The sequence below is a fragment of the Camelus ferus genome, chromosome 2, assembly GCF_009834535.1.
Source record: "Camelus ferus isolate YT-003-E chromosome 2, BCGSAC_Cfer_1.0, whole genome shotgun sequence".
NCBI classification, from domain to species: domain Eukaryota; kingdom Metazoa; phylum Chordata; class Mammalia; order Artiodactyla; family Camelidae; genus Camelus; species Camelus ferus.
Window position 1 is genome coordinate 76,241,495 of NC_045697.1, and position 144,179 is coordinate 76,385,673.

Below are 144,179 nucleotides of genomic sequence, written 5' to 3' on the forward strand. Positions count from 1 at the left end.
AGGTGTGCAGGTTAAAATAAGGGTATTTCATTGTTGTGTAAATCTGCTTTTTAAAAATTATAAGTCATGCTTATATTTTTAAATTATGAGTCATGTCTATATAATTATAAGAAGCTTTTCATGTTTGTCCTTTGCTTATTTTTCTTTTTGCTTTTCTTACTTCTTCCTTCCCTACTTCTCTCCCTCTTTCTTTCCATCTTTCTTGCTTTTCTCTTTTCTTTTCTTTTTTTCCTACTGATTTATGAGATCCTTTTGTACCAAGCAGCATGTATTGGAAAAGTTTTACTCAAGTTTGTCTTTTTACTTTATTTGTAATGTTTTTTTCCTGCAGAATTTAAAAATTTTGAGACAAATTCAATAGGTCAATCTTTTTTTTCATTTATGGTTTCTGGGTTTTATGGTTTTCTTAAAAATAGCTTCCCCATAGAATTTTTTTTAATCTGCACATTTTGAAACTCAGATTTCTAATTTTCCAAAGGATGGTCTATATTTGTTCTGTCTCAGCGGCGCGCAGCGGCACCAGCAGCCCACGCAGCTCCCGGGCGCGGGGCGGGGCCTCTCCTGGCCTCCGGGCGGCCTCACGTCTCCCCCGCGCTTTCCTTCTGTGCAGCTTGGCTTTGGCTTCAGCTCCTGAGCCCTGACTCAGTCCTTACTTGTTTGGATGTCTCTTGGAACCCACTTATTGAGCCCGTAGGCCTCAGTCTGGTATGTTACTGTTTGTTGACTGAATGTATCAGAGGACCTGTATTCAACAGAGCGGCGTCTGGAACAAAGTAAAGTTCGGTACTATTTCCACCTCCAACTGCTGCATTGAAATACCTTTTCACAGTTCAAAATGGTTAAATAGTTGAGGCTACTGATGGTGAAGACAAAATCAATTTTTCAAATTCTATCAGGATACTATTAAAAAAAACCCTGAGAAATATATATTTAGCTACATTCTATTTTACAATATTTGAAAAGATTGAATTATGGGTAATTCCTTTTAAATAATGGCATTGTCTAGCTGGGATGTGTAGGATGCTTGAAGCTTGAACTGAAGCCTTTTGGGAGGAAACATAGTAAGAAACTCTGCTAGAGCTGTTTTGAAGTGTCCTCACACTCTGAGGAGCGACTCCCATGGGTTTCCTGTGCCAGCTCCTTGTGGTCACGTCCCTTCTTGCCGAGTGCCATGTGACATCCATACCCGGTTGTATTTGTTTTTGTGGGATTTTTTTGTATTTATCACAAACAAATCAAGTCACTGATAAACTATTATAGACATACATTTTATTTCCCACTAAATTTGGTTCTTTTTGTTAAAAATTATTCCACTTTTTGTTAGGGGGAAAGGGGTCTTAGGCTTTTCAAACAAGTCTGGAGGTATCGTAATAAGCCACCAACCAGCAACGCCTCTGTTTTCCTTCAAGGTCATTCCAATCAAACCGTAAGACATGGGAATTATTTTATGAAGACCTCACTAGGAAATTCCACACCATGTTGAAAAACACTGAAACAGTGAATATTATCCACTGTAGGGAAATTGATATACTTAAACATTTTATGCTGTGTTTTAAACCCATAGTCTCTTGCTGTATCATCAAATGAAATGAAAAATACAAAGCAAAACAAAACAGAACTGGGTTTCATCATCTGAGATTGTTTTTCACGGGATTGGAACGTTTATTAAGTCTTGTGAAGTGATGTGCTGGAGCTGGACGGCACCCAGCTCAGGAATGACGAACATGTACATCTCTTCCCAACTCTGTTAAGTGACCTCATGTTGAGAGCTTGAAATTGGCTGTCATGGGAGTATTCACAGCATGGAAATTGGCAGGTACCAGACATCAGGGCTTTGGTTTCCAGAGAGCCATTTTACCAGCACACCACTGGTTTCTGTCTACATACATTTTACCAAAGGAGGTGAATAATAGGCTATTTCTTGAATATTCACTTTCTCTGTCACTATTGGTGAATATCTAAGGGATTAAGTAACTGAAAAGTCAACAGTTTGGCTTTAAATTATAGAGTAAGTATCTAGTTCTTGGTTTAGCAAGTGTGACTTAGCAACAAATAAAATTTTAACTGAAAAAGAACGTAAACGTTTTGTAGGCCTGTATCCTATCCTATGAATAACCCCAAAACAAGATTGCCATTGTTTTTTTCTGACCTGAAACTCTTCTCTCTTTTTACCAATTAGTAGCATCTCAATGTTCCCATGGCAACTCCAGTTCCACATGGTTTAGGACGGCAGGATTGTTGACTCCACACCCACCCTCCTTTCTGCTCTCAAGGGTGTGCACATGACCAGGCCTGGCCAAAGAGCGTGCTACATGCCCATGGCTGCAAGATTTGTGCAGGGGTGAGCATGTGACTAGTGCTGGCTAATGGGATTGCTGCTTCCCAATGACCCTAGCAATAGGTCGGGTGAGGACCTTGACCCAAGCCATAGTGATTTCCAGAAACTGCTGGTGCTATCAAGACAGAGGAAACTCCACTCCTATTGCGTGGTCGGTGGAGTGTGAGACTGAGGCTGAAGTTGCCATCTTTGCCACCATCTTAGTATGATGCCAACACAAAGGCAGGCAGAGCTGACTGATAGAGAGACTCCTAGTGATACCGTTTGAGCATCTTCTGTGCTGAATCTAGAATCACACTGAGCCAATGTATTTCCTTTTTGTTTAAGCCATTTTAATCAGTCTTTGCCACTTGTAATTGAGAGCTCTCACTGATAGAGTTCCTTTCTATAATAACTCTGAGTACTCAGCAGCTGACTCGTGAATATGTCTAGAGACAGGGTCCTCAATATTTTGTGAAGCAGTTCACTTCCCTTTTGATGATTCTGAATATTAAAAGACTATATTGATCCTGAAGTTATCTCCTTTCATCGGTCCTCTGTGTATTGTTAGTGGCAACACTTGTAAGTGTACCTCTTTATTGGCCTTCCTGCCCTTTACAAACCTTGAGTTAATTACCATGATTCTGCTGAATCTTCTCTAGCTTAGCATACTTAGCCTCCTCAAAGATCCTGCATGATTTTCGTCCTCCTAGTAACACTCTTCTGGGTGTACAACAGGAACTCAACGTCTTTTTTTAAAATGCGGCTCACTCATAGACCCAATATTTATCGCAAGGTTGAACGCAGTAGAGAGGGATTATTATCTTGTTCCACCTGCAGGACTGACTGAGCGTGAAATGCCTGAGGGGAAGATGTATGGTTAAGATTTGGTTTCCGTTTCTATTTTTATTTATACTTCTATTTCTGTTATTTCACCCCTCCAGGGTTTATTTTCTCTTTCCACCCCAGGGGCCCACTCACCTTCTGTCCCCTCCTCTCTCTGCCTCACCACTGTTGCCTCTGCCCCTGCTCTTCCTCCAACCCAAGCTGCTGCTTATTGTAACAAACAGTAATGAAAAAATTTGACTCGTATATTGAGTTGAAGTATAAAATAAGTGATGTTTAACGTGCTACCTCCCTTCGGGTGTGTATGTTTTTCCATAGACAAAGCCTTGTTTAATTTTGGTCAAACAACAAAAGTTGCAATTGTAGGGTTTTAGCTGTGGTTGAACCGTTGGGAAGGTGCTTTATTGAAATTATATCATGTTTCAGGCCCTTACTTTGCTCACAGAGTCTCTGCTGGCCTGAAATCTTCAGGGCCTTGCTTCCCAGCCTGTCCCACTGCCCCCTGTCATGTGGACAGCCTGCTCTTCTGAGCTTCGTGATCTCCAGCTGTGGTTTTGCCTTCTTAATCTTAAAGAAGTAAAATTCTTCTTATTTTCAACGGAAGACAGATTAGACAAAAACAAAGCAAAACAAAACAAAAACAAAAACTTGGAAGCTGGCACCATTTCTCCTGTGAAATGCACAAAGGTCCTCCTGTCACTGGGACAGAGGTGATGCCAATGTCCTGGATGGTGTCTGAGATAAGAATGAAGGTTACATATTTGACATCACAGTGCTTTTGAGATGACATATTTTGGCCATTTTAACCACTAAGTCCAACTCCATAGGTTTGATGGGTCAATCAGTCTATCTGATATCATCATTTAAATGACTAAAAATAGTAGATCAATGTCTTCCTTTTCATTTTAGACACATAGATTTCATCTGGCTTTAGCATTCTTTTGATATTGCTAAATAAGGGTTTTTTTTTTTTTTTTTGGTAGCTGTAATTGTACCCCCAGAGTTAGCCTAATTCCTGGCTCTTAAGAAATTTTTTGCAATTGTTTGTTAAAATAACATGTAAATATAAATATTCAAAGCAAAATCACAAAGCTATTTAAAACTGCTCCTCAATAGTTCACTTCTTTAGCAAGTTTAATGGAGTTTTTCTATAAGACCTATTTATGGAGGAAAGTTTATGATAATGTGGGTCCATCTGGTACTAAGTCCTAGGATGTTCATTTCTCAGAAGTCGCAGAAAGACCTCTTTATTATATGGCCTTTCCCTACGTCAGTGTGTATTGGAAGTAGGCCACCAGGCCAGCATTATAGTGACATCCCTGTGCATACACACATTAATTTCCTCAAGAAATAGATGATTTTCACCAGGCTGGCTCCTTCTCAAAAATCGAAACTTAATTTTCCTCTGGGTTAGTTTTCGTGTTAAGAATCCTTTCCAAATCACTTCCCAGTCTCTCTCCGTGAAACCACCGCTGGTTAATGGAAACCTAGGGCACCTGATGGAGTGGGGCACAATGGTAAGTCCCTTGGTCTGTTTTTTTCTTTGGATAAACAGGTCTTTTCTGAGGGCCCTGCTGGTGGTTTGATCCTTGGCAGTTACTCTCCTCAAAAACGTGTCTTACGAGAGCAAGCAGTTCTTCCGAGTAGAATGGGCACCTTTCAGAGTCCTTTCTGTTTGTTTAGTTTCTTGATTATATGAAGTACATTAAAGCCAGTCCAAGGCCCATTAACATAATTTTCATGCATGTTAGTTCTGGCAAAACACACTAGGCAGGAACTGTATGATAAATGAGATAAATAATTTTGATGGAGCAGTGAAATAAAATAAACTTTGCTATTTAAGAAAACAAACCATGACTGGTGATGTGCATGGGGATCAGTTTGTGTTGGGGTGGCATTCTGAGGGTGGCCTCTCATCCTTAGAGTGTTCTGAGCAGAAAGAGCTGCTGTCTAATTCTAATAAGGTATAGGTGCAGCTTTAAAATAAAATATTGGGAAGCCGATTGCCCTTTATTCAGGACTGGATCATCCGGGCTGTGGATGATGTGAGGGTCCTTGTACTTCCTCTCCTGGGCTGCCTTTTAGCACTTTGCCTAAAGAATTGGGCAAGGCAGACAGAGAAATGAAATATGTATCCATACTGAGACTTACTAACACCTTGGGGAAGAACTCATTGGAGGCTGAGTGGATTCTTTCTAACAAGTTTAATTTTACTTAGCAGTTTATAGGCTGTTGTATGAGCAGGCCCTGCAAAAAGTGTCTATCCGAGTTAGTAGTGGAATCAAGGCTGGTGGGGCCTGGGCCAAAATAGAGTCTCTGTGTGCCCCCAAATCATGGAAGGTAGAAAGAACCTCAGATGAGACCTTGAGTGTTTGGGCTTTTTTTTTTTTTTTTTAAGAATTGTTTTAAATGGGCCCCTGGAAATAAGGTGAATGGCTTCACAGTGGGTTGATTGTTCCGACATCACCTGGGCTTTGCGTCATTGAGACCGCCCTCCTCCAGTGCAGAGCTGTGCTTCTTGATTCAGAGGAGGACACTCCCACACAGGTATGTGCGCCCTGGCAAAGATGGCAAAAATCACACTTGCGTAAGGTTTGGGTTTTCTTTTCACTCCTCAAAGACCGATCAGCTAGGAGAAGTTCAGGCAGTAAAGCAAGTAAAATTAATGAGATTATTGGGATGGTTGATGGATTTTAAATATCCTTGTGAAAGCTGCCTTCGTAACACTGTAAATAATTGTGAACTGGTTGTATACCATGTGTGACAGGAAGCCCTTGAGTTTCTGCTCGTAAACACATGGAGAAATATAGCACCGTATCTCTACCACCCACCACACGTTCTAGCCTGTCTGTAGATAAATGAGCCATATGGATCTTCTACCATACTAGAACCCTCATTATCTCAACAGTATGATGGTGACGATTGCCTTAAAGTTTGGTTTTAGAATGTTGGGGAAATGGTGGCAGCATGATTTGGGGGTCTTCCTAAATTCCCCACAAAGAGCACAGGGTGAATTGTATGCTATATGAGTTATATCTAAACAAAGCTGTTAAAGTGTGTAAGTGTGTGTGTGTGTGTGTGTGTGTGTGTTTATACATATGTATGAAAGCTCAGCATCCTAAACTGTAAGGGGAAAAAATGAGGACTAGAGCATAAAACCAAATGCCCATAAAATCCATGGGCAATATGTATGAAAAGCCAGGGAACAAAATAAACCAGTGAATCCTAAAATATGAGTCACAAGACCTGCACCTTCTGACATCTGTATAGGAGGAAACTGAGAGAAGCAGTGGGGCTGGATTTGATGAGTATGAGAACTGAAGAACCTCGAAACAGATGAAACTGGGAACTAAAGCTAGCCAGCTTGATAACAACAGCTGATCTCGTCAGGCGCTTGCCCACCCCAGTTGCTAGTGACACAAGGGTCCCGTGTTAAGGCTTAAGGTGCCTGGAGCAGTACAGCCCCCGTGAGCCCTGACACTGACCCACCAGGGCTCTCTCCCAGCGCAGGGTCCCTCACTGAGGAGATGAAAGAAGGGGAAGGTCCAGATAAAAGTAGGTGGGTGGGGAAAACGCTAGGAAATCTTAGACACAAGCTGCTCTGTGTGTGTGTGTGTGTGTGTGTTTGTGATGGGCTTTATTTTTTAGAACAGTTTTAGATTTACAGAAAAATTGAGCAGATAGTACAGAGTTCCCAGATACTCCCCACCCAGCTTCCTCTATTAGAAACATCTTTAACACCATATGTTAGTATGGTAGAGTTACTATAATTAATGAACTGATACTAATATATTATTATTGCCTAAGTTATACTTTACTCAGATTTCCTTAGGTTTCACCTAAAATCCTCTTCCTGTTCTGACCCCATCCAGAATGCCACCTTACATTTAGTTATCTCATCTCCTTAGTCTCTTCTTGGTTATAACAGTGTCCCAGACTTTCCTTGTTTTTGATGAACTTGACAGTGTCAAGGAGTGCTGGCCAGGTATCTGTAGCTGTCATACATACATTTTAAAACAATTTACAAAAACAACAGAGGAGCGGTCTCTGTGAAGTAAGAAAAGTTGTATGAACGAGAACTCTTCCTAAAAGTTCAGGAAAATAATTTTACAGAAAAATTGGCTACAGAAAATCATTGAGGTCAAATTCTATATACAAAGGTTACTATAAGCAAAAAAGAGAATGGGGAGCAGAATAATATCTCTACAGGCAATAAAACATACCAGAAAGACATAAGCAAAAAAAAAAAAAAAAAAAGATAAAAATGATACTGTACTATTTCAAAACAAGCTAAATATTTGAAGAAAATTGTTCAAAGCCTGAAGGAACAACAAAACCAAAATCTGAAGGACTCAGAAATCAAAGAATTGGTGTCAAAAATAATTAAAAATAAAAGAAAAAGTGAAGATTAAATTGGAAGAAATTCAAGAGTAAATAAATATAAGAAATAATTCCTTAAGGGAAATAGAAGGTGAAAAGGAGAAAAATTTTTAAATGTCAAAAAAAATGAGGAAAGAAATTTAAAAAGACTCAAGACAATGAGACAGATATTTGAAGATAAGCAAAGAAAATTAAACATTCAGATAACAGGAATCCCTAAAAAAGAAAACCAATGGACAGGAATAAAACAAATACTAAAATTCCAGAAAATGTTTCTGAAATAGAGAAAAAAAAAAAATGAAAGTACCCTTTCCTTCTTTTATTTTTTTAATTGAAGTATAGTTGATTTGCAATGTTGTGTTAGTTCTTGGTGTACAGCAAAGTGATTCAGTTATACATTTGTCTATATACATATATATTCTTTTTCAGATTCTTTTCCAGTAGTGTTTATGTCAAGATATTGAACATAGTTCCCTGTTCTATACAGTAGGACCTTGTTGTTTATCTATTTTACATATGGTAGTTTGCATCTGCTAATCCCAAAGTCCTAGTTTATCCCTCCCACCCCTTTCCTTTTTAGTAATGTAAGTTTGTTTTCTAAGTCTGTGAGTCTGTGAAACTACATTTTAAAAAGCACACTGTGAATCTTAGAATATTGACCCAGAATGATCAACACCAAGAAAAATTCTTGTAAAATTACTGAACTTTGAAGAAAAAAAATCCTAGTCCTTTGTATATGTAGACAAAGAAAGCATATGATATATAAGGAAAATCCAGTTATCATCAGACTTTTCAACAGCAATGCTTTATGCCAGAAGAAAATGGTATAAAATTTTTAAGACATTCAGGGAAAGAAAACGTGTGCCAAGATTTTATAGCTAGTAAAACTGAGTTTCAAGTAAAAACGGCATCAAAACTTGTAATCAGCATAGAAGAACTCAAGAAATAATGTTTTATGAACCTTGTAAAGATCCTTTTGACTTAGTTTTATATTGGAAATATCAGTCTAAACTTGTGAGATACTGTGTTTTAAAAAACTTAAGATGCATATCTTGTGTGTGTACTTCCTAGCTCTGTTTGCTGAAAAGGTCTAGAAACAATAACCAACTCAGAAAGAATGAATATACCTAGGGCCCAGATATGGTCTTGAAATATCATTCCCTGTAAAAGAAACCAGGATTGGAAAATGGCTGATCCCAAGTCTGGGACAGGAGACATACAAGATGAGCGTGGAATGCCTTGTAATACTAGATAGCAAAGAAGCTATCAAATACTAGTAGGGTCATGTCTAATGGACTTGAAAACCAACTTGAAGACAAGGCTCCCACTGACCAATTTGAGCTTCAGAATAGATATGAATTGCAAAGGCTTGAAATCCATCAAATGTTTAAGTTTGTGTGTTCATAATTATATATATGGCTATACACGTATATATTCACACACATTTATGTATAGCAGTAGTTCATCACCTTCTGAAGATATCAGGGACCAATTCATTTCTTTAAAAACTGGATTGATAAAAGGGAAGAACTGAGCATTTATCTGCTTCTTCTTTATGAACTGTACCACTAGGTATCTCCTTATAAAATTATTAGAGCTAACAAATGAAAACAAAATGATAGAATTAGAATGCCACCATTTTGTAACTCCTAATGAGTGACTAGATCCAGGCATTGCATCAGTGGCTGCTAACATCAAAAACGAGTAAGCATCAGACATTATATGCCTCTTGATGGAAGAACACAACACCATCTGAGCTTTGCTAAGCTGAATCTGATCCAGTCTCTGGATCCAGCTGCCCATTTGCAGAAAATACCAAGGACCGAGGAAGGTAAGGAACTGTACAAAGGGTAGGCAATTAACAAAATCCAGCCTGTGGGAAACATTATTGTTAAACAGCCTAAGATTTTTTTTCAAAAAGATAAATTATAAGGGAAAAAAAAGGCATGGAGGATAACTGGTAGATTAAAAGAGACTGAAAATATATATAAGATTTTAAAGAATGGGCAAGATTAAATGACAGTGTCTCAGGATGGGCACTTGGGTGATAAAACCAAAAGAAATTATAAGGAAATGCTTGCTCTTAATCTCAGGATAGTAGTTATTTCTGTAGGAAGGGAAGGTGCTGTGATGGGCTGAGGTATGTGGAGGGGCTGCTGGGTGGCTAGCAGTTCTATTTTTTTGAACTGACTGTTGGTCACAGGCTGTTTACTTGATAATAATTCACTGTGCCATACTTTTGTGGGGTTTTTCTGTTATCTGTGTTTTATTTACTTTTATAAAGATGTTTTTTGAAAAGTTTTTTAAAAGGTGTTTTTATTTTTTTATTTTGTAAGTATATTTTTTATTGAAGTATAGTTGATTTACAGTGTTGTGTTAATTTCTTGTGTACAGCAAGTGATTCAGATATATATCTATATCTATCTATCTATATCTATATATATCTATATATCTATATATCTGTCTATCTATATATATATATATATTCTTTTCATATTCTTTTTCATTACAGGCTATTACAAGGTATTGAATATAGTTCCCTGTGCTCTACAGTAGGACCTTATTGTATATCTATTCTATATATAGTAGTTAGTATCTGTAAACCCAGAACCCTCAACTTACCCTCCCCCTACTTTTGCCCCTGGTAACCTAAGTTTGTTTTCTGTCTGTGAGTCTGTTTCTGTTTTGTAAATAAGTTAATTTGTGTCATTTTTTTAAGGTTCCACATAAAAGTGATGTCATATGGTATTTTTCTTTCTCTTTTTGGCTTACTTCACTTAGAATGACAATCTCCAGGTCCATCCATGTTGCTGCAGATGGCATTATTTTATTCTTTTTATGGCTGAGTAATATTCCATCATACCACAAATTCTTTATCCAGTCATCTGTTTTTGGACGTTTAGGTTGCTCCCATGTCTTGGCTATTGTATATAGTGCTGCTGTGAACATTGGAGTGCATGTATCTTTTTGAATTAGAGTTCTGTCTAGATATATGCCCAGGAATGGGATTGCTGGATCATATGTTGAGTCTATTTTTAGCTTTTTGAGGAATCTCCGTACTGTTTTCCATAATTCCTGCACCAAACTACATTCCCACCAGCAGTGTAGGAGGGTTCCCTTTTCTCCACAGCCTCTCCAGCATTTATCGTTTGTGGACTTTTTAACGATGGCCATTCTGACTGGTGTGAGGTAGTACCTCGTTGTAGTTTTGATTTGCATTTCCTGATGATTAGAGATATTGAGCATTTTCTCATGTGCCTATTGGCCATGAGTATCTCTTCATTGGAGAAATGTTTGTTTAGGTCTTCTGGCCATTTTGGTATTGGGTTGTTTGTTTTTTGTTATTGAGTTATATGATCTGTTTGTATAAATTGTTTTGTATAAATCTGTTTTTTTTTTAATTGTTTGTGAGATTTGATCTACTTTGACATTATGATGAATGTACTCCCAGAAAAATGTGCCAACAACTGAATACTTCTTGCAGAGTCAGAGGGCTTATCTACAACTCCTGACACCCTGCCCCCCCCCCCCAGCGCCACCCAACAGGGAACCACGAACTCCATATGAAGAATTCTTGTTTAGAATGTTTTACTCAAAGGAAGGATAAGTTGAATTTAAAAAATTGCCATGAGCTGAAATGAACTCTTAGTTTTCACATAAGGGAGTTCTTAAATTGGAGTCTGTGGATGAACTTTGAGGAACCTGAGAACCCTGTGAAACAGGACATCATATTTTTGTGTGTATACATGAACATTTTTCTGGGAAAAGGGTACAGAGTTTTTATTGATGATCAGCAGTCTCTGACCTCAAATGGTCAGGAATCCTCAACAGCCCGGAGAAGCTGAGGAGGCTGTAAGGTCCCTCCGTGCTGCTGGACCACTGTTGTGGGAGAGGATGCTTCCTTATGCCTTCAGCTAACCAGAGAGAAGACCCCATTCCCTAGACCCCAGTGGTCTTTTTTGTGTCCTTACCACCATGCTGCCCCGGTGGTAGGATTGGGCCATGAAAGCAGCAGAGGGTCCCTGAGCTCCCAGACAGTCTTTGCTTTTCAGTTAAGCCTATTTCTGGGCAAACAGAAGCATTTCCCTTTCCTTTCAATCTCAGAACAGTGAGTCTCTGGGGTTCCCAGATATGTCTCTACAGTAGCACCTCCGTGATCTTTGGCAGGTCTGCCACCACCTCTATCATCATTTCTTTAGTGTTTTCTTATTTAAATAAAGTGAAATTTAAAATATAATGCGTGTGGATTTAAAATCTGCCCCCCTCCCTTTTGTACTTGTTTACATAAAAAGGAAAAATGCCTGTGAAGTGGGTTTGTCATGCTAATTACATTTTCTTCCCTGGTGCGTTTCTCATGGTTGAGACCATTGTAAAGCTTGCTGCAGAATCACCTGGGTGGTGCTGACTCAGAAGCTCTTGGAGAGGCTGTGGGGTCTGCATTTTAATGAGCATCAAGGTGATTCTCACTCAGAGTAAAGCTTTGGAACAACTGCACCAGTAAAGTTTTCCTCCACGTACCACCTAAAGCAGCGTGCGTGCTACGCTTCGGGAAGCACTAGGTTTAGAGCTTAATGTGCATGGGTTTTGAAGAAAGAAGGCTTATGTTTGATTCCTGGCTCTGATATTTTCCAACTGTATGAAGGCAGCCAAATGACCTGTTTCCTCATCTGTAAAATGGGTATAAGAAAACTTCACAGGATTCTTGAAAGAACGGTGGGAGATCCTGTTTGATCTCTGGAGCTCTGGGCCCAGAGGACACACTTTGTGTCCTTTGTGTCCTTTGAGGCCCTCCCAGGCCTCTCTGTCTTCTGAGTTTTAATCTAGGCTCAGCATGGAATTATTACAAAACTTGAGGCAAATTGTTCAACTTATTTGAAGAGTTCTCTGTTTTTGATCTATTAAATAGTGATCATCTTTGATTTTATTTCCTGCAAATCCTCTAGGAAATTAAGGCCAAACAAGCCCTTAGTCATCTTGTAAACTGTTGACTGGTGAGAGCTGTATACCTTTGCTGGGAGCAACATGAACTTGGAATAAGCCCCCGCCCCACCTCCCTGTAGCTGCAGGAGAGCTCAGGCAGCAGCTTCTTCACGCCCACCTGCCTGCACCTGTACCTCACAGAGCTTATGCTGAAAAGAGCCATTTTCCCCTGCCTTTGACTACCTCTCACTCACTGTTTACCCTTCTGTCACTTGAACACACAAAGTTGTGTTACAACATTCTAAATGAATTGACCAATTATCTGGACACTTCAGATCGAGAAACACCAGACACTATAAACACATAGCTCTGTGGAGTGACTGAATTTTGGCAGGGGAGAGGGGAATCCAGAATAAATTTCTGCAAATCAGTAATGCTGAGAGCTTGAGGAACAAAGGGTTAAAATGTAAGTGAGAGTGGTGACATGTCACTCAAAGTTCATATGTTCACTTCCTGTCATGCAAGTGCCAAGCTTCCCTCATTCTGAATGAACTTAGTTCTTAGTGGCTTATAAGGGCAATAGTCAGTCATTTTAGGGAAGAAGAATTGCTGGCTACCTATTAGAAGTCTGGTCATATACCTATGGCTGTCTGCTTTTCATGAGGATGGAAATCATTTAGTTCTTGGGCCAAGCATAACATTCCTTTTATTACTCCTTTGAAGCGAAACTTAATTCTTTGTGTATATATTTTTTTAAAATACAGGACCTCAAAGAGGAAATCTCACATTAAGTGAAACATGAGCTGGTTAACTATTGATCATAATATGTAGGTGTCCAGATGAGGGCTTATGAATCCGGGCTGGGTGTATGGGTTGGTGCAAAAACCCTGCCTGAAATCTGTTACATCATTACTGATTTCAACGGAAGACTGAACTATGTTGATAAGAAGCAGAATTTAAAGGGTGCTCTTTTACTATAAAAGTGGTTTAGAATTTGTACTAGTTGATTCGTTTGCCATCTTTGGAGCTAAATTAAAATGTGCATAAATACTCATTTATAAACATTGAATGTTGTAAAGGTTCTCTTTCTGGATCACCTTCTTATTCTACTATTCAAATAAATAGTTCCTTTTTGCAAGGGAAAGACAAAAGAAACACCAGTAATGTGCCAAGAGCACAGTGAATTTAGAGTGTGATGAATCGACAGACTCAACCAGAACTGTCTGTTGCTCCTCTGGATGGAAATTTTAAACCTAAATATTTCTCAGCATAGAAATTAAGAAATGGAAGCATAATTCTAGTGGCATTGCAAATTCTAAAACAACCCAAAATATGAACAATCAGTTGTAAAGTGAATTTAGGCATAGACCATTAGATTCCTAGTTGGAATGCTGTGTTGTTCCTTTAGGGGTTTCTGTAAGCCATCTAGCTGACACACCACCCCTTTCCGCCAGTGATTATTCTAATCCCAAAGTTTGAGAGAACCTGCTGCGTGCTACTAGTTGGCTGTGGAAGAGTCTTTTCACTGGGCAGAGAGGACCTGGGTTGGAGAGCCACCGATCCTCAATTTAAATCACCAGCACATATCTGTTGATGTACTTTGCTTTTCCCCCTGACACTTCTCGTAATACCTAGGCTGGTTGGGATTTCCAAGGTGGTTGACACCTCAGGCTCCCTCATACCGCTACCTAAATGTTGGAGGTAGTTATAGAATACTGTTCAGGCTGGAGGGCTCTCATCATCCAAAATTCAACTGACTCTAAGCTGGAAGCAGTCACATACTTGTAACATCACCCAGGGGCTTGTTAACAATGTAGATTCTAAGACCTAACTTCCATGGATTCTGATTTATTAGATCTGGAAGCTCATGAGTCTGCATTTTAAACAAGCTCTCCAGATGATTCTGATACAAGTGACCTCTGGTCCGCTTTTTAGGAAGCGCTACTCTGAGGTGTCCCGTACGTGCTTGTCTTTAGACTGTTCTCTGCAGACACAGCTACACAGTATATGCTAGGCAGGAATAAAAAGGGGGAAATTTAAGAGCCCATTTACAAATGATTCCTTAAAATGCCTAAAAATATATAAGTACTTTCTTGAAAGGGATAGGTTGGAGAACTAGCAAGAATTGCCACCAATTGCTGTTGTGTCCCCAATGAAAACAATCTAGAATTGTGAGAAATTATTTCCCATGTCCTTTGAGACCTCGTCTTTGGATATCTGCCCTTTCCCACCAGAACCCAAGCCTCTATTCCTAAAATATTCTATCCACGAAGTTCTGCCCAGTGCTCGACATCGTGGAGCACCGAACCACAGGCTGGTTTGGACGTCGTGCAGTATTTCAGAGAAAGGTGCTTCACCTCAAGTTGGAGCTCCACATATCTATCGTTGTGTTAATTCGAACAGGTGAAAGAAGTTTCCCCAAACTTTTGGTAACAGAATCTTCTCCCCTCCCCGCACCTTCTCAGAGTTCACTTGCTGTAGAGTTGATCTTGGGTGAATTTGCACATGGTCTGCTTGCCCTTGGAGTTGTGTTCAGAATCTCCCAGGACTGCTCTGGAACTAAACTCTTTCAGTAAATTAAAATAATAAACAGCTGTTAATCCAAGAGGACCTGGTCCTCTTTTGAAGTTTTTCTAAACTCTAAGTGGTAGAAAAGTGTGTGAAAGAAAGAAGGCAGTTCTAGGGAGATTCCTCACTAGACAAGGTAAGACACGGAAGGGAATGCTTGATGTTTTGCCAAGAGCCGTCTTTTAACTCTTTTTTTCCCCTGATCTTAGTGAAATAGGCTGTCCTATGAATCTAAAGACAGAAAGCTTTGCCAGTGGCTTTACAAGGAAGTTGTAATTGCTACATTTTTGTTAAACTGGTGTTTTTAACTTCCTGTTGAGGGAGCTTAAGAGGACAAAATTATTTTACAGCTAACATTTATATATATATATAATATATATATTTTATATATATGGTAGTGATCCTCAAACTTTAATGTGCATACAGATCTCTTGGAAATCTTGTTAATGTACAGATTTAGTAAATTGGAGGTGGGGCCAGAGATTCTGCAATATTTCCCACAAGTTCCCGAGTGCTGCCCAGGCTGCAGGTACGGGGAGCACACTGAGTAGTAAGAAGACAGGTGATAAAGAAATTGGTAGGGGTTTACGATTCTTGGATTTATAGCACTCCTTTCAGTTCTGAAGTGCAGTTCCCCTGGTTAAACAGAATAGAGCCTCTGTTTTAGTTTGACTAGCAAGCATTCACGGTTGTGTTTTTTGTTCCATAACTCTTGAGGGCACGACTGGTGTGAGCATTGTGATACGAGTAAATAACATCAAGATACACCTTCAGTTTGCTCCATGGTGCAGTCAGTCTGTTGCCCTGAAGCAAAATGTCAAGCCGTCCAAGTTTTAATGGTCAAATGGACATTTTTCAACAGATTTCCTTGGCATTTGAAATGTGAATAAGAATGACAGAAGTAAGTGTGCCAAACCTACACTTCACAGAACTTGGGGTAAAGAATAGTATAGTTGTTGCTCTTCAAACGGTTGCCTTAACTGGATTCTCTTTGATCTCTGGGGTCTCAGAAAGAGCTTGACTCATCCAACTTTCTCACGACTAAAATAATGCCTGAAAAAAGCAAGTGATTTAAGTATTGTCATCACAGCTTTCTGCTCACCCCGCTTCTACATTGTGCATTGCAGTGTAATCTCACAGGGCAGACCCCAGTGAGCAGAGAGCCTGTCTCCTAGCCAAGCTGTTAGTTCACAGGTAAATGGCATCTTCTCCAGGGGAGCTCCTCTGGTTTGCAGACCCTCCATACGCCTAATAAAGGGATTAGTGTTATTATGCCTTTAGAGGTTTAGTTCATCTTTGATTTGTGTTCAGATCTCTTCTCTCAGCAATTCAAAAGTGTCTTGTTTTGTTTTTAATGGAATTGCCCAAGCTAAACAAAAGAGTTAGAATTAGAAATGCTTCTGGGTGAGGTTTGGAGGAAACTTTTCTGAGACCTCCCTGCTTTTCTTACTTTGAGAGAAAAATGGGGGTGGGGAAAAGATCCACAGAAAAGTAACCAGATATCCAAGGAAATGGAAAATGAGTTCTTTAAGAAAAAGCTGACGGGGATGGAATTGTTTTACCTGTAAAAGTAAGGATTAAGGAGTCAGTTAATTCCCATTTTTAGAAATATGGAGGGTTATTACAGGGCAAAGGGATCCAGTTGTTCTCTGTCTTCACAAGGAAGATCTCTACACGTGTAGATTTGACAGATAACCTTTCTTAAGTGCTTTCCAGGGCTATCATTTCATTTCTTTTGAAAGTAAAACAGTGTAGATTTTAGATATGATAACTGAGTCTTTTTTATGGCAAAACTTGTATGAAATCTGTATCCATTTATAGAATTGCTGGGTAATTTATATGAACTAATAGTGGTATTTGCTAATCTGTGCAAGTTAAATTTAGTTTCACCATCGTTAAACATGTAAACTGCTTACACACTAATCTACATTTCATAATTTATTCTGTCCTCTTTTGAAGTTCTTTATTAGCTGTGCACTCTACCGTAGGATCACCACTGAACCCCATGCTAATGGGTATAAATTATAGTGGTGCCAGCTTGTCTTACCTTTGTTACGTATGTGCCAACTGTTTCACAATGAACCTTTACTTTCCATTTTATGACTGGCTGTAAAAACTGTGCTTAGAGCCAGTGAATGGACATGGCGTATTATGTCCACAATCTTGAAAGTCCCAACAAAAGCCAATTTCTTTTTTTACTCTCTAGGGATAGTTCATGGCATTTTCATGATATTCATCCTTTAGTCTCTTTTTCCCCTCTTGTCTTTGCTCATTGTTTTCCAAAAGAAGACGGGAGGAAAAACAACAAAAAAGTAAGCTGGTCAGTGTCACTTCTGCATTCTGGTGGGAAATTGGTATTATTATAGAAACAGTGAGCTATGATTTAATTTAGCATACAGTACTCTTATCCACTATTATTAGGGTTGAGAGTTGGTCATCTTTTAATTAGATGTCACAGAGGTCTAAAATTGGAATCAATCAGGTGAAGACCTAATAGGTTTTATAATTAACTTATCTGGTGGGAAACGTTGATATGATTCCCAGTTTACAACTTTACAAAAGTCATAAAGCATTATTTTGAGGTGGCGTTTAGAATTAGATAACTCCAAAACATATATGCACCTTTTAATGAGTGGAAAGAAAAATGAAACAAGAGCTTATAAACAGTTTCATTGGTGTATACATCTATCAGAGTTCATCAAATTGTACATCTGAAAGATGTGTATTTTATTGTACAGGAATCATACCATAATAAATGTGTTAAAAAAAAAAAAAAGACTAAATAAGGACAAAAATCCCCCTTCCCCTCGGGATGGTGGCGCTGGGATTAAAAAAAAAGTATATTTGAGACACCTGAAGACACTTACAAAGAAAGCAGAAATGTTTAGAAAGGAAGGCCAAGAAAAGGCAATCCAAACAGTACCTGGAACTAATCAGGTGATAAGCAAATATGGTCAGCTTGTTTGGATGTGATGAAAGAGGCAAAATATGAGGGAAAAGGAGGGAAAAAACAACATTTAGGGGGGAAAGAAAAAAAGATTTCTTTTGTCTCCAGCAAATCAGGATGGTAGCATCTCCATTTGTTCTCAATGGAGCTAATTGAAAGAGCTCCCGGGAATATTTCCATACTGGCTCTTCTTGAAGGAATTGGGTTGGAAAAAAAAATCTTCAGAGTTCCAGGGGCTTTGTCACGTAAAGCACAGAACAGGTTTTCTGCACCAGCTTCCAAATTATAGCTCTAGCGGACCACATGAGCCAGGTTGATCTGGTTCAGACTTCCCTAGAGCTCGGAGTCTAATGGATCCTAAATGGGGATTCATGATTTCCTTGTAAGAGAGGCTTGCAAGCAAATAAAGGGTAATCTAGAGATGCCATACACACCTTTTTAATTGTAGAGCAAATGGAGAACCAGCTCAGCCAGTGGATTCTTGACAGTAATGCCCACTTTGTCTCCTCTTGTGTTCTCTTGCATGAGGCTTGAGTGGGAATCTTCTTTATGTTTAGTCCAGGGGGTTGGTTGACAAGGAGGTGGAAGGTGAAGGGCCATTTGTTCACTTCTGGTTAATGCCAACAGAGTAGCAAAGGGGAAAGTGTGTGCTCTCTCATTCAGGGAAACAAATCCTGCTATTTCACACTTAGGAGCCAGCCATGTGTCCTGAGGCCAATGGAAGAAAGCAGCAGAGCTGGGCCCTGGGGCCTCAGCCCAAACACCACAGAGAAAATCATTCGTGCTAATGTGTTTGACATCAGGAAGCACAGCTCACTGACTCTGAACTTGACATGGCCATTCCCAGTGGCTCTTAGAGAAGGAAAGTCCAAGAGAAAAGGAGAGGGCCAGCAATGTTAGGAGCCTCAGGGGGACACAAGGCAAAGGGTATGATAGTGTAATCCAAGACATGCTGAGATATAGACTCCCATATCCCAAAGGGAAGGGAAGGCTGTGCTCTTCAAGGGCTGCAAATAAAAGGCCCTTATGTTGGTATGCCCTTCTTTCTTGTGTACACCACTCCTTCCTGCCCAGCCAGAGAATTGTTTCAGAATCTTTCTTAAAGTAATGTTCCGGGGAGGCCCCACCAACTGGCTGAAACTGACCTCAGACCTATTTGACATCCTTGGTTTACGCTACAGGAGAGTAACATTTCTTCACTGGAGAAGGCGCTGTGGTGGATCCAGGGAGAAGAGGAACAGTAATGACTTATTTCTGAAATCTCGGCCCAGTGGCTTGGAAACATGGGTACAGCACAAGTTGGACTGTGGTTTTCTGTGGATAGATCATGTGCTGGATCAATGGATAGGTCATACCCTCCTCTTGCCTGTCTTACACACCAGAATTCCAAGTGCTCAGAACAGTTTTGACAGTGTAGTCAATGCTCTGTAAACGTTTGCTGAATGAATAAATAAATGAAGAAAAATGGCTACAGTTAAGTCTTAGTGCTTAAATCCCATTTTGTAATTATAGAGTTTGAGTTAGAATTTTTTTCCATTTTTATTTTTCTCCTCCATATTTTTAATTACAATATTCACACCTGCTACTATTTAATCTGTCAGTGCTGCTGAACTGCTAGTGAACAGATGCTGAGAGAAAACTTTGGAAATGTGATATGAAAGAAGACAATTCTATATATATGTGTGTATATATATATATATATATATATATATATATATATATATACTTTTTTTGAGGTACAGAAAACATCATACAAGTAATATGGGGATATTTTTCCACTAATAAAATGTATGGAATTCTGTGTCACCAATTCATGGTGTCCCATAAAGAACATGATTTTCAGGTGTTCCATGACCTGAATATGTTTTAAGACCAACCTTCCCTGCCAACCCTACATTTTAGAACAATAGTACTTAAACCATAGCACTTCTCAGAATTACCTAGAGGGCTTGTTAAAACCCAGATGGCTGGGTCCCTCGCACCCTGAGGGTTTCTGATTCACTAGGTTTGCATTTCTCACAAGTTCCCAGATGATACTGTTTTGGTCTACAGACCACACTTTCAGAACCACTGATTTAGGGCAGAATTCCTTGAGATAAAGACAGCTTTTATTGTCTTGGCTGCTCCTTCCTGAATATCCTCTGAAGGATGTTGGACATTATAAGAGCCACTGATACAGGTATCAGTGAGGTGTATACTGTTATTATCCCCATTTGAGGCAGAGAGAATCTGAATAGTACGTGGGAAGAGCCAGCAGTTGAACCTACGTGGTCTGGCTTCAGACTGTTAACTGACTTTGAAGAAAAGGGCTAACTGAGGTAGATCCTCCCAACCATGTGGTTTTGACTCGGGGCAAGAAAAGTAACTGAGAAGATTCCAAAGCTCTGTCTGATTGTTCAGAAGAGAAGCGAGCAGCAGGCTCTCTAGGCTGGGGTCGCTCTGGACCTGCTCCCTCGCTGCCTCACTGTCACTGCTTAAGGCAGAATGAAACCTTCCTTCCTCAGAGGGGAGAGCAAATGACTGGAAACAAACTGGATATTATTTGAAAAGTGATTGATAAAATAAGTGAACAAAGGCACATCCATTCAATGGAATAGAATACAGCTGCAAAAGAAAGAATAAGGAAACTCTTTGTGTACCAACATGTAAATAGCACCAACACGTATGGTTAAATTTTTCTAAAAGGAAAAAATAACACATTTGTGTTTGCTTACATGTGCATAAAATATCCCTGAAGAACTCATAATAAAGCAATAATAGTCACCATCTAGGTGCAAGAGCAACAGGTGACTGGGGACAGGAAAGGAGGGTGGCTTCTCCCTCTCTCTCTTTTTTTTGGGGGGGGGGCTTTTGAAAATTAAATAGTTAATGTTTAAAAGTTGGTGATAGATTTCCTGTGACTTTCCTTACTTGATTACCTGGAGAAACGTTTTCCCTTTGGGTTCATCCCCATCTACCCGCCCAGCACCTCACAGGTCCCTTCTGCTTGGCAGCTGGAAATCCACTCCTGCCTGATGGGCCCATGTTTAGGGTTTGTCTGGTATTAGCCTGTGAAACACAGTGAGGATGGTGTGTCTTCCAGCGACCTTGGGATTGTTTTTGCATTGTCTGTAAATGACTAAATGTAAATAATTTGGAAGGAAAAAACTTTATTTCTCTTAGGAAACAGAGGCTACTTTATTTTTTTTAACATTTTTTGTTGATTTATAATCATTTTACAATGTTGTGTCAAATTCCAGTGTTCAGCACAATTTTTCAGTTTTACATGAACATATATATATTCATTGTCACATTTTTTTCTCTGTGAGCTACCATAAGATCTTGTGTATATTTCCCTGTGCTATACAGTATAATCTTGTTTATCTATTCTACAATTCTGAAATCCCATCTATCCCTTCCCACCCTCCGCCCCCTTGGCAACCACAAGTTTGTATTCTATGTCTATGAGTCTAACAGAGGCTACTTTAATCATAATGGCATCACATTTATATAGCACTTTATAGTTTATAAAATCCTTTCACAGGCATTAGGCCATTTATACCTCACAACAGCTCTGAGAGGTAGCTATTATGGTCCCCATTTAATAGATGAGGAAACTGAGGCTCAAAGAGTTCCAGTAACTTGTCCAAGGTCAGAAAGCTATTAAATGTGAGAGCCAGGACTGCTACCCAAGTATTCTGACTCAAGTCTTCTGAATTCCACCCCCCTGCCTTTTTATAGTTGTAGAAAGAGAAAAATTAATATGCTTTTTTAAAAAAGAAAAAGACAGAAATATCCATAATCCCATGACTCCAACAAAACATTATTAAATTTACATACTATCTTCCAGGGTTTGTCCATGTGCCTACAACTATTATCTAGTTACAATCATAATATATGTGCAATTATGTATTCTATTTCTTCCCCCCACTTGGCGCTGCTATCCTGAAGCATTTTCCGAGTTGCAACATAATTTTCATGATTAGCAAATTAATAGCTTCGTATTTCTTCAAGACCTGTTCAAATGCAACCTGCTACTGCTTAACATGGATTCATTTGATTCATCCATTCACTCATTCATTCAATCAATAATTACTAAACCCCTGCTACGTGCCAGATCCCATGCCAAAGGCTCGGGACGTGTCAGTGATGGGCACACACCGGAGGGACACTGCGGTGCCTGAAGGTGAGGAAGCAGCAGGGCGGGAAGTAAGGCAAAGCTTCCTAGAGGAAGTACATGCTGAGACAGATAATCGTTGAAATTTTTAATAAAAAAGAATAACACTGCTGTAAACACCTTTGTGCTTATAATTTTTCTATTTTAAAAAGGTTTTTTTTCCTACACGAGGGAATTCCACTTTTGTGGCATAAGTACTTGTATTCCTCTGACGTGATACCAAAAATATATGAGTGTATGATTTCATTATGACCTCATCAACACTAAGTATTTTTATTGAAAAGCAGTGTTTGTTAATTTTACAGTTGGAAAATGGTGCCCCAATTGTTGCCTTGATTTGTATTTCTTTGATTAATAGTGATGTTAATATTTTTTCCCATAGTCTTGTTTATTAATTGTATTTCTTTTTGTAAGAATTGGCTGCATTTTGTCCTTTGCCTAATTATTTATTATCATCTTACTATTTTCTTGTCTGTATGGGAGAGCTCTTTATGTAATTTTATTTCAGTGTATTTTAACATTATTCAAAAATTGATTTGAACAGGTTTTTTGTATTGTCAAGATAATATAAAAATGACCATTTGCTATTTTTACTGAAATTATTTTTCTTAGTCTATTTGCTTTTATTTTAATATTTATAGTTTATCTTTTTAAAGGAAAGCTGTTTTTGCATAGGGAAACTTCATCTATTTTCAAACTTATTAAGTTATTATTCCTGTTGATATTTGATTCTTAGATCTTCTTTTGTACTAGTTTCTGTTTTTATTTTTTCTTTAATTCTTAACAGCATCTGGAATTCATTTGGGTTTTGTGTGAGGTATAGACTTAAGTTTATTTCTCTCCCCAAATTTCTAAAGAGACAGTACAACACCATTTATAAAAATATTTTCAATTTCCATATCATGTATTACGTTCTTATACATAACAGACTTCCTGTATAGATCCATTAGTGTGTATGTCTAGTTTTGTGTTAGAGCTAACACACTGTTCACATTTTTGCTTTCTACTATATTTTACTACTACTGTTTTTACAGATGAATTATGTTTTAATTTTGCAGAATACTAGTAAAAATCTCATTGGGCTTTTGATTGGGATTGCATTAAATATATATATATATATTGTGTGTGTGTGAAGAATCAGGCATCCTTTATAGATCTAATTTTTCTACTTAGAATAAGAACTATTTCTCCTTCTACCAAATCAATTAAATTATTTCTCAAAATATAAGTAGCACATATCACTTGCTAAATCTTTTTTATTTTTGGTAAATATTTGAGAAGGAATTAATTAAGCATTGTAATTGATATACAGAAATATTATCATTTTTTGCTTGTTTATCATGCACAGTAGAGATAAAAGATTATCTTTGAATGTAAATAGCTTTTTACTGAATTTCTTTGGCTTTTCTAAGTATATAGTCATATACCCTTTGCATGTAACTATATTTTAATCTCTTTCTGATCATAATGTCTGATTAAATAATTCTTCAGGTCACACATCTAAAGTGGTGAAGCTGGGACCCGCAGTAGTAGGGTCTTTTGGAGAGGAGAGCCCACATTCCCACTTCCTGTTCTGGTTCAGAGATGCTTCCTGGGAGGCAGGCCCCCAGGCAGGTCAGGGGTTCAGAGCCGTGCTATGCAGTAACCCACTGAGTTACGCTGGGCAAGGTGCTTACTTCTCAGACCTTCCTGGGATCAAACTTAGTTGATTTCTAAGAATTTGACCAGTTCTAAAATACTTTGAAATGGAATTACATTGAGAAAGTTATCTGGCAGGCATCAATTTGGGGCAGTTTTTAGATAAGAGAAATTGAGTGAGAATTGCCAGAGGAAGGAAGCATGTGAGGTTGAGAAGAGCGACGGTTATCGCTGAGTACAAAGAATCGCAATCTGTGTGCGTGCCCGGTGTTCCTTTTGTTACACTGCGTGCCAGGGCAAAACGCTCACTGCTGGTTTTGAGGTTCCTTGACATGAACCTTCTTAAAGAACATTCTTGTCTATATGGCTTCGTTTGAAAAGGACACAAAGGCTGTGGTCATTGTGGTGGTGCTTTGTTCTATTGTAGTTTATTTCAGTGTTCACTGACCTACTGCTGGAGCTCTGAGTAATGAGCCCAGCCAGAGATAATGATGATAAAAAGGCAGAGAAGAGGGAACAAGCTAATGAGAGAAGAGGAAGAGATTTAAAAAACAGTAATTTATCAACATAGAAGTATTGGTATATAACACTGAAGTTAAGACATACATTGTGGAGCCAGGTTGCCTAAATTCTTTTTTCCCCATTTGTCTCGTTTTATTTATTTATTTATTTATTTATTTATTTATTTATTTATTTATTTATTTATTTATTTATTTATATTGAAGTATAGTTGATTTACAATGTTGTGTTAGTTTCAGATACACAGCAAAATGATTCCATTATGCATATATACATTCTTTTTCAGATTCTTTTCCATTATAGGTTATTACATGATATTGAATATAGTTCCCTGTGCTATACCTTGTAGATACATCTATTTTATACATAGCAGTGTATTTCTGTTAATTCCAAACTCCTAATTTATCCCTCCTCACCTTTCCCCTTTGGTAACCAATGTTTGTTTTCTAGATCTGTGAGTTTATTTCTGTTTTGTAAATAAGTTCATTTGTAACATTTTTTTAAGATTCCACATATAAGTGGTATCATATAATATTTATCTTTCTCTCTCTGACTTACTTCACTTAGTATGATAATCTCTGTGTCCATCCATGTTGCTATAAATGGCATTATCTCATTCTTTTTTATGGCTGAGTAGTATTCTATTTTGTGTGTGTGTGTGTGTGTGTGTGTGTGTGTGTGTGTATACACACACACACATATATATATACACCATATATATATATACACTCTCTCTCTATACACACACACCCCACATCTTCTTTATCCATTCATCTGTCAGTGAACATTTAGGTTGCTTCCATGTCGTGACTTGTAAATAGCGCTGCTATGAACATTGGGGTGCATATATCTTTTCAAATTAGAGTTTTCATCTTTTCCAGATATATGCCCAGGAACCTCCATACTGTTCTCCATAGTGGCTGCACCAACTTCCATTCCTACTAGCCGTGTAAGAGGGTTCCCTTTTCCCCACACTCTCCCAGCATTGTTATTTGTAGACTTTTTAATGGTGGCCATTCTGACTGGTGTGAGGTGATACTTCATTGTAGTTTTGATTTTCATTTCTCTAATAATTAGTAATGTTGAGCATCTTTTCATGTGCCTGTTGACTATCAGATTGCCTAAATTCTTATTCTGGCTTTGCCACTTATCAGGTATGTGATCTCTGTTCCTCAGTTTCCCTGACTTTAAAATGGGAGATGTTAATATGACTTGCTTCATAGGATTGTTGTGAAGAGTAAATAAGTTAATAATGAAGAGAGCTTAGAAACTGTCCCTGGCATATAGTAAACTGTCAAATTTCACTACTGTAATTTTTTCTAAAAAACATTAAAAATATACAACAGATTAGCCACCTTTTTAAAAATGTTCCTGATGATTATCCTTCCCAACCTTATCAAATTATGTCTTTCTGAGGTGGCTGTTTGGGTGCCCTGCTCATGTAGAAGTTAAGTTAAGCATTTTACTGTTAGAATTCAAAGAACCGCATGCCCTGGGTTCTTTTGATATTTATGAGGCTTAATTTCAGTTTATGTTCCAACTTGCACATTACATTCTTTAGCTGATTTATTGCTGCTTGTAGTAGTACTATTTATAACATCCTCAGTTCTCTAAAGTTTTACATACCTCAGTTCATTCCAGCTCACAGGTAGGTGGGTGGTTAATAGCAGAATCTCTCATTTCTCAAGCAAAAAAACGCTAAAGGCATAATGATGAAGTGATGCCCAACAAATTGGTGGCAGGGTGGGTAATATGATGATGGGCTTGACTTACTACTTGGGCCCTTGTTCTCAGGCACCCTCAGAAACTAGCTCATTTCATTAATGAAGGTGCGTGAGGAACGCACAGGCTCTGGGGTCAAACAATTTTGGGTTCAGTTTCGACTCTCCCATTCACAAACCATGGGGGTCTTAGGAAAGGTTCTTGACTGTCCTCAGCTTAGGTGTTTTCCTCTGTGAATTGAGGTTGATCATTTTGTCTTCCCTATAGGTGTTTTCGGGGAAGGTAGAGGGGTTGGGGGATGGTGAGTCAACTCACACAGGAAATGAGCAGTAATTGTGGTCACTTGTATTCTTGGAATTCACCTCTTTCAGGATGCATATCTTGAGCTGATACCATTTTAAACAAGGTCTTTTGCTTGAATATTTGAGTCTAAACTTTTGTAAAGGGAACCATTAGTTTAGAACTTGGCTTCATTTTCAATTCCGTTCTTCAGGAGTATGTAGGGTTGCATGAACCTGGTCCTGTGCTAGGGGAGGAGGAAAAGGGGGACTGTGGAGGTATCCATGGCAAAGAATATGGTAGTTGGAGTTTCCCAAACGTTAGCACGTGAGAATCACCTGGAGTGTTTGTTTAAAAACACAGGTTCCTGGGCCCCGCCCCAGAGTTTCTGATCTGGTACATCCAGAGTGGGGCCTGAGAATTCGCATCACTAACAAATGCTTGGGGGAGGCTGATGCTGCTGGTCTGGACCCCACACTCTGAGAATCACTGGCTGTGTAACGGGCAGCCACGAAATCTCAGGGGCTTGAGACAGCAGAGGGTTACTTCTTACTACATACCCATCATGAACCAGAGGTTTTTGATAAACTATTACCTTTCTGTATGTTCAGTCTCCCCAAGAAGATGATAATCTCCTAAAGGGTGTGGGTCACCTTTTTAATTTGTGTCCTTCGCAGCATCCAATTCAGAGCTCAGCACATATTCAATACCCTATAAAGACTTGTTGAGCTTTATTGAGAAAGGAGGATCAACAGATTTCTCACCTTTCATTTCCTGCTACTTTTTAAATTTCTCCTTCCAGACGGATGTCTAAGGTCCTGTGGGCATTCAGCTGAGGTCTCCAAATGGGACTGATCCATTCTTATTATAAATGAAAATATAGCAATTAATACATATATAATGTGTGCATATTTAGACATACTTCATAGTTTTCAAACAAAAAAAATTCAGCCTTAAAGGGAGGTGAGAATTAGAGCAAATAGTCTAGTTATGAGAGCTATCAGAGTTACTGTTATCAGATAGTAACTTTGACTCTGAGCTTCCTGGCAATAATAAGAAATGTGATGGATTACATAATTCTCTCCCACTTACCACTCATCCACTTACTTGATCTGCTACATCTTAGTCTGTCTCCTTTGCTTTCCACTTCCCTTTCTCTGCATGCTAGTCACCAACTTCTGCTTATGGTTTTCCTCAATTTCTTTCTCTAGCTTTAATAAGTTACTACTTCTAAAAAATTTTATTTTGTATTGAAGTGTAGCTGATTTACAATGTTAGTTTCAGATATACAGCAAAATGATTCAGTTATACATGTACATACATATATATGTACATACATTTTCAGATTCTTTTCCATTATAACTTATTACAATAAATTTAATATAGTTCCTTGTGCTATGCAGTAGGTGCTTGTTGTTTATCTATTTTATCTATGATAGTGTGTATCTGTTAATACCAAACTCCTAATTTATCCCTCCTCCACTTTCCCCTTTGGTAACCACAGTTTGTTTTCTGTGTCTGTGAGTCTGTTTCTGGTTTGTAAATAAAACTTGTATCTTTTTTTAGATTCCACATATAAGTGATGTATATTTGTCTTTCTCTATATGCCTTACTTCACTTAATATGACAACCTCTAGGTCCAGTAAGTTAGTACTCTTTTTCTTTTTATTCTTTCTATACTGCGGGCACTCCTCTAACTTTAATTGGATTCTGAATGAGATATGTGTTCTCTCTGGCTTTGACCCCAAATGACCTCTACTAAACCACCCCTCAGAGAAGGGAGGACAGTCTCTGTCTTCTGTAGAGATGGATCTCAGGCATGCAGGCAGTGCTCAGTGTCAGAAAGGTCATTTGATAGGTAGCAAGACCTGTGGAACGGACAGACCTCTAGTTCCTGCAGGAGAGAAAAACCAGAATGAAGCAAATGACAGATCCTTAAAGGAATAAAGCTCGTGGCAAATAGGTTTCCTCTTGAGTGCAGTGGCTTCCTAGAGAAAAATCCTGAAGCCACTTCCAAGCTTGGCAGGAAAGGATGCTGTGATGAATCAGTGATGTCTGCTGACAGGGAGGTGGGGATGGAATGGCAGTGTGTGAGCCAGCTGTTTCCTAGTCCTGCACTTTGCAGTGAGCCGATTATCCAGAGTATATCTTAGGCCCAATAAGGGAAAAGCAAGAGTCAGTCAGAATTGGGTTATACGTGAGGATTTGGTTTCAAAAACAAGAAAAAATCCTAGTTTCTAGGACCAGGTTAAAAAAGGAATAGACATGCATATTGTCTTAAGCCGTCTGAATACTGAGTTGAGACTAATTATATCCTGATTGTCTGGGGCTCTGGAGTGGGGCTGAGGCTATAGCTTGTAGTGTCCTAGCTCAAGCTCTGTGAAGGAAAGAGGTACCGTGGGGGAATTAGGCGATGTTGTTAGTGATCCTGTTGGCTAGTAGACACTTCGTAGTTTGCCACCCAGTGCCAGTTAAGGGTATTTTGGCTGCAAAAGAATGTCCCCTAAAGCCACTCTTAGGGTCCCCTCCAGCTGTACTGTGACCATGCAGAAGTTGTCCCACTCCTCTAATCATCAACGTCCCATGACTAGAAAAAGAACAGCTTTAAAACAGAAAAAGACAGAATCATTTGTTAATCTAATTCCTGGATGATTTTGATTCTTTTAGTGATTTACTAGTCAAGAGACCTAGGTTTTAGTTCTGGTTCTGCTGCTAACTAACTGGTCTTGGGCAAATCACTTAACTTTTCAGGGCCTTCGTTTTTTCATCTTTAAAATGAAAAACTTAGCTTGATCTCTCCCACCAGTTCATATCCATAAAATTTAATGAGCTTTGATTTAGCCTCTGCAAAGTGCCCAGTAAGTTTCATCCTTTCTATCCACGTTTACTGAGCACCTTTCCTTGACTAGATACTAGGCTGGGCACTAGTAGTAGAGTCACACCCCCTGTCCTTTCCCAAGGAGCCAGCACTTTGATGGGAGATAAATGTGTAACCACATCGAGAGGGACACAGTTTAACAGCCAAGAGTATAGATCCCAGCTCAGACATTTCCTGTATTTATGACACTGGACACGTTTCTTAACCTGTCTGGGCCTCAGAGCTCTCATCTTCAAATGGTATCCATCTTATATGGGTCTGAGAACTAAACGAGTTAATAAATAAACAGAAATCATTAGAACAGTTTCTGGGCAGTATAGACAAGTGAGTTCTTAGAGGGTGCTATCTGAGGGGGGTTCTCAGCTCTCATTTAAATCAGAGTAGCTCTCTTGAAAGGCTTTATAAATTAGGAATCTTTGTAATATTTCATTTGAAGAAAGGGTTAATAAGAGAATATTTTCTTAATTAAGATTATGTCTAATCCCAGACAGACTGGATCATATCTGGCTACAGTCTGTACCTATTAAAGAACCACTGTTAACTATAGAACTGTCCTGAAAGACAGAGGTAGATAATCATCATCTTGTTTGAGAATCACCCTGCTGAGCAGAGCATTGGAAAGCATTGTGCCCACTCCTTATTTATAAAAGGAAGGGACGGGGTGAAGTGACTCACCCAAGATCACAAAGCTTGTTAGGGGAAGACCCTGCTCTGCCCACTCATTTTGGTTCTTTCTAAACTGCAGTGTCCCGGGGGGAGGTACACTGAGGGAATACTTCGGGTCTGGTATGACATATCGACTTGACTTTTGATTTTTTATTGGTAAATATTTCTGAATGTTGTTTCTAAAAGATAAGGACTTATTTTTTAATAATCAGAATACCATTATCACACCTAAAAGAACAGTTCACAATAATCCCTTAATGTCATAAAATAGTCAGTGTTCAAATTTTAGATGTTGATGCAGAGTTTAAAGTCAAGCTGAGCAAGTTTGTGTAACCTTTGAAATACGACCTTTCTGGGCCACAAGTTCCTCATCCGTGGTCTAGGGACGATTGCAGGCAGTATCATCAGGGTTGGTGTGAGTATCATGTTTGTAAAGTCCGAATGCAGCCCGTGCTCAACATTTAATGAACCACTGTTGAGACGGTGGGAGAACGAGTGGCTGGCACATGGTAGATACTTGATATATCTTAGCTGTTATTATGAAACAATTATAATACGGTATAATAAGTGTTGGGCCCACACAGAGGAGATGGTGCCGGGAGGGTCAGGGAAGAAAACACCTCCTAGAAGCGATGACAGATGGACAAGGCCAATAGGATGGGGAAGGGGTGCTCCAGATGGAGGCAGAAGTGAACTGAGGGGTGGACAAGCCACCAGCTCCAGGTGCCTTTCTGCAAAGGGTGCAAAAACACCCCTGGAAGAAAACTAGAAAGATGGTGCCATTTAACTGCAGTTCCCCCGTGTCACTCTTTGTGGAATTTTGTGAAGTGTAAAAATGTTTGACTCCTGTTCTGGACATATACCAAAGCTCTAGTTTTCAATTTGAACATATGACAAGAAAAAATATTATGCACACTCTCCACTGCTTTTAAGGAGGGTGGGTGTCGGTAATCAGAGAATCTTTCACTTGCTAATCACTAACAAGTTCCTCAGTCTCAGAATAAAGTATGCAGGTTTAGATAGAGAGTCTGGGACAAAGTTAAATTGCTTCTCATAGTAAGGAGGTATGGGAGGTCTACGAAGGGGAAGATGGAGGAAGAAAGCCTGTGTCCTGGAGGAGAAAGAGAGAGGAGACCCCATCCCCGAGGATGTGAGAACAGGGAGAAGCTCTTTAACTTATTTCTGCCTTAGACTCTTTGGGAGTCTAATGAAGCCAGTGACCCCTTCTCAGAATTTTTAGAGACATAAAATACATAGGATTAAAAAAAGAAAGCAATTATAATAGTGCTCAAAATATTTTTTAAAACCACAAATTTGTTTACCTGAGGGAGGGACAGGTAGAGCACAGGGGATTGGGGGCAATGAAACTACACTGTATGATATTGTAATGGTAGACGCATGTCATTATACATTTGTCAAATCCACAGAGTGTATAACACCAAGAGTGAATCCTAATGGAAACTATGGGCGTTGGATGGTCATGATGTGTCACTGTAGGTTCATCAATTCTGAAAAATGTACCACCTGGTGGGAGATGTTGATGGTGGGGGAGGCTGTATGTGTATATGTGGGGACAGGGTATATGAAAACTCTGTAATTTCTGTTCAGCTTTACTATGAACCTAAAAATGCTCTAAAAATAGCCTGTATGTATTTTTTAATTTTTTTAATGGAGGTACTGGGGATTGAACAGGACCTCGTGTATGCTAAGCATGTGTTCTATCACTGAGCTATACCCTCCCTTCAAAATAGTCTGTATATTTTTTAAACTACATATGTGATATGGTGATATATATTCCCCACATCTCTGATAATCAGGAAAAGAGAGGTGCCCCTGCAGCAGCTGAAGCCGCGCCGTGAGAAGTTGTGGTGACTGAGGAGGAGGGAGTGCCACCTGGAGAACCTTCAAGCCTACTAGTTGGTCTTTCATGTTGGTTGCTGGAAAGATACTCTCCTTCACTGGTTACTAATAACAATTTGTAGTGTGTTTATGGTACTTTTGAACTTCAAAGGACTAGGCCAGTCTTATTAACTAATGATGTCTCAGTTCTGCCATTGCGTTGATTAGGGCAGGACTGCTTTCTTATAAATGTCTCTGATGAGTGTTTCTCCACTATTCCTGAGACCTTACTGAGGTGAATAAAAGGGAGATGTGCCCAAGGACTATAAACCATTGTTTTCCCAGAGGTTGTCTGCTATTCAAATAGAAAGACTACTCTTTAGGCTACTTATGTAACTGAATAGATGAATGAATCCATTTCTTCCTCACTGAGACCAGAATCTCTCTCAAGACAATATTCTTGGTAGCCATTACTAAACAAAAAAAGTAGGTTCTCCAGATGAAATATATTTGCCTGGACTATGCTTTTGATATAATATTGCTGTTACTTAACCTTTCATTGACCTCCATCCTACTGGATAAAGCCTAGACGTCTCATTAAAACATTCAAGGCTTCCCCTGAACTCATCCCAGCCCATCTCTCCACCGCCATGTTCTTCCTCAAAGCCAGCCTCTATACTCCACCTCCTCCCAAACACAGACTGATCTCTCACATACTGTTTGTTTTGCTCAGGTCAGTCCTTTTGCCTGGAAAGCTCTTGCCCTTGTTTTGTGTCATTCCTTGTACTCCAGACACGTATTTCTCACCGGTCAACCCTTCTTGAAGCCTTCCTAGTGGCATCACTCCCTTGTCTCACTTTGCCTTTGAGCTGTAGTTACTTATGTACCTTTGTGTTCTCAGGTAGATTGTGAGCCCCCGAAGAGCAGAGACCACATTTTCTAGTCCACTCTAGCACTAGTTCCATGCCATGCATGTAGAAGGCATTCAAAAAATGCCCAATGTGAATGAATGGATTGTCCCCCATTATTCATCTTTGAATTTCTCAATGAACTGTGCTTATGACTCACAAAGACTAAGGGAGATCACTTCTGTGTGACTGAGCAATTTGTTACTCTATACATGTAAGTTCCTCCACAAGCTATCTATCCCTCACTCCCAGTTGCAACTTTCCCCAAACCCTGGTGTAATTTTCACATTGCCATGTCTTTATTAACTTGGACCTTCCTTCTGATATGTCCTTCCTCCTTATCTGTCTAGCAAACTCCTAGTCATCCTTCAAAGCCCAGATCAAATGTCTCCTGAACTCCATAGGCTTTCTCATCACACCAGGGCAGGATGAATTGCTCCCACATCTGCTCTTCATCAACACTTAAAACAATAACAGGTGCATAGTAGGTCCTCAATAACTAGTTGTTAAAACTGAACTACTTGCTTCTAACTCTTTGTTCATGATGCAGTCTCAGAGGGAAATCCACTGGTCAGCAACTCAGGCTTTCACATCAGTCTTGAAGCAGAGAGCCGTTGGTGAGTAAATAGGGTGTGAATAGGATTGAGGGGCTGATGCTCTTGAAGTGTTATTTCTCTGTGTATAGTGCTCTGTCTGCAAATGGTTAAAACAGGAAGGAAAGAAGGAAGGAAGGAAGCAAAGGGGGAGGGAGAAAGGAAGGAAAGGAGGAAGGGACTTGTGAGAATAAGAACCAAATTATTTAAGTCTGTAATGTGAGCACAGTTCAAGATATATGCCCTTACTGTTAAAGCTTAATGCCGGAATGTCATAGACCAAGCTCATAATTTAGTTTATGGCTGATCTTTATAGTAATAAAAAAAATCTAGAAAGAAGCTGCCTGGCACCATTTGCTGAAGACGTTTTTTAATACTGTCAAATGATTCATAATTATAAAGGGTGAGTGTACCGTGTTTGCTCTGTAGTGGTTATGCTGAGACTCATTAAGCACTTTCTGCATCCAAGAGTCCTGTTTTATGTAAACAAGACCTCTGAGGAAGATATAGATGGGTAATAAAGATGAAAGGAAATGAAGTATATTAACGTGAGGACAAATTAATAACGGCCCTTCCATCCTCTACCAGGAAAATCGTCACTGTGGGATAACTGCACTTTTCAAGGCAAAAGGGGAACAAAAATCCAGACAAAACAACAGACGGAAGAAAGATGAAATCAGATAGGGTTCCAGGGTCAAACTGCTTTCTGAAGATAGTCTGCACTTTGGGAAACTGTTGTCTGTGTGCCCAGCCAGGTCTCTGATGGCACCGGCAGAGGCTTTTTACTTGGCCACAAATGAAACCATCTTCAGTGCCTTGTAATGGTCACTGGGGCAGGTAGAAGCTACGTTACGGGTGGGGAGAGGAAGTAAGAGGGAGGTAGGAGAATGTGAGTGGTGAGATGGCAGGGAGATGAAAAAAAGAAAGGAAGAGAGAATCAACAGAATCACCATGTCATTTCTCTTCACATAAAATAGTGGGAGCCTGTGTGTTGTTGAGATTTGATTGAAATGAATGTAGCGTTGATGAAACAAAGCTGAGCTAACACAGGTGGAGCTGTTTTCATATCAGCAATTGACTGTCTGAATTCCTAGACAAGTAAGTCAGCTGAACTGTTTCTGATTGACCAGAGCCCATGCAGTTCACTGCAATGTGCAGCGTGTAACACAACAGAGCTACCTGGGGGGCCCCCAGATCCTACCTGGCTCAAGCTCACTTGTCCAAAGTTGGCAATAGGACAGCTCCAAAGGGCCTCCTCTGTGTCACTGAATTCCAGAAAGTGCCCCCCACCCCAAAGATGACCTGTTCTAATCTTCAGGCCTTGGTGCAGCCCTGGCCTAGGGTGACTTGCTGCCTACTGATCTTACAAAGAGTCTTCAGATTAGCACGGGCTGAAGAATGGCCCTGACCAGAGTCTGGAGCAGGACGAGGCCAGCCAGACACCGAGGGCCTAAACTTTACGGAGGCACCAGTCTCAGGGGCCCCACCCTGCACTTGCACAACCTTGAGAACAAGCACCTCCCTAAGTTTTGTACCCAGGAGCTCTGGAGAGAGATCAATGTTTTGTATTAGTTTTTAAAACCTCACAGCCAGGTCTCTCATTCAGCTTCATTGCTCTTCTCACGTCTGTGTACCTCAGCTGGAGTCTTTCTTTTTACTGGTTAAAGAAGCTGAAGACCAGAAACCATGCTAGGTATTTTACAGCATGTGGCGAGGGGGCCACCCTGCTTCAACATGTTGCTCAGAGAGGCTCGGACTAACACAGAGGCTGAGAACTGTTGGAGCCTTCCTGACTCACCCATGACCAGAGTGACGCCAGGGACTTAGGGCTCCATTCCGGGCCACCTTAGGAGGGCCCCAGGCTTGGTTTAATGTCACAGCCTTGAAGTTCTGAATAATTTTTAACAAGGGGCCCTGCAATTTTATTTGCAGTGAGTCCCAGCTGGTCCTGGCTCCACTTAAAGAATAGATAAAAAAATATGTGGTGCGTCAGACCCTCCCCACCCCTGTAAAGCCCTCGCTGACCATTCTTGGAGTAGATATAATTCCTTAAAATAGCCTACACACCCCTGCTTCTTTGGGCTTCAGTGCACCTCTCTGGCCCTGTGTTGTAGCACATCTTTCCTACTATCCACACTCTGGCCTTATTGCAGTCCTCAACTGCACTGCATTCCTCTGGCTGCAGAGCCTTTGCACTGGCTGTTTCTTCTGCCTGGAATACCCTTTCTGAGCCCCACTCCCAGCCCCAAATCTGGCCCCTACTGCTGGCTCTTCAGTTCTAAGCACAGACCTTAATTCCTCAGGGAAGCTTCCCTTGACCCACCAGGTTGGACTGAGCTTGTGGTACACGCTGCACGTTGCAGTGAACTGTGTGGGCCCTGGCCAATCAGAAACATTCTCACAGTTCTCTCCTTTAGCATCGATCACGACTTGTAATATAATCTATGTATGATCATCTGATGAATGTCTCTATTTCCATGTGATTCCATGTTAGGCAGGGAAGTTGAAGTTGTTTTGTTCATTCACTTTTGCAGGTTCAAGTCCTGGCACAGTGCCCTGTTCTTAGCAGGCACTCAGTAAAACAGCTGTGAAATCCTGTCTGGGGATGTGTGTTGAGGGAAGTGGGGAGAAGGTGGAGGTGGGAGTTGGGCTGGGGGGAGGCAGCCTCTGGAAGGAACTGGAGCAAAGCTGGGTGCCTTTTGGCTATGCCTTCCAGACTCACACAGCTGATGCCCCTGATCTGAAGCCAGCTCAGCTCCAGACTAGCCTTTGGTGAAGGCAGACAGTGAATGAACAAAGCTTAATCACACTGAATTCAATTCCCTGATGGTCAACCTTGCGATCTCAATAATTAGAGAAAAATATACTGTGTTAGGCATTTCTAATGAGCACAAGGGTTTTCAGTTTGCAGTGTGGTCTGTTAAGTATTTTAATAGTTTGGGTTTTCATCTCATCCCTTCCTCTTTTATTTAGTGATACACTTCCCTTTGGTGGTTTTATTCCCTTTGATAGACTTGTAAAAGCATTATTTTTTTCCTAACTCTCTAGTGTAGCTCATTTTGTCTCTTTGCTTCCTTTATCTTTTCTTTTGCAAGCCACTGGCAGTCATGTGCTCTTCTTTGATTTTCTTCTATGGTTCCACATTCCTGTATTGTAAATTTTTTACTTGTGATCTTTGAAATAGCCTCCACAAGGTCAAAGTGACTGCTACTCGTTTCTTTATTTGGAAAAAGAAAGTCAGGACTCTCTCTTGGCTGCAGGACACCCAACTTTTTTTCAGCGCCCCACTCCCATCCCCAACCCCAACATCTTATTCACTCAGGTCCTCTGTGCTCCTTGCTTTGCTTCCAGAAGATTGTGTTACTTTCCATTACTTCTCTCTGTGACAGAGACTCAGGACATGTTTTGGTTCTTTTGTTTTTTAATTCTTTTTTATTTTCTTACAAGAGAAAAAAGAAGAGAAATCATAACTTTTTTGAGCAACTAAAAAAAGAATTTTATCATCAAAATGTCAAGGCTTCTCCAAGAATCCATTTTCCATAAGCTTGCCACCCATCAGCTGTTAGTATCACTGAAATCCTCAGTGACAGTGACAAAGGACTGTTCTCTTTCCTCATCCCCACCAAGTCCCTGACACCTTCGGATAGCCAGGAATACGGGCAATGACATAACAAATCTGATGATTAATCTATTTTGATCCAGATCTTAGCTAAATGATAGGTAAATGATGGTTTAGGGAAAAATGAAAATTTAGTGGAAACACCTGATTTTGGATGACTTCGGATCTGGATAAAGGGTTGGGCCCATATTGGTCTAATTTGGAGTCCAAGGTATTTAGCCACTCCCCAAGGTGGTGAAATGCTTCTTTTTGCTTTCTCTGATATGATGTCGTTTGAGGAGGGGCCCAAAGGAAGTAAGGTTGGAGCCCTGCAGATGTCTTGGGGATAGAGTGTGCCAGGCAGACGGACCAGGGAGTTCTAAGGCCCTAGGATGGAATGCCCTTGATGTGGTCACGGAATTCGAGAGCAGTTCGACTGGAGAGGAGAGGCCGGTGAGAACGGTGCTAGGAAGTGATGTCGGGATGGAGCCTTGGGCCATGGTAAGGATTGCTGCGAGGATTATATGGATTGACTCACACGCACTGCTTGGTGCACAGTCAGTGCCCAGTGAAGTCGCTGTCATCATCTTCATCATCATCCCTCTGTGACTGTGTCCTGTTTGGTTTTATACTCTTTGCATCTAACACAAGCTTGGGTATATAATACACACTCAATACTAGTTTATTGAACTAAACATAGACATTCTTAGTTCTTTCATTGTTGTGTGTGTGGTTTTTGTTTTGTTTTAAAGTGCAGCAAACTGAAACCACTGCCTGCACTCGTTTCAGAGGTCAATAAGCTCTCGGAGAAGAACGAACCACACGTGTTTAACTGATCGTTTGTGCTGGGTTGTGCTGGAGGCTTGAGATGTGATCTACCACAAACTTGCCCCTATTTCTGTACAAGACCACCACCACTCTACATATTGTGTAGTCAGCGCCCCTCATGGAATTACTTTGTAATGCTCTTGTAGTCTGACTCCTGGGGCCTAACGTAGGACCTCTTCATGTTATTTTCCTTCACAAATTTAGTTGTCATTTTCAAATTCACCTTCATCAAACATTGTCTCTGATCTCTGCTCGGAGGATGTGCTAAGGCCGCCAGTTTCTGCAAAGAGAGGGACAGTCCTGTCCTAAGTGCTTCAAGAACCAGTCAACATCATATACTGTACACACTTATGTAGAAGGTGGCCCCCAATATAAGTTGATCTCATATTTTGGGCTGTTTTGAATATATAAACTTTTAAGCCATTTTTTTGGGCCAATTTGAATATATAAACGTTGGGGTTATAATTAAAACAGGCAATTTGCCTACTTATAATTTATTAATTTAGATGCATACGTATTTTAAATTACATGCATAAAATACTAATTTAGAAATATTGCTTTTTTTCACTTACACATTTCATGAAACAGCTTTATTCTGGTTCTTTGTGGGCAACTTTGACTTTAGTTTTGTTTTCTTCATAGAGTCATCTTTTAATTCCTCAAATACAGTTTTCAAAGCATATCATCTTCGGTCAGTTTTAAAATTCAGGATTGATGCTGTTGTTGTAAATTTTATTTTAAGCCATAAGTACCAATTGATTTAATAATGTTTTTTTCCCACAGTCTTTTCAAAGATATATATTTGTGATCTTACAAAGCAATCATTTAAAATGTGCTTTAAGAATCTTGTTCAAAATAAAATTGACCACCTCACACTCATTAAGATGGCTACTATTTAAAAAAAAGCATAAAATAACAAATGTTGGAGAAGATGTGGAGAAATTGGAACCCTTGTGCACTGTTGGTGGGAATACAAAATGGTATAGATGATGTGGAAAATAGCCTGGCAGTTCTTCAAAAAATTAAAAATAAAATTACCATATCATTCAGCAGTTCTACTCCTAGGTATATATATATACACAAAACCTTTGAAAGCAGAAACACAAAGAGAAATTCGTACATCCATGTTCACAGCAGCATTATTCACAACAGCCAAAAGGTGGAAGCAATCCAGATGTCCACTGATGGATACATGGATAAACAAAATGTGGTATATACATACAATGGAATATTATTGTGTCTTAAAATGGAAGGAAGTTCTGACACATACTATAATGAATGAACCTTGAGGGCATTATGCTAAGTGAAATAGACCAGTCACAAAAGGACAAATACTGTGTGATTCCACCTATATGAGGTACTTAGAATAATGAAATTCATAGAGATAGAAAGAATGGTGGTTGCCAGGGGCTTGGGGAAAGGGGGAATGAGAAGTTATGATTTAAATGGTTACAGGGTTTCCATTTTACAAGATGAAAATTGTTCTGGAGACAGATGGTAGTGATGATTGCACAGCAATGTGAATGTGCTTTATGCCACTGAACTGTGCACTTATAATGGTTATGATGGTAAATTTTATGTTATGAATATTTCACCACAACTAAATAAATGAAAATTAAATGAAATGAAACAAAATAAAATTGCACATTTATGATTGTGAGATCAACTTCTTTGGAATAATTACTAGATCTGTATTAATAATTTTTTTATTAAAAAAAAAAACTGATTCTGCCAGGTAAGCACACAAAACACCCAAAGTAGGCATTGGTTGGAGGTCAGTTCAGGCAAATACGTTTTTCCCTCAAAATATTCTGTTGTTCAAAATAATTAAAGATGCCCCTATAATTGAGAGAATTTTCAATGATTTGAGTAAACTCTTGCTTTTTAGAAGAATACTTTTTTGAACAAATAAAAATATTTCATATTATAATTGGGTCTATATGGTAAATAGAAAGATATATGTGAACCATACAAAACTGCCTCTACTTAACTGTTTTTGAACTAACAAAATGTTAGGTTCCTATGTTCAGCCTAAGCCAATTATTTTTCTCTGGCATCATAAATTAGAAAATGCATTTAAGTATAGTACCAGTCTTGGATATTTATTTCATGGTTCAAAGCTTAAATCTCTATAGCCAGATTATAAATTGCTTTTGATTATAAACTAAGATCTCTAAAATATCCCTGCATAGTCCCTGGAAAAAGCAACTGAAGCTCAAACTTTGTTAATATCTTTAAAATAAAAAGAAATTATAACAGAGTATATCTGATAGGTAGAATTTGATATAGATTAAAAAGTTGTTTTAAAATTTATCTCCTTTGACCAAGGAGTGAAAATTAGAAGACTGACTTAATGTTTTGAATATTAATTCTTTGAAAAGGGCTCCCACCTGAGGATTTTTCTTTCTTTCTCTCTTTCCCTTCTGCCTGTGACTCAAGGACATAAAGTGGGAGAACGTGGTGCCAAGTGCCCAGCGTAGAAAAACCATTTGCACCTCCTCTGGTAGATAGATCTTGTCCACGGATGAATAAGCACCTCCATTTTCACACTATCTTTAAAATCTTTTTGGAAAAAAAAAAAAGTTGAACCTATAGAAAACTTGAAAGAAGGAGTACTTTCCCTGAACTCACCAACTGTTCACAGTTGTCATACTCTCTCTGTATATAATACACACACACACACTTCTATATATGCATATATTCTATGAATGTATATACAGACAGATGTATATAAACATTTCTCTTTTATGTATGAACATTTATTTCCAGACCACTTTAAAGTAAGTTGCAGGTATTATGACCTCTCACCCCTAAATACATGAACACATATCCCCTAAGAACAAAGACATTCTCCTATGTTACCAGAATACCATTATCACAGAAAAGTAATAAAATATTGCTATAATAATACTATCTAATATATAGTCCATCTTAAAGTTTACCCAATTAAAACTACTCTTTATAACTTTTTTTAAAAATCTAGGATCCTCTCAAATATCATTCATTACATTTAGTGGTCATATCTCTTCAGTTAACTTTCATCTAGAACAGTTCCCCATCCCCACCTTTGAATTTTTTTTCCTCTCATGGCAATGACATTGTGAGAGTCTAGGCCAACATTTTGGACTTGGCACACTAATAGACCCAGGTGAAACTTTTTGGTAAGAATATGACACAGGTGACAATGTCTTCCTTTGCATCACATCAGGAGGCTCTTAATGGCAGTTTGGTGTTAAGCTTGATCACTTGTTTAAGGTGTTTTGTGTTGATTCTTGTCAACTTTAGTTTTTGAAAGTGTTTTCTGTCTTTGTCAACAAAATCTGTGAAACAAGTTTGTAGCATCTGACTGCACAGAAAAATCTTAGTTTAAAAAAAAATTTTTTTTTCTAATTTTCTTTTTGTCAGGGGGTAGGTAGTTATATTTATTTGTTCAGTTAGTTTTTTGATGGAGGTACTGGGAATTGAACCCAGGACCTTGGGCATGCTAGGCATGTACTCTACTGTTTGAGCTATACCCTCCCCTTAAGCTTTGAGTATCTCATATGCCAAACTATTATTGGCTTGTGTCAAACAGGTTTGTTTTATTTACTTTTCAACTAATGAATGATGAATTCCCAATTTACTGATGACTTTAGTCATATGTGACTCTCCAAAAGATTGAAGGCCGCATTAAGAAGGCTATAACAATTGAAAGACTTGTCCCAACTGCCTGGCAAACTGAAAGAATGCTTGGAGATCTCTCTCCATCTCTGTCTCTGTTCTCTCTTTCTGATTCCTTTTATTAAGACCATCTTATCTTATTTACCTATAGGTTGCATTAGCTTCAACTCATTCAGTAAAGTATAGACATGCAGAAGAAAGAACTTGTAGAGAAACGTTTAAACTCAGTCTTTTTTCACCATATTTTTAGCTGGTGAATATTTTGTATCTTTGACAGAATTTTCTGTCCACTTCCTAAGAATTTTGTCAAAATAACTTTTTTTGCCAATATAAGCCCCTGGAGCAATCCACTATCCATTGCTTTGTGCTCTGGGGAACAGCTGACCTTGGTTAGAAATGAATTTATTACTTCCTGTTTCCTTTACATCTCCTACTTCCCTCCCCACCTCCTGCTCCAATAATGACACATAAAGTTAATGAGCACTGGTGATTAAGAGGGCCATTTTAGAACAGGCAAGTTGGGTATTGAATGTCCTTGACCTAAACTTTACTTGGAGAAAGGATAGCTGAATAATTAGAAAATAGGATTCTAAATCAGAAGCCGAGGGTGTCTTTTCTGCCAGTAATTTGTGTAGCTTTGGCTGGATATCTTTACTTCTCTATTTTTATTTTGTCCATCAGCTAAATAGGACTTACAGTAATTTCTCATTAAGAGTTTTTGAATGTCCCGATGAAAGCCACAATATGGTAGCAATATAACTTCTAATTTTAACATAACTAGTCAGTGTGACTATTTCTATTAATTATAAAATCTAATATATGTTCCTTAGCTCACTTTTATACTTTTACCTCCTTAAATAAAAAAGGTCACCAGTTAAATCTTTTTAAATAAATAGCTTAAAATAAGAGTTTAAACTACTTTATTTCTAATTTCTTACATAGTGTTTGATTTTATCTTCAGAAATTTTTAAAGATAAAAGTAACATCCCATTTTAAAGTAATCAAAGGAATACTAGGAAACATAGATAATCAAGAGGAAAAACAAATCAAAATCCATCACCACCAAGGTAGGACCATCGTTAATACCTTATTTCTTGCAGAGGGGATCATGTAGAAATATCCTTTTACAACCTTTTTTTTTTTTTTTCCATTTATTGATCTATGTTGAACATCTTTCTGGTTCATCCAGAATAATTGTGGGAGGTGCTGTATTGTACCACCCAGAGCTCCTTCAGGACGAGAGGACTTATTTACCCAGCTTTTGGCTGCTGGCAGACAGCATTTTGCCCTCAGCTCTCTTTAGAACTCTTGGAGGAGGGGGTTTCCCTTGCCCAAGTGCCTACCCTTTTCCATCTGCTGCTGGCTTCCAGCAACTGGAAGATGCAGGACTATAAAGGTCAGGCTCCCATGCCCTGACTCTGGGCAATTCTGAAGGGCTATTTCAGCTTCAGAACTCCCTGTGGAATAGGTTGAGCCCTTCAATTGGGACTGCATCACAGCCCCACTTCTCTCTTTAGTCCTGCCCAACCCATTACCTCCCTTCCAGAGACCCAAACCCAAGAGTACTCCCTTATCAACCACTCATGTGTTAGTTTTTGTCTCAGCGTTCCCTTTCTGGGGGACCTGGTCTCCTCACCAGCTGGCAGTGAGGACCCCATCAGCGCTGGTGGGTGGAGCATAGACAACACCCGGCCCGAGGAGGCAGAGCGCTGTTAAAGCTCTCCCTGATGGGAGACTGGGATGGGAAACTGGTGGAAGAAAATGCAACAGCTAGTGAGATGTGTCAGGTGTTAATAAATATGGGAGAAATAACACAAGACCAGCAGAATTGGGTAGCTACTGCTGAGCTCAACTGGGACTTTGGGAAAAGCCAATAAAAGGCTGAGAATGATTATTTGACAGCTAAATGCTGAGAGTGGAAGTCAGAGGGCTTCCTTGGTTGCTGATGAAGTACTCTAGTCTTCTGAAGCCAGAGGCTACAGAAAGCTAAGGACCAATAGTAGGACTTAATCATAAAATTCACAGAGCTCTGAAGAAAGATTAATTCTCAACTGAGGCAGGTAGGCTAGGAAAGAGTGGTCCCTGGCACATGGAATGGAGACCTCTGGGTTGTTGAACCCCCAGATCTTGGATCTCAGATTCCTCTGAACTCTGTGAACCAACAGAAGTAGTGTTCTCTTCACCCTTTAAGGTGAGCACTGCTTCCCTGATTGACAATACTTCAGAGGCCGTTCTCCTGCAGTGCTGAAGTGAACGCTGATACCCAGAGCCCTGAAACATCATCGTGAAGGCAAATGGAGGCCAAGTAATAAACAGAATCCTGGCCCAGCTTTGGCTTATCATGGGTCCACTGGGTCATTACCCTATCCCCAAATGTCTAACGAGAGAAGATACACTTTGAATTTGGCCCAGTCCCCGTATTGGTTCCTTTGCCTTTGGAATATGATCTATCATAGTGGGAAGGCCAAGTGGAAGCTCTGAGCCATGCAACCACCCCCTACTCCCAGCCAAAATACTACATTAAAACGAAAATCACATCCCAGCCAGTATTTAGTAATTAAAGACTAAAGGATGCTGAGTTGGTGGGCCCCATTATCTCTTTATTATTTCATCAGTCTGGCCCCTGAAAAACCCAGCCGGATGTTGGAGGATAACAGGGGACCACTGCAGGCTTGACTGTGAAGTAGCCACAGTCACAGCTGTGCCCGGTGTTGTATCTTGGCTCCAGCAGATTAACAAGGCCTCAGTGCATGATATGTGGCCACTGATCGAGCCCATATGTTTTTTCCATCTCTCTAAGGAAAGTTGATCAAAAACAGTTCAGATCCACTTCGAATGGGCCACAGTTTACATCAACAATCTTGGCCTGGGGCTGTATTAACTCCTGTTCTCTATTGTAATATAGTCCAAAGAGTCTTAAATGGCTGGACATTCTGCAGAGCATCCCACTGGACCACTAGAATGATGACATCATGATAATCAGATAAAGGAGCCAGAAGTGGCTGGTCTTTTGGTGAGACACATGCCCACCAGAGGGTGAGGGATAAACCTTACAAAGATTCAGAGGCATCCACATTAGTGATGTGTCTGAGAATGCAGTGGTCTGGACAGACCTCCTCCAAAATAAAGGAAAATTTATTGTATCTTGTGTCTCCCAGGACAAAGAAGAAAGCTTAGCACCTCACAAGCCTCTTTGGGTTCTGGAGGTAGCATATTCCATACCTGTGAACACTGCTCTGATCCATATACCAAATGACACCAAAGGCTACTGGCTCTGAGTAGAAATTCAGAGAGTTCTGGAGCGGTTCCAGGCTGCGGTGCACGCAGCCCTGTCACTGAGGCCCCGCAGCCCAGCAGACACTGTGGTTTTAGAGATGTCAGGGTGCGAAAGGACACCACATGGATTTATGACAGGCCCCGGGGGGAGAATCACAACACTGGCCCTGGGAATCTGGAGCAGGAGTGGAGAATGCCATCTGCAGTGGAGAATTATACATCTTTTAAAAACAGTTCCCAGCTTTGTGCCCCAGTAGAGATGGACTGCTTGACTACAGGACACTGAGTGACCAGGCCACCAGCACAGCTAATCTGAGCTGGGTCCTGTCAGCCACCAAGTCATACAGCCCGATGGGCCCAGCACACATCATCATATGATGCACGTGACACATCTGGGATCAAGCCTGAGTGAGACTGGAGAGAATGAGCAAGCTGCACAGGTGGGCCGGGCCCCAGGCCGTCTACTGCTGTTCTGCTCCCTCAGCTCACATGTATGGCCCACAAGGGGGACCCTTTGTGACCACCTGACCAAGGAAGAAAAAGCCCTCTTTGGCTCATGGATGTGTCAGCCTTTTCTGTGTGTGAGAATGGAAAAGGGACAGCAGCTGCACTACCCCCCACTCAGGGATAGCAGACTGTTCCCCCAGTGGCAGAGATTAGGGAGGTGCCCCTGGTCACCCACGTTGGGTGGAAGGAGAGTGGCCTGAGGTTAGAATATACAGCCTCAGAGACAGTGGCCAATGGCTTAGCCAGCCAGTTAGGAACCTAGAAGGGGAAGGATAAGATAGGAGACAAGGCTTGGAGACACGCAGATCCACAAGAGAATGAGCTCGCAGTAGGACGACTTTCACATTGTATGTTGAATGCCCACCGACCACGGAAGAGGAACTGAGCAACCAAGTAGGCAGAACTGGACCAATTGATGGCAGCCAGCGTCTGTCATCACCCTGGTACTGGCACAGTGAGTATACGAACATGGTAGCCAGGGAGGCAGGGATGGAGGCTAAGACTGGAAATGAGGAGTAGGCAAGAATAAGTCTCTGTGGATTAATAGATACACATTACTGTATATAAAATAGATAAACAACAAAGCACTTAATGTAAGTACAGGGAACTATATTCAGTTTTTTGTAATGAGCTGTAATGGCAGAGAATCTGAAAAGAAAAAAATATATGTAGATGTATAAGTGAATCACTTTGCTGTACACCTAAAACTAACATTATAAATCGACTACACTTCAATATAAAAATGGGAATTAAAAAAATTAAGTAAATACATTTTTAAAAAAAGAATAAGGCTCTGACCAAGAAGGCAGCCTTAGAGAGATGTTAGGGAGAACTGAAATGTCTATTGAACTAAAGTGAAATTTATGAAGTGTTTTGCTGTGGACCTGGGTTAGGGTTAGGGATCCCAACACAGTCTCACCAACCAAAGGCAATACAGCTTCTGTTGCTGAATGTCCATGCTGTCTGTAACAGTCCAATTCTGAACCCCGGTTACCAGCACTAGCTACTTCTAGCAAGTTTGCTCCTTCTACCTTGGTAGCGTTCATCTTGACTGGAAGAGACTTGTGTTTGGAATATGGATTTGCCCTCAGGACCTCAGCCTGTAGCCTATCCTGAAAGCTTACAATGTGTTTGATCCGCCTCTACAGGATCCCAAATAGCATCACATCAGACCCCCAGCAACGCACTTTACAGACCCATGGGATCCACAGTCATATGACATATTGCACCACCCAGAAGTCGCCAGCCTGGCAGAGGGATGGAATGAGTTGAACTCATAGCTAACGCATCAGCTTGGAGGTGCTTGCGAGGATGAGGGCCATACTTGAGAATGCAGCGCTCAACTTTAAATCAAAAAACTTAAATGATGAGTGTCTGCATAGGTAGAACACACGAATCTAGGAACCAGTGGGTGGGAGTAGGAGTGGTCCTGCTTACCAGCACTCCCAGTTACACACTGGGCCTTCTGTGCTTCCTTTTGTGCTTCTCAACCCTGGGCTGTTCAGGTAGAGACCCTGGTTCCCTAACATGGTCCTTCTGGCCAGAGGACACAGTGCCCTGTTGTGTAGCCGATTCCACGCTCAGTGAGACTTCCCTTAGAATCCTTATAAAAACAGCCGTAACTTGTACACTTGAATCAATCTCTAACTTCCTTCTTTCTTTACTCTGCCTGGTGCTTATCTCCATCTGAATTCTATTGCTTATTTATTTGTTTACTTGGATATTGTCTTTCTCCTCCACCAGAATGTAAATTCCAGGAGAGCAGAGACATTTTACTTGTTCTCAGCTGAGTCACCAGTGCCTAGAACAGCACTGGCCACATTGAAGGCACTCAAGAAATATTTGCCAAATGAATGAACGGCTCTACAATGTAATTTTTTGTGGGTGGGTAGTATTCAGTTGTTAAGTATTCATCATCGTTTATTTAACCAGTCACTCGTTGCTGGGCAGTTCATTTTCCTCACATTCTTTTTCTGATGAAATAATGGCAGGCAAAATCTTCCTGTATATCATCTATTCTTTCCATACAATGAGGTCCAAGCAGTACAGTTTGCTGGCACATAGGTATGACTTATAGTTTTCAAGGCTTCTGATACGTGATACCTCAAGGATTTGTTTTAAAAGTCTTATTATGTATGCAATTCAGATGCAGCTCTCCTCTTGTCTAACAGGCTGTCTTGACTTCACATAAAACCGTATCCTGACCTGGCACCCTTCGGCGTTTTATGTAAGAAAGCCAACCATACTCAGAATGTTAAAAAGTATTTTTCATTGCCTTTGCTGAAGACTTCGCAGGGGGTTAGAACTAATTGAGTTAATTCTAACTCAACCCCACAGCAAAACTTGGTAAATCCCAAGCAGACGTCTCAGTTCTCCATTTCATCTCTCTCGGGCTGCTCTCTCGGCTGGGGGACCGTTTTTGTGTCAGTCCTCTGTTCATAGAGTCAAATCCTTTCCTTCTCCTTCCTCCTTCATGCATTTTCAGCCCCAAAACTTAAATTCCTCCCCCACTTTATCATATAGAGAACCACCCACTTTCTTATGAAACTGGGGCCCCGTGTAGAGATACAGGAGCTTGCTTTTAGCTTGTAATGCCTTCTCTAAGTCCCAACAAGTCTGTGTTGCTTCCTACAGAGAAGTTCTCAGACTCTAATGCATTAAAAAACAAAACAAAACAAAAAAACACTCCTTGAGTTTTTTTCCCCTTACGTTACTCCCTTAGAGTACAGAAGCCTGAATTCTAGCGTTCTCTCTCTCTCTGTATTGTGTGCTCCGAGTTATGCGTTACCTATTTGATGATGTGTTGCTGCACTTGGCTTTCCTCCAAAAGTTTCTTCTTCCTCCCCTCCTCCCATGGTACATTTATCTCCGTGCTTTTTGTCTCAGGCTCTAAGCTTCCAAGGCTGAAAGATCCGGATTGATGGCCCATTTCCATGTCTTACTGTGTGAACTTTAAATATGAAACTTTCTTCTGGGTCATTGTTTCCTCATCTGTAAAATACCTCTTGCTGTTAAGAAGAGTAATGAAATAAGACATAAGTTAGCACAGTGGCCTGAGGAAATACTCAACAAATGTTAACTTATTAATCCACCCTTCCATTTGGCATGTCTGCTCTTTATATAGCTTCTTGGGCATTCAGGGTCTTGTTTCCCTCTATCCTTTCTATTCCTCGGTTTCCCTAATTTCTTCCTCCTTAACCTTCCCCTGCAGGAACCTCACTGAAGGTCACATCTTCTGAAACCTGCCCACCCTGTCTTCACTTCTCAACAGCTTCCTTCTTTCTCCTCTCTTTTCACTACATTCTCCTGTCTGTCCATCTTCAGGTTTAGGGGGTATTTTTCTTTGCCTTTCCCCTATCACAGCCTGAACTGTATCTCTGTTATTTTTCTCTGTTGTTTACTTTAAAATTGCTACACACCAGCTCTTTCTTCTCTTTCACTCTCCAATGACCTCCTTCCATGCTTTTGGCACTTTGGCTATTCCTTTCCTTCTTTTTCCTTGTCCTTCACATCTGGCTCAGTGATGCTCGTCTCTTACGCCTACATACTCTATCTTTGCAGGGATTTCATCTCATTCTCTTTATAGTGAGCAGTGGCATTCATTCACTTATTCATTCATTCAGTGAATATTCTTGAGCACCTGCTATCGTTAAGGTGCTAGGTTGGGTCTTTGGAAGACAGAAATTAGAGACACAGTTCCTGCTCTTAGAGAGCTCAAAGTCTCATGGGGAAAGATGTCTAAACTAATCCCATTTGGGTGATAAGTCTATGAAAAGGGCAATGCAGGGTGAACTGAGAGGGGCAATTAGTGGAAATTAAGGTGAAAGGAGGAGGTATAAAGGAAAGCATTCCACAGCTGTTGACATCAGAGTTGTTTTGAAGCATGAATAGGAATAAGTCAGAAGAAGTGGGGTGTGAATACATTAGAGGGAGTGCAGATTCTAGGTAAGGGGCCAATATTTACCTTTGCATTGAGTCAGATCCTTCACTGCTGAGTCACTTGACTACTCAGTGCAATCAGGTGATTCTTAGAACATAGCTACAGGATGCCTTTTTTTTTTTTTTTTTCCTACTGCGTTCCTCATCAACTATAGCATTTCTTGGCCAATGAATAAAAAGAGCTTCTGATGTGGTGATCACATGTTCTTTTTTGATAGAGCCCTATTTCATATTTATCTCTCCCTTCCTCCACACCAAATCTAAATGAGTATATAAATTTTTAACCTACTATTTCATTTAAAAAGACAGTAAAAAATGTTGTTTGCATTGGTCTGCTAACTAGAATTACAACACGGTTCTGGCGTCTTTTCCTCTACGGTGCTTTCTAAACTTTGCATAAACGTCCTCACTTTTAGTAGTTTTCATTAATGCAAATAAATATGCCCCATGAACTTATTCAAATGAACTAATAAACAGGCTCCCGTCTTATGGTCTCGTAATGAAAGTTTCATAAGTTTCTTAATGAAACTGCCTTCAAGGGGGTCTATCTGCACGGGAACCAAATGTTGTTACTCTTGCCATGCCCTCCTTCCTCCTCTTGCTGCTTCTTCTGCCTTCTCATAGCCCAGCAGAAGGTAAATAACAAGATGAGTGAGAGCACGTGGCTCTGAGGTGGGCGGGAATGGGAAAGAGACATGGCCGCCGTGGTGAGCTTGGCCTTGATACAGACCCAGCAGAAGGCAACCCGAGGACTCCAGTGAAAAGGTAAAGCATGGTATTGAAGGTGTATGATGTTTAGAGGACAGTGATAGGTGATGGTAAGCCATCCAGGCAGGTGGGAAATCTGGCTGGAATTTGTGTCTTTGCACTGAAATTATACATTAATTGAGGAAGAAATGAACTATCTTTAATATTAAGTTGGCAACCATGCATGTAGTTTTTGTTTCCATTTATTCAGTCTTCTTATATCTTTTAATAGAATTTTAATATTTTCCCATAACAATGTCTTGTACGTTCATTGTTAGGTGGACCCAACCCCCAGATACATTACAGTTGGGCTGCTATTGTGAATGATACTTTATTTTCTAGTTGGTTATTGCTGGGGTAGAAGAACATTATGAATTTGTGGAAGCTGATCTTGCATTAAGGCAAATTTGCTGAACTCTCAACTAATTTTAATAGTTTGTTGATGGTGTTGGATTTTCTACATAGATAATCATGTTGTCAGCAATGAATGATGATTTAATATCTTTTATTCCAATGCTTGTGTGTCAGTTATCAATTGCTGCAAACAAATTATCCCAAAGCTTAGCAGTTAAAGACAAGAGACATTTATTGTCACACAGTCTCTGAGGTCAGTAATCCAGGAATCTGACCTGGTTTCAGAAATCACACAGCATTACTTCTTCTTGTTCTGTTTGTTAGAAGCTGTTCAGTAAGTCCAGCTGAAGCTCAAGGGAAGAGAAATTAGGCTCCACTTTTAGAAGATACTGTCAGAATTTGTGGACATATTTAAACCACCACATCTTAGAGTCTTTTTTTCTTCTTGTCTTCCTTTTAAAAAATTTTATTGGTGAGGACATCCAACATCAGGTTAAGTAGTGGCAACGATCATGATAACTTTGGATCCAGACTTTAAAGGAACTGAAACTTTCTAAGGTTTCTCCATCAAATGTAATGTTTACCTTAGGTTTTTGGTATAAAGTCTATCAGATTAAAGGAGTTCCCTTCTATTCTTGACTCCTGGGACTATTATTATTTTATCATGGCTAAATGTTAAATTTCATGAAGTACCTTTGCCTTCATAAGTTTTCTTTTCTTAACTTTTTTTGTTTGTTTTCTCTTTTAAGATAGGTTTTCTGATATTAAACCATTGTTGCATTCCTGGGATGAACTTCACTGGGTTTGTTTGTTAATACATTATGAAATTCACTTAGACAGTAATTTATATACTTCTTCCCATTTGTAATCATAGGTCAAATAGGCCTGTGCTGAGAATCAGTGTTGTATTAGCTCCTAAAATGAGTTGGGCAATTTCCTCCTTTTCTGTATTCTTCAGCTTGGAGGTTTTGCAGCCTGCCTGTGTTGGAGGCTGGCCTTTTTCTTTCCATTTGCCCAGCTTTCTACTTTAGTTGTTCTACTTGCTCCTCCCACCCCTGACTTACTGCCTTGCTTCCAGTTCATGGTTTGTGCCTTCTTTCCTGGCTCAGTTTTGCTTACACAGGCAGGGCTCAGATACTGCAGCTTCAGTTCCAGACCACCGCAATAAAGCAACTATCGCAATAAAGTGAGTCACAAGGATTTTTTAGTTTCCCAGTGCCTATAAAAGTTATGTTTAAACTATACTATAGTCTGTTAAGTGTGCAATAGCATCATGTCTCAAAAAACAGCGTACAGACCTTAATTAAAAATACTTTATTGCTAATATTGCTGGCCATCATCTGACAACACAGCGTTGCCACAAAACTTCAATTTGTAGGGAATGCAATATGTGCGAAGTGCAGTAAAACAAGGTATGCTTGTATATAGCAGGGGTCAAAATTTATACTATTTGGCTCAGATATACAATTAATGGTAACCGCTTTTATTTTGCATAACTGACTCAGACTTGCCCATGAACCCTTCATTGTCAATGACAGAAGTAAGGAAGGGTGATATGAAGGCATGTTGTATTAAAATTTCCAAAATGTAAAGAAGTATGTTAGTATCTTATCGTTTAGTATAGTCTCATTTTGAAGAAATATTCTCCCTTTCCCTCTTAGGTTCCAAGATGACTTCCTGGAGTCAAGGGAAACTTACTTATATTCATGGTGATGAGGGGGAGGGAAGCTGGCTTATCTGCATGTGTGTTTACTTGACAGTGGACATAGCTAAAGAGGCATCAAAGAACCAGAGAACAGCAGACACACCAGTCAGTTCCTCTAGTCCCTGGAGAGACACACCAGATGCCTTCTTGGGGAAGTAGGCTTGGGAATTGAGGAACTTTTGAAAGAAGACAAATCGCCCTGGTAGGAAGTTTGGACATTGAACTTTACTGAATATTTATCCAAAAGAAAAGAAACTAAGCTGAATGAAATATTTTTTAATCTGAGAGACACTGAATTTACTTGAATTAGGAGGCTTATGTAGTTTGTTTTCCTTACTACCCAGTGATATGTGGCTTGAAAGCAAGATCAGCTATAGAAACATTAAGGAATGCTCCAATTTTTCACATCTAAGTGTAGTGGGTAAAAATCTGACCCCACTATATTTGGACTAACAGATCTTGACTTCCGTATCTTGGAACTTCATCCACTGACAGACTTGATATCACCCAGTCTCACCTCATCATATCCTTTTCTGGTTCTGCCCCAGAGAAATAGGTATTGAACAGAAGGCTGTGAACCAGTTCTGCTGTACTGCTGGCTGGCTGTCTGGCAGCTCTGCCTCTTAATTTTCTAATCCATAAAATGGGAAGACTAAAATAAATGAACTTTAAAGTTTTTTCCAGCTTTGTGAATTTTCACAATCTTTTTTCTTTTCATAGCCTTATCCACATCCCAGCACTTTCTTTTCCTTCTCACCAGGGTGTATGTAAACTGAGGGGACAGTCAGACTTTGCAAATCAATTTTTCATGTTATTTGTCCCCTTCATTGATTGCTCTCCCAGCTTGACTTAGGGACAGATCATGCTGACTGCAGAGTGAGAGCCCTGGTTAGAGTTGGTTGGAGTCTGTAGCTGCTCCTTACAGCATATTGCTCCCCTCGCCTCTCTTTCCCACTTGCTTGTGAAAAATCCTATTGGCATTTCATACCCTTCAAGTTCTACATCATACAGCCTGCGTGACTCTAAATGCTGGTTTTAAAAATCAAAAGCACCAAAGCAGAGAGTCTGTTTGGATCAGGGAGGCAATAGTGCACTTTCCTGATAACACTGTTTCCCCAACAAAACATAAATCTGAACAAATGAATCTACGGAATCACTGGTGCTGGGTGAATTCTTTTTTTTTTTTTTTTTTTTTTTTTTCTCTTTTTTGGTGCCTGGTAGGGTTATTTCCCATCTTCCAAAGCCGGAGCCCTAATGAGCTCCAGGGGGACAGAAATCTGTCAATCACCTGGGTACTTTTCAAGTATAGTCATCTCAGCCCCATCAGAGAACCACAAGGCATGAAATAATTAGAAAGCCCAAAGTAACTGCTCTGTTTTACAAGAGCAAAATCCGTATGTGGATCATTTACATAAAGCTGTCACTTCCCATTACGGTTCTAATGTAGGCTGGGTAATAATCACAGGCGGGCTGGGGGGAGGGGAGGTCAAGGTAGGCTGGGCCTCCGTATTGGAAGCGCAAGGTACGCATGTGCTGCGCCTTCCGCCGCCCCCACCTTCACCGGCTTCTGAATTAATGTAAAGTATCTTTTCTCTTCTATTAAATAAGAACTATTCGTGCTGCTATGGCAGCAGACCCTGTGCTTAAGAGAAGGGAAAAAAGCTTTTGCATCAAGCTATTGTTAGGGGAGAATTCACTTTGAGGAGCATTTCAAAGCTGATCCGACTGGGGAAAGAATCATGTTAAATATTTGCTATGAAATATTTATAAGAAGAGCACAAGACCAATCGACAAAGTTGCCTGGGAAAATAAGCATCCCTCCTCATTTGGAAATTTGGGGTGTGGGGGCTTAAATGCTCTAGAGAGAATTTATATAAGTACAAATATATGTGTGATGTTTGTTCACGAACGTGCGCGTGCACACTCGCACCCTCACACACATGGTTGAACGGGTTGATAGGATTTAGGTCAATCTGCATCTGAATGCGGTTTCCCAAGTACAGCGGCAATAAGAGGTCAGTGAAGACTGTCTGGATAATTGTGTTTGAAGAAGCACTGTACTGATGCCAGCAGAGCAAGACGCCCCGGATGGAGCCGGGCAGCCGCGATCTATAGCAGTAGCCATGTTTAGGTACCCTTCTCCTGTCCGCACCTAGCAAAGGGGCTCTTGGAGGCAATGAAGTTCCCTGGACTCTGCCCTTCATTCCATCAGCATAATACTAACAGGGCCCAAATGTATGCACTGAAAAATGAAAAGGAGGATGTGTCTGAAGCCAGAATTTATGATTTTAGACTGCGTATTTCCATCTATGTGGCTTGTGGATTTTTCAAAAATATTTAGTACCCAAACCCTGCCCACCTGAACATACATTATATAATAAACATTATGTAATAAAAAGTGAGAAATGATGATTGACTTACATAGTTGAAAGAAGCTCTGCATCGACTGTGTATCTTTCAGTATCTATGGGGCCCTTCTTTGTATTGGGAGAAGAGAAAGGAAAATATTCTGACTTAATGCAGAGTCTGCAATAAGTAAATCACATATTTAACACTTAGCATTTGCCATGTGAGCCTTGTGACCATACTGTACGGCTTTGCAACTAATATGATTAATGTGAGTGAATAGCTAACTGGGCAATGCATACATTGTTACTGATGCTTAGTTTAATCTAGAAGTCCTATAGAGAATTTTACCGTAGGCCAGTTTTGTTAATCAACAAACCCATCGTAAGATTCTGGCCAAAAGAGCAAGTGCTCCGGAACAGCCGGTTGCAGTAATCTGCCCAGTTCATGGCTCTGTCTGAGGGGTCCAAGGCTACCTCGCTGCGAGGCGGGCAGAGGGAAGATGCAGGGGCGTGGTGGGGTCTGCGCCACAGCCAGCCTGCTTCTTATCTGCGAGATCACCAAGTGGGAAAGCATTGTGGATGGATTTAAATCAGCTTTTTTCTCTCTCCCCCCTCCCTCGCACACAACAAAAGTCTAAATCCCCTTTTCAGGCCAGATTGCCCCATTTCCCTGCGTGGGCCAGGCAGATTGGAAACATGTTTGTCATTCAGCTTTTCTCCAGGCTAATCAGGAGACACTGGGGTGGTGAGATTTCTGCCTTTCATCTATGGAGCCTGCTTCTAAAAGCAGCCGCGCAGAGGCCGCTGGGCCCGCTAGAGAGCTGGGCTGCCTGTCATCTCTGCAGACAGATATAAAAATAATGTTAACCACGAGCCTAAGCAAAGGGTTTAACAGGGATTTGAATCTAAAATGTGATACTCCACATAGACTAACTTGATTTGGTCCAACAGAGCCGAACCCGTTATTCTGTTCTAACAAAGTGTGTCACATAATGGAGGAGATTTTGATGGGATTTGTGACGTCTCTGTTTCAGGCTTGATGCTGAATAGATCTAAACTGTGAATGAACATTGCTGCCTCCAGAGTTGTCATGAAGAGAGGCCTTGGCTGACCTGACTCCTGACTCAAGGTCTTGTTGACAGGACAGCTTTCAAGTTCACAGAGGTGTTGTCCAGAGCACGCAGCAGCAGCCGGGCTAGGCAGGTGTGTAGCAGGGGACCTGCTCTGTGCGAAGCCTTGGCCAGTGCAGAGGGTTGCTACACAGTGATTCCCGCGTCTCCTATATTGGGAACTTCAATGAACTTTTGAACCAGAAAATTCTAGAAAATAACGATTTGTAAAGACAATGGACAGCAGTCATGAGGAGGTAGTACAGAGTGGTGGAGAGAGTCCAAGAGGGCCTGGTTTGACTCTTGGCTTCCCCACTCACCATGGGACCTTGACCAGATTATACTCTACAACTCGATTTCCTTATCTATAAAAAGGGGATACTGATAGTTGCTTCTCTCTGGAATTATTGCAAGGAATACAGGAGATCGTGCATGTTAAGCACTCAGTCTAGCCCATAATAAGTGCCTGATATACAATATTATTAGCTGGTGCTTGCAGTTCCATGGCAGTTAAGGATGGTTTAGGACCTTACTGCCACCGCATGCTGCCTCATTCTTAGCTATTGCTGTTCAGAAAAGCAATGACCAATGTTCCTTGTTGTAAACATAAATGACACAATGACACGCAGTGATACTCAGCCATCGAGACCACTTGGGAAAGTCCTATGTTTCAGACGTAAGTAAATCTAGAAGATGATATAATGAACACTCACGGATGGACCACAGAGTTTGACAGCTTTAAAATTTTGCCATATTTACTCTTTTATATAAATCATTAGAGATTTGGTTGAGTTACTTGGTACCTTCCTTGAGCCCTATTTTTTTTTTTTTTTTGGTGTATAGTTGACTTAAGGGGTTGTGTTAGTTTCAGGTGTACAGCAAAGTGATTCAGTTATACACACACATATATATATATTCTTTTCAGATTATTTTCCATTATAAGTTACTACAAGATATTGAATATAGTTCCATGTGCTGTACAGTATAAACTTGTTTATCTATTTTATATATAGTAGTGTGTATCTGCTAATCCCAAACTCCTAATCTAGCCCTCCTTCCCCAGAATCCATTCTTCTTCTACCTTCTCATCTCTGCTCTGAGATAACCACTGTCCTGAATTCGAGCTTTAATTATTACCAGATATGTATTAAAATGTTGTATAGCTACAGCAATAGCTACATCCACAAGAAATATTTAATTTAGTTTTATACCTTTGGTTTTTATATAAACGGTTTATTGAACACATAAGTCTACCACTGACTTTTTTCATTTGATATTATGTTATATTTATTCATACTTATATATTTTAATAAATCAAACTGGATAGATTTTTACTGTGGTACAGACTTCCATTCATACTCTTAGTGATAGACATTTAGGCTATTTCCTGTTTTCCCTTCTGAAGCAATTCCACAGTGGATGTACCTCTGTGCGTGTTCTCATGTGTGAGTGCTTGTCTAGGGTGTGTATCTCAGAGAATGCTAGGTCCTTTGGGGTGTACAGCTTCATCTTTATTAGATACCGTCAAATTGCTTTTAACACCAGCAGAATATGAGGGTTTGAGAGACATTTAAATGGAAGGGAATATATTAAATAAAGTTTGCTCACCCAACTCCCTTTGAGTTTCCAGGAGCTGATTTAGGAGATGATGCTGCTCCTTTCTTATCAGTAGCTATGGAGGGCAGGTTATTTTTTTCCTCTTTGTGTTAATTAACCCCTTTGGACTGTGGTCCTGGTACAGCCCATGGTTGATAATAGAATGTGACTGGAGAAAACCAGACCCTCAACTTGGGTCAAAAGGTTAGGAAACAAATAGTCTCCTGTAGTCCTTAAACACTCTTCTTCCTGAGGCACCCCACTAAAATGGATCTCCTGAAAATAAAATCACCAAATGAAAACGGTCCGTTAAAGAACTTCAGGTCTAGGGACTGATGCTCCTTTCACAGCAGGGCACACATACAGAAGGGAATGGGGTAGAGAGGGGTGAGTGCACAACACAGGGTCCGGGGCAGGTTTTTAGCCACAGTCACTGCAGGGCTTATGACTGTGCTGTAGGGGATCCCTTTGACACTTCTCAGAAACCCAGTGGGTAAGTTAAGGTTGAAAAGATGCTTGCTTGAACTTCTTGAAATAAAATACAGTCCAGAAATGATTTTACATAACTACACTGGTAAGGAAGCAAATGATTTTATTTAGTTCTGTGTAAAGCTAATCATGGGAATAGAAGATTAGCAACAAAAAAAGAGAGATGGACCAATCGTTCCCACTTCTTTTGGGAGGGGGCAGGTCCCTGTGTAGAGGACAGAATGGTAAATGCACAGTGTACATGCTACGTGCGCACAATTCCAAAGCTAAATAAAGCTCTTTTTGTAGTACTTACTATGTTAAGTCATGAGTGCCATTACTTCCCTTCATTATTATGCCTAATTGTAAGTTGACTGTAGTAGGAAATGAACTATAGTTAATTTGACTGTCAACTAGTGACCAAACTGAAGCTGTAACGGGCAGATTGTTGGCATTAATTAGAGACTTCTGTTTGGCTTTTAGATTCTTATCTATTTGACCTTGTGCCTTCTATAATCTGGCTGGAGGTTTTCTGGGTCGAATGAGGGCTTCTGAGTCACTGGACTTAGAACTCTGCAATAGTTTGCTTTCCCTGCAGAAAGGAGCTAACATCGTGGTGCTAACACTGAGAATTCCCAGCTCCGCCCTCAGGTTTTCTCAGACGATCCTGAAGAGTGAGGAGACTTCATTTCTTTCTTTCCCTATTACAAAACATCTCTCAGTTTTCACAGGTTCTTGAACACACACTCTGGGTGCTAAGCTCCCATTTTTAACCATACGCATTAAGGGTGATGCTTAGTGATGTTATGTGCTAGGCTCAGGGCACCTGCGTTATCTTCTTCAATGCTTGTAACTATTTTATGATTTAGATACTTTTATTGTATAGATACCTCAAAATGTAATGACTCAAACAGGACAGAAATCGATTTATCTCATACATCCAGCAAGTACATGCCTCTGTTCCAAAGAGTCCTCGGGGATGGACGAGAGTGGGGTGGTTCCTCAGGATCACTGCAGCTGTTCCCACTTCTAGCGGGAGGATGAGGAGAGCCCGAGGCGTGCTCCCCCACTCTCCCTATGTCCTGACCTAGAAGTGACACCTAATTTTGATTCATAGTCCATTGAAGATAATTTAGTCTGGCCACACCTGGTTACAAGAAAGACAAGGAAATGCAGTCTGGCTCAGCAGTCATGTATTCAGCCGTTTCTCTGCTGTGGGAAAGGGGGAAAAGATGTTAGCGCTGGCACTGGTATCATATTTATAGATGCTTAGGCTTCTTTGAAATCTGAACTAAGCTAAACTTATCAAGTCTTGGGGCAGCTTGCAGTCTCTACCAGCTATCAACCGTATTTTACTATTGAGGCAAATAAGATTCAGCGAGTTTAAATAACTAGCCCAGTGTCACATACCGACTAGGTAGAGGCAGTTGGGATTCAAACCAGGCATTTTGAGGCTCAAAGCTGAGCATTTAAGTATCATCTGTACTGACTCTATCCTGACAACTATATTGAATAATTAATTCATTGGCAAGTCACTGTCCTTTAAATGGATCTCTGTTATGGGGATTCTACTTAGCTCTGCTGGAAGAAAGAGGTAATCAGGACTTTTCCATGAGGGGAATAGTGGAGGTGAGTCCTACAGTTCCCACTCTCTGCCTTGAGGAGGCTAAAAGTCTGCAGAGTGATGATCATGTCCTCAGAAGTGAGGTTTCTGCGGTACAGGTAAAACCTCTGGATTTTCGTGGTTATGAGGATAATAAGTAACAAAGAAAGGTATTGCTTTAAGTCATCTCTAATTAGGTGTTTTGGTTTAGCACACCCCAGTCAAGGATATTTTGAGCTGAAGCTTAAAAAAATGCTGCATCTTTAAGTACAACTCACCATTAATGCTTAGATGAAAGGTGTTCTGAACCTGTGGGACCACTGTCCACCAGCTCAACTATGTAGCCCACAAAAATGACAGGCAAGTGGTTAATTTTATTCACGTTTCTATTCAGAGGGTTTTGGGAGGGAGGGGTAGCTGAGGTGTCACTGAGAGAGAGAAAAAATTTACGTGAAAGATCAATGTTATCCTTATTTAATTAAATGAATGCTGTTAATTCTGAGCCACAAAAATGAATGCTAATTTGTGTAACTCAGTATACATGTGACCAAAACAACTAATCACCCTCATTAATTCAGGCAAAGACTGTTCTCAAAATAGCAGCGTGAACTCCTGGCAAAGTTCTTAAGCCCTCTGCATCTGTAAAATGGGGATGCAAATATTTTTTTACTTACAGGTTTTGTCATGAGAAATAGATGAGATAATTCATGTATCAACATTAGCATGTTAAATGGTGAGTGCTGAATAAATATTAGGGATTATGACAACGCTCCACATACTTCATTTCAAATGCTGGTTGGGGGTGGGGCTGTGGATAACTAATCTGTAAGATTATGAAAACCTAGTTCTGTGGAGGGAGCTTGTCCTCGCTTAACAACCTCATTTAAGGTATTAACCAGAACTTTGCTAATGCCAGCTCTCAAAACCTTGTGATGAACTAAAGATTTCAGTTAAAGTCTTTTTTAATCTTCCCAGGCAAAAATACTCACTCTCCTCTCTGTGATCCCTTTGCTCTTTTGTTCATACTTCTATTCTTGCACTCAGCACATCGTGTCACAGATATTTATTTGCCTGTTTGGATTATTTGCAAACTTCACTGGTGATCAGGTGATGTATGAAATCCTCTAGGTCAAGAACTGTATTTCCTGGCTCCTGGCATGGTACCCGGCATGAAGCAGGGTCTCCATGAATGTTTCTTTAATGAGTGGCTAAATGGCCTGGTGGAGGTTGCTAGCACTTTAGAAGAGGAGTCTGGAAATACACTGGGTTGTATTTTTCCTGGTTTGCCGGTAATCAAGCCATTTCACACTCAGTTTCCTCATTTGAGAAATATTCCTTCCAATGTGGTTCCCTTGCAAAGATGCTGTGATAATTAATGAAACTCCTTGGAAAGGAGCGATGGTCTCTCTCCCTTTGAAGTTTGCTGTTACAAGAAGATCTTTATATACAAGGCTGTAAAAATTCTGTTCCCTTCCTGCCTTTTTCTTCCTCAAACCCAAAGGCCCAGGAGAGATTATCTGCCTATGAAACTTCCATTTGCTAAGTGTCAGTCTCCCTGGAGTATTACCTGCAGGGTACCAGGCCATCAATCCAAGCCTGCAGGCCTTCCCTCTTCACAAATCAGCTACTGTGCCTGCAGACTGGAAAACTCCCAACTGCTTGGGGCTTGTCAGCAGATGGCCCTGGGGAAGCACTGGAGAGTCCCAGGTGCTCTTGACTGTCCTTTCCAAGGATGTCCACGTCTTCACTGGAGAACCACTCATGAGGGCTTGTCAGGAGCTCCGTACGAGGTGCTGGACCCTCTGTGAGGGCCTAATAACAGTGCACACCCTGGCAGGTGGTGAGTTATTACATCACAGTAGAGTGCCTTCAGTCAAACAGAAAGAGTGATGTATAGAGTGTATGCAGGTCAAGGGGTAGCTCAGGGACAAGATAAACTGTGGGGATGGGGTGCCCAAATCAGAGAAGGAGACTGTACCTGGGCCAGGTGTGGGGGACGGAGAGGGTGAAGTAGCTTTGTGAACTTGGACTTAACCTCCTGAGGCCACCATTTCCCTCATCTGTAAATTAGGTATAATAATGACTTGGGGTAGGTAAAATAGATAAATAAAATAATTTTGTAAATTAGAAGATGCTTTATAAATATTATTACTTGTATCTTTCAACTGCTTTTCTAAAGGAAAGCAGTGAAGATGTGGCATGTAAGACCCTCAAGGGCTGACATCAGTGTTGCCAATGTTTTACTCTTCCCGGCTTTGTCATCAAGAGCCCTCCCTGAGTGAGGACAGGGCAGCCCGGTGGGTGGGGATGGGTGAGAAGGCTGGGGACTGGGAGCCTGGGGTACGGCCTTTCCTTCTGGCGGAACCATCCAGGCTAGTTCACAAAGGAATTGTAATGGAAATGCAAAAGGATTAATGCACTAGATTTGGGTGAAGTCTAGTGTTCATAACCTGATTTGGAAAGTGGCAACATGTTTCTCCACGCACTTGGGCATGACCCCATTTGAGTTGAACTTCTGCAAGCTGTTTGATTTCTAAAATCTCTAAGATCAAGGATATCACTTGCTGCACTCAGTTACTTCCTAGTCAACTTATCTTCAGAGTTACAAAACATCTAGCCCCTTGACCCTGACATTTCCTCCAGCCCCTTTCTGACTTTACCTTTTCCATTATGCAGCAATCACTGTCTTGTCAATAGTCTCAACTCATTTGTCTCCTGTCTTTTCAAAGAACTTGCCCTTCAGCACCTCAGCCTGGATCTGTCCAACAATATTCTGCGTGTTGCTAGAGAAAATCATGAGACTGTGAGAGTAGCGTTGCTCCAAATTCAGGGTTTCCAACCTCAGCTGCTGCCTGACGTTCTTCTGTAACGGGACCATATTTAAAAACATTATTGGATGTATTTTTCCTTCCCAGTAGTTCCTGTTGCCACCCATCGAAGCCGGGGGTGTCCTTTCCTTCAAGGGGAAGGCAGTAGTAACCCTCCAGGAACAAAGGAGTCAGTGTTCAGCTTCTCCAAAATAGGCTCTTGAAGCTCATTTCAGGGAAAATAGATGTGAAAGCCAAGATTTTCATTTGCAAGAGCCAGGCTTTGTTGAGAGAAGAGAGGATTTGGGGTTCCAAGGAAACAAGATGGAGAACTAGAGCATAGTTGACAGATATAAGCATGGAGTGGGGAGGATGAATGGTACTCTCTGATGTTTGGTGGTTTCCTGTCACCCCAGAGGGCAACATGATGAAGCCAACAAAACAAAACAGAAACCTGCCCTGGGCTGGGTGACAAGAGGACCTGATGAGAGGGCAGAGGACGGCAGGGAGTGAGACAGGGGTATGGCTGAGGGCTGAGTCGGGCAGGGGCGGAGGGTGAGGGAGGAAGAATGGAGGAGAGCTCCTGGGGAGATTTGGGAGTCCCGGAGAGGAGAGTTTACATAAACCTTCTCAAATGGGATTCTGAAAGAAGGCTGCTCCTGGGACAGTGGTCCTGGTAGCATGGAGTGGCCATGGTCAAGAAAAAAATGCCATATTTACGTAGAGGGGAGCCCTGGTAATGTCTGGGTGCCTCAGTTCCCTCCATGTGCATGGAAGACAACAATGAGGTGCAGAGGGAACTGGAGCCAGGGTGTGAGGGACACTCCTATCCGGATGCTTATGTGTCCTTGTGGGGACTCCTCCTCTGCCTGGTTCTCCAGTGCTCAGGTTTTCTCCAGGTTTCCTCCCCTGTGGCCCTACATTCAGCTTGTGTCTCACATAGATCATTCTGCAATCTGTGTCTCCGAGTGGAAAGGACAGACCTTGCTTCATAATTTTACCCCCAGAACCTGGCTCATGATTGAAACTCAGAATATGTTACTCAGTCGAATGAATGAACTTTTGTGGGTCCTGCACTGAATTGAAATTTTGCAGCGTCTTCATCCCTTTCAAATAATACAGTGTCATATATCTTTGGCTTGCAGATATATCTTTACAAGATACGTCTGACTGGAAGTATCTCAGTACGTTTGTTGAGACATTATTATCCCATAGAATACTGTTTCATATTTTAGACAATAACTAGTGGATTTGCTATTTGGCAGAGAAAATTTAGGAATAAATAATATAATTTTTGGAGTAATTTGATGTTAATTAGTGCAAAGCCTTTATCTCTGTGATAGTAGGTTTCTATCCCTCCCTAAAACTATCCATAGGTTACTTATGGAAATCCCTAGGAGATGCCTTATTTGTGCCCGTGAATCAGGCTGTCAGATATTATCACATAATACCTACTCCACTCTCCTCTGCCTTTGGGTCCAAAGTGTCCACGTCTGTTGGCCCTGAAGCCATTTTGAAGCTCGCTGCTATGGCCGTTGCCCATGATGTGAATGGCAATGCCCATAACAAAGCCATTTAACTTTCCATCTCTAGGTCATCAGAGTAATGCCAGCTCCTGCACAAAGGCAGAGAGAATGGATATCTCCATGATTCTGGGCCACATTTGATCACTGAGCTCCAAAGCCTATGGCCTCCCAGTTTTGCAAGCTCCCCGTTATCCTCTTTCGTGAAAAAAGACTTCATAGAGAAGATCAGGAATGAATACTACACCATCCCCTTCAAAATCCTCTGGCCAAGCCCTCACAGAAACTCCTGTCCCCCTTTTCCAGCCATCAAACACTAACAGCAACCATGAAGCTCTAATGTCCAATAACAAGAGCAAAAAGATAAGTTGAATGCAGTGGGGAGTGGTGGTGGGAGGAAGAAAGAAGGGTACTACCTTCATTAGTAGGACTGAGCAGCCAGCTCTCCCAACCCCAGATGCTCTGCTTCAGAACGCTTTACAATGATGAAGTTTAGACTCGGTGCAAATTGGAGTTAATGCCTTCCTTACTAAACATGGGGGGAAATGGGAGTCAAAAGAGTGAAGAAGAAAAATAGATTAGGAAACATTCCCTTAAGAGATACTTTTGTTCTGCCGCTCCACAAGGAAGGAACACTGAAAGGACTCCTGGACGCTTACTCACTGAAGATCTGCCTTCACAACTTCCCCATCCTGCTGCACCTTGAACCTTGTTGTCTGTCTTCCTAGAGATTTTCGCCACTGGTTTCACCATTTATCCTCCCATCACAGTCTGCTGTGTCTCTGAGACTTAACCCACCCTACCTGTCTGTTCGGCAGAGATTTGGCTGTGTCTGCTCAAGTGTCTGCCTCTTCTTTCTGCTCAGAATGGCCCTCCACCAGCAGGGCCTAAACTCCAGGCACCCCAAGCTAGACCCAGCCCCCAACCAGCCTCCTAATCTTATACTGAGATCCAGTAATTCCAGTCTTGTACTGGGAGTGAGAATAATGTTTTTGGATTATAGTTTTAATTTTGACGTTCAAAAGAAAACGGCATTTTGGAAATGGATGGTGATAATTGTTGCACAACACGGAACTGTACACTTAGAAGTGGTTAAAATGGTTTTTAAAATGACCAATGATTAAAATGAGTTAATTCTTTCAAATTCAGGATGTTTAAAATGAAAATTATAAACATTTACATAATTTTAAAGATTTTTTTGTAACTGCAAAGAAATAAGAAAAGAGAAATAGAAAGGTATTTGTAAAATCCTTCCAAATTATTAAATGAATTGGGTCAAATGTACATCAAGTCCTTTTGCAGTATGCACTTGGATTTGCATAGACCACTTCTATTTTTATCTTCATGAATTTAATTAATTTTTCCTTGGTGGAGTCCTAGTGCCTGTCAAGAGAGAAAAGTTGTAGAAACAAAACAAGGCTTTGTGCATCCTTCACAAGGGCTGATTTGTTTTTGAAAGAATTTCAAGGAAGTAAGGGATCTTAAAACTGGGTTTTATATAGTGTTTGGTTAAGCTTTCTCCTATCACTGAGGTCCCACTTTTAGCAAATGCATACGTAATTCTTATTAATATTGATGAATCTATGAGCAAAGGAGAATTGCAGATCATTTAGAAAAATCACAGGCTCCATATGATTCTCAGCTTATTCAAAGGCCTTGTTTCCAGTGGCCAAATACAAATTCTTCATTTACCACAAACCCCAAAATGTGGGAAGAAGATAGCTGAGTCAACAGGAAATAAAGGAGACAACTCTCAAACTCTGTGCAGGGAATTAAAATACTGCTGTTCCCACATACAGACATAGACAAGCCCTTGCTTTTAGGAGCTGAAGCCCACCCGGCTCTGACCAGCTTGGGCAGCGCGCAGGGACACGGCGGGATTGCTATAGAAGAAGTTTATTTTCAGTGACTAAAGAGTATAAAATATTACTCTAGCATACTATTCGCACCAGCCTCTTCGAAATAAAAACAACACTGGTGTGTAGTTTTGGTTTTTCATACATATGAATTCCCGCCAAAGAAATCATAATCTCACCTCCCAATCAAGCAGATGACCCCATGCTGAAGCTCTGTCTGAGGCGCTGCAGGCCCTTAAACGACCGCTCACTTGTCGTTCTCAAGCCTCTGGGAGGGGTTACAGGATGATTATTCGTTACAGATTCAGACACAAAACCACAGAGGTTAAGTGATTTGCCTGAAGGTCAGCAAAATCTGCTTCTCCCGGGGCAGAGCAGAGTTGTTAGAATTTTTCCAGAGTTCTACACTAATGCGTATGTTGTTCCGGGAGCTCTTCCTATGCAGAATTCAGTTCCCAGTCTTGAGAGTTCAGTGCCATCGCTGTTCTAATAAGGCACTTTCCTGAGTCAGATTCTTCTTTTGCTGAGATCCTGCTTGACTGCATTTCAGACAGTTTTACACAGTGGCGAAGACTGCCTACCTCCCCACCGCGCCTCACTGGGTGTGCCTGGCATTCACCCTTCATTTCCTTGTTTAGCTTAATTTTTAAAATTTCTGCAGCCTTTCACCAACCTAATAGAAACTATAATACCTCATTAGCAAAGGGTTCGACAGTGTCATCCCGAGGCATAGTGACTTCAGGCGAGGAAGAAGTAGCAGGCAGGGTGAATGCTAAAGACAAGGGGCGTCCATGCTGTGTGTTACTGTAGTAATGTTCTTAGTTGTGAGATGTGGGCAGGGGAAAAATTCTAACAGGAAACCCACACACAAGCTTATTAGAAAAGAGATACATTGCACTTAGGTAACCCACCTCCTGATTGCCTTTACACCAATTAATAAGGAGAATGAGCTTAAGGACATTTTTCTTCAAACCTGTGGATTGAATGACTTAAGGATGAATACACTAGAATGTCATTCAGTGAGACAGTGGGATTCATGCTTCTGCAGAAATCTGGTACCTCAAAAGCTTGGGTTAGAACCTACATATATGAGGTCTGTCGGACTCTAATATTCATCTTGTCAGATAACAATGATTTATTTAGCTCCTATAATGTGCAATATGGATTTACAAGGCTTTTGACATTCCAAAGATTAACTGATTGAAAAAATTATCCTGAGAGGAATCTGTGCCATCTATTCTGCTCCCGTGATCCTTTCAAAGATTGGCAAAAATGAGCTTACTTCTGTTTCTCCTGGGCTAGGAATACCATCAGTTCCAACGGCAGAGCAGCATTCTGCCATAATATCTAGCTGCCATCTTTAAAAGCAAAGAGATTTATATTAAAACATGCATGTGGGGAATTCCTAGACCTGTCATCTGTTCTTCCTGATTACTCCTGGCAGTAGACACATGTTGTCGTCCAAGAGCCAACTGCACCTGTGTGAGGAGAGTACACCTCACAAGTGAGTGCGGGTTGCTTCCTGAAGAAGGGATTGGGGGGGGGGGGTGTTAAAAAAAAAAAGAAAGGATGGCGCCCTGATAGACTCCTTTGAAAGACACTAACCCTTTTAGAACCTTGAGACCTCAACAGCAGATAAATATTTTTCCTAATAAGTTCCCAGAGGGAAAATGTTATGTATTTTACTTTCTTCAGGATCCAAACTCAGCTGCAGGCTAAACTCTCTCAAAAAGTTTCAAAAGAAAGGCAAGCCATAATGTGCAGGCATACCACCAAGCTCCTATAACTCTTCCAGTTGTGGGCCTTGAAACAGAGCACAGGGGGCCCAGAAGAAGAGGGACAGAGAGTTGGCAAGACCAGTGCCTGGCTGACTAGTCTTTTCTTCCAAGTCAACATGCTCTGGTTTACTTTGCCACCCTATATTTAAGGGAGTTAAAAGAATAATACACAAATGGAAGGAAGTTGATAGTATTCGGATTTCATTCACTTAAAGATGGGTGAAGATACTACCTATGCAAAATTATAGCTCGCATAAGATTTATAAGATGGCACACTGAATATTGTTCATACTTTATTTAAAAATCTTAATCTATGATCACAAGAAACTTTAAATTGAATATACAAACCAACATTAATAATACTTTAATTTTAAAATACCAGCACTCTATATATATTATGAGAGCTGAATTCAGAAATGCCATTTCAATGACTACATTATATTTCTCAAGTGAATGATAATACAGAAATAGGTCATGTAGAAATGGACAGAGTTCTCTGATTAAACTAAAAATGGGTTCGTCCAATGGTTATGCATAAGCAACCCCAGATTAACAAATTCCTATGCGAAAATTCAATATTATTAGAAAAATTATCAGAAAGTTAACCTAATAATAGTGAGGGAAAAGTAACTTACAGTTGTAACATGAAACCAAATAGTGTTCACTGGATATCTGCATGTTGATAGGGTAATAAATAACCTCTCTAGTGATATCAGAGTCACCAGTGAAATCCATTTACGCTTCTTTTGGTGTAATTTCAGATGGTACTTTGGGGTTGTTAAGGAGGCAAGACCAGGCATCCTGGTCCTCACCCTGTCACCCTCTGCTGCCTCTGCCCCCTGAGTTGTGTTTAGCTCCCTGTGGACTCGTGTTTTTGTGTGGGACAGCTGGGCATGGTTTCCTGCCTTCAAAATCTTGCCCTGACTAAATTTGCCACCCCCCAAAATTGGGGAAGTTGGGCAGGGGAAGGGAAGAAAGAAGGTGCTCCAGATAAGAGAGAAGACATCAGCATGTAGCAACACGTGTGTTTGTGACACCTGAGTTTACACACAGCACACGACCACACGTTCACCTGAAGCAACCTGCCATGTGGCACAAACTCCCTTTATTTCTGTGAAATTGTACCGTTAAGGAGTATATGCTGCATTCCCTTTATCAAAGAGTGTGGGTGCCCTGGAATGGTAGGAAGAGGAGTCTCTCTTTTCCAGCCATATGCTCCCCTCAAATGGGGTGATGCCAGGCTGAAAGGAGAAAAGAGCTGGCATCCGTGGAGGATGCTTCAGCTCTGCGAGTGTCCTTGCTGGGTCCCTCCCTGGGCACACCATTTGGGAGGCTGAGATGAAGAGGGGTGCCTGCCCCACTGGGGCCCCCATGACCTCAGGCACAGCTCCATTGCTCTGTTTAACCTTCCCTTAAGCCCTGTTCAAGGGCTCCTCTGAGGGCCACTGGAAGGCAAGCCCACTGCAGAGATACAGGGTCCCACCTGCTACCTCTAGCCTTCCCTGGACTGGCCAGAGCTGGAGTGGGGGCCACGGAAACATCCAGACACCCAGTCATTGCCTTGCCTCCTGCCAAATGTGCCCGAGCCCCCAGCCCCCAGACTCTCCCCCTTTGTGACTCTCACTGCTCTGTCACCCCTTTATTCACTTCCTATATTTTCACTCAGGTGTGTTTTCTTTCTGAGGCATATTTTGCATGGAAGAGTGCTTTCAGTGAGCTGAGGGCCTAATTGCCAAATCATGGTTGCCAAAACATGTTACTTTGGCTTCAAGCTAGTACAAAGCAGGAGGCGTTTTCCCCTCTGGGAGAAGAAAGGCTTCTGCAGCAGCCCACGGGCCATTTGCAAACACAAGGGGCTGAGGCCTCCATGGACCTTCCTCCAGCCAGTGAAGGTGACTCCACTCCCGTCACCCCCTCACTCGAGGCAGCCTCTGTGGCAGGGGCCCTCAGGTGGCTGGCAGCTCCGGGGGGAGCAGCGCGGGCCAGTGAGGGGGCCTGGGCTGCCTGAGACTTGCCCACCCCTCCTGCCTGCCCTGGGCCGCTGGGCCGCCACCACGTGGGTTCCTGCCCCTCATCCCACAGGACGCATCTGCCGGATCACTGCAGACACGCCGCCCAGCAAGCACCGGAATTCCAAATCCAGACAGATCTGGGCCCCGGGGGAAGCTGGATGGAACCGATCAGTATGAGATATATCGCTGCTAATTAAGTCCTGATCCCCTGGCTCCACTTGAAATAAATCAGGGAGGGAATCAAGTTTTGAGAGCAGGTGCTAACTGGTTGCAAAAGACCAGTCCGTCACTTCAGGAAAAGGTTTTGCAGGTAGCTCTCCGAGCCCTGGCTCTGGGAGCCCAGGCTTTGCCGAGAAAATTCACAACTGGACAGAACCCGGGGCTCCTGTTTGCCTTAGGACACCAGGAGCGGGTAAGAACCCTCCCTTGCTGTAACAAAGAACTATTTTCCCATCCTGTTTGCCTCTTGATAGCTGACTGACTTTCTCCTCGCATGGACAATGGCATAATTTAGAGGCAAGTAAACACTCTCCTGGAGATGCCAGCGGCAGTTTCTTTGCGGCGCAGACAATATGGTGTTTGTTGGGGCTCAAATGCCAGTCAGAATGGGCCCCACACAACCTCCCACACGGCTCGCTCCTTTCCCAGACTGTTTAAGAAAAAACATTCTAAGCACAAATGTGTAAATAAACTTAATTGCGAATATTTACTTGAAGACAGCCCGAGAGTTCTATGAGTATTGTGTGCGTGTGAAGAGGGAATAGGGTTGAGTATTAAGGATCTGGACGAATACGCTAACATTTTTCCTTCTTCAGAAACTTTGCCCATACTCTCGAAATCTTGGTTTTAAATAATGGCTAGCATGGACTGTGTGCACTTCTGTGTGCCAGGGGCTCTGCCAAGTGCTTCACTCACATAACCGTTTAATCTTTACAGAGACCGTATGCGGCAGGTGTGGCTTAGAAGGGTTGAATAACACATCTAGTAAATGACCAGCCAAAGATCTGAATTCCATCAGAGCCTGTATTTTCTAGTTGCTAGATGCTATTTATCCTGTCTCCCAATCTTTGGATTCTGCACAGAAATAGCAAAATACCGTGCACACTGTGAGTGCCCAACAAATACAGTCAGTGAGTGAAAGAACGCATGAGTCTCAGGTAATATTAAGGATTAGCCCCATTTTCATATTATAACAGTAACCTGGGAAATTGTTCCTATTCTGTGTTAAGTCTAACAGTCTGGAGAGCTCATATTTGGGGGACAATATTTGTATTGAATGAAAAACTGTGTTCTGAGGGTCTTCCTTTGATCTGCGTGAAGAATGTTCTTAATCCTGACAGCATTGGACCTACACTGGCACTTTCTGATGAAGCTGCAGGCAAGTTGGCTGAAGTTGCTGGCATTGACTCCGGGAATCATTATCAACATAATTTCCTTTTTCTTATGACATGTAATCCCTTTCCTAGCCTCACACCCCAGTCTTCCGACTCCTCTTGATATTGGGAGCCTGCTGCTTTGAGTCATGCATCTAACCTCTGAGCTCAGGCTTTCTCCGGAATGTGTTCTGTGTTTATTGCACTATTTATTAGTTTTGTAGCAACAGAGCAGAGAGCTTCCACGGTGTCTTTGGATTGTGCTCACCGTTCAGCCCCTTACAAAGAGTGGTTTGGTTTCTTGTTAGCACGTGAGCTAACTTGAAAGATCATTTAGAGTTAAAGCATGGCCGTTTATGAGAAACACTGCTTTATGACTGTTTATGAAAAGAAAATTATTTCACCTGATGGTGCTCGGAGATACTCTGAGATGAGAAGGGGCTGAGCTCCACAATTAAAGCACAGAACTGAAAATGCTAAGGTGAGTTTTAATAGCTGGATTCAGCTCTGTGGGGGTGGCCAAGCCCTGACCCTCCTTCATTTTCCGGCTCTTCCACTGTCCCTTTGGTCCATCATGAGGAGCTTGCAGGTCTCTCACTCCAATTTACTGTTGCTGTGATGAAGAATGAGTACTGTTGGTCAGGGATTTTTTTTTTTTTTTTTTTTTTTTGCCAGTAGGTTTTGTTTAAAAAAATGTAACCCAAGTAGAGGATGATTGATTAAGAAAACTCCAGATCTGCATACTCCCATCCACCCCTAGCCACCATTTTCTGAAGTACGACTTGCTTAACTATCAGTTAAATTGCTTTCTTACTTTCATCCATGTGGATCCCTGTCCATGCAGATTCCCCTAACTCTTTAGAACCGTGACCTTTAAAGTCTGCCTGAGGAATGTCAGTGAACTGCACATTTTACAAAACTGATGTAAGATTTGTTTAGAACTTCAGAAAAAAATGAGAGGGGAGGGGGTAGGCATTACATTGCATTTTTACAAGAGGCCCATTCAGCAGCACAGGATATGGCGAAAATAAAACAGGATTGGGTGGGATGCATGTTTGGGTTCTCAGGGGGCTGAAATCAAAGAGGTGTGCAAACTATTCTGCATAAATCCCTGCCATCCGCTTTGATAAACGAGATTACGGACTTGAAAGGTCGATTATATATTCTTAAGGAGAAATGCCAGGTTCTTGTTAATGTTTGTGCCTGTCAGGATCTTAAAATAGACTTGAGTGAGCTAATCACGTTGATGGCCACGTACAGCAGTGGGGTAAGAGCTTAATACAATTTTATTACCTCCTATGAGCAAATATTTGCCTCGTGAGACACACCCGTTCCCTCCAGAATAGTCTTTTGTAAACAACTGGCTCCCCTTTTACAAGAGCTGAAATCGTTATGATGTTTGGGAACGCTGAAACCAAAGGCTAAACAGCTTATTCGATTCTTGTCTTACAGCCAGGAATGCTCACCAGTGGATTTTTCCTTCTCTGTCTTTCTCCCCGACCATGCCCAAGGCATGTTCTAGAAAACTAACATTGGCAAAAGTTCTCTTCCCCTTCCCAGTTTTACTCCTGGGAATGACGAATGGTGCATCTTTCAGAATGTCCCATGTAGTTCCAGCAGATGAACATCCTTCCTCCATTTTCCTCCACCTTCATGAAGCTGGAGCATTATTTGAGTCTTAGATCTCTAATAGGAAGAGATGAGAGTCATTTCTGATCATTCTTCTGCCAGGATTGAAGCCTCCAGGATTTAAGCCGGACTGCTTCCATGGCTCATGGAGATATAATGAGTGTCTCCCCGAAAGTGCCTTATTATAATTGAGTGGACACTAGGTTAATATCATCTCTTCTAACATGTGAGGGTTGTGGGACCACGGGAAGCATTCATTTCAGTTATCTTCACTTGGTTCCTTTAACAGGGCTAAGTGTATTAAAAGAATGATATTTTTCATGGTGAGAATAGAGGTGGTATCTTTTTTCTCTCATTAACACGTGGCTTGGTGTGTCTGTGTGTGCACTGGTGTTAATGCTCGCTTACAGAATTGCATTTCAGAATTATTTAGGACTATTTCATATCATTCCCATTGTCAAAACTGGCTTAGTCTAAGCAGATTAAAACAATTCTGGCCTACATGGGAATCATCTGTGTTCCAGCTAGCTTTCAAAATTAGGAAAGCTTAGTTGATTCATATGTAACTTCTAAAAATGTGTTCAGCTTGTTAATCATGCTTAAATTCTATCGAAGGAAACATTGCTTTTGCACCGTTATAAGCCTCCTTTCAAATTGTTCGCATAATTTTGGAGCCATAGAAGTTACCATTGTAGTGTGTTGACGGTTAGTCTTGGAGTCACATACTGTATGATACTGTGCGGTGGGTCTAAATTGTGAGTGTAAGTGTGTGTTCGTATTATGTGACTGTGGGTGTTTGTTAAGTTGGGCTAAACTGCTGAACAAGTAGAACCAAAAACTGTATTATAGTTTAAACACAACAGGAGTTAATTTCTTAGTCCAAGGTGAGTGTCCCAGGGTGGTGAGTGGTTTTCCTCCAACGTGGTTTTCCTTCAGAAAGGAAAGGAAAGAGGTTTGGGGTCAATGTCTAGCAGTCTTTACCACCATGGGTAGTTGTTTGTGTCTGATACATGCACACATTCGTTTATATTCAGGCAACATCTACTCAGAGCAGAAATCAGTATAAACAAATCACCCACACATATCTATGCAAACCCAAGAATAACACTAGCTCCTCTTTTACAAAAGCAGTAACATATATTAGGTTTGGGGGAAATGAAAACCACTGAAAATGGCCCCAGCAGAGAATGCCTTTTCCCATTTTGTCTGTAATAGCATTAAATCAATCAGTAAAAGAAACAGTTGTCAAGAGGAAGAGACTGGTAGGAGCGAGAACTAAAGGGAGAGGCTTTCTGCCACCTCGTCTTTCGGAGTTTTATCACCATCCTCCCTCCTCCTTCACGTTTCCTCCTAACATCAATTTCTGTTTGTTCATTGCTACTTGAGCAAGTCTGTCTCCCCCTTCTTCAGGCAGCCCTGACCACCCAGGGCTTCTGTGGCAAGAAAAGATCACGTCTTTTCCTCCCATGTGAGGAATATGCCACATAAGCAAGATTCCCAGGAATATCAATTATTTAAAAACATCAGTAGATTACTGGATGTAAGACAAAAGAAATGGTTGGAGTTCTGGTATCTGCTGAAGTTGTGGCCATCTGATAAACTTGCTAGCTTCCAAAGGCAGATGTCTTTGAAAGAGGGTCCAGCTTCTTGTATTGCTCAACACCTCAACCTACACTGAGAGTGGAAAAGAAGGCAAAAGCTACAACTTGCAGAAGGAAGGGGGAAACCCACAAAGAGGCCAAATTGACACTTAGCGTGTGCTCTTTTGTTTTGGTGACATAACACACCATGTCAGTTCCTGGCATGCTGCTTTTCTGGCTTGCCTGAAGTAACAACAATGCCAGTTACTAGAAATACAGAAAGTATAAATGGTAACTGATAATATTATGCATATTTTTAATGACTTGAAAAAATGTTTTCGGAAAACTGCCTTGGAGGCACTAGTTTCATTTCTGTAAATCAAGGAAGTGATAAGATTAAGCCGCATAAATCTATGCTTTCTTGGGCTGAGCAGCTCCAGCATCTGCCCAAGCTTCTGGCTGAGTGCTAGGCAGCCTCTGGCCTTGTCTTTGGAACAGAAGTTTGGAGGAATCCCCAGAGAAGGGGGGAGGGCTGGACTAGGTCTGAACTGTGAGCTGGGATTCAGCTGCTACCAGCATTGGCCTCCATTGACTGAGTCTGTTTGGAGGCCATTTGACACTATGCGCTGGGATGTCAGCAATGAGATGTCATTGTTGACCCCTGATTGTACCTGAAAATGAGAATAGTCGAGTCCCCACCTTCAAATATTGCATCTAAGAACCTGGTAAAAAAAACAAAAACAAACAAACAAACAAAAAAAAACTTGCTAATGGTGGCACTGTCTTCATTTCAGCATTGGTGTCGGGTTTTCTCTTGAGCCCAGAAATACGTATTTCCTTAGTAGACTTTTTGATGTGGAGAGCCTTCTGAAAGCCAACATCTCTGTCTTGAGAGTTAGTGGGAAGTGTCAGAAAGTTCTGGTCTTGACCAAAGCAGCCTCTGTCTTTCTTGAAAGTGAATTTGTGGCCCAAATGTCACCTTTGGTTAAGTTGCTATAGTAGATTGTGTTAGGTAAGGTTTCTAACCAACCTGCCTAATGTGTTCTGCTTCTGTGTGACCACCTCTGACTGCTTTACAAAGGGTCATTAGGATACTATTGCTCTTTCTTACCACCCTTCCTGCATATGTTATAAAGGGTTAACCAACTATTTAGATTTGCCTGGGTTTGAGATTATCAACTTTTCCATTACTTAGTAGAACAGAGATTCTAGAAACTTTGAGCATGGATAAAAATTTCCATCAAAGTAACATTGTTGTGTTTTTTTCACCTTTATATATGAGGTAAGTTTGGGTATCTTGACACTTAATTCCACTGAGATGCTTTGCAGAAACTGTAGAAGTTTTTGGCTAGCACAAAACAGAGATTTCAATTACTTTTGTTGGCTTTGAGAAAATCACATAAACTTCCTATTCAGATACAGCACAGAAAAAGTGATTTATGCTAAAATTTACCCAGAATTGAAACTATTTTAGCATTTAAAAAATCAAATTGCTTAACTCAGTGGTCTGTGAGGAGGAAAATCTGGTTGAGGATGTATAGGTCTGCTTCTCTGTTTCCTTTGGCTGCTTGCATTTCACTGTAAGTCAACCAAAAGTTGATGGAATTCACACTCAAGCTATTTCGCTACTTGCTAGCAACTCTGGGAAAAAAAGTCGGTGGGGAAAACGTTTGAAATTAATGATTTAAGTAAAAATGTTAGATTATGTGGGTTTATTTTAATCATTCCATCCCCAACCCCTTTAATCAGTACGAGTCTACAGGGCGATGGAGCCTGTCTTGCCTTTGGAGAGCCCTGCGAGGTCACTGCCCAGCACAGTGGACACATCCCAACTCCTCCAGGCTGTCCTTGCTGCCAAAACCACTCATCTGTGTTTTCCTCTGCTGGCTCCGTATATTATTACTCCCATTTGTATGTCTCATCACCCCAACTAAATAGTAAGTCTCTTGAGGTCAGGACCTGTCTTCAATCTGTTTTCTCCTATAGTATTTATCAGCGCCTCATCCTTTTAATAGTTTGTTCTCAAAATGTTTGTTGGAGGAACAGATGAAATTGGAAACTCATGCCGTTCTCCCCAACCCTTTGATTTTTTTTTAACCCCATATTCATATTTCACAATTTGCCCTTCAAAAAAAAAAGCATATTCCTTTTGATTTTCCTGATTAATAGAAATGGGAAAAATTCAAAAAATATGAAGAGAAGCAATAAAAAATCAGCTTCAAACTTGTGCCAAAACAATATGCCCTGTTATTATTTGGTATATTTCCTATCAGTGACTTTTCTGTACGTGTGTGTGTGTGTGTGTGTGTGTACACAATTGGGGGGGGGTTCTGTTTTATTACTTGCAAACATGCCATATTAAGTTTTCCATGCCACTTTTTTCACTTAAGAGTTACAATATAACATTTTTCTCCATGTCTTAAGACATTTTTGGTTATATTATGTTCCCTCATATGAATATACCATAAATTTATTAGTTAGGCTCCCTTTCAAGTTGCAGGGCCAGCTCAACCTAACTGAAGCAAAGCAAGAAGAAGAAACATTTATTATAATGGAGTATAAAACTTGACATAAAATTAGTGTAATCTTAGGGATACAGTGATAAGTGCCAAGGGCAGGGTGACAATATGGAGCTGTGAGGGGAAAGCATCTCTGGCTGGAACAACCAGATAAAGCTTCATAAGGGAGATGGTACTTGATCTGGGCACAAAGAAAAAGTAAAAATGATAATGACTTAAATGTTGTAAGGGCAGACCACGTGATACACTATACTAATCATTTTATGCAGATTTTCTCATTTATTCTTCAAAACTTTTGCTCTTGTCACTTAACAACCACAGTGTGATATTTTCCCCATGTCTTAAGACATTATTGGTTATGCTGAATTCCATCATTTGAATTCTGTATATTCCATCATATGAATACATCATAATTGATTAATTAGGTTCCTTTTAAGTTGCAAAACCAATTCAACCTAACTGAAGCAAAACAAACTTATTATGTTTATTATCAGATATTTTCATCCCCATTTCACAGATGAGAAGACCAAGGCTTTGGGAGGTTATATAAACTCTCCCATGTTCAGTTAGGATTTTGACATGCTGAAATGAGGAATGGAGACTGATTTGGATGGTGGGGCAGCGGGAGGCAATTTAAAAAATGAATATCTTTACAAAAAGCATCAGTAGCCACATATGTCTCCACAGTGTCACAGTGTGTCTGCTCCTTGGGTGCATTACGTTAGGACCTGCCAGATGGAGAAGACAGGAAATAACTACCTTTCACGGTGGCTCTTTAATGTGGTTCCTTAAGCAGCCATCTGTGCTACCCATTGCAAGAAACCAAGGATTTCAAGTCATCTCTTGAATCTTCTGTGTGACCGTTTCTCCCATAACGGCTCCTCAGTTGAAGATCAAAGGCCACCAGACATTTTAACATAGAGCCAACTTCTAATAAGTGATTTCTACAAAGATGGGTAATTCAGGTGGCCTCAGAGAAATGCACACACGTACCAAATAAAAACTTCAGCTCATTTCCATCTTTTAAAATGTGATGCACAATCTGTTAAAAAATAAGAGTTTGCATCAGTCTAACATGCTATGTTGAGTTGATTCTCCTATCTACCTAAGACAAAAGTCTCTGTCTAGGAGGAATGTGCTTAGAACTTTGCAGAAGCCCCTAAACGCCTCTCCTGACTCATTCTTGCTGCTTTGCCTCATAACTCACAATGCGTATGGGAAAGGTCTAATTTCTTCGTTTCCCTTTGCTCACTTGTTGCATGCAGGGAGTCACCAACTGGAGGTGGCAGCCCCAGGCTGTTGGAATGGCTGCAGTGGGTCTGTCTTTGAAGTTCCACCCTGCAGTTATCTCTCATTGCACCAGGCGGGCTGTAAGCAAGCCCGTTGCATGCAGCTGTCACCATTTAAGCCAGCGAGCGTTTGAAGATGTGCCGCCCCCACCCCACCCCTTGTGAGGGAAGCCAGAATAGAACAAAGTGTGGTCTTCCCATGAAATCGTTTGACTGCTTGATAAGAGTGTGAGTCTGCACCTTTTCCCCTTGACGGAGAGGCTAGGGGGGAGGGGTCATGGAGGAGAGGAAGGTGGCATTACCTCCCCTTTGCAAACGTGGAACACAGGTAGCTGGAACGGCCACATATGTTTATTATGCTTCTTGATGACAAAATAGTTCGCTTATGGTGGAGATGGTGGTGACGGCATCGGGAGGAAGAAAAAAGGGAAGGCGGGTCTCAGAATTTCTGGAGGATCTGTCACATGAGCCTCTCCCACACAGTGCTTCTCACCTCTTCCCCTCTGTGTTCAGAGCACAGTTGAGACCCTGAATCCTCACACTGCTGTCGAACATATGTTCTAAATGAGCGGTGAGATAATGTCGCAGCCGTTGAGGCAAGCAGCATCAGCTGTGGTTTTTGATTTCCTCACCACGTCTTTATCACCTGACAAGTGAGTTGGTGTCACCCCTGGAGTGTGAGCCAGGACAAATTTTTGCCACCTCTTTTCCCCACGCCCAGGGCTCATCTCACCCAAAGAAGCAGACAGTCTTTCAAAAGAAAGTGGCTGACCAGAAGGGCACCGCATTTGCCCAGACCTCCCAACCATCTCATCCAAACTCTTCCTTTTGGGTAGATTTCTCTGTCGCTGCAAATACCACACAGGGAGAACTGGTGCTTGGCTTCTGGGTTTGTGTGACAAAACTACTTGCAGGATCCAAGCGAGGACCAAGGCGCCGGCCAAGTGCTGGGGGATCGACTTGTGATTTCGCTGACCAGCTGTCCCCCTGGGTAAGCCGCCCCGGCAGCCGACTTCGCAAAGGAGCCAAGCGACCAACAGCAAATTGCTCATCTTACAAACAAAAATGCAGACGGGACAGGAGGAGAGCCTGCGTAAGCTGAGTTACAAACTGCTGTCAGGCCTGGGTGGGAAGTTGGTGGTCAGCGATGGGGCCTCAGGTTCTCTGCTGCTGGAAGGAAGGGACACGACCTGTTATTCAGGCTGGAAAGACAGTGGAGGAATTCCTGGTATGAGGACTGTCGGCCTCTCTCTGCATCTGCAGACACCATGTGGCTGGCCCCTTGGTGGCCTGGGAGATTACATAAAGGGCTGGAAAGCCCGCGGTCTTTGGGAAGGATAAACATCTTCCTTCTGCCACCAAAGCAGTAGCAATTGTGGTTCCAGGATGGGAGGTTTCAAAACAAAACCGGGCCAGTGCTGTTGGCACTGCGCTGCCTCCCAGAAGATACCATCAGCTCTCATCAGACACCAATTTTCTAGTTTGTGGATTACCCAGACCTTTATTCTTCCCTTCCTATTTGGCAGAATCAATAAAACAAAATTCAGACTGCCCAATTTTTCTATTTGTAAGCACTTTATAGAAAAGGTTTGGTTGCAGAAGTGATTCAAGCGACTGACCGAAATTCAGTTTTCAGACCACGTGTGCCTAAGAATGGCTTTGGACTCTTGGAGAGAAGTCTGAGAAGGGTCCCGGGGCTTGGCCAAGCAGGTCCCGGGTCTCCCCGTTCCTTCCAGCTTAAGCTAGTGTGAGGCCAAGAGGAGGGTTAGACCGGTTCCTGTTTTAGCGTTTTCGGTCCTCAGAGGGATCCCGTGTCCTCTCACAAAGCTCTGGGCAGCACCTGGGACACTCTGGCACAAAGCATATCATGGTCTTGGTGGAATAACCTTCCGAGTTAAGAAGTCCTTAGAGGAAGAGGAACACCCAGGATGAAGAATTGCCCAAGTGTGGTGACGCCATTCTTCATAAGAGGGGTTGTGGAAGCAGTAAAACTATTTCTTGGGAGAAGTGGCATGAAGACTGTGTGTCACCCTAAGACTGACACTCTGTTGACATGGCGAAATGGGTTCAGAGAGGGACTGCGTCCTGCTTCATGGGCTCCATGCTCCAAGCTGTTGTTCACACACCAGTTCTGTTAGGGGTGTCAGAACTGGGCCAGGAGAGTTTGGGGATGTCTGGGTTTGAATTCTCGACTCGCCACTTGAGAGATGTTTATCCTTTCTGAGACGCAGACGCCTGATCTGGAAGACTGGGACCATCTTATCTGTTGAAGAGAGCTGGGGAGTAAGATAAATTAGATACAGCGTGGAAGGAGTCTCGCCCCATGGGGGGAGCTAGAATAAGCACTCAGCATGTGTAATTGCCGCCTCGTTATCCTCTGCTTCCCCATGTCCAAGAGCAATTACAAAAAGGCACTGGAATATGGGGTTGAGTCATTGGAGACAGAAACCTGAAGGGCAAGAGGAACTAGCAAGTCAGCCTGAGAGGGCAAGAGTGTGCATAGCGCTGAAAGCCACCTGGGCCTGCCGTGCAGCACCTGCATTTGAAGCAGAGACTGAGCAAGTGACGCAGTGGTGGCTGTGCCATCAGGTGGTTCTCACGAGGGACGGTCAGTGTGTCATTTGGAGACTCAGCATTGGAGCATGAACTTTGCAGCAGGCCGTCCAGTCCTCTGAGGAGGGGTTGGAGGTAGGGAAGGGGGCAGGCCAAAAACTCACCCCTGGGGATGTGGAGTGTGATGTTGGACGCATTCATTAGAGAAAAAAGGCAGGAACCTAATTATTAGAGAATTTGGGGTCCCCCCATGACAGAATTTCTGAGCCTATGAGTGAACTAGAACTTCTGAATTCACACACACACACACACACACACACACACACACACACACACACACTATGGAATGAGGGAGGTATGGCTTAATTATAATATGTAGAAAAAGAAGTGGGAATTTTCTTTGACTCATTATATGTCAACAGAGTGATGTGGCTACAAATCCTAGAGAACATTAGTATTACCAGAAGTATCCTAGCTAGATCTAGAGAGTATATAGCCCTGCTGATCCTGCTTCATCAGGGTGCACATTGGCAGGTGAGCGATGATGGTGAGGTGACAGGAAACTGAACCATCTGGAAAAGTGTTGGAGGAGGTACAGAGGTTTAGAAGAGAATGTATCAGTCAGGGCTCATAGCTGCTAACAACAGAAACTGACTCTGGCTAACTTCATCAAAAAAGGAATTTGTTGGAAGGTTATTGACTTGTACCATCATCAGAAGACTGGTGAGTCTGGTGGGGGAAACACTCAAGAGCCAGGTGAGGCTGGCAGCAGAGGGCAGAGCCGTGGTTACACCACAAGAACCATCTAGCCAGGGTGTCGCGCTGGCACCACCTCCACTCCTCACTGTGGCCGCTGCTGCCACAGTGGCCCTTCTCTCTTCCACAGATAGTCTTGGACTGTTCCTGCCTCTCCCCACCTCTCTTATATGAAAAATCCCACTCAGCGCTTCCGGTTGGCTACATGACTGTGCGCTGGCTGTGTGCAGATGAGTAGAGGGAATGCCCAGTTCTCTTCGGCTTCTGTGATGGGAAGTAGGTCCCCACCTCCCTCGAAAACTCACAAAACTGGAGAAAAATTACAAAAGAAGAGGAGTTAGAGTCCAGGGCAGACATGAACAAATGAAAAAGCAAAACCAGCTAAAAAGCAGCGATCTGTGGTGACTTGTGTAAAACCCTGAGAGAACGATCGACAGATACATGCAATTGTGAAGAAGATACTCATTTGTTCAAAACATGTTTCTAATGAAAAAACCTGGGCCAACATGATTGAGTTGCCTTCAGTCATAATGAGTTCTCCATTCCTGGCAGAATGCAAGAAAGGGTGGTGACCACTCGGTGAAAGTTTTCCTCTGTAATAATAAATTTCTAGTAATAAATCATCTAGTTACCAGTGTATTTCTTTCTAAATTATTCTGTCTACATTGTAAGGAGAATATTCGAGAAACTCTCCTGTGGATTTGACGTTTCCACTCTTAAACCCTAGGCCTTGAAACAACTCACATGTGCTTGGGTGCAAGTGTGGAAAAAGCTATGGATCCCTTGATATTTTCCAACAGATTTAGAGAATGGAGGTGGGGGAAGCAGAGAGTGAACATGTATTTCCCGTCTCCCAGAAGTGTACGTCAGTCATCCACGCCAGGAATAGGCAGACTGGAGGTGTAGGAAGTTTCTGACTACTAAATTGGTCCCTAAAACCTCCATCAGGCTGGAAGTTAGATATGGGCCAGGGGTAGAGGAAAGGTATGATGGCTGGGGTAGACTTCCCACCCTCCCGCCACTTCCCACTCCAAGGAGGGAGGCACTGAAGGCTAATTGCACCTGGCGCCCAGGGAGCGACATCTAGGGTCACTGGGGTTTGGCCGTTCCTCTGCCCGGTTCCTTTACTTTGTGTGCTTGGGTCAATTTCTTCTCTGTTGCCCATAAATATTTACAGCTCCTCCATGCCCTTGCAAATTGGATTAATCTTAGCATATTTCTGGGACAGAGACGCTCCTGTCCAACCTCAGTCCTAAGGAATAGGCAAGAGTTCTTTTTTCCTTTATACTGAGAGAGCTCCAGGAGAGAGAGAGAGAAGGGAGGGAGAAACCAAAGAAGGGAAGGAGAAAGAGGGAAAACAAATATTGAAAAAATTTATATGTAAGCTCAATGGCAAAGGAGATATGAGCTCAGTGTTTGGGGGGCAAATGAGGAGAACGGGGGTACTGAAGGATGAAATCAGTACCCAGGTCAGGGAGTGACGAGACTGGGTGAGTCCAGAAGTCTCAGTCCCCCAGCACGATGTCCAGGGGCTGAAACCCTCTTCCCCAGGTAAGGGAAAGAAGGAATGCCTTGAAGTCCACAACATTCTGGAAGTGAAAGGACAGATAAAGGAGTTTCTGAGCAGGGCTATTAGTGTGGCTAATTACCATAATCATTCAAGTTTTATTTAAATTCATCATTTAAATTCATCTTCGGAAAAGGGATTTTAAAGCAGTTCAACTGCCAGGCGCTCCCCCTTCCTTGCAAATTTTAAACTGCCTGAGGTTTCAGTCTTTTCAGATATTCACCATTTTCTGTTCAGAAAAATGCCTTCCCTTGAAATGTTGACTGTTAAGGAAATTTATCTTTTCCTTCAGTCTTCACAGGAACGCGGGCGATTAGCCACGGAGCCCTTCTCTGTCTGGCACCGGGCGGCAGCCGCCCAGCGACGCAGAGGCCATTTGAATGGAACTGCAGAATAATCTCGGAAGAAAAAGCAAGCTCGCCCGAGTGGCGGCGGCCCATTGTGCTGAGTTAAACACACTGGGGAGAGTCTGGTTGGCGGCGGGAGGTGTGCTGTTAATGACAACGGTGGGGCAGTGGCTGCAGAGGTTAATGTCAGTCTACCGGATCCTTTGTAATTAGTAGTCCCTATACATCCTAATTAAAGACCCCAAGTGTTTTTTTTAAATAAGTTTTTTTTTTTTTCAGCAGCAGCAGAAGACCTTTAAACCCTTGAAGTCTATACATTATGGGAACCCCAATATATAGAACAGATAATAATCTTTAAAATGTATACATTTTTCATGTAGTGCATTTTATATATTCATTAATTTAATCCTCATAACACCCTATAAAGAAATATTATTATCATCTCTATTTATGGATGGGGAAACTGAGGCACATAAAAGTAAGGTAACTTGGCCGAGATCATGTAGCTGGGAAATAGGAGGGCTGTGACTAGAACCCAGGCAGTCAGCCTCAGAACCCTCTTAGCTTATGTGGGAGTGGAGGACTCTGGGCTCTGGCCTCACCCCTCTCTCTTCTGGCTCTACAAAATACCTTGGGCTCTCTAAAACACAGCTCAAAAAGCTACTCATAATAGTTCAGCTCTCTTCTCTTAGGGATGAAGAAAATGAAACCCAGAGAGGTAAAGTGACTTTCCTGAGATCTCACAATCAGCAAAAATGGGTCACTCACATCCTCTTCTTTAAGTTAAAGACTCACCAGTTTCTCTCCCGAAAGGCAAACTCTGTATTTTCTGTTGAGAAAAATGCCTGGAGGGTGTGTGAGGGTATCTTGAAGAGTGTTTAGATGGATGCAGGAACCTGATAAATGTCAAAATGATCAAAGCGCAGCTTGGGGGGAAACCCAAATTAACTAAATAATGTCTTTCACTTCCTCCTCCTTCTTATATGAAGCTCAGGATAAGCTGAGGGCAAGTGAGACCCAAGTCATAAACCGTCATTCATTTACTCAACAAATAATGATTGAGAACCTACTGTGTGTCATGAACTGATCACATGCAGACACATCCCATGTGTCACATACTAGGTGTGGGGACACAGTGGAGAGTAAGTCAGGTTCCTGCCCTCTTAGAGCTCACACTCCAGGATCGATGGGAGGACCAATTAGCTTCACATAGATATGGTCTTGAGAGGGCTTAGAGCTGCCTGGTGGCTGTGGCCCTTTGCCATTGGAAGACCGAGTGAGAAGATGGATGGCCTAGAACAAACTCATCACTGTTTTGAGATGTTCTTGTCTTCCTCGTGGTGAACATTAGGGGACTTGTTTATAAGACTTTACCTTAATTTAAAACCCTGTGCTTCACTTCATATTTGTGTAGTGAGTACATGTGATGTGTTTTATTTCTATGGAAATATACAATAATCTTTCAGGAATTGATAGCATCTTCTTCTGTCCATTAACTCTCCAGGCAATGGTCTATTACCATTGATGGAAAATACAATACTTTACAATTTTCAGATCATTTCTAGAGCTTGCTGATATATACATGTATATTTTTTTAATTGAAGTATAGTCCTGAGCATGTATCTAGAGCTTGCTGATAATAGAAAGTTTAGTAACAGAATGGTAATTAATAATGTTACATTTTTATGTGGACTAAATGATAATATATGTAACTGTGCAATCATTCAACAAATATTTATTGAGTGATTCTTTGTTAATTTGGAAGCTTTCGATTGCAAATAACTGAAGTTCAAGGTGGCTTAAGCAATAAACATAATTTGTTGGATTACGTAACTGGAAAAATTCAGGGTTATTTCAAGCTTCAGAATGACAGAATCAGGGCTCTGTTTCTTTAAACTTCTCTCAGCCCTGTCTCTCCTCTGGGTACTGCCTTTATCCTCAGGCTAGTGTTTCTCCTAGTAGAAAAATGGCTCTTTACTTCAAGGCAGGCTGTGTACATACCTGCGCTCCGCTCTAGAGTGAGAAACAATTTCTCTCCTAATCAGCAAAGGTCTGGGTGTCACTCCTATTGGACCAACTTGGGTCATGTGCCTTCTTTAGACTGATCATTGTGGCTTACAATGATTACACACATCACTTACATTGTGTGTAATCCCATAGGGAACTGGGATTACACTGATTGGTCTAGGCTATTTAGGGTCCACCCCTGGGGTTGGAGAAGAGATAGACAATCCCATACAAACTACACAGCCTCTACTCAATGGGGGAGAAATGCATTCGGGGAAGCAACTCAATTCTGCTTTAACCTACTGTTTTCCATATGCTATGCAAGGCTGTGAAGGTATCGCTGTGAACAAGCTGGTCTAGCCAAACACTCATACGCAGACCTTTAAAACATTCATAGCGCAACTTTGAGATTCTTATAATATGAGGTGGGGCAAAACTCCAAATTGGTGTTCTCATATTTCTAGACTGATTACCTACTATGCAGTCTAGGAGTTAGCTGGCTTGTTCACTTACATGCCCAGCAAGTAGATTTTGTGTCTGAGACCCAGAATTAGAGGTAGCACAACCAGTAGGTTCACTATGAGGATTTAACAAGCTTCCTATTTGATTCTGCTTTAGATTTTCCGTTGGAGACAATAAGCGCCCCTAGTGGAAATAATATATTTAAATATTCAGGTAAATCACATTAAACTGTTGATCTAAATGATTGCTTTGTGTGTTAAACCCAAGTCCTAACCAAGCTGGTACACAGCAACAAGGAGAACACACTGCCGTGTGGCCATTTCCCCAGAGGTCTGGAAATTTTCTTTGTAACAAGTTGTGTCTGCAGGGTCGCCTGGCAGCCTGCACGTGTGACACTATGGTCACTAGTGGGTCTTCTGTGACATTAAGAATGGAAGTGATGAGAGCTAACAGGCATCCTGAAAATTCTGTTCCTCATGAGTACCTGGGGGTATGCAAGCTCTACCTTCATACCTTCTATTCAATAGGAACAAATTATATACTTCACTGAAGCATGCTGTTTCCCTGAGAACCTTTAAATTGCTGTCTGAGTAACACTCGTGAGCTGCGTTTTCTAGATTTCTAAATTATATAATGCTGTAGCATAAACAGTGATCTTTGTCTCAGTCACAGTCTTAGCAAGGACTGACAGAGAAGAAAGCACTTGAAGTTTGATGCCCTAGGGTGATAATAACAAACCTTATTCAACAAAGCTCAATAAAATTCAGTCCCCCGCCTTTAGCCTATTACTATTACCACTACTGTCACTATCACAATGACTATTTCTGCCATGATGCACACAGATTGTTCATCACCTTATTTTGAGATTCTTGGCCAACTTTGGGAGAACTGTAAAGATGTGAAAAATTAGATATTGAAGTTGAAAGAAAAGAATAAAGGTTATGCCATGTACAATTCAGTAAAGTTAGCTTAGAGCAAATTGTGCATTCTTCCAATGAATCATAATTATAAAAGAGGTACTTGGTACCATGTTTTATTGTGTTTGCTACAACATTGGGAGTGGGTAATAATGGGCCTCAGATGACTCAATGAGCTACAAGGACAAATCTTTTTGCAGAGGAGGACAGGGCATATTTCACTGCTAAGGGTCAGCTCTCATAATCCTCCTAGTTAAGAGAACTATGGATGCCCTCAAAGCCACAAAGGGACGGCGTTCTGCCTATTAAATGTGCTTCTGCATTAATCCAGAAATTCTTTGTTGATAACCAAATGTATAGCAACCACATTTAAATTTCAGAACATTACAATTAGATATATTTGAATAAAGAAGAAAAACAGGGAACCCAAAGCTATTAAGTGGAGCTTTTAAAGTCATGGCCAGGTGCTATTTCAAAACAAACATGTCAATTCTGTCCCAGTTAAAGAAGATAGAATCCTCCAGTCTCTTCGAGAGTTGTACTTGGAATACAAAATGGGAATTTTGTTTAGGGTTTTTCAGGTGTGATGTTTTTAAAAATTTTTGCAAAGAATATTTTCAATGCAATTACTTTTGAACAGGGCAGCAGGGGAAGCCAAGTTAGGTTAACAGATCAACCAGAGAAAATTCAAGAGGGTCCTTTGCAGGGTGAGAGGGCGTCTGTGGCTTTGCCATGTGGTTGTGTGGCTCCAGCAAGTTGCTTTGCCTGTTTTGCAGGGGTTTGTGGTGAATTCGCTGACACTTAGGTGGCTGGCTGCAGGCTGAGGATGGCTCTTTGGCGGGCTCAGCCAGCTTGGCACACTCTCAGCTCTGGGAAGTCCACGCTGTTTTACAAAGAGCAGGTGGGCGAGAAAGCTCAACACTGCAGGGCACATCGCGCAGCTGTGAGAGGTGGAATTCCCCTCAAAAGGATCGGCACTGCTTTGAAAATAAATTCATCATTAAAATAGAAGGATTTCTGAAGCCATAGACGAACACAGGGCTTGATTGGTTTCAAATTAACTCTTTGTACTCATCTTTCATTCATCCTTGAAGAGAATGTCTCTGCTTTTTCCAGGGAGGTAACACAAATAATCCTTGACATCTTTTCAAGGAGGAGAGTGAAATGTTGGAGCACTTACACCGCGGCGGCATCTGCTTTCCATTCCCCCAGCATCTTGTGGCTCTAATGCGTGGCAGGGAGGGACCCTGGCTGCAAGTCAGGCTCTCTGTTTTGCTTCATGTTCAGGACTTAAGAGGGCTGCGCTTCTCCCTGGAAGACTGGGGCAGGAGAGGGGGTCTCTGCTTATTCTGAAGGCTAGATGGTTGCTCTTCTTCCCCCCTCCTTTCCCTTTCTTCCCCTCTTTCTGAGTCTGTGCTCTTCCTTGGGGGGGGCCTCCCCCACACTCTCCCCCTCCCTGGGAGTTAAGAATGGCCTTGCTTCTGTTCTTCTTGTTACTAATTTAAAGCCTTTCCTCTCCCTTGTGGAAATATCTGATAACACCGCTTTCTCTGAGGGAGACTATTTGTATATCTTACGTCCACGAATCCCATAAACAATTAAATGCAGAGCAGGCGAGCCTGTGGAAACCTCTCTGGCTACTTAAGTGAAGTTTCCTAATCCTTTACTGCGGCGACCCAGACCCGAGCTCTGGGGCCCATTCATCTGCTGTTGCTCCTCGAGCACTTTGATCTCAGGCCTTCATTACAGCTCATTTCAGCATTAAGGATGATCTGAATTCATGAGCTCTTCCCTTACTAATAAGTGCCATTCATAGCCATCCTCAGGAGCGACCACAGCTCATGGAAAACTGGTTCAAACCACACGCAAGAGAATAATGGACTAGCTTCAAACACAAGTGAAAAACGGGGGTTTTATTAGCCGAATGAACCTTTGAATGAGATGCTTCATTAAACAAAGAAGTCTCGTTTTCAGGGCGCTGTTAAATCCACCAATTGCCACTCTGAGATTAGTAAGTGTGATTATTTCATTTTTTTCAGGTGGAAATCCTGAGGAAGAGAAGAGACTGAATATGCCCACTGCACCCCAGGCAGGGCTAGAGTTGGTCTGGGGTTTATCTGGCTCTATAGATTTTAAACCATCGACACTTTGAAATGTGTTCCCTGTTTGATTATCTAGAGTGAAGTTGACACTCCTAAAAAGAACCTACTTATTTTTTTCATTTCCTTTAAAAAAAAAAGAAATTTAATTTGGATTCAGCTAATACCCTTATAACTTCTAAAGCTATCAGTCAAGCAGAAAGAGGAGCAAATTGTTGGAAGATGATGGGAGCCACACGGCCGAGTGGAGGAAAAGACAGGCACACAGTCAGGCGGCAAAAGCCACCAGCTAATCCATTAACCGCCTTTGCTATAACTGGGTTTCGCTCTGGCTTTAAACAGGTGAAAGCACAAAGGACACACTATTAAAGTCTCAGTGCCGCAGAAGACAGTTCATCCCGTGCAACAGCCAGTAGTGTGCACAGAGGGGGAGCCTCAGTGAGCGCTATGCAAGTTTTAACTTAGCACTTAGTAGGAGCTTCCAGCAGCATTGCAGAAACATTGGGGAAAGAGTAGCCGGCAGTCCTTTTGAAGTCCTTTAAAGCCTAAATTGCACTCCTTGCTCCTGCTCTATTGGTTCATTTTCTCCCCGCCTCCCAGTCTTGGGACCCTTCGCCGCGCCCCTCCCCGGCCCGCCCCTCCCCGCAGACCGTCAGGAAAGGTGACTGGGGGAGGACCCTGGCCCACCCTCCCGCCTTTGCCGAGAGGGGCGGTGCGGCGGCGAGTGTGCCCAGCCGAGGACCGAAGGCCCCCCGCAGTGGCCTCGCAGATTTCCGAGGGGAAGCTCTTCACCCTCTCTCCAGGGGCCCTCAGGGTTCACAATGTCTGGTCCCCACGCATCACCTTCACTCCTGTCAATACACTGGCGAGAGGGCTAAAATTAAAATTAATGGCAGGAAGAGGAGCTTAAGAGATCCCCCTCACTGAGCCTTTCAATTAAGGCTACTGATTAGATCTTAGATCTCCTTACCACATTAAAAAAGGACTAAGGGTTCGCTCATGTGAGCGGTTGTTTCTTTTTGTTTTTTATGCCCCACCCCCTTTGGCCCAGCCCGATGTTTTTAATTTTGCTGCTGCTGGAGCAGACGGGAGCATCCTAGATGCCCCTTCTCGTCTGGGCCACGAAACCAGGTGATCACAGTCAGGCCCGCCCTGACAGAGCCATCCCGGCTACAGCTCGCTCTCACTTCCTGCCCCGGGAAGACCTCACAGCCAGCTGGATCAAGATTTCCCCGTCTTGGTTGTACTATTAAAGGTGTAAACAGTTTCCCTTTTTACAACTGGTTCAAAAGAGAGAATATCAAGACATTTGTGTATCTTTCATGACAGTCACTAGAAGAAACTGTTACTTCTCTTTCTCTGTGTGTAAGTCTTGTAATGAGACTTCTTTGCTTGCCGCGACATTATCTGGCTAAGTTCAAGTGCCTGGGGTCTTTGGAGGGCAGCTGTGTTAGAAATAGGATTGTCGCTGAGCCCAAATGTCAGACCAATACTGTGGAGCACCGGTAGTGAATCTGACCCCCAAGGAAAAGTCAGGGTTAATAATCTAGTTTGTTAGCAGTCACTCCATGACCTGAATGCTTCGGTTTGATTCCACACAGTTTGTATTCATGAAAAATTACCAGAACTCTTCTATTTTTGCTATGTAGACCTGTTACACTACACCTGAATAGTTAACTGTTTAAATTGTTAAACCCCAGTGGGCTAAGAGGTCTTAGGAGCAAAGAACGAGTAAGCCCCGGCCTGTGTAACTCGGGATGCTGTTAGGCCAGAAGAAATTAGAAGGACTGTTTTTTTTTTTTTCCCAGTTGCTTCTCGTTCCACCATATATAAAGAGACGATCACAATTTGCCATTCATTTCCTCATCTTCTTTTGACTTTTATGTGCCAAATATACTCAGTTCAGCATGTAAGGTGGGCAAGTATTATTATTTCAGAGACCAGGCAGCTGAAACACAGAGAGAATCAGCTTAGCCAGGGTTGTATAAGTGAACTCATATCTGGGGCCTCCTGACCACCAGCCCTAAGAAAATAGTCTTGGGAGGCCCTGGAGTCAGGATCTTCACTTAAAATGCGGGTTTTCACATTCTTAAAAGCACAGGCCAGTCATTGCAGCTCTCTGAGCTTCAGTTTCCTCATCTATGAAAAGGGGGTGTGGCAGAACTACTTCATAGGGCTGTTGTTGTAATAACAGGTTAAAAGAGGAAAGTGTATGAACTTTTTAGAACAGGGTTGGTCTAATGCGTAGTGAACACCCAGTAATATACTTGTATTACTACCATTAATGAGGAAACCGACAAGCAGAACTGCTGAGGGATTTCCAAAAAGAAGCCGCACAATTAGAGACAGAGTGAGTACCATAGCCAAAGCCATGTTTGTGTGGTTTTTGGTATGGTTGTTTGTTTTGTTATTTTGGAAGCTTTTGCACCCATTCCTCAGTGAGAGCTCTTATTTCTTTTCCAAATACAAGAGTGAATTTCCTCTGAGCATTGTTGCTATTCATTTGGTCAGATTCCTAAGAATATACATATTTTAAAGTAGGATTAGCTTGCAGAAGCAGCCAAATGGAGAGCTGGTAGGAGGATTCATCCTAATACTGATGCAAACATAAATTTTAACACGGCTGAATGCATCAAAGTACAAGGGCTCTGTTTAGTTGGGTACCAAGTGGTTCCAGCAAGTATTTTTCCTCAGGGGCACCCAGGCTGATGCAACTTCAGTGGCTCTATAAGGCTATACCATTTGGAAATGAGTGAGCAGTCAGATTTGCCAACGAACATGCCTGCAATTCTAAATCCATCATTCCAGCAGTGCTCGTAAAACAAGGTCCAGATTTATTTTCCACTTAGTGTTTGTTCTGCTCATTAATTATATTCATATCTGCTTCTTTGAAGTTATTGAGACTATTGGGAAATGTAAAAGAAAGCTGTATTGATTTCAGTCTTAATATCATTCCATCTTTCTTTCCTTCATCTACGAGCTCTCTGGCACGTTGACTGACATGTGGCGGCGGGTGTAGTGTGTCGGGCACAGAGTAGGGCATTATCAACAGAGCCCAGGCTCTCCAGATCTGCAGTCTCTTTGGTGAGAGGGTTTAGATTTAGAACGTCTGGATTGTATTCTATGAAAATCTCCACAGCCTTTCCTTTCAAAATTCATTTCAGTTGTCAAAAAAAGGGCGGGGTGGGGAGGGGGGAGTGATGGTGAGTCACTTTGAAATCATATAGCTTATTATTATCATCGTTTTTTTAAAAGCTTATTACTATAGTTTTTCTCCCAGGGGAGCTGAGTTGATTTATAACCCCACCTTCCTTATCTCAACATGTGGCTGAGTTCAGAAGGGAATTAAAATTGGGGGATTTTTTTTCCCTCCAGGAAAAACTGATAGAACATACCCCAACCTCATTTTCAAGTTGAGCAGGAACATTTTTAGGCCCTTGAATTGACTTCAAAAAATGCATATACAGCAACTAAGATCATGCCTCTCCCCAAATTTACATACTTGCCCTGAGCACTTTATAAGTGAGACCTACCTGGGGACAGTCTTCACCACTGCAGTATATGCTGGGTCCAGTGGAACTTCTCTGAGGCCAAGGATCCTCACCTGCTTTGTTCATTGTTGTACCCTAAGTCCCTAGAGCCATGCCTGGCTCATAGTAGGTGCTCAGTAAATATTTGTGATGTAGGTGAATGAACAGGGAAGTAACAGAGAGTGAGAGCTAGGAGCCAGGGCTTTGGGGCCAGAGAGACAGACCTGGGTTCTAACGGTAACCTTGCACTCATGAGCCTGGTGACGTGGCTTAGCCTGCTTGGCTGCAGCTTCGCCATCTGTAAAATGGGTGTAAGGACAGTGCCTACTGCTTCAGATTGTAGGGAGGCTTCCAAATATGTGAATTCTCCATACGTGGTTCATATTCTTACAAATCCTCCAGATGTGGGTGTGATGGTCCCCCTCGAGTCCAGAAACTTGGGGCCCATGAAATACGATCTGTCTTCCCAAACTGTGCTTCACATTAACACACAGAAAGTGACCCTCACCCTTGGTCAGGGAAAAGCCCCCTGTCTTCCTGGGCATTTCAGCAGCAGTGGGAGCAGCCTCTTCTGTGTCCCCGGCTCAGCTCGTATGGCTCCTGGACTAAGGGTCTGTGTCGTGTCATCCCAGGCACCGCAGAGAGAGAGGAAGAAACTGTCTTCAGCTTGGATGACTGATGGTCTGGGATTATTATTCTTCGGGTTCCAGGACACAGTGCTCCTATTATTTCCAGAGAGCTTTCATTTATTTTTTCAACATTGAAAGCTCATGCCAGTATGGTGGTCTGAAACCTCATGGCAGCATATATATGAGGCGATCGTATTCCATCCTTGGTTCCCTAAACAGGGTGCTACTGTTGCAGAAAGGAAGTTCCAGAGGTAACTATTCCCCGTGACTCTCATGTGGTCAGCGGAACTGTCTTATGCAAAGTAGGCTTTGAAAAGGTGTTTGCTGGCTGAGATGGAGGGGCTGCCGTTCCCAGCTGGCTTGTTTGTCCGTCCCGGCCAGTATCCTGCCTCTCACAGTGCCAACACCTGATATGCCAGGAGAAGACAGATCTTTCCTTTAGCTCCCTTTCCATGAACCAAGAGAAGCATCCTCCTCCCACCTCTTTGGCCCTTTCAGAATAGACTGAGGGAGGGAGGCGTGGGTATGGCAAAAATCGGAGGATGGAAAACCAGCGTGGCCCACACGTGCTGGGAGGGGAGGTCAGAAGGAGAGGACCATCTAATGACTTGGTCTGATGGGATCGGAGGTGCCGAGTGCCTGACAAGGCTGAGGTGGATTTTATAAATGAGTGAAGACGGCAAGTGTGAGGCAGAAATACTTAGAGAGGGATAGAGACTGGGGCAAACTGCAAAGGAAACCTCTCATCCAAAGGGGACAGCCACTCCTCAACTTCAGCTCACCGTGTATGGGAATTCAAGCCTAGTGTGGCAAGCTCCTTTGGTTTTTGAAGCAAATAATCCATTTTTTTCTGGGAAATCTCTGAGATTGTCAACATTAACAACATATGTATTATTAAGTGGTGTACGGACCGAAGAAAACACATCTCTAGGACTTTAGATTTCTCTGAGATGAGCATTCATTCTACAACAATTTGCTGAGTACTTAGGGTGTACCTGGCACAGTGCCCGGAGCAGCAGATATGAAAATGCAAAAGACATAGTTCATATTTTCAAATGTTTTGTTAAGTGAAGGAGAAAGGTACAGAAACAGATTAATAAATAGAAAGTCCTGGAATGGGGTGAGATGACAAAGATCAGCAGGACAGTAAAGGAAGGGACCATCTGAGTCTCCGAGGTAGGAGGTCGTCAGAATCCGTGAGGAGGGTTTTACCTGCTGGAAAGATGGGAGGGTGGATTAAGGGCCAGCACGGCAGAGGGGCTAGCGTTTCCACGGGCCAGTGTGCGGGACGTGCGCAGCACACTTGGGACACCAGGGGTGGGCTTGCTGGGCTGGAGTGTGGGGCAAATGGCAGGTGATGAGGCTGGCTCTGCCTGGGGCAGCCTGACTTTTCTGGGTCTCCAGTGGACCCAGAAATGTCAGAACACACTTCCACTTCCCCCCAGCTCTCACAGGGGCACCCCGGCAGCCTAAAGGACTGTTGGGGAACCCACGTGGATGGGTTCACCTTTATCCATGTGCAGCCCACATCTGCAGCCATCCTGTCTCTCCTCAGCGTTGCACCTCTCGTCCCATTGTCACCGTACCCATAACCGTCGGGGCGCTTCAACACCCACCCGTGCCCACATCTGTCTGCGGTTGTGGGAGAGTGCCGAATGGGGCGGCAGGACTTACACCAACAGCTAACATTCTAATGTCAGGTCATTGGTTATCTTGCCCCAGGCTTGAAAGCAATACACATCTGCCAAACTCATACGGAAGGCCTAAATAAATCTGTGGGTATGATTCGATTTTACTGGTCCTGTCTAATGAGAGGTTTGGCTTTTGGATTTTCAGTGTCTTGCCTCTGTCCCCCTACCCTGAGTTGTACAGGTCAGCAGACCACTGCCCTGATTGAAATAGATGGATATTGCCTATAATTAAAAAGAATATGAAAAGGAATATGTATATGTATATGTATGACTTAATCACTATGCTGTATGCCAGAAATTAACGCATTATAAATCAACTAAACTTCAAAAAAAAAATAAAAGACCAAATGAGCTAATATGAGGAAAACACTTAGTACCTGACACACAGTTCTAAGTGCTAGCTGTTGTTAATGGTAGTTTTATCATTTCTCATGGCCCCAAGTCAACGAAAAGAACAGGTGAATAAAGTTGTATCTTCAGGCCCACATCCTTCTCCAGCTCTGTATTCGAAATGTGCGATTTTTGCAGGCGGAATAGATCAGATGAAAAAGCTTAAGAAGCATTTTAGCATATAGGCACTGGTGAGTGTGGAATCTTTTTTCCTTCTTTGCATGAGCTGCTATGTGTAATTCTAGAATTTACTCTCAAATTGGTTAGAATAGGCTTCCTCTCTAGATTGAAGTAATAATAATCTCATTTGCCCCAACTCCAAAGCCCTTTGAAGTTAAACATTGAGAGGGAGGATGGCAGACCCACTCAGCAGAGATTAGATCTTGTTTTAAACCCTAGCTGCTCTGAGAATAATTTCCTTAATTAATATTCACCAGATATCATACACTTGAGACTGTATTTTCATGTAACCTACTTGCATATAATTGTTCTTCGCTAAGGCTCTTCGCTGCGTTTGTATCTTGCTTTTGTGTCAGTATTCAACGAGATCATTTCCATCTAAAAGCGGTGCTGAAGGGGGTGGGAGGCTCGCTGGGTCTCCCCTTCTGTGCGAGTGCAAGCGCACATGGACTTTCATCTCGTTTCTGAAGTTAATATTGTTCTGTGCTTATTCCCATTCTTAACTGGGTGCACATGGCTCCCAGCCCCCTCTCCCTTCTGGAATCAAGGCCTGGACGTTTTCAGGTGCTGCCCTCTCGTTGTCTCGTAACACGTGGCAAAGCGTCTATCAGGGCCCCTACTGCTTCTGTGGGCCCAAGGGTCTTCAAGTCTCCAAGGCCCACATCTGCCGTCAGTCACAGCCTCTAATGTTACCAGTGCCCATCCCGGTCGGACAGTCACATATCCCCATCTGCAGGGACCTCAGGTTATTCAAGAGTTGGCTTGCCCGCCGATCGGTGAAAGGGGCTAGAATGACCTGGAAAGAAATCTTTCTGCTTGTCGAATTTCAAAGCCTTGCAAGTATCGCATACGGCTCTGAGTAATCTGCAAAATTAAGTCTACCTTTTAAATACGTCTTTTAAGAGGTGTAAACAGATTTGCTCATTCAAAAGTCGGTTAGTCTTCTACATCTGCAAGCAAATGCCTCTGATAGTAAAAGAGCACCCCGCCACACACACACACTAACTGGCAGAAATATTTTTTTGCTTGTTTGTCTTGTTTTCCTAGATGTGGTACATAATTTTTTAAATAGTTAATAACAATTCTGTCATCAAATAATCATTGATTGAGCTAACTCTAAGGGCAAATCACATTTCCTAATATAAAGGTGCGAAATACTTGAATACTTACATACAATGTATATGTTATCATATATCTTAAATATACTATATATTACACATGTATATGCCATCTACAGAATGTCACTAGCCATCCGGCCCTACAAGGATGGAGTCAGTAACCCCTGCAGTCCCTGACCTTTAACACACCCTGAAAAGAGTTCAGGGCAGAGATCAAGAATGAGGTGCTCTGTGTTCTAGGAAAACTGGCAGAATAGGCCTTCAGATGGTTAGATATTTTCAGGAGAAAATTTTACGAACCCAAACTCTTGTACCTTCCCATACTTAGAAAAGCACTGAAGCTGTTAACAAAGATACCTGTTCCTCGTGACCAGCAGCAGCCTTCTACTGAGATGTGCGTGTGTTTGCTGGTGTGCCTTTGCTGAAATCACACATATACTGACCTCCCCCCTGACGTCTTTGGAACAGTTTCTCAGAACTGAGAGGCTGTCTCCCAGGCTCTGGTCCATGGTGAGACACTGAATAAACTCAATTCACAGCTTTTATGCTGTGCACTTTTTTAAAAAAGTCGACAGATGTATATTCATCTATCTGTCTGTCTGTCTGTCTATCATCTACTTATCTACATACATTTCCCTTCCAAGATCAATAACTGCAAGACCAGACTTCTTTAGTGCTGTTGGGTTATGAAGTCTTACATGGTAGGTATCAAATATTTTCAAGATTTTTTGCTTGTCTTATAATTTCTTGATTGCTAGGTTCACTTGGAGCATAATATCGCTAATAATTCCCTCTCTGAAATCATCACCCACCTAGGGGTTGCATGGGGGACGTGACCTAGAACTGTGTGCACTGGGCTGAAGCCCACTGCTGTCCAGGTTTGCCTTGGGCGCTGGCAAAGAGTCGCTACTCCTTGCTGCCCGGGCTCCTGAAGCTTCACTGCATTAAGCCCTGGCCCTTTCTCTGTGACAGGATCTCCTACTATTCGCCTGTGTGGCCACTAAAGTAATCCTCCACCATTCCCAGACCTGCCCAGGTAAGTGTTCAAGTATCATGTGCCAGACAGTTCACAAAATAAGAAAATACAAGCAACTGAAATGGAGGAACATTATTCATTCAGCCTCACTCAGCTGAGATTCAAAGTGTCACCAAGCAGATTGTCAAAGATTTAAAACTTGACAGCGTGGCATGGAGAAGAGTCTGAGGAGGGGACACTTTCCTATATTCCGGGGGAGAGTGGAATTGGTACAAGTCCAATGGAAAACGATATGGCAACATCGTTAGAATTATAACTGTACATGTGTTTTGACCAGCAATTCTAGCTCTAGGAATTTATCCTGTAGGTATGTTCTCACAGGAGCTAAATGATGTATTCAGATTTTTCATCGCAGCATCATTTGTGATGGAGGTTGGGATCAAGAGTAAGGGACTAGTTAAATAAACTGGAGGGCATCTGGCCAAACAACTGTAACGTGGCTACAGAAGAGAATGAAGAGGTGCTTTTCTGATCTGGAGGATCTTGAAGATATTCTTATAGGGGGAAAAAAGCAGAGGATAAGTGTGTGGGTTGAGTAGGGGACGGAATATAAATACATAATCACTTGTATGTACATAGAATATCACTGGAAGGATTCTCAGGGAAGTAATTACACTCGTTCCTGGGAGTGGGGGATGGTGCTGTTGGCTTTGGGGCTAGATTGGAAAAGAAACTGTCACTGTTTGCCCTTCTGTTACTTCTGGGTTTTGAAATATATGAAAGTTTTACCTACCAAAAATAGTAAGTGAAATAAAAATACAACCACCAAAATCATGCACACATCTTACATGTTCATTTCTCTGATGCACAATTACTTGAAATGTAGTAAAACTAGAGAAAATAGAGGAGAGAAATCAAAATTATTAAAGAACTTGAGGGAAATGGCTCTAAGAATTGGAATCATTTCGGAAAAAAAAAGAGGCCAGAGGAAGATTTAATAATAGTCCTGAAATACCAAGAAGTAAGTTGAGGGGACAAAAAGTTGCTGTTCTCCTGGGCTGAGTGTTACCATTAAAGTTTTGAATGAGAAAAATATAGATGTGAAACTCTAAAATGAAGTACCAGATCATCATGTGCAGATTCTCTAAAGGAAAAAAAAAATTAAGAATTGGCTCTACAGTTCTTGAACGCCTTCAGCCAGATTGAGGCTCAAAAGGAGTTAGGGTGTGTAGGTCAGGAAAAGGAAGTATTTGTAAGGAACTTTCCGTTCAAGGCAACTGTAGATACACTGTGATCCCCACTCACTTCAAGGTAGGGGTGCCTCCAACTTTGCTGGATTTTTCAGAGGGGCTGCCAGGAGATGGGTCAGAGGACAGGATGGACTTGGGTCTGGTCCTCGGGGAGATTTAGAGGAGAAGAGAAGGTTGGTGAATGGCTTTGATGGCAGACTCAGGAGTGTAATGCTGAGCTGGGAATTTCTCAGAGTGAAAAACACATGAGTGTCTTGCAGGGACTAGATGAGGACCACATCTAAGAGGAGGAATGCACTGTAACCTTCACAAATCCTGCACAAGAGGACTAGCCAGGCGAGTGAGAGGATCCCAGCTGCAAACCCACAGGGGAAGGCTGCAGAGGAGTTGCAAGAGGGCGGATCCAGGGATGGGAATCTTGGAAAGGGTGGGCGTCAATCATCTGCTAGTGTCAGAGAGTACAAAACCAGTGACCAAAGAAGGACTGTTCTGTCTGCTCTCCTGGCCTATCGTGCCCCACTGTCACCTAGCTAGCGTGAGTAGCTAGGAGCGGGAGAGGAGGTGGCAGAGAGGTGAGCAGAAGCCCCGTGCTGCTTCCCTCCCCTGAGGCCAGCAGCTTCAACCAGAGGCCTCAAGAATCAAGAAGAAGAAAGGGGGGGCACAGTCTGGTCTTCAATGGAAAACCCAAAAGTTGATTATCACCTTTGCCTGGATATGTTCTCTTTACTGTTTTGAGACTTGAGTGTGATTTGTTATTCCAGAATGAGCAGAAAAGCCACAGGGCCTGAGTCTTCATCAAGGGGCAGAGGAGTGGGTTTTAAAGAAGACAAGATTCAAGGAGACAGAAATTTTAAAGGACAGATAAGAATAAGGTCAAGTTTAGGTTCTCTGCCATGGGTCATGTATCCGGCACACTGGAGAGTGAGACATCAGCGCATGAAGGTGAGGTTTATTTTCACAAAACCAAGAGAAATTAACATAAAGTGCTGTGAGAGATCTGGAGGCAGATTGGATACTTTCTTGCTCTATAAATTTCTTGCTATAAAATTTGCTTTCTTGCTCTAAAATTTGCAAGATAGAAACTTGCTTCCTATGGAACGTTCTGGAACCTTTCTATTTTCTTTTTTTAAGGTATAACTTCACGAGTATGATTTTCTTTCTTTTTTTCTTTTTCCTTTCTTTCAGTTTTCTTTTTAAACAAGTATTTTTTTAAGCTGATTTATGAAAAATTTAAAGTGAAAATCGGAACAAGGAGGATAAAAATTTGGCCCAATTTGTGAAGATGGGATATATATATATACATATATATATATTGCAAAATCCTATTCTAAGCAGTGTGTGGAAAAGTCAGGAAGCAAAATGCTGGGGAGTGCTGCTCCAAGTTACCACAGAGGCAGGCTGTAGAATTATCCTGATTAGTTCAGAATAGTCCACAGATTTGTGACAGTTTTCTAAATGATAATTCCAATCAGTTGGGTCTAATGGCTGGCTCAGAAATAAAGGCAGAAAGCTGCAGTGTAGGACTCAAAAAAAAGCAAAGCTTTAAAATAAAAAGAGAAAAGTGACAGAGCAGAAGGAAGAAGGAAAGAGAGAAAGAAAGAAAAAAGAATGAAAGAAGGAAAGAAAGAAAGAAGGAAAGAAAGATGGGCTCCACACAGTAAAATATAAATTGTGAGCACCCTGGGTCCTAAATTTCATTTTGATGGTTGGTGTTACCTTATGAGACACTTGGATTTGCACTGTTGGTTTAAAATATTAATTAAGCTCTTCTGACTCAGTAATTCTGGGCCTCTAACACACAATCATTGTTCAGTTTTCCCTGTTATACATTAGAATGTACAGACACTATGATTTTATTTAGCCAATTTCAAGATTAAAGATTTCCTTAATTGTAGTCTTCCGTTAGTTCTTTGTAGTTGCTAAAACTGCATGTTTTATAGCTCAAGGGAAAACTTGTACTATTTGAGTCCCTGTTAAAAGTAAACCATGGGCTTCCGCTTCCAGGAAGATAGAGTAGACATGCTTCTCCCGATTCCTCCCACTGAGTACAGCTGGAACCCTCGGCGTTATATGTACAGCAGATGGAAGACGATGCTGAGAGGTGGGGAGACAGGAGGGCAAACCAGCTAAGGAGTTTGGGACCCCAGAAACAAGGCAGTGGTGAGTCCCTGGGTTTTCTTTCTGCCTCATATATCCTAGACTTGGAGCTGAAGAAGTCAGCAACTGGAAATACCAGTGGGCACAGACCAAAAAAAGCTCCAGCATAAGTTGCCTCTCTCTAAGCAGCAGACCGGGAATGGGCAGTGTAGCAGAACAGAAAACTTTTAGACAATAACTGCTCTGCTCCAGCCAAGAACCACGGGGGAGAAAACAATTGTGGCCCTCACCTCCTCCCACAGTAGTCTAGGCTGAATGGAGAGCCTAGGCGTCCACTCTCACCAAGCTATGATGAGGTGCCCTAACCCCTGTGCCAGAATGGTGCCAGGGAAGGCCAAGCGGGGAGTCAGGACTTTCTCCACTGCCCAGAGGTAGCAAGGCCACTACCCCAGTGCCGTCAGTGGAGCCCACGTGGAGAGCAGTAGGAGGCACTCCTGGCCCGCGCAGGCAGGGACCAGTGGAGGCCTAGTGAGGAGCATAGCTCCGCCCCTGCTCAGCAATAGCGAGGAGCACCCCAACTTGAGTGTCAGTAGAGGCCAAGAGGGAAAGCTGGATGTGTACCCCTGCCTCTTCTCCTGCCAGAGAGGGGTCATGGGCAGCTAAAATAGAGGTTTAAATAAGATCCAGTGTCTCATAATATAATGCCCTATATGTCTAGGTTTTAATAGAAAATCGCTATCTTTCTCCTCTGTCTTTAATAGAAAATCACTCCCTGTATCAAGCTCCAGGAAGATTTCAAACTGAATAAGAAAAGACAATCAATAGATGACAGCACTGAGATGACAGAGATTCAGACTTATCTGACCAGGTTTTAAAAGCACCGTCATAAAAATGCTTCGATGAGCGATTATGAACATGCTTAAATCAAAAGGGAAACAGAAACTCTCCAGAAGGAGAGAGAAAATACAAAATGAACCAAGTGGAGATTTAGAAATGAAAAATACAGTAGCCAACAACCACCACCAAACCCAATGGATAGGCTCAACAGCAGAATGGGGAGGACGGAGAAAGAAATGGTGAACTTAAAGATCAAATAATAGCAAGTATACAATCTGAACAGCAGAGCGAGAATAGACTGAAAAAGAAGAAGAAGAAGAAAAAAAAACCCAGCACTTCAAGGACCGGTAGAACTGTAAACAAAGATCTAATATTCTTGCCAGCAGCGTTCCAGAAGGAGAGGAGAAAAATGGTGGGGCTGAAAAAAACTTTTTTAAAAAAGGTGAAAACTTCCCAAATTTAGTAAAAGACATAAATCTGTAGACTCAAGAAGCCAAGTGAAACTCAAATAGAATCCCCAAAGAAACCCACACCAAGTCACATCGTCGTCAAACTTCTGAAAACAAAGCAAAGAAAGAACCTTGAAAACAGCCCAAGAGAAACAAAACGTTACCTCTAGTGAGTAGAAGAACAATTCCAGAGACAACCTTTAGATCCACCCATTATGAAATACAATTTTATTCTACGAAGTGTTTCTCAACTGCTGGATCTACCGTATGACCCAGCAATTACTCTTCTGGGCATTTATCCCAGAGATATGAAAACTTGTGTTCACATAAAAACCTGTACGTAAATGTTTATAGCAGCTTCATTTGTTAAAAACCCCAAACTGGAAGTAACTCAGATGTCTTTCTACAGGTAAATAGATTAACAAATGCTGGTATAACCATACCGTGGGACACCACTCAACAATTAAAAAAAAAAAAAGGACAAACTATTGATACACGCCTGGATGAATCTCCAGGGAATTATTCTGAGTGAAAAAAGCCAATCCTCAAATGTTATATACTGTATGATTCTATTTATATGACATTTGGAAATGACAAAATTATGCAAATGGAAAACACTGGTTGCCAGGGGTTTCTGAAGGGGTTGTCATGGAAGGGAAGTGGATGTAGTTATAAAAGGGCCACATGAGGGGTCCTTGTGGCTATGGAAATGTTCTGTCTCTTGACAGAGCTGGATGAATGTCAGCATGCCAGCTGCGATACTGTGTTATAGTTTTGTAAGATGTTACCATTGGGGGGAACTGGATAAAGGGTACACAGGATCTCTCAGTATTATCTCCTGTAACTGCACATGAATCTGCAATGCTCTCAAATAAAAAGTTTACTTAAAATCCAAATGTATTATGTCATATATGCGTGGTATATAAGCTCCCCAGATTCTGGTGGGCTGCACATCCAGCTTAACAGAGGTTACGTCTGGGGAGGTGGATGAGTGTCTCTGAGGGTTGGGGGAAATGAAGAGGACTCTTCCGTTTTATTCTCTTACGAATTGTGTGAAAATAAATTTCTTAACATGAACATGCATTGCTTTTCTAATGAAAGGAAACAAGTTAATAAAATTTTAGAAAATTAAACCACATTCACTTGTGATTACTTAAAGAGGATCTTCTCTGTAGTTCCCCATGTTAAAAAAAAAAGTTTCTTGGCACAAACATACCTGATATTTAGAAAATATATTAAGTTCAGTCTTTTACAGAAGGAAAAATTTTAACTTAGTCTTTCTAAAGAGAAACACACTGCAAAACTTTTAGCTCACAAGATCCACCTATCATGAAATATAATTTTATTCTACAAAGTGTTCTCAGCTATTTCAACACAATCTGACACAAAGGTGATTTAATATATTCCAGGGTCCTCTCTTGTTCACTAATGGTAGTGGAGGATACAGTCAACACACCAAGATTCCCATGGATTGCACTGCCAAGGCACTGGGTGCCAGCCGTCCCTGAGAAAACTAACCACTGGAAACAGCCACACTAAGGGGCAGGAATGGAAGCTGGTCAGTCATCCTGGTCCCAGGTGACCAGGAGACCCTGACTGTTCTCCTCTTAAGAGGATATTTGAACCGTGACAAAGACACATCTTAGATGGAGAGGTCATCCTGCTGATCCAGGAGAAATGAAGGAGATTAAATCAAGAATATTCTTGAATAGCTTTCTTCCAATGAACTCCAAATAATAAATTTACTGGTTACTGAACACCTACTATGTGCCAGGCACTGTACTCATTCCTAATTCTTCCAAAACATGTAAGATAAGAGTCACATGAGATTTAAAGATAAAGAAGAAACTGAGGCTCAGAAAGATGAAATAACCTGTCAAGATCACACAAGTGGTAAGACCAGGTCAGTATTTGAACCCAGGCCTGTCTGACATCAGAGCCCATGTTCCTTGTGTTCTCCAAAGCCACCGCTCATGCCAACGCAGCGGGACTTTGGGAGGTATGCTGTTGTATCACTGATAGAATAGATCACTAATATCCTTCAGTCTTTCCTCACCTGAGAATGTAACCAGCCTAGACAGCAATCTCCTCAGACTAGAAAACCTTGACTCTTCTTTTTCCCCATTTCCTTTGGCTGTGCTCTACCTTTGAAAACATACTGTCCCCAAATCACAGAATGTCAGAGCTGGAAAAAGCCCTGGAGAGCATCAGTTTCTTGGTAGAAATAGGCCTGTTAAGAAACCTGTAGACCTAAGATAGTGCTTACCTTACAAGCTTATGGTAGGAAACCAAAGTCAGAGAGGTACCTGATGTCCTCAAGACCGCGCAGCTAGCTAATGGCAGACAAGACGTGCACTTGGACACACCGAGCCCAAACACCAAGTGAACCTGTAATTGAGTGCAGGGTTTTGGAGAAAACTCCACCAAAGAATCCCGTTCAATGATGACTTTAACCACCAGATCCCTCATACTTTTCTCTGTAGGGTGTGTCTTACTTAATTTGAATGTCAAAGGGAGAAATACTCCACTGACTCCTGCTTTGCAATTCAGCATGCACTTACCCATCATCTTAATCATCACAGTAAATACTGCTGTTGGCTAGAGTAAGTGGTATTTTCATGACACGAGTCAACCAAGGTTAGTGAGATAAAGTGATCTGCTTGAGGTAACAGAGCCACCAAGTAGAACCATGACCCAAAGTTATCTCGTTCTCTAACACTAAGCTGCCAAATGGTAATTTTTAGATTGTTTTCAATACACCCTTTGTTCCGTATATTTCATTACGAAAACTTAGATATTTAAAATGAACATTTTTCTTACTATAAAAGTAATAAATGTTAATGGCAGAAAACTTAGAAAATAAAATAAGGCCAAAGAAAAGTCACATCTAATCTCATCTTCCAAAGAAGTCATCGTTACGATTTTGTATAAATCTTTCCAGTCATTTATCCGTGCCTGTATGTGCTAGAACAAAACAAAGACCAAATGGCATCACGGTGTGAGTGTTGTTTTAAGACTTTTTCCCTTTTTTTTATCATTAGACAGTAAACATTTTTCCGTGTACTTAGTATTCTTCCACATTATATTCAAAAGGGTCGTCATATTCTGTTGCATGAATGCACCGTAGCTTAACTAGTTAATGTCCTATTGTAAAACAACCAGTTGTGTGTAGTTTAGAGATTTTTTTGTTTTTGTTTTTTGCAGTTATTTGCCATGTTGTGGTGAACATCCTCGTAGTTAAATCTTTGCACGCATCCATGATAATTTTCTTTGAATAAATTCCTAGAACTGGATTAAAAAATTTTTTTTCGGTCAAAAGCCTTGCAGAACATTAAAGCTTATGAGATGTATTTGGACAGTCCAAATTAAAAGTTAAGGTTAATTTGGCATAAGATTTGCTTTAGCAAATTTTCATAGTATCTCTGAGCTTTTGCTAATTGCAATGTCTGTGGATTTTAATGCTAATTTTCTGTTCCTATTGTTTTACTCTTTAGTGAGTGCTCTAAAACATTCAGACCTGCAGAAGAAAACCAGAACCGAGTTATGCAGAGCTACAGTGTGAGATGTACCGTCCCAGACAGACCCTAGGTGCCGCCAGTGATGCCTGCCTCTAGTGTTCACGCCTTTGTGTGATCCTGTCCCACAGAATATGCCAAAGGTGAGGGGGTGTCATGCACATGATTACGTTATGCCATTTGAGACTCCCACTGGGCAGACTGGAGTTAGAGGCTCTCCTTGTGGGCTTAATGAAGTCAGTGGCCCCCTTGGAGCAGCCGGTGTAGCTCTCACCTGCCAGCAGCTCCAGGACCTGAGGAGGGCTTCCAGCGGACAGTGAGCCAGTGGCTGGGCCCTCAGTCGTACAGCCACAAGGAAGTGGAGTCAGAGTGAGCTCTGAGGTGGATGCTCCCCCAGTTGAGTCTCTAGATAAAAAACATAGCTCAAGATCCGACAAGAACCCAGCTAAGTCATGATCAGGCTCCTGACCCATGGTAACCAGAGAAAACAAATGTATGTTGTTTTATTTTATTTTATTATTTTATTGAAGTATGGTTGGTTTACAGTGTGTTCATTTCTGGTGTACAGCATAGTGATTCCTGTTATACACATACATGCATATATACTTTTTCTTCCCAGATAACTGACCCATCGACCTGCCTGAAACCAGTGAGCTTTTATGACTTTGGCTTTCAGCCTTTTAGCCCATTCTCAGCCGGGCCTTGAATCCCCTCCAAAGTAACCTTTTCCCCACAGGTGCATCCTATCCTTGTTGGCTGCTCCTCCCTGCCTGCCCCCTCTCCCCAGGCTCTGCTCTGTATTGAAGGGGCTGACCTTGCACAAGACACTTGCCAGGCTCCTGCCCCACATGCCTCATAGCTGGGAGAGGCCCATGGGGACACCAACCAAGAAGGTCCTGCTGTCTGTGCCTCCTTGGTGACACCAACTCCCAGAACAGCCCTCTCTGGTTCTGCCCTCCGCCAGGCTGTCTCTGCTCTCAAGCTTTAGGAACTGTCACCTCCTGTCTTTGTCCCCTAGGATCGGCAGTGGTTCCCAACTATTGGTAACTTCTGGTGTCTCTTTTCTATTTGGCTTCGTAGGTCCTCCAGCACCTGTGAAACCAATTCTCTGCATTACATTCCCTTTGCTGTAAACACTTGAAGTGGTTTCTCATTTCTCTGGTGACCGTGGCGATGCACCCACCACACCCCTGAGCCGCTGCCTCACTGTGCTCTGCACTAGGAGCATCAGCCTAGGACCTGGATAAGGTCAGGGCCATCAACACTGCATGTGTTGCATCAACAAATGATGGCGCTATGAGGGCTCCAGCAGCACCTTCTCATCGGGGCTCCTTGCCTGGTGTCAGGAGACACAGGAGTGGAGCAGGGCACCTGTGCTGGGGCGAGCATGATCCAGGGGCAGGGAACAGCCATATAAAAAATAGAGCCATGTGCTAACTACTACGAGAGGTATATTCCAGGTGGGAGGGAGCAAAGAGTCCGGTGGGGGAGGTGGTGGTTGTGGGAGGAGGAAGGGTGTTCCTTTCAGAGGGAACAGCCTATGCTAAGGGAGAGCATGGTAAGCTCAGTTATGAGTGAGGGTAGTCATGGAATCCAGCTCTCATGTTTGTTTTAACTCAGCAATAAATTCTTTATTCCAAAAATATCCTGCAGGAGTCTACCATCTACACATACAGGCCAGGGCACTTTTCAGCTCCTACTGAAGGAAGTAGTCTCATGTTGCCAGTCCACGGCACTTTCTTCTTTCTTCCTAGGCTTCTTCCATAAATATTTTCCGGACTAAAGCGTAACTGGATGACAGTGTCTCAGACATTCAGCAGTCTCCCCAGGGAGAGGTCTCTAAAGTCTACAGGCACAGGCAGCTTGATGTGGTCAGAGTGCAAGGCAACAAGTGTGGCCACGCTATGTGCCAACAAGATGGATGTGGGTGGACAGCTAGGCTCACCGCTTATTAGCTGTGTGATTTGGAGCAGACTGCTTTCCCTGTCCGAGCCTCCTTCTGTAGGGGTATAATACCTACCCAGTGGAATAGGGGAATTCCTTTGTAAAGCATATTTAGGATTTACTGTGTGCTAGGCACCATGCTTAAGTTTATTATTCATTATCTCACTTAATCCTCAAATAATCCTATGAATGAGGTATGACTATTAGCTCTAATTTAAAGATTTTAAAACGGGGAGGCCCAGGGAAGTTAAGTAATTTGTCCAAGGTCACACAGCAGTTGATAGGCAGAACCTTGAAAGTCCATGCCCTTAACCATTACTTGCATAATGGCCCACGGCAGAGCATTGGCCCTGGAGTGCGATTTGAATTAGAGGCTCAGGGAATTTATGCCCCTCTCCCCCCTCAGAAGAAGCTGAATTACTGTCCCCAGGCCTGGTGGCACTATCCACTGTACTAGAAGCAGAAAAAGAGGACAATAGCAAGCTACCGGGCCTATTATTTGCAAATTCGTCCTGAGCTTTGGCGATGGGTGTTTTTAGGTTTGAGTTGAGTTCAGAGACCTCCAAAATCAAAGAATAATCCCAAGTGCGGAGCAAACTCACGCCCGCACTGAAGACAAGGGTGGGAAACAGCAGCAGTGCAGCGTTGTTTGTGCAGCCCTCGTACCGGAGGAACACGTTGTTCTTACACTTTATAGCCGGCACAGCTGAGGCTGGAGCCGGGCGTGGGGCGGGCAGGACTCCTCCGCGGAGGCCCCCAGGCCCCCAGTTCCCCGGATCCCACCCACAGGACCGCGTTCAGCAGTGCTGCCCCAGGGGCAGGCAGAGCTGGCAGGGTCCCAGCCAAACAGCCTCAGTTCAAACCCTTCCCCGAGGGGCTCTAGGGTGTGGTGCTTTGCAGCGCCTCCTTTCTTTTTCCTCCCCTGGGATTTAGCTCTCAGAGCAAGAGCGTCGTCGGGCCTGCTCACATCAAAGAGGGAAGGCGGGCCTGCCTGCACAGGCGCCTGCCGCACACACAACACACACACACCACACTCAGCCACAGCACACATAATACACACCACACACACTTACATACCCCACATGTAACACACACACCACGCACTCATATACCTCAGATAGTACATACACATACCTCCAACTCGCGCATCACATACGCACACCACACACCAGATACTACGCATACCACATACACATAGCCCACGCACCCTACAGAGCACACATATCAAACCTCACTCCCTTTATTACATATGTACACATCACACACATAGCCTCCACATGCACCACACTTCACACGTAAAAATGCAACACATACACTACAGCACATTCATATCGCACCTCACATCTTGACATTATGCGTGCTCACACACTCCACACACACATATACAACACACATGCACCATATATACATGCACCACACACAACTCAGTCTCACATAGCACACACACACCATACACATAGATGCATCATACGCACACTCACATCACACACACCACACAGAAAAATACATGTACCACACACACTAGAGTACACACATACCAAACTTCACATTCTCACACCACACACACCACAGATGGATATACACATCACACCAGACCATATAGACACAACACTACAATCACATCACACACATACAAATACATACCACACGCATCACACACAAACCATATGTTCCATACACACACACACACACACTCACATACACAGAGTTTTGAGTTCATTCACATCTAAACTGCCGTCCCAACCCAACAATCATTCTGAGGAAAAGCCAGTCAGCCCCCAGGGGTTCTTTTTCTCTTCCTGGCAACATTATAGCCTTGTTGCTGGATAAATTAATTACAGAGTTGGAGAAACAGTTCAGCTCCCACCCACCAGCCCCCTTAAGTATCAACATTGTGGATCTATTTATGAACTTCAAAATCCAAGGTGTGATGTGCCTTGTCCCTGCACAGCCGACGCTCTGGCAGCGAGCAGGGTCCTTTCATGTGCGGAGACCCCCCCCACTTTGCAGCCTCATGTGGCCCGTGTCACCGCGGAGGGGACCCGGCGTACGATGGCTGCGCGGGTGCCCGCCTGCCCTGGGGCCGCAGGGGTCTCAGTGAGACGGGGAGGTGGTGTCTGCTCAGGGCAGACAGAGAAGAATCCTTCCTGCCGGCTTCCCTGACTCTTTGGTCAGATGGGGGGATGTGGCCTGACCGGGGACCCAAGTTCCAAGGCATGATTGTAACCGTGCTGTTGAGGCTATGGGAGTTATTTTGAGGATTGTTCAATTTTTGCAATTCCACAGACCAGGAAGTTCTCTCCTGTGCTGTCTTCTCTGATTAATGTCATCTACATGTTCATGCCGTGGGCCTCACTCAACCTGGGGGACTTCTTCTCTTTCCACCGCAGGTCTGCTGCCTGGAGGTTCTTCAGTGTTATTGGAAGGCTGTGTATCAACTGTCTAAACTGAACGCTGCTAAATCCACCTGTTTCCAAGGCAGGTGAGAAGCAGATGTGGCTGGTGGGACAAACACGCAGCCATCCCTGGTAAGCGAGTGAAACACCACTGGAGGAACCCAAGGCCTCTCTCTGCAGGGCCTGACATGCATCCATCCTGGTTCTCCTGGGGGCTGTTTCTATGTTCTCGGGGCCAGAACCTCTCCCAGAGACCCTTCTAACTTCCCCGGGTCGGGTCTCCCTGCAGAATCAGAGAGGGCAAGGGAGGGAAGGTGCCCTTTTCTCCACAGCTCTGTAGGGGGCGCGCTGCCAGGCAGGAGGCAAAATGTGGAGCCCAAGTGGGAGCCTGGAGCTGAGATGGTCTATTTGTTATCTTTGGTTCAGCACTTCAAAGGGCATTAGCTTTCATGAGGGGCCAAGTCATGACACCACCACCATGTAGATAATGCTTAAAGCAGCACCTTCTAGATCTGCCACACATGTGAGTGGGTGGTCATGGCAACTTGAAGGCGATCTGAAGTGGTGGGAGGAGAAATGTAGGGGAAGGAGCAGTAGGTAGCAGCGTTTTTTTGGCAGGTGAAAAAATTTGGAGAGAGTGTTGGAGGCGTCCTAGGGGCTGGTGGGGGACAGCAGGCTAGCAGGGTGGTCTGGGTAAAACTCAGGTCGGGAGCGGGGTGGTAGTTTGGTCAGCAACTTTCACTTCCCTGAGACGAGGTGCCTCCTTGATAAGCCATTTTCACTTCATTTCCAGTCATGTTTTCCCCTGGCCCACCTCCGTCAGCATTAATATAAGGTTTCAGTCTAATTGCCGCTACTTGAGATGTGTCCATCTCGAGCACAGGGAGTTGGGGGCCCCCAGAGAGGAGGCGGCCACATAAGTGTTCCAGTGTGAAGCCAGCCAGATGGCTCTTAAATGTCTGGTGAAGGAGCTCGGCCAGAAACCCCGCAGGAGATGGTTCCTGCCGCACGGCCTGGTCTGTGGTCACATTTCTGAATGCAGCCTCCCAAGAATTGTAGGGTGGGCTGAATAATCCTGCTTCCTGAGGGCGTGTATGTACCATGCAGCCCCTGATTTCAAGGAAAAACTCAGGAAATACGTGGTCCGAGGAGAAAGGAGCCTCAATAGGGTTTTTGTTGTTGTTATTTTGCAAGTATCTTGAAGTGAATGCCCACAAACTGCCCACACGATGAATAGCAGCATTCATCTCCCGGGGCCATGCGGTCAGAGCCGGGCCTGCTGGGAGACACTGCCCGCCTCGCCCTGGCTGCCTTCGGCTCCCCGCCACTCTTCCCTCACGGGGGCCCTGGGGGCTGCGAGCCCGAGGGGACAGGTAGATACCAAGAGCTTCTGCGCTCTGATCCCTGCTCTGACGCTGTCTCCTCTGGGCCTGGGGCTATTTGCTTGGCTTCTTCACCTCAGTTTCTTGATCCATCAAATGGGGATAATGGTGTTTACTTACTTGCCTCATGAGTATTATGGGGATTAATTACTCTTTGTAAAGTGCTTTGAAGATGAAAAGCGTGAGGTGGCATCATCATTATTATTATGAAATTTCTTCCACTGCTACCCGCCAGGTTCTGCCCGACTGAAGAGTATGTTTCAACCTGGGTTCCAAATGAGACCCTCCACATGCACATGTGCATGTACACACGCATGCACACACAGCCTCAGTGGGATATCTGGAGGTGGAGAACGAAAGAAACCACTTTCCCCTAGAAAAGGGCCTTTCCTATTTATGGGGTGATGGCCGTCATGGGATCTGGCCGTGAGAAGGGGCAGTGCCCAGTGACCCCAGGATACAGAGTGCTCTACTATGTATATGATTCAGCAGGAGCAAAGCCACTCCTACTTCAACCCTGTGCTCATGGTGTATAATGTAATGATGCTTTCTTACAGAGAATTTTTCTTTCCTCTCGTGATACGAGAAACATAACCAGTTGGATATGTAAAATCCATCTTCTGCCTTATCTTCACTGAGACGATGTGCCTCTGCCAAACTGCCTTCCATCAGGGGCCAGGGAAAACAAAGAACATTCTCAGAATTTCAAAGTCTCCTGAAATACATTAGATCACCTCTCTTCTCCAGTGAGTATGAGCTCACTTTCTGGAACATCTAGAGACAGAAAAAAAGTTTTGTCAAACTGCCTTTTATTGGGGTTCTGGTAACGTCCCTTGGCTGATTGTGGAAATGGTTTTCTCATTGTCTGTATCTGTATCTGGTTAAACAATGGTGTGTCCAGCAGGTTGTGCCTGTTAATGGGGCTGAGCGTGTGGGGACATCTGGGGCAAGACTGCTAAAGAAAGAACGGTCTAATGGGGAAGAAATCTGTTGCCTTAGGATCTACACCTGACCCTATGGATGCTTTCCTCAGAAGTTCTAAGATTCTGGTATAGCATATACAAAATATACCTAAGTCTAATTTTGCTACGAAAGAAGAGGAGGCAGCATCCCAAATTCCAGAAGATACCATTTATGATAATGCTGTTTATTTATGTAATGATCAGGATACTTCTTTTCCTAGTAGAGTAATTATACCTGGGAGGTCAGGAGGTAACTATGCAAATTACCCTGAGGGCAAAACACCAGGTGGGGAAAAAGCCAACTCAAATTATTTATTCAAGTGGAATGTACGAAGTCTTCCCATTTCATGTCAGATTGTGTTTCTGAAAGAGGGGGTTGAAAACCCAAATGCTGTAAGTCAAATGTGATTTTTAAATAGAAACAATGCTGTAACAAGGAGTTATGTCCCTGCTTACAGGTGTAATGGCCAATTTGGTTTCTTTGTCACAAAAGTAATTCATGTTCGTTACTTTAAAAATTAAATAAGAAAAAAGAAAAGATACTTTACATTTAAAGTATCCAAAATCCTTCTGTCTAAAGGTAACCACTGTTAATGTCTCAGTACGACTGTTCTTCAAGAACTGAGATGTATATTAAAAAAAAGAACAATATTGAACATAAGGTTTAGTAACCTCTTTTATACACTTAATATAACACTTTTCCACAGCAATAAAATACATGTATATTGGTGTGGATTGGTATAACATATTGTCATATGCTTCCTGGCTATATATATAAAATTTTTTCTGATTTGACTTTTCCTGTTCATGTTCCAAGTCCATATGTCTCAAATGAGGAATTCATTTTATTATTATTATCACCATCATTAATTTGTTAGAGTTTTTTAAATGAAGACATAAATAGTGCTCTTAACTTATAATTTTGTTTATGGCATTTCATTTCATTTTGACTTAAGAGAGAAATGTTTAAATTTTATATAATCATATCCATAAGTCTTTTCCTTGATAATTTTTGTCTTGGTATTATGCTCAGAAAACTTCCCTATACTCCAAAATTATGTAAATATTCACCAATAGCTTAGCTTAGAAGTATGTGTGTGCTTAGTTCTTCTGAAATTATTTGTGTGTCTTGTGAGCACATTAGAAATACTTGGTTATTTTTTTGGAAAGAGTTCCAGAAATGTCTTTCTGTTTTGCCATTTTTTCATTTCCATTTTTCTTTCCTTTTTTCCTTTTTTTTTTTTCTTTTTTTCCTGAGTAGGAAAAAGCAGGGTTTATGTTATTTGGCCGTCCGTGACCATTCTAAGGCTCTTGGACTTCCGTTTCATTAGCACTCCCTGCCTCCCTTTTACAGCAATGATGTCACACAATTATATCTGTCCTGAAGCTGCACAACTCATTCCCTATTTGTAGAGCAGTGTCACCTCCTGATCGCTCCGCATGTTGTCACAACATATCAATATGCCTTCAAAGTCTCTTTCAGTACCCAAACTTGAGACTCGATTTGAATCCTGAATCCATGAAACAGAAAAAAATTTCTACTCTTGGCCACGCTTAGTACCTCAGCAATCAGTCGTCATTCTCAGAGCACTACTCTGTCCCCGACTGTGGATTCCAGTCTTGACCCCTCCTTCCTAGCTGGGAGGTCTGGAGCACATTCATTTATTCTCTCTGAACCTCAGTTTCCCCATCTGTAAAATGGGACTAATAATAACCTTCTTTGGCTACTTCACAACTTTATTGTAAGGAGTCAAAGAGATCATGGTTGTAAAAGTGTTTAGTAAGCTGTAAAGTAATATATAAACACAAGGTGTTATTATTTCCCTTTTATTTGACATTATAAAGGATTGAATATAATGTGTGACTGTCAACTAATAAGGATCTTTTTTTAAAAGATGCCAGACTATTAATACCGAAATAAATGCAGTCCTTTCAGTAGGCCTCAAATTAACTTCTACGTTGTCATCCATGCTCAGAATATGTTTTTAATTTCCTTTGTCTCTGAGATAGTCATAGACATCCTCCCTCGGTGGGGTGTTTTCTGTCTTGTTCACCTACCTCACCTTTCCTGCCCACCCTCCTCTTTTCCTTGAACCTCCTGCTCAGAGGCCTCTGCAGGGGACAGAAGCCACAGTAGGAGATCTCATGGAAGGGAGACTCACGGGTGGCAGCCTCAGATTGAAGCTGGCTCCCAGGAAGGGGGCTGGCTAGAACACATTATATGTTGTTTGCTGCTGGTCTGTCCTTAGGATATAGGCAGGTACATGGAGCCAGGAATCATCAGCAGGCAAATCTCACTCTCCACTGAGGTCTGTCCATTCAGTCCCACCCAGGAGCACCTGTAGAACTGTAGAGGCTGCACTGGACTAAAAGTCAACAACCCGAGTTCTGGTTCTGGTTCTGCAATAAACAGCTGAATGACTGAGCTACGCTGGTTTTAGTTTCCACGTTCTCACAATAAGGACACTGAAGGTGTTTAAGGTCCCTTTTACCTTGAAAACTCGAGGATTTCAACAGCCTTCCTCACAATGGTTTTGTGGAGGTTCAGACCTTTTCCAAGCTCTACAACTTTGGGCAAGTTGTTTAACCTGAGTCTCCATTTCTTCATCTTTAAAATAAGGAAAGTGCCTACTATATAGGGCTTTTTTGGATGAGAATTAATTGATAAAGTACAACTAAAAGCATTTGGCACAGAGTAAGTGTTCGATAAACCTTAAATATAATTTCATTCTCTCCATTTTACTATTCTCAAGGAGTGAAAACTACTCTAAATTGCTTCTTAAGCTTAGTCCTTAAAGGTTAATATTACTGTTGCTAATATTGTATCCTCATTATAGACTGAGTGTGCTCCCCCTCCACAGTTCATATGTTAAAGCCCCAAACTCCAGTGTGATGGTATTTGGAGGTGGGGCCTTAGAGAAGTAAGTAGATTAGATGAGGTCATGAGGGTGGGACCCCTATGATGAGATTAGTGCCCTTATAGGAAGAACAAGAGACCTAAGCTCCCTCTGCCCCTAGGATGTGAAGATACAGAGCGAAGGTGACTATCTACACACCAGGAGACAGTGTTCTACTCAGGGAAGTGCTAGGAATTTGGGGGAATAATTAAAACTAATCTTCATAGTACTGTGGTGGTCTATCTATCTATCGATCTCTATGCTTTGTCAAAACCCAGAAAACTTCACAGTACATAGTGAACATTAATATATGCAAATTTTAAACATTAAGAAGAGGTCAAGAGATCTCAAGATAGAATGTAGCCTCTGACAAAATAATATAACTGTATCACAGACACATGTGGTAACCTTGCTGAAGTGGGAATAGAGAAAAAGCTGTTGACCTAAGTAACTTTGGAAAACAGTGTTTTAACTGGAAACTGTTAAGTCAAAAAACTTAAGGAACTGAGTATAAGCGCTGTATTCTAGTTGGTAAAGTTGCTTCTCCTGTGGTTTGGTTTAACAGTTTTGAAACTGCTGTACATGTTTACTGGAGTTGAACAAATAAACAGATACCAGGTATTAGAAGCCAAGTTTCTTACGGTTGGAGAGAGAGGTAAGAGATAAGCAAAAGGGAAAGGCTAGAATAAACCTTATAGTAATGGTTTAGAGTTGGAGACATTCATGAGAACTGATGTTTAGCTCAATGCAAGTACAGATGAATAAGTACAGGAATAATTATCGTTGTGCGTATACATGGGTCAGTACACATACATATAGCTCCCAGCTCCTTCCACTGCAGGGTTCTAGAAGCAATGGCACCACAGTAGCAATGAACACACCTGTCACTCAGATCTTGGTTTCTGATACAATTCTCAAAAAAAAAAAAAAAAAGGAACCAGAGCTCCCAGGAGAAATGACTGATTCCACAGCTTGGACAGGAAATATACGAAATGATCCTGGAACATTTTTTCAGTGCCATGAAGTAAAAAAACTACTCAAAAAACCAAAGGATTGGGGCACATCAAAGAGATACGGATGGCCAAAACTTTAATAATCTGAGCAATAAAATAAATAATGCAGTGCTGGATTATAACTCAAAGTTTAAAATAGGTAGCCTTGGATCCATCCTGATATAAATAAGTGATGGAAAAACAAATAAATGAAGAAGAGACAAATCTCCCACGCAGAAGAATTCCCAATAATTTGCATAGATTCTCCTCCCTCAAGGTGGTGGAGCTTGACCCTGTACCTCCTGAGTGAGCTGTGCTTTGTGACTTGCTTCCGAAGAGAAGAGTATGAAAAGAGGGGAAAAGTAACCTGACAGTAAAGAAACCTGGCAAACACTACTTCAGCCAGGTGATCAAAGTTACCATTATCAGTGATGAGTCCTGTCGAAGTATGTACTCCTGATATGATGTGAGGAAAATAAAACTTCACCTCCATGGTCTTCCTCCTCAAAACCCACAATCCTAGCCTGACCATGGAAAAAAACTCAGACAAGTCCAAGTTCTTGGGCATTCTACAAAATACCTGACCACAGCTCCTTTCATGTCAAGGCCATGAAAAAAAAAAAAACAAAAAACAAGAAAAGTCTGAGAAATTGTCACAACCAAGAGGAGAACAAGGAAACAGGAAAACTAAATGTAATGTGGCTTCCTAAAGGGAGTCCTGAGCAGAAAAAGGATATTAGGGAAAATTAAGCGAAATCTGAATAAAGTATGGATTTTAGTCAATGACAATGTATCAGTGTGTTTGATTAGTTGTGACAAAGGTACCCTAGTCATGTTAAGATGTCAGCAAGGGAGGACATGGGTGAAGAGTATATGGAAATATTTTAATAATCTTTGCAACTTCTCTGTAAATGATTCCAAACTGAAACATTTATTTAAATTTAAAAACATATTGAAGAAAAATATTAACCACATAGGACATATTATAAAACAGCCTGTCCAGATTGATCCCAATTTCCTATAACTGATACATGAGTGTTCACCAGAGGAAAGCCAAGTGTGTGCGTGTGTACCCTCAGAAATGTGGCTTCTCCTTTCTGCTTTTCTGTATTTCTCAAATGCTGTCTTTTATAACAAACAGATATTATTTAAATCATTTTTAAAGTTATACTCAAATAAATAGGAGACCATGAAAGAGAGCAGCGGGAAGAGGGAGGTGAGCTACTCCTGGGAGAGCAGAGGCTGCTCTTCTTCAGATCAGCATCTTCAGTGTGACTCTGGAGAGAGACAGAGAAGCCCGAACAGGAGGTGAGTCCTTCAGTCTCTGTGATGATCATTCTTGAGTCACAGTCAAAGAACAGTCCCATCTTTCATTTTGCTACAGTAAGAAAACTGAGATGAAATGCCGCCAGCAAGGCCACACGAGAGGTTAGCGCGTTAAGCCATCCCGATGTTTCATCTGGGCTATGCAGTGTTTCAAGGTGACTTGAATGTGAATACCTTTAGGTGAGCCCTCTTCTCTGTTCTGACTCTCACGAGCTCCGTTGTGGAAGCATGTATTTGGGATCCATGCTTTAGGTAAAGTAGCCGAAAGGAAGACCTGTGTATAGGCTTAGGAGTTCTGAGATTCAGTAGGGGAAAAAAGGCAACCGCTCTTTCGATTCAAGGAGGGAAGAAAGGGGAAGTCCTTGTCCCAGTGGGTTAATTTCTGGCTAGAGCCAGCATGAATCCAGCAGGATCTGTGTGTGTCACCCTCTCCCTGAACAGAGCCCAGGGAACTGTGCAGCGCACAGACTGTGCGGCCATATGCAGCAGCTCTGACTCTCCATCTGTATCGTATTATTAAAATCATGTACTTAATAATGTTGCTTAACGTCCTGTTTTAATAAGGTGTGGTTTTGAGTCACGTCTCAATTCAAAACGCCTCTCAGTCAACATGACCACTACCGTGGCCCCATAATATTTACTGACCATTGGCTACAGCCCAGACTCCATGTTTTCTCATTTGTTTCTTATACTGGCCCTAACCAAAAGTTCTAATGTTATCCCCACATTACAGATGAGCAAATAGAGATGTGGGGAAGTTGAGTAATTTGCCCAAGATCACACTGTGGGGCAGGGATCTGAATCCAGCCAGTCTGACTCCAGAGCCCAACTTCTTAACCACCAACTATGTGACTTCTCACAAACTCTGCTTCCTCTCTTCTGCCGTATACAGTGCAATACCAGCTTCCACCTCGGCAGCAGGGAACCCTTTCTGAGGTGCAGTATGCTTATGAAGACACTGAAGTTGACTATTTTGCCTCATTTAGAAATAATTGCTATTTTAATCTATATGAGTCACTGATTTTCCTGTATTAATAAATTATTACATATAATTTTGAATATTATCACTAATAACTTCTTCGTTCATTTACTTAAAAGTAACTATTTTGTGACCTCTCATTTTTCCTCTGTGCTAATTTGCTTTTCACATTACATTCTTTTCTTTTTTTTTAATTTAAGTATAGTTGATTTATAGTATTGTGTTAGTTCCTGGTGTACAGCATAGCAATTCAGTTATACACATATACATACTCTTTTTCATTACAGGTTACTATACATTGTTTTCTTGACTGTTTTCAATAAATGCAGTATTTCAGCATTTGTCGTGCATGATTTTTTATGCAGTGGTTTATAGACAGAGGTCAGTGTTTAAAATGTCATATCATCATAGTTGTCTCTTTTGTCATAAGCATTGAAGCAGATATTTTTAACAGTTAGGGCTCTGGCAAAACTTTGGCTATTTGGATGCTAATTTATATTAAAATCTATTAGTTGATATTCCTATTGAATCACCTCCTGCAATGGGCAGCATAATCAAATGGATTTGCAAAGAGAACATATTGATGCACAGATGGTTTTTTTGGTCTCTCTCAGGGAAGTCAAGTGCTTAGGGAAAACTAGAGAATTATAGTATTTGAAGGGAGAAAAAGGAGTTGTGTCCAAGAAAACAGTGTCAAAGCTGTTGGATTTGGTCCCTAAAGCAGCAAGCCTACAAAGGTTTCCTTGGGTCAGAGTCAAGGGCAAGAATTCCTATGATGGCTGCATTTATATTCTCTTTCGTGCAGGACAAGTGCTGCTACCAAAAATACAGCTTTGCTTCTCAAGCTATCAAAAAATGAAGACCTTTCCTCTCCTCGGTGAACACATCCTCCATGAATGAGCTGAACACATCCCACAACTTCCCTCAGATCTGCATCTCCGGATGAGGTCTCTCTCCTGAAACCCAGCCCTGTGCCCAGTGTTCACTGGGTACCTTCACTCGGGTGCCTTATTGGAGCCTCAGATTCTTCCAACACTAGGCTGGTCATCACCATCTCACCCCCACCCACGTGACAGTAACAACCACAACAAGCACAGCCACAAGTCAACCCTACCTTGTGTTTTTCCCTCTTAAGTCCTGCAAAAGCCAACCACCTGAATTAGGCCCTTCCTTCAATCTACAAATACAGCTGATTACCAACTCATAGAGATTCTGTTTCTTCACTGTCTCGCACATCCATCCCTGTCTCTCACTCCCAGGCCTGTCTTGTGTGCCTTTCCTTCCTGCGTTGACTGTGGGCACCTCAATCAACAGTGTCTAACTTACAGCTAAAACATTTCTTAGGTCCCTAATGCCCCTCATCCACATAGTGCCCAACCAAATGTCCATTTTGGGGAAGAATAAGAAATTAACGAAATGCTATAGAGTTAATACTTAGGAAATGTGCTCATTTTGGTCATTTGAATCCAAAGTGGAGAGATTCTGCTTCCTGGTACTGTGACCCTCCCACCTAAAGCTTTATAAGACTTTTGGAGCTTTTCTTGGATTCATCTGAAAAAAAATTTCCTTAAACTTTGTGACTCTCTGAAAGTTAAATTTCAAGTATGTGCATTTATTTTTAAAGCACTTTAATCATCTGTGCTTCCTGAAAAGGCAATTTTTATCGAACTCTTCAGACTCCAGGCCATTAGGTCTGGAGTTTCTCTAACAACCTCCATCAGCCAGTTCAGAGGTAGAATTAGGCCCTGATTGCTGTAAGGTATCCATTGCATACACTGAACTAACTGCTATGTACCGTCCAGAATGACACTAGCTCGCTGCCATCCTTGGGAGAACTGAGAATAGAGTCACACACATCATTTTCTATTTTATGGTTCATGAGAGGAACCCCAGTGAAGACAAGCTTCAGGGTCTCAGAAGAGGCCTTAGAAAAAGTTTCTCATAGTCTGACCAGAGATTGTGATTCTCAGTCTCATCTTTCCCTGATCAGTTCCTCCATTCACCGCCTCCTGCCCCAGAAAGCAAGAACCCCCACTAGAAACCCCACGGGTAGGACGCCAGCAGAATATTCTTCTTGCTCTTTATCTTCTAAGTCCTCTTTAAATACTCGACCAGTATTTAGCCTCAGAATTAGAAATTTAGGGAAAATAAAAACCAAAACCCTGCAACCTTTACTTCATTTTGAAACTCTTTTTGCGAGGAACTAGGCTGGCATGAAAAGAACAGGCGTCATGGAAAGCTGGGTTTTCTTTTGCTTCTCTTTGAGGAGGAATGGTTAAGAACTGTGATGGCAGACATGAAAGTAAGCCCAGGCCTTTACAACTGGCCGCCTGTGAAAGACCCTTCCTTGACCTCTGTTCCCTAGGAAGAGGAAGGTTGCTAACAGGAATATTACAAGTTTCCATTCATGAAATGTCTCTCCAACCAAACCATGTATGATGACAACCAGTGGGTGGAAAAATTTTCCCCAAATCGGGACTGGCTATCCGGCCTCCAGATTACTTCACTGCATGCCGAAAGGTTATCTGTGAGGAACTAGGAAAGGAAGTGTATTTGAAAACATCACTGGGACTTGTATACAACATCTTAAGGTGTTTGATCCTTTTATGAACTGTTGACAGCTTTTTGCCATTGAAGTCTATGTGAGAGTTGCCAGCCAAGCAAAAGGAGGAAGTAGGGCCGGCATGCTTGACCAAAGGACCCCTGAGAGCTGTTTAGATCACAAGACATGAGACGGAGAGAGGGAATGACCTAGAATTCCAAGAAGAGCTTGGACAGCTGGGTAAGCAGTTTTAACATGACCTATTTTGGCCATCCAAATGTTTCCCTTTGACTGTGATGTCCTTTTCACGTCCAGAATCCTCTTCATTCATTCAAGGATCCACACAAATGGCAATTCCCAGAGCACTCAGAGAGGTCTGTAGTAGCTGAAGATTATTAATAATCATGCCAGGGCACTGAATCAGTAAATGCACTTAATCAGGCCATCACCAAGCAAACTCACAGATCGTCACAGAACACACTCATTTGAGTTTCTTACTGGCCATGACAGTTGCTTCATTGGGATAGTAACTCAGCTGAAGTGTCACATATTTGCTCCTACTCTAGCTAGGCTGTCTTTCCCCAGCTCCTGGTGGGTCTGTCTGTCTATACTTCACAAAGTTCTAAGTATTTCTGGGAAACGTTATCGATAATGGCTGCTCTCCTATGCTGTCCCTTGCAGGGAAGGGTTCTGGGTTGCGGCCCCTGCTGGAGACTCAGTCACTGGTATTAGATTAACAAGCCATGAGTGGGAGGCCCTTAGTTTAAAAAAGAGTATGTCAGAGTCATGCTCAGTCCTGACTCTAGTAAATCTAGTGGATACTTTTAAATCAGTAATAATGCAGAGTTATTAGTATGGAGAAAAAGAATCTTTTCCCAAACCCTTGCATCAACCACTCCTACTCGAGTTAATCTTGGTCTCCACCCTCTCCTCACTGCTCCCCTTTCATAGCCAGCTCATCTTTCCAACACAGGTTTTGTGTTTCTCCTGCAGCTCAGCTCACAGCTCAGACTCTACATAATACCCATCTCTTTCCCACACCTCTCTCCTTAGCTCCTTCCAAAACTTGACCTTGCATCATCCTAGTTGTCTGAGTTATGTGCCCATTAGTGATGAGTTCCATATAAATAAATGTAAACACACACCTCCTTTCCATTGGTGTCCCTGGTCACTGTTGTCACCACACTGTGCCCTTTTACCAGCCAGACCATATCATGGCAGGATAATTCTGTTTGTGCTATAAATTCTATAATCTTATGAGAATCAATAGCTTAAAAATCATATTGTAATAGTCATGCCGATGCTATAGATAGCCAACAACAGCACAGTTAATAAATGACTCTTCTAGAAGCTTATGGTCCATCTGACATTCATGATTTGGAGAAGGGGGTCATGAATTCTTCATTGTCAAGTCTATGTTGCAACCACCTGACCACATTCAACAGGCATAGAGTTTCTTAGAAAAGCCTGATTTCCTTCCCAAACAATCTGCTTTAAAAAAAAATTATTTCTTTTGCTTCATTCAATAGGCCTCCAATTATGTTTATTTTTTAAATAAGTTTGACTCATTTTCATAAATTGCTTGATCATTTCTTTCAAGTTAGTAAGGAGTTTCTGTGCTTTGAAGTAGAGTTTTTAGTTTTCTGGTTCCCCTTCAGGATATGACAAACTACTACATTGTCTCGAGAATTGGGGATAAATTGGTTCGGAGGCCAAACAAGCCTCAGGGACATGATTTCTAAATAACAATTCCCATGTGAATGCTCCTGCAGCATTTCCCTTTTACTCATGTTTTTGTGTGGGTCTTTTTGTTGTGGTCTAGACTGGGGCAACAGTGAAAGAGTAGATCCAGATGTGAAATATATCTTTTGAAACTGATGTAGCCACACACACACACACACACACACACACACACACACACACAAATATATATACGTATATGTAGTTAAAGATCCCCGGATAAGAAAAGGAGCAGGGAAGGGACTCTAGCCTTACGGATCTAACAATCAAACAGCTTCTTTATGAAAATTCATCTCCTCTATTGCACAAATGATGAGTTTGGCAGATTTTTAGTTTTAAGTTATTGAATTGTGGATCTTAATTTCTGTGGTTTGAGAGATAGTGTGTCATAGGGGAGAAAAGCAAGAACTTTGAAGTCAACAGATCTGAGCTTGGGCCTGACATTAGCTCTTGACCTTGAACTAGTAATTTTCCTCCCCTGAATTTCAGCTTCTCCATAAAGCAGAAATAACAAAATCTACTTGACAGGGTCATTGTGCAAAGCACAGTCTGGGCCCACTTAGAGTGCTCCACAGCTCATAAGCAGCTAAGAAGCCTCCTCTGGCCTGTCCCATCCCTAGAGATCACCCCCTGGGCTGTGGCTACTCTTTCTGGTCAAGGGCACAATGGTGCCCTCTGTCAGCGAGGCAGTGGACCCAAAGGCAGGAAGTTTTCGCCGCTTTCAGATTTAGCCAGGTTTGTTACTAAGTGTCTCAACAACAGAGCAGTCTGTATCCTTGTGTGATACTCGGTACCCCGTGGATGTTTAATTTACAAGAGTGTCAACCAAGCGACTAGACCTAGTGGGTGAGGTGGGCAATCAATGCACAGTCTCCTACTAGGTTTATAAACTCCATGGGGCAGGTACTGTCTATGTTTTACTTACCGCTCTTTCTCTAGAACTTAGCATGGTTCCCCAGCCAGGGTAGTCAAAAATGAATATTTTGTTGAATGACTGAGTCAGTGAGTCCAGCCACAACCTAAGAAGATGGCATGACTTGCTCTTTGACATGTTTTGCCTATGAAGGAATGAGGAATTCTCTTGAAAATTCACTCCTGCACGTTAGCGTAGGGTCCGGGAAGGAGACTGTTGATGGTCTTCTACCCCGAATACGGCTGGTGGTTTTTTTTTCCCACTCAGTGTTACTGGGTAGACCAGTGTTTCTATTTTTACTTTGAGGCAAAACATGGGTTACAACCTCTTAGGTTTTTACCTTCTTTCCAAACCCAATCATCACGACCTCACTTCCTGACTCTAGTTCACTAGGAACAGGAGCAGTAAAAGTCGACTTCAGATGAGACAAATTCTGCGCTGGTCACCATCGGAGAACGCTGATTGAAATATCTGGTGTGATGGGAACACTGGTGGTTCTTGGGCTACTGAATGAATGGAGTATTTTCAGTCTGGAATAAGGGACCCATGTCAGAGGGCACTGGCAAGAACTAATGTTTTCAATGTTCCCGACGGTACCCCCAGCCAGGATGGGTGTAACTGAGTCAGAGGCCAGAAGAGCCGGAGGAAAAGGAAGGAAGCAGGGTGTGTTAGCCACATGACTAAAGTGATAGGGAATATGGTTCTTAAGCAGGAAAAGACGTGTAGGCTGGACAAAAATGTAAACACTGGTGGCGTTTGGAATATTCAGGAGGGCTGGGAATAAAAAGCTCTGTGAGTCTGGTGAAAAGAAAGGCTGGCTTTGATGTGGAGCAGACTTTTCAAGTGTAGCGGGGTTGCCATCTCTTGTGGTTGCCAAAAGAATATTTAAAGGAAAAGTAGGGTGTTTTTTGCTGATGGGTGTCCTGCAGGTGGAGAATCCTAAGTGTCTTCAAGTTGAAGAAGAAGCCACCATTAAGAATCAAATGGAACCAACAAGTCCGGTCAACAGCCACCAAATGCTACCAGGCTGTTTTGGCCACCACTCGACCTCCGGTTTGATGCCTAACACCTTCCCCGACAGCGGATAAAGCTGCGGAGGCTGGGAGGTGCCACTCGCCAGTTGAAATGAGGGCAGTTGGGTGGGTTATTCTCACTCCTAGAGCTGATCATCCCTCGTGGGGAATCAGGGAAGAAGCATGACCTTGCAGCGAGAAAGCTGGGAAGTTCGGTAGGAAGTCCATTTTGGGGCTCTCTTCACATCTGCCTGAGCAGGACTGTACTTGGGTGAGTGAACAAGAGAAAAGAGCCCAGCCCTGGGATTCAGGGGGCCTGGGTTTTCGTGCGACTCACTCACTCACTCACTTGCCAGCTGTGTGACTTAGGACAGATCGTTAGGCCTTCGTGCACCTTGGTTTCCGCACAGGGGCAGAGCTGGTTAACCAGTATGGACTCTTACGTTTCAAACCTCCATGATTCCACGGTTCACACGTGAGTCATAGGCTAAGTTCCACTCTTGCTTTTTTTGTATAACTTTGGGCAAGTTAGTGTCTCAGTTTCCCCACCTGTAAAACTGAGTTAATCATACTAGTTTTACGGTATTTTAAGAACTCACAGATGAAAGGTACTATGCAAGTATGAGCTACTATCAAAGCCTTGAAGGCAATTACAGCTCTTTAACTTTTCAACATCTTGTTGGAGGCTGAAAATGAGTCCCTGGTTGTTTTCACTTGAGTAAGAATTACTTGCTTTTATCTCGTGACAGCTTTGGTGTGCTGACTCAGATCCAGTCTTCTCACACCGAGCTGGGGCTCTTGTCCTCTTCGCTTCCTCTTGTGAACCCTGCCGTCACCAGGCCCGTCTCCTACAGGGGAGCCCACAGAGCCTTGCTTCGAGTCAGCACCTGCTGCTCCAGAGGCCTGGCTTCTAGCTCTGGCTCTGCCACTAACAACCTGTGTGACCCTGAGCAAGTACGTCACCTGTTTGAGCCCTGGTGTCATAGTCTTCAAACGACAAGGAGGTCCCTTCGGTGGTAACTCCTAGTGCCAAAGTGTAACTTTAGAAAATGCTTAAGGAAGTGGAGAAAAGGATGAGGTGCAAATAATATATGTGAAGTGGTCAATCCTATAAACCCATCAGAGCTGAATTTACAATAACCAAAACTGTGGTGCTTAAAGTAACTCACTATACAGTTCTTTGTGGCAGTGTTAAAGTGTTACTTGCTGAAATAGTATCAGTGTGTTGCCCTGTTAATTGTATTTGTGTGATTCGGATCCCATCTATGAGACTACGCGCTGCTCTGATTGTAGAAGTGGAATGAGGAGGAAAAAGGGAATTGAAGTCTTGGGATTTATACATGGCATCCTGCAGTTTGGATTCAGGCTTACTTGTATTTAAAGCAAATAAGTTGTACTTAAAATGGAAAACAACCTTGTTGATCTTTGAATATCTGTGGTGGAGAGGTGCTGTGGTCGGTTTTCTCTCTGAGGAGCCATCCCCACCCCCGTCTGTAGAGTTGGTCTGAGCTCTCAGCCACTCACTGGCTTTTGTGTCTTTCACAAGTTCTGCCATGTACCAGACACAGGATCAGCGGTTTCCTCTGGGTTTTCTAGAGTTGTTCTTACTAGTGAGGCAGAAAGACCTCTCTTTCCAGCTACATTTCTGGCCGCAGATTGGAGTTTTTTATATGTGGTTTCCTCCCCTTGCCGTTAGATTAAGGGCCCCTATGTTGTCTCTATACTTGCTGGAGGGGTTGAACGACTCCCCCAAAACCTGCACCCCCAGTTTCCACTCAGTAGGGAGCCACGGCTGCTCTGGGCTGGATCTGCACCTTCAGATACAATGCACTGCTCAGCAATCTCTCCAGGGTTGATCAGAAAATCTCTGTGATGCCAGCCAGTTTTCAGAGGTGTCCGCCAGCATTGCCCCTCCCTCCCCTCTCGCTCTGCTCCTCTGTGGAGACCACCAACAGTATGAGAACAAGGCCTCACAGCCTCTTGATCTAGTGCCAGATCCTACATGACAGAGGACACCCCCACCCCTGAATTTCATTCTAGAAGTTCTATCCAGTGACTAAGTAATTTGTTTGATGTTTTCTTCTTGATTGATTTCCTCTTTTGGAAAAATCCAGATACTGAGGAAGGTCTCAGATGTTCTTACAGAGAAAGAGGTTTCTTTGGTTCATGATGAAAGGTAGCCATCTCTTAAAACTCAGTGCTTAAAAGCTGAAATCACAGTGCTTCACAGCATCCATGTAAGTCTGTCACTTGGTTGCACCTCCTTAAGAGTAAAAGTTCAGAGGACGTGGAGAGTTGTCAAGCTGTTGGAGTCATAAAAGCTATTTTGACTTAATGTAACTGAATTGGAATGTAGCATATTGGCAGTTGGGGGAAGGTGGAGAATTGTACTGCTTAGGGCCCTTTTGCTTGCGACAGAAACTCCAAACCTATATGACTTACATTCTAAGTGGAGTAAGCCAGAAAGAGAAAGAAAAATGCCCTATGATATCACTTATATGTGGAATCTAAAAATAAAAGGACACAAATGAACTAATTATTTATAGCTTAGATGATTGATTTCTTGAATATGTGTAAGCACATTCGACTGTCCTTTATGATTGGATTACCGCATTCTGTTGATTCTTATTTTGTGGTTGGCTTTAATCCTTTGATAACTGAGTTTAAAAAGCTAAAAGTCTAAACTGTTCTTAGAAACAATGAACAGTACACATACGTAAATTTTTTAAAAATGTGCAAACTTATATGACTTAAGCAAAGAAGTGGTCATGATAGACTCTGGTAACCAAATCTCAGGATGGTAACCATGGAGTGGACCTCGGTGTCAACTGATCCGGGACTTGAGTACTGTCAGGAATCTGTCTTCTACTGCCCTCCTCTCATCCTGGCCTCTTCCTCAGGCCTGGCCTCTTGCTCTCCAGCTCCCTCACATGCTAGGGGATAGGAGGACAGGCAGATCTGGGGCCACATCCTTATGGCTAGTGTTCCAAAGGGGAAAGATAAACATCCCTGCCAGCTGCTACATGGACAGGCTCAGATTGGCTCTCCTTGGGTCACATGCTCACCGCTGGCTCAGCCCTGTGGTCGGGTGGGCGAAGTGCTCTGAGCAGCTGCAACAGCAGAACCACAGGACAAGTGGCTGTTGGGGAGGAGGGAGAGGCGGGCAGTTTACCTCAGCAAAAGTGGGGTCACGTGCTGTTACTGATGGAAGGAGGAAAGGGTTCTGGAAAGCCCAAAACATCAGTTACACAGAGAAGCAAGCCTGGAACTTAGCCTACGATCTTGCTGTGAACCACAGAATCACGGAGCTTTGAAATGTCTGCATCCATAGTAATCATCTGGTTCCATCCTCCAAGTGTGGACACTGAGTTGCAGATAGGTCTGAGGATAGGCCTGATGATAGGCCTGAGGCTACAAACGACAGATACCCACTATTTAGGGTCAAGGACTGTTTGCTGTGGTCCTCTATGGCATGAGCTTAATTTCCAGCTAAACATTTCATCTAAAATGTATACTTGGTAGATTTGAGTTCCTACCAAAAACTCAAGAAGTCACGGAAGTGTAAAGCAGACACTACGGCAGTTAGCGTTTGTTGCCTCACCGGTAGAGAGATGGCTATCACCTGGAAGCAGGAATGACTTAGCTCATAGAATCTCCAACTCCTGATTCTGAAAACAAAATGGAAATATGGGTGAATCACTTAGAAAAAGTAAGCAGAGGTATTTAAATTATGTAATAATGAAAACTCTTTATTAACACTGATATTTCCTTTTCCCTCAGTAACTTAGATTCATTTCATAGTTAGCCTTTATGTGATATAATTGAAAAGCAAATGTTTCTAGTAAATAATTATGTTTGCAAGTTGTATTTTCTGTGTGTGTTTTTTTTTTAACAAGATTATTTCTAACCTATGGGCTATGTCTTTACAAATGTATTTCACGTGATTTATTTGGTTTTATCAAATAAGCTAAAATGTTCAGTACTTATGGTTTTCGGGTTCTAAAGGTCTTGCATTTAATATCAGAAATTCAGGCTCATTATTGGAATATTTTGAGCCAGACAGAACTTTAAATTCTAAATTTGAATTCTGGATTTGCCCCGTATTAGTTCTGTGACCTTGGGCAACAGTATCGTTTTTGTCTATATTGGAGACATAGTAACAGCTATCTCTTAGGATCAATGGAGAACTCAGTGAGATCAGCAACGAAAAGGTGCCATTTATGTACTAGGCCTCAATACGGGTTCTAATCAGGAAAAACATGCCTTCAGTTAAGCAAAGAGTTATGTTTAGGAAAAAATAGTCTCAATCAGACTTTAGCCAAGGTTTGGGCTAATGTATGAGGACAGAAACTAGTAACTTCTGTGTGGGGTAAGTAAATTACAGTCTTAAGACTTATATCGGTACTCTTTAAAAGTGTACTGAATTTGTTCAAAATTAGTCAACTGTATATCAAGTTATCATGAAACAGTCAATAATAATAATGATGAGATAATATACAACTACAAACACTAGAAAAGTAAGTATGGGCAAACACTGTTATTACTGTTGTTTTCATTATTAATGGTGATAGTACTGTAAAAAGGAAAAAGTCAAGTACAAAATGAAGCCGGTTTCAAGTTGTAAACTACCCTAATTCCACAGGCAGAGAAACAGAAGGTGGAAACATACATGTGAAAAATCGGAACAGGTGACCATCCTATTTATAGGTCAGGTTGGTCAGGGCAACGTCCTGAGTCTGTCTTTGCCAAGGCAATTTTGGTGATGCTAAATGTTCCTGGGGTACCTGAGGGGCACGCAGGTGAAACTGCGGGGTGGGAGGATGGAAACAGGCTTGTAGAGCTCAGGAATATCCTGGTCTGGGGCATCACCTGCTACAATTGCTAGTGGAAGCCAGCCTTGAAGCCAGTTACTGCGCATCTCATGGGATGACTGTCAGCAGCTGTAAAGCTGGAAATGACTGCTACTGATTACCGTCCAGGGCCTTGGGCTAAAAAAGCTTTCTCCACCTGAAAAGTGGATTGTAAACACACCCTTTATGATCCTGAAAGACAGGAACAAATAGGGGACAATTACAGACCCCTTGCCCTAGAGTATGAAGTTAAATAACTACTTCAAGAAAGAGGAAGGCTTTATATCCTAGGTCAGGATGGCAAGAAAAGGTTAAGAGTTTCTTAAGAACTAACAGGATATCAAACATGGAGAGGCAATGTATAGCCGTCTCGGGAATTACGCTGGGGAAACAGGGCAGGAGAAAAGTGTGCAGAGTACGGGTCGTGTTCCTGCTCCAGAAAGACGCGCACCCTGCCCCTTCCACTTACTTCTGCTTACGCATCACTTGTGTCTGCTCGCTCGTGGCCGGTGAGCCAAGATTTCATAAGAATGGGGTTGCCCTCACTTTTTAGTGCCATGTTACTTGAAGCAGTTAATATGTTTATGGATAATGTCTCATTACTGCCTTTTAAGTCACATTCCAGACCCCCTACATCACTTTGATAATAACACACCTGTCGCTGTGACTCAGAGCCCGCACCCTCTCGGTCTGTCACAGGCTGCTCTTCAAACAGCCTCCCCGACCATCTGCCTCTGTGCTGAGATTGTTGTGCCATAAAATACGGCGGTGTCTTGAACTACGCTCTTCTCCCCATGCCCCACCAGCCCCACTGTCTTCAGGCCTGGCACCCAGTCAAGCCTCTGGAGGCCTGCACCGCTCCCAGGATTGTCTGGCGGGTGTTCTGCCTTCGAGATATGGCCTGACCTGTTGCCCAGGAGCCAGAGAGGGCAAGGGCCTGGTTTGAATCAATGCCACCCCGTTGGCCTCCATACCCAGTTTAGAAGTTTTATTACGTGGGAATGGTGTGGTTCAAGGGGTTGACACAGAGCTGGTAAAAGATGCCTGAGAGTCTCTCCCCACTTTGGCTGGAATCCAGCCCTGCAGGGTAGTGGCCGGATACGATTAGCAGTTGCAGGAGACTGTGTGAAGGGGAGGTGAAATGAAACTAGAGGCTCCATCCTGGTGAACAAGTGTGCACCCGGGTCTAGTAACGCTCTGATGCATGTGAGGTGCAGCAGAGAAGCCAGAAATAAGATTGCTTGGGAAATCATATACCCTTTTTTCCAGAGTAGAGGCCACAGTATGGGAAGGAAATATTAGAGGAAATAAAGAAATAAACCAATTTAATTAAAGTTTAAATAAATTTATCAATAAGATAAATAAGTAAATTTGGTAAGTAAATTTGAATCAACTGCTGTTGGAATTTAGATCTGCTGATATTACTAGTTTCAAAGTACTGCTTTTGTATTACCATCAAAGCTGATAACTTTCTGTTTGGTTATGTAAAATCACAGAAGGTTCTGAGAACCACAAGTTACCTGATACTCTGGTCTTCACATATACACACACCTGGCCCGGAAACCTGTGTACATGTGCATATATTCTGAGATGCTTTCTGTAACCATGCCCCTTGTATCACTCATGTCCACTTCTCATTTACTTTTATAAAAGACAATATCTGATCTATTATGTATTCTTTTTAGGCAACTTCTAATAGTAATGACCTAAAAATATGGATCATGTATTTCTTATAGTTTTAAGTCTGTCATAATGTTGATATTATTATTGTTTTATTGCTTATCATGATACATTAGGAATTTCACTGCTCATTTTCACAACCTTGTTTGTTCTGCAAGAACTCTTTTTACTCAAACTACAGAAAAAATTTGAAGAATATATTCTAAATACCAATAGTAGTTATTTCTAAAATAAGCTGACAATTACAAGTGACTTTCATTTTCTTTTGTCCTTATTTCTGTACGTTCCAAATATTTCCACAGTAAAAATGTTTGTGTTTGTTGAGTGCTTTCTCCATGTCAGGTTCTGTGCTAGGTCTTTTATGATCATCATTACATAGTATCTTCACAATAACGCCATAAGAGAGGTCCTATTATAATCCTCACTTTACACATGGAGAAACTAAAGTTTGAAGAGTTTAAATAAATTAGTCCAAAGACGCATAAATGGCAGGGCCAAAATTCAAACTCATGAATATCCGATTCTAGAACTTGGGTTATTAACCACTGTGCTAAACTTCATTTCTTTCTGTGATCAGAACCACCCCCCCACACACACAATTTTTATTCTAAAAATAGACAATAACTTCGACTACTGCATTTAGCATATAACTTACATGACAGATATTAAAGGTACAATCATATTTCCACATCTACCAGGTTACAGTCTGACAGCTGCTTAAGAAAAAACTTAAGATTTACTTAACTGGAGACTCACCATTTTTAATCAGCTTAAAAGTATTATTTGACCCTGATGTATATTTCTATGAAATTTAAAAATACGTTAGAAAAAGAGAGTTAGGAAATATGCAGAGAAATTATTCAAATCATGCAAAAGAAATCTTTAAGAAATGACACTGCAAGTTAGATTGTTTCTGCTTTCTGTTTGGTTGGTTGGTTTTTTTTTTTTTTTTTTTTTTGCCTGAAGAAGAAAGGCTGCAGGAGGAGTCAACTGCAGTTTTGAAATAAAGGAAGAGCTCTGGTGTGGTTCGTGGGAGCAGCTGTTCTCCCATCTCAGACCACATCTGGAATATGATGTTCAGGTCTGGGTACCACATTTTAAGAGAGACCTTGATCAACTGGAGTGTGTCAGACAGGGATGAACACAATGGGATGTACCTAGAAACAACCACGTATGAGTTACAGTTGCCGGACCTCTGGTTGTTCCAGGGAAAAGATCTGAGGGAAACAAAAGGTCTTCGTCTGAAGCTATGAAGGTCTGTCACACTGACGAGGGACTAGGCTTGTTCTATCTCTTGCCATCGGGCAGGACTAAGACCTTAAGGTCAGGTGTCAATTTAACACAAAAAGAAATTCAGAACCTAATAAAATGGGGGCAAGTGAACTAATGAGGGTCCTGGGCCCTGTCAAGCTGACAGAAGAGTGTCTGAATAGACTTATTGGGGCGGGCCTGGTAGAACTACCAGTTGAGATGGCAGAAATTTCCGAGTCAGTGTTAAAGAAATGGGAGGCAACTTCCCCGAGGGAAAGGCTTGAGGGTTCTTGTATTGGTAATACAACTTATATAAACTGGTAATACAACTTATATAAATTTTTTGTCCTCTTCTGCCACACACCTGTATTCTTTTGTTCAATAAACATGTCTCCAGAACGACATGACATTGTGCTGCCCTTTGGAAATTTACGTTTAACCCTGAAAAATTCCCCTTTTCATAACTGTTTGTTTAACACAACTCACTAGGAGAAAACAGAGTGGAGGGAAGGAAAGCCCCCACAAATCTCTGTAAACAAGTAGATATCTTTTTAGACAAACGTGAACAGAGAGCATGAGATCTTGACCTATTCTCAGTTAAAATTTTAACGTCCCATGTGACCCTGAGTAAGATAATTTACTTAAGTTCTCTGTGCCTCAGCCCCTTCATCAGTAAAATGGGTATAATAACTCTTGCCTCATGGCTCTTATGGGAATTAGTGAGTTAATGTTTGCTCAGTTCTTTGAGGTCCTTGGATGAAAGGTGTTGTATAAATACTAGGTATCATTATTAACTTTTAATGACCATATCTGTACTTACAATACCAAGTGTCCTAAGAAACAGAAGCTGTTACAAGCCACAGAAGAGCTTTCAAAGACTGTTCACAAGTGTCAATGAAGCCCTAAGCTGGAATTATTGAGAGAGCTTTGTGTCTTACTGTCAGCTTAAAAACTGCAGCCCCGTGGAGTCAATCTGATATTTGGCTGTAGATTCAAGGGATGCTTTTAAAAGCATTTTTGCTGTCTTTCAAACTAGTTTTCATAACTGCTTTTAAACTAATGGCTATTTTGGGACCTTCAAATTATTTCATTTTTCTTATCTAATTATAGTCTCAGTGGAACCTTCTCAATACTTACATATGCTAAATGTGGTAGCTTTTACTCTTTTCTTTTTTCTTCTTCTCTTGTGGACAGAACAGCAGCTTTTGTCCTTAATGCAGGAAGAACACATAAGATAGCTATCAGCCATGGTGCAGAAGTAGAGATCACCTTGCTCTGGGCTCTCTCCTGCTGTTCCCGCTCATGGCTGCTCCATGCTGGTTGAGCACTCACTCCACTCCTTGTAGGCATCAGAAATGGCACACGTTGGTGGTGGGGAAAAGAGGGGGCCCTTCTTTGATCTCAGATGACACCCTTAAAAGATAAACATTTAAAGAGAAGGAAAAACAAATATAGAAAAAGGAACAACAATGAGATATGGAACAGCTCAGGTGTCACCTATGTATCTGCTTCAAGATGATCAGTCAGAGTGCTTCCTACAAAAAGGCAAATTACCCAATAGAAAACTGGGCAATAATTATCAACACATACGTCAAGAAAGAAGCCTTACTGATCGATAAATATGAAAAGATGCCTGGAGAAATGCAAATGAAACAGGAAAAAGGCACTTCAGGTTGCAAAGCATTTTTATTTGAAGACTAGCACAAGTGGAGAAGAAAGTGAAGCAACACTGCTGTTGGGGTATAAATCGATACAACCAACCCCAGGAGAATAATTTTATAAAGATGTATATATATATATATATATATATATAGAGAGAGAGAGAGAGAGAGAGAGAGAGAGAGAGAGATCTTTTAATCCTATCTAGTAAAGTTGAGATTGTGTATACACTAACACTCAGCCTTTCACTTACAGACTTAACACTCTATAGATAAACTCTTGCCAATGCATGGAAGGAACTGTGAAGTTTCATAGCACCATTTGTAATGGTAAGAATCTACCTAATGATGGAAATAATCCAAATGTGCATCAAAAGAAGGCCAATTAAAAAACAGTGGTGTAGGGTTTGCGGGAGGGTATGTCTCAGTGGTAGAATGCATGCTGAGCATGCACAAGGTCCTGGGTTCAATCCCCAGTACCTCTGTGAAAGGAAGGAAGAAAGGAAAGAAAAAAGAAAGAAGGAAAAAAGGTAAAGAAAAGAAAAGAAAGAAAGAGTGTATTCATATATGGCATACGAGGCACTATCCAGCAGTGAAACTGAATTAACTAGAGCTACAAGTATTACTCTGGATCTCTGTGGAGAACTCTCAAAAAACATAATGTTTAGGACAAAAAGAAAAAAGGAAAAAAAAAGCTTTGGAAACATACAGGAAAAATATCTTTTACATAAAATTTTAAAATATTCAAAAGAAGATGACTGGTGGTTATTATTATAGAGAAATTCAAACTCTTAATCTGTGTGTCGAGTCTGAATTCCCAGTCTTGGCGGTTTCTCCTACGCAGTTCAGCGCTTTCTTGAAACTCACCCTACTAGCGCCAAGTAATTGCTACAACTGAGACTTCTGAAAAATTCAAGGGTCCCCATACCCCTCCAAGAAATATGTGTTTTAACCCAGAGCTATCCACTAGAAACATAATGGGAACCACATATGTAATTTAAAATTTTCTAGTAGTCATATTATAAAAAGTTAAAAATAAGTGGGTAAAATTAATTTTGATAACAGATTTCATTTAACTAAACATAGTCAAAATATTCTATAGGTAAATAAGATATTTTGCCTTTTTTACACGAAGTCTTTAAAATCTGGTGTGCATTCTACACTTAGAGTGCATCTCTAGTTGGATGATAAATTTTCATTAGAAATACTTGCTCTGTATTTAGATTTCATAAAATTTAAAATTGCAAGGATAGAGTCACATACCCAACTTATCTCAAACATACACACGTTTTCTAATAACTGAATCGAGTACTTGTTTTCAAATTTAAATTTTAATTAATTGAAATGAAATAAGATGACAAATTTAGTTCCTTAGTCTCACAACATTGCAAGAGCTCGCCAGTCACACGTGGCTCTTGGCTACCACACTGGACACAGGAGGTCTACCTTACAGTCCTCGGAACCTATGTCCACCTACCTTTCCTCCCTGGGGTTCGTCTTTTCACGTGGTTGAAATCAAACTGAAAAAGTATAGCATAGCCTTGCTGGACAAAGGTAGCTACACAGAACCACCTGCAGCAGAAGTGCTGACCAGCAAGGGCCAAGGCCACTGAATGACAGGAGTCTAGCCTGGAGTACGTGCTCAGCCACTTACTTCCTTAACCTCTCAACTGCCTGTTACAGCTCTAATCTCCCACTAGGCAAAGCTGGGGAGAATCCCCCAAGGTTCCATACCCGTGTGTTGACTCTGTTTCTGGAATGTCTGTTCCAAATTGTTAAGCTCCCGAAGTGTGAGCCATTCTGTTCTACTAAAATAACAGCCCCCTTCCAGGTTTGGTGCTTGCTTGTCCTCTGGGATTCCTTGGTAGTTTCAAGATTGGATAATTAAACACAAGAAACTGAAGAAACTCATCTGAGAGGAAATACGCAGAGGCTCATGCTGGCGAGAAGGTAGGAACTCAGAGGCTATGAGGATAAGGCATTGCTAGAGGTGGGTGGACAAAGAAAGACACTGGAGTCTTCAAACTAAAAGGGAGTCTGTGAAATTTATAGTCAGTTGCCAGCAGAGTATGATTTGGCAGAAAGGGGCGGGAATCACCAGGATAGAACCTTAGAACCAGAAAGCCAAACCGACTGGAACCTGAAGTGAAACAGAACGGTACCGTCCTTCTGACTTTGCCACTTGGAGTTCAAAGCAGTAAGCAGCATGCCTTGTTAGGCAGCGGCGACCAGCGTGCCAGTGGTAGAAATGGAGGGCTACTGGATTTTTAAATGGAAGGCCATCAGACTCTACAGTATCCCAAAGTAGCCTCCCATTTTTATCATGCTTAATGCCAACTTACACACACAACACACCCACTCATGCACACTCACAGAGCCATAGTAAGGGCAGAGAGTGGTTCCTTAAGAAAACAACAGCAACAAAGCCTTTGAAACTATTGATAATTAATAAGCTAGGCACCAGCAATTAATATGTGCGGAGATGGGGCGCCTACTGTTCCCCGAGCCATAGCTCATTTAAAATACTCACCCTGTAATTTATGAGCGATATTTAATACCTCAGTGACCATAAACCTCAATGTTTTATTACCACTGCTTAGCATACCTTTGATGTGCTGCCCAGCACTACACAATCCAAAACAAATTACTTTCAGGAAGCTGGATATTATATAAATGCAGGAAAGTCATAAATAAGGCACAGGAGGAATATTCTCGGTGGGTTCTGACCTGCCACAACGGGTCTCTGTGATGGGACTTCTCAGGCATCTCCCCGGCCCTGGAGGAGGGGCGGGGGACCATCCATCTGAGGCGGGTTTGTCAGACACGGAGGGCATGCTGGCTTCCAGGCACCACTGACGCCACTTTTTCAACCTATGGCATTAGCAGATGTGAAGCAAACGAGGCCCACTTAGGAAGCTGTGGTCTTCTTAATGAGCTACAGATGTATAAGGAATGGCCCTTCCACTGGCGTTTTTGGTGGGCTCTTCACCATCTTCCCTGCTATCGCTTGGACATGTGTCAGCTCCCCTTCCCATTCTCAACAGCATTTGTTCAAAACCCTCCACTCTCTTCGAGGCCCTGACCCCCCACACCTGCTGTCTTGGAAGAAGAGATAATCTACTGCCTCGCTGAGGAAATCGAGGCCATCAGGCAAGAACTCCTCCATCTTCTCTCCCCAGCACATCCAAACGTTTGCCTCCATCCTCATGTACAACTCTCATCTTGAACAGGACAGTTCTTTCCAAAGGCAAAACCCCTGTGTCTTTGATCACGTCCCCTCCTCTCTCCTCTGGCCATGACCTGTAAATCATCCCCTTACCTCTATAGTCCTCTCCTTCTCCACAGGTTCCTGGCTTTTGGTCCTCAAATAGGATCGAATATAGTGCATCCTACAAATGAATAAGCAAGCAAAAGAAAATCTTCTCCATGACCACATTCCCTTATTTCTGAAGATGCACTTTTACTCTGTCTCCGCCCCGCATCCAACACTTGAAAAGTGGTGGCCTTTGCCCAATTCAGACCTTGCCGCTGTTGTCAAGCAGATTCTGTCCTCAACAATCTACTAAGAATGTTACAGTGGTTTTCCACATCCCATGACCTCCTTCAGACCCCTGGCAGGGTTAGGTGTAGTTGCTCCCTTGCTATACCCCACCTGAAATCTCCCAGGCTTGTGTGTTCATATTCTTGTTCAGTATTTCAGTCCCCACTCGGGTCTCTTGCTGGCTCTGCTTCCCCTGCTCATCCCTCGTCTCTATCTCTTCTCTGAGCACTCTTTCTGGTTGAGCTCAACTTCTTCACTGGCTTCAGCCATCCTTCTGACACTAGTGGCTTCCAGTCCTGTCTCTGAACCTCATTTCTATAAGTTCCGCTGGTTCCCCACTGGACAACCTCACCTAGTGTCCCACAGGTCAGCTTTCCAAAATGAAAGTTACAATGAAGGCTAGACAAGTACTAAAATATATAGATAGGTGCCAAACTACCACCTCCACAGACCATTTGCTAATTACAAAGGGGAAACGTATCTTTACAATGGAGAGATACAATACAAAGGGGAAACGTATCTTTACAATGGAGAGATACAATGACCATCATATCAACGAATCAAATGTAGTATCGTTCCACAGGCTGTGCAACAACCTGACATTATACCTTTGCTGATGGGATAAAATATAAAATATGGCATTGCCTGTAAATTATTGTTGTCTAAGACATTTAACCTGAACGTAATCAAGTCTTTAGAACCCAACTTTCTGTTACATAAAAACACACAGAGAACCAAGTTGAATGATGCCACACACTAATAATCAGGCAAATCCAGATTGTGAGACCTCTCTAAGACAAGTGCCTGGTCCCTTAAAAAACACAATAAATGACAGCTAATATCATTTGGAAAATGGAGAATGTTCTAGAATGAAACGACTAAAGAGAGACAACCAAATGCAATGCATGAAACTTGATTGAAAATGCTTTAAACAACCAACTATAAAAGATATTTCCAGGTGCAATCTGGGAAATTTGAACATGGGCTTTAAACTAGATAACATTAGAAAAATAGTGTAAATTTTCTTAGATGTGGTAATGGTATTGTGTTTATGGAAGAGAATGTTCTTATTCTTGGGAGACGTATGTTGAATTTAGGGATAAATTTCCGTGGTGCCTGCAACTTACTTTCAAATGTTTCTGCAGAAACAAAGGTGTGTGTATATAGATGTGTATAAATCAAATATGGCAAAGGATCAATAACTTTTTTGTTTAGATGATACGTGTAGGAAAATTCAATTTACTTTGTCAACGTTCTTGCGTGTTTAAAATTTTTCATTTGAAAAGCTAGGAAAAACAAGTCAAAAATGTAAATAGACATTTAAAATTTATTTTTTTTTCAACCTCACACCTACTCCTTCTTTCCTATTCATTATTCACCAACTACATCAAGCTAAATGTCTTGGCATGATCTGTAACTTCTCCCCTCCTCCTCACATCCCCTGTCTCCCCCATTCTATCAGCTGGTCTCCATGTCTCCATCTCTTGCGGGTGGGGGGGGGGTGTCTCTCCAGCTCACAGCTGCTGCACTGCCTTCATCAGGCCTCCATCGGGAGCCCCTGGGTCCCCACCACCCAGGCTCAAGCTCCTCCCCAATCAGTCCATCAGGAAACCTTTCAACAGGCCCCTACCGCCTGCAAAGTAAATCAAATTCTCTGAAGTAAAAATCTTACAGGATAACACTGAAATGGAATCTGGAGGTAAGGACGTGGAGGAGGTCAAACTTACCTCCAGAGACACCCTCAGGCTTTTGACTTCTAATCTAGAGTTCTGAGCCCTGCGCTGCCTGGCTCTAAGCCTCACTTCTGTGCTGAGATAGCAAAGAAGATGGGCCTAAGAGAAAGTACAGTGCTCCCTGTGAACCCTAAGCTGTCTGAGGAGAAAGAGTTCATTTATGGATCAGCAAAGTAGCCTAGATTTTTAAGGCCTATAAAAGAGAGTCTTTTAAATATCACAGCTATGACCTCAGAGGCTCAATGAAAGACTCACTTTATTGACTCCAGAAGTGGTTTATAACACTCTGCTGGGGAAGCTGAGGGGAAGCAGATATTCCCATACATTGTTAGCATAAGTGAAAACTGGTACAGTCCCTGCGGAGGGCAGTTTGGCAACATCCAAATGAGTATGTCCTTCCTTAGATCCTGGCAATGTCACTTCAGAAAATGTGTCCCACAGATAAACTTGCACGTATGCAAAATGATGTATGGGTATGTAATGTTGCTGTATCATTCATTGAAGCATTGTGTGAACTGGCAAAATACTGAAATAAACCAAACGTCCACCAATAAGAGACTAGTTAAATAATGACACATCAACCTAAAGAAATTCTACGCAGAGACATCAACCTAAAGAAATTTTATGCAGCTAATATAATGAACTGAGGAAGGCCTCTATGCACAAATACCTGCAATATACATTGTAATGTGCAAAAAGCAACACGCATCAGGGTGTGTACAGTACTCTAAGGGCTCAAGAAGTAAAAAGGCAAAAAGGGCACACCACAATAATGTAGCAATATTAACTACAGAAAGCCCCCATCGTTTCTCAGGTTAGGAAAACACAGGGAGGACACAGGGTTATCAGAACCTAGAAACTTGAGGAGGCATTCCACGGAGCTGGCACTCGGACACCTGAGAAGGGGCACGGCCGGCTGGTGCTGACGTCTCTGCTGGGGCGGCGCAGACACGGAGGCTGATGTGGGGCGCGCAGGGGCAAGCTGGCGTCGGGAACCACGTGCACGGATGTGCTCTCCTCTTCCCGCCTTCCTGTCTTCCTCTAGTTTTCTCTACGGGCTGATTCTCAGAGAACCAGCTATCAAGAGAAAAATGCCGTTTCCAGAGTCCCAGACTGGAGAACAGAAGGATGGATCTGAAGCTGAGAGGCACTCGGCTTAGTAACTAGCGCGCTGGACTCAGTCGGGGTGGCCGCCTTGGGCACAGGGTCACACGTGTGACTGTGGGAACTGGTGCATCTGGAAGTGACGATGGGCTTCCCGCCATGCCCTGGAGCTGCCCCTCCCCCCGCAGGCTGCGACTGGCTCCGGCACCAGGAGCGAGGTTTAGATTCGCACCAGGTGACCGCGTATCTTCTGTGGGCCGGAGCCCTGGTGGACTTTTTTGCATATGTTGCTTTTATTTATCCTTCTGCTGTCACTTGGGATGAATAACCTCATCGTCAATTCATAAATGAGAATGTTGACTGAGCAAAAGGCATACTTCCGAGTAGAGGGTCTCCTTCCCCCTCTTCTCCCCTCATTCTCATTCTGTCAGATAATAGGGTGTTAGCTGAACTGCACAAACCAGTGGTTTTAGCCGCTCACCTGAAAATCCCCGTTGGGCCTCACCGGGATGTCCGAGGTGGCACAGCCGCGCGCGCGGGAAGCGACCCCTTCATCTTCGAGCACCTGGCCCCGGGAGGCCGGCTTCTCAGATGCCTGCCTGTCTGCGCTCTCCAGTTCCTTCCTCTCCACATCCATCTTCAGGTGCCCAGTCCCGAAAGATGGCCCGGCAGCCAAATGAGCTCTGCAGCAGGAAAGACAAAGCTGCCTCATCTCCTTGAGTCAGCGGCTGCGGCTGAAAGCAAAGAAAAAGTCAGCCCTGTGGTGTGACTCCAGAGGAAGCACTTAGAGGAGTGGGCTTCACGTGTCTTCCCCAAAAGGCAGGCTTTGTCTGCCACAGCCAGTGCCTCTAGCGTGTTTGTGAACCGTGTCGATGCTCTGCCAGCGGCTCCCTGCCCGCCCGCGATGTTTTCCACTGAGGTCGGAGAACGTCCCCCAACACACTTCTCCCCGAATGGTGATTGGAGGGAAGGCTAATTGAAGTGTTTGTCATCTTTTCTTGAGGCCGTATGCCACAAAGGAAATTCCTAAAAATCAAAAATAAAACTTATTTACACAATAGCTATGATGCCAGATGAGGAGCAAGCAGCTCTTAACTGGGTTTTAGAAATAGAGTAGAAAATCCTCACAAAACAGATAAACAGTAAGAAACTAACCAAGATACAAACTTCGCTTTTCAAGTGACCCACTTGGATACATAAACAACAGTTGTGTCCTCTTTAAGAACTCGTATCATAAGAAAATTTGGACTTACAAAATAACCAAATTAACCAGGGGTTATTTGCTTTACCAAGGAATCTCTGCAAACTAACCACAAAGGATTCTTTTGTTGTTTCCCCAGTACGAATCCCTTTCCCCAAATCCCTTTCTATTCGGTTGTATGTAAGTCTTAGGAATAAGTCCATTTTGTGAAGTGCAGGGTCCCAGTACTCAGTACAAGGGGGTTTTATTTTACCAGTGAAGGCTCTGTCTGAATCCCAGTATTGAGCCTAGTCTCTATTTCTTGCTTTGGTTTCACTGCTCTCTATTTCCTGTGGAAACCTAGACCAATTCAAGGAATACAGGTTGAACGTGAACTGCACTTACCGCCTCACATGGCTAAGGCAACCTGAATTGTTTCACTTTCAATTGCAATGTAACTTTGCAAAAGGACTAAAACCATCTGAACTTGCAAAAAACTGGAATCACCTTTTCCCCCCTTAATACATTTGCAGCCCCATTCTCTCTTTCTCACAGTACTTTTATATGAAAATGTACATATTGAGATGTTACCATAGATTTCTCTGACTTTTATTCAAACCCACAAGCCTCAATATGGGGCAAAAAAAAAAAAAAAAAAAAAAAAAAACAAAAAAACCTACCAAAATTAGATAGTCTTGGTGGATTTCTAAAGTTTCAGGTTTCCAACCAGGCTAGAAATAGCATCGGGATAAATCCTTCTGTGTGATGTGATGGTTCTGATGCCACTCCTAAGTCACCCTTTACTAGGGTTAAGATTTGAAAAAACCACAGTTTAAAAGATTAGACTTTTAGAAATTGGAGTAGTGTTTGAATTGTGTTAAAGATTTGTGTTGTCCTTTATTTCACTTTAAATTATTCCTCTTCCCCCAACTAATAATGGATTTGCCCAGTGAATGTAGGTGGCTCAGGCCACTGTCTATTGGTATGAAGCAGCTAGGGAGAGAGTGAAGCCCAGTGCAAAAGACCAGCTTCTTCTGCTTCATGGAGATGCTCAGTAAGACGGTCAAGTACACACTCGCTACCATCACTTGTGACAGGGGACAGACAAATGCCCACTGTAAATGGCTTTAATGTAATACACACTACATTTACAATTTCCCTATTTATTTCTCTCTGGATCTATATATGTGAGTATGTGTACATGTGAATGCATATGTGTGTATATACGTGTATTTAAAAAAATTTAAATTTCCTGAGAGGTTCTGTTGAAGGGAGTCCTATTATTCATCTGCAAGTGGAAATCTGATCATTCAGAAGTAAGATCATCTCTCTCCTAAGACCTGAGTGGGTCCTGTCCAAGCTGGAGGAGGCCACCCAAAAGTAACCATATTCCCAGTATACTTTGAACATGAATGTAAAGTAAATGTTAGCTTTCCCAGGATTTGAGCTAAGCACGACAAACAACACATGAGTCCAGAAAACTCATAGGAGCTTTCAGAAGTTTGCTTTGATGCTATTAACAATCAAAGACATTAGACTCAGTTCCCGTATGAACAATTATATATTCTGCTCCTCCCAAGTCAGGCCTAACTGCACAGAAGTTTAGAGAGGCATTCCATGGTCCTCTCAGCAGAGGCAGAACCAGCTCACCAGTGGCAAATAAGACGCATCTCTCTGCAAGTGGATAGGGTTCCACAGCTGGGCAAGAGTGCTCTTCCTGATCTATTTATCACCTCACCTATGTTCATGTGCCTCAACTGTCTGTTTCCACTTTGTCTAAATGAGCTACTAACGCTTGTGCGGAGACCATATTCATTCCTTGTTCCTGCCCCAACTATATAGGACCTATTGAAAAATGGAGATTCTATGAGAGCCCAAACAATATTTGACTCAAATGAACTAGTGTCGATAGATTGCGGAGACGCAAATGAGGAGAATGAAGGAAACATGAACAATAGCAGGAAGAAGTGAAGGTGAGATTCCTTTAAAAAAAAAAAAAAAAAAAAAAGAGCTGATTTCTCATGGTGTCAAGCCAATGAGGAGGGGTTCCGGGACAGAAGTCAGGGATTCCAAGGCACACAGAGTCAACATGATGAATGAAAAGCCACCTGGATGGACACTGTGGTGAGCTGGAAATCACGTGCTTTGTCTACATGGGGGAGTGGCTACTACATTCCAGGCTATTAATGTCTGCAGGAATACAGAACCATGTAAATAACCGATTTTCAGGAGAAGCCAGAATTCTAGAAATCTCTGAGGACTCTCCCAATTTTGAAATGTTACAGGTTACATTTAACAAACATCTAAACACCAGGCAAGCCGAGCAAAACACTCTGTGGGCTGCCAGTTTGCAATCACTGCTATATGGGATGGACATCTCGGGGAAGGTAAGTAGAGACAGGCTACCTGTCAGAACAGAGAGGCAAGTACAGACTGAGTGGTTAGACTCTAAAACTGGTAGGGTCCTTTCACACTCTCACTAACCCAGACTTGGGCTCAAACGTGCTGAGGATCACTGACTCTGCTCCTCACCCTGGCAAAGTGCGAGCTACGCTCCCACAGTACTGAGTAGCCCAAGCGCCTCAATCCAACCCTTGATTTTCAATTCAAGAATTTCTTATTGGTCTCAAAGTAAGCTCATGAGAACAAAATTAAAATTAAGCCAAATGCTTTTGCTGTTTATCAAATAACAGAGGTACATCTTTGTTTTCCAAAGAAGAAAACTCAGAAAATTATACTTATAGGCTCAGTAACAGAAATCCAGTTTTTCCTGAAACAGTTTTCCTCTGGGTATCAATGCATGGCTGACGATTGGGACTGATGGAGTCACCATTTTGGTACCTGGGTGGGCCTCGATGAATGCTTTACTGGGGGTCCCTTACAAGGCAGGAAATCTCAAACCCTTCCCAGACACCTAGAACCAAATTAAATCTGAAGAACAACAACAAAAATAATGTTAGTATTTTCAGATTAAGTGTTTATAAGGAATCAAAGAACCAAGACAGAAGACCACGAGAAAGAGGAAGCTGTGACCCATCATCTTTTTTATGAACAATGACCAATGGTTTTCTTTCTCAATGTGCCTCCCACTGGTCCCCTGATACTCAAAATCCCCATGGCTCGGGCCTAACAGAGAGAAGAGACTACCTCTCTGGTCAGCATCATGGGTCATGTGCGTTCTTCTGAACATGGCCAGATAAGTAGAATGTGGTTCAGAAAAGAGACACAGGTAGCTGTCCAGAGACTTTCAAATTATGAGACCTGGGACATTTGTCCTGGCCTGTTCTAAGGGCCACATAGGTATACTTTCTGTACAGGCAGCTGTAAGTCATATACTGAGAAATGCATCTTTCTTCCTTTTACTAGAAAAGTGCCCCCCCTTTTTTTCAGTATTCATTTTTGTTTTAAATTGGTTTTGCTATTTTTGGGTGTGAAATGGTATGTAA

General features: G+C 42.1%; 2 long non-coding RNA genes across 4 annotated transcripts; one reads left to right on the forward strand and one right to left on the reverse strand.

Moving 5' to 3' along the window:
• Positions 1–9,277: 9,277 nt before the first annotated feature.
• LOC116657842 lies at positions 9,278–101,647 on the forward strand. Of its 2 annotated transcripts, none has more exons than XR_004312987.1 (4): positions 9,278–9,374; positions 96,499–96,562; positions 99,757–99,912; positions 100,611–101,647. It is a non-coding gene; the product is annotated as an uncharacterized LOC116657842 (long non-coding RNA). The 2 variants fall into 2 exon arrangements; XR_004312985.1 differs by lacking the exon at positions 9,278–9,374 and adding an exon at positions 90,220–90,338.
• Positions 57,394–65,567, reverse strand: LOC116657845. 2 transcript variants are annotated; one of them, XR_004312989.1, is made up of 4 exons: positions 65,280–65,567; positions 61,575–61,777; positions 60,482–60,781; positions 57,394–58,523 (listed from the first exon to the last, which is right to left on the reverse strand). It is a non-coding gene; the product is annotated as an uncharacterized LOC116657845 (long non-coding RNA). The 2 variants fall into 2 exon arrangements; XR_004312990.1 differs by lacking the exon at positions 65,280–65,567 and adding an exon at positions 63,177–63,327.
• Positions 101,648–144,179: the final 42,532 nt, after the last annotated feature.